At 50.6% G+C, this 142887-nt stretch overlaps 1 protein-coding gene and 1 long non-coding RNA gene across 5 annotated transcripts; one reads left to right on the top strand and one right to left on the bottom strand.

The window, feature by feature from the left end:
* Positions 1-25928: 25928 nt before the first annotated feature.
* ST3GAL1 (ST3 beta-galactoside alpha-2,3-sialyltransferase 1) lies at positions 25929-118024 on the bottom strand. 4 transcript variants are annotated; one of them, XM_012785454.3, is made up of 9 exons: positions 117699-118024; positions 97101-97255; positions 65585-65803; positions 44691-45550; positions 35981-36177; positions 34889-35068; positions 33977-34022; positions 32555-32674; positions 25929-30585 (listed from the first exon to the last, which is right to left on the bottom strand). In XM_012785454.3, the coding sequence occupies exons 4-9, from the start codon at positions 44994-44996 to the stop codon at positions 30412-30414; spliced, it is 1023 nt and encodes a 340-aa protein (XP_012640908.1). In that variant the 5' UTR covers positions 44997-45550; positions 65585-65803; positions 97101-97255; positions 117699-118024; the 3' UTR covers positions 25929-30411. The 4 variants fall into 4 exon arrangements, with proteins under 4 accessions (XP_012640908.1, XP_012640907.1, XP_012640906.1 ...); XM_012785453.3 differs by lacking the exon at positions 65585-65803 and adding an exon at positions 59036-59375; XM_012785452.3 differs by lacking the exon at positions 65585-65803 and having other exon boundaries at positions 117699-118023.
* A 157-nt stretch (positions 118025-118181) lies between these two features.
* On the top strand, positions 118182-120133 carry LOC142871925 (uncharacterized). Its single transcript, XR_012920147.1, has 2 exons — positions 118182-118557; positions 119841-120133. It is a non-coding gene; the product is annotated as an uncharacterized LOC142871925 (long non-coding RNA).
* The last annotated feature ends 22754 nt before the right edge of the window (positions 120134-142887 follow it).

Genomic DNA, 142887 nt, shown 5'->3' with positions numbered 1-142887 from the left:
ACTTGTTCAACATGGGATTGTCACAAACCTTCAATTAGTAAAAAGCACTATATCTACGAAGCATAGTAAAACAAAGTGCAATAAAAAGAGGTATGTCTTATGTACTTTGTATAAATTAAAGAATGGAGAGATGAAGGGTTGGCTGGATGGATGATGACTTAAAGAATGGAAGGGTAGATAGTTGGATTAGTGGATGGATGCATGACTGATGGATGGATGGATGCATGGATGGCAGTAGATTAGTCGATATCTCATGCGTTGTCACCCTCTACAATGCACACCCCATGTATCACTGTCAACTAGACATCCAACCATGTCGCACCATGCTCTCAACCCTTCATCTTCTCCCCATTGCCTACTAAATAAAGTCCAAGCTCTTTACTGGGACATATAATGTGCTGTATGATTGGTTTCTTCCTTCCTCTCTAAGTTCTCTCCTTAGAGCCACAACTTTTATGCAACTGCCTACATGCTCTAAGCTGGAATTGTACTGACCTCCTTGGCATGACTGCTAACTGGCATCTTCCCACCTTTATGCTTGTTCTCCCTCTACCTGGGATTTGTTTCTCCCCAGGTCTCTTTCTCTCCTTGTTTCATCCTCTTTTCCCTGCATAGAATCCAATCTGTGCCTCTCAAACTGTTCAGTTTTCTGTTTTGTTTACCAGCTCGTCATCTGCACTAGCTGTGAGTTCCTTAAGGAAACAGGCCTACGTCCTATTCAGCTCAGCATTAGACACTGCACTGGCAAAGAGTAGGTACTCACTAAACACGTGTTAGAATGTAACCGTGTGATAAGGCAGAGGAATGGCACCTAAAGATGTCCGTGTCCTAATCCTCAGAACCTGCAAATATGTTACTTTACACAGCAAAAGGGACTTCTCAGATGTGATTAAGTTAAGGGTTTTAAGATCAGGAGATTGTCCTGGATGACCTGGTGGGAGGAAGGTTATTACAGGGGACCTTGAATGATGGGAGAGGGAGGCAGAAGAGGCAGAAAAGATGTGATAATGGAAGCAGATGTCAGAGTGATGTGGCTGCTGACTGCAGACAGAAAAGGGCCAAGGAGTATAAGAAGCTTCCAGAAGCTGCAAAAGGCAAGGAAACAAAATTTTCCCCAGAGCCTCCAGGATTGCAGCCCTGCAGACACTTTGATATCATAATACGTTTGTGTTGTTTTAAGGCGTTAAATTTGTGGTTCTTTGTTACAGCAGCCATAGGAAACCAATGCACATGTGACAGCTGACACTGACAGCTTCCTACGTGCCCACTGTGCTCAGCATGTTGCATTTGTTAAGTCGTTTGGCTCCTGAAGGCCAAAGAGGAGAAGTAACTATCATGTGTAATACGTGGCATTCGGAGATTGGAACCCAGGCAGTCTGGCTCCAGAGCCTCAGCTCTTAGCTGCTCCCCTGAATGAAAAATTACTAGAGACCTGCATCTCCGTGCTCCAGAGATTCAGTGGCTGGCTGTTTTAGTGTCGATTATGAGGGAGAATGATCCTAGTTCCTTCCTTAATCCAGATGCCAGAAGCAAGAATCTCTTCTTGGGCTTCCACATCTCCTTTTTATTCTTCTCTCTTCCTTCCTTCCTTGTGAAGACGCCATCAGCACTAAGGAAAACAGTCGTGGTGGGAGCCAAATGCCCCGGGGAGGCAGCTCTGGAGCCAGCCAGGCTGCAGCCCACCTCTCCTCGGGCTCCCCCCACCCGTCCCAGCCTCCCACTGAGGAGGGGAGACATTGGGGTGCCGGGTCGGAGTTGGGGTGCCAAGTCCGCCTCAGGTCCTAGCCAGGTGGACTGTGGTTTTTCCCAGAAATCTTTGCGCTGTGCCAGATTCTTCTGGAATCTGCCTGCCCACTGTGCCAGGCAGGTTCCTGTTCTGCTGCCGTGATCTGCCTCCAAGAAGCAGGCAGCGCGAGGGGGCCGAGTGGGGCTGAACCCCCGCGGCTTTGGGGCGGCCCATCCAGGCGTGACCGCCAAGGCTCTCTCCAGAGTCAGCGCTTGAGGTTTGCACCCTTGGCTCCCAAAGACGCAAAGACAGCAAGAGGAAGTGTGAATCCTTCATGAATAAATAGAAAAAGCAGTTCCCTACTAGCAAGCAAAGAAATACACACTGGTTACCTAGCAGTAATACCTATGTATTATTTTAAAAACTTCTTACCCAGTGATCCACTCATTCTGCTTCTAAGGAATCATAATAACCAGGGTAAAAAAAACCCAAAACAGACATCTGGACGATGATTTATGTTGGAAAATGATCATTGCAGTGCTATTTATTATAGAAGAATGAAAAATAAGAAATAACACAAGAGTCAAACATTAGGAGATCAGATAAATAAATTTTGGTAATTCCGTAGACTAAATTGACTGACTGTAAAATAAAGGTTTTATAAGACATTAACAGCATGATTTTTTTTTCTGATGAAGGATTATGTAAAAAATATCAAAATCCAAATGTGTATTTACTATGTGATTCGATGAAGATACACATACACACACACACACAAACATATTTTTAAAAGAATACATGATAATGTTAAGCATGAATATCTCTGTGGCTGAGTCTTAGCCTTTAAGTCACTGTCTTATAATTATCTGTGTTTTCCCAAAATAACTGTATATTAAGTTTATATTAGTTTTAAGTCAGAAGAAACGTAGGTGTTACTTATTTAACCCACGCCTGAGATCTACTGTCTCATTTGTTCATAGCATCTCCCAAGTGATTGCTGTGTGGTTAGCACTCATAAAATCAGGAGTTAACAAAGATGATTAACACCTAGCGTGAGCTCCTTCAAGGAGCCCTCAGAGTTACGGAGGAGGCGAAAGTGGTGGCTGGCCTATGAACACAGTACCTCAAACAGGTCTGTCTGCCCAGCTCTGCCCACAGCTGCGAGTTAAGCAGTCAGCACCCCACGGGTCAGCTGACCTCTCAGCGTTATTTTCAAACACGCCTTCCTGGGAAGGGCTCCAGGCCCCTAGGTAGACATTTATAGGTTTGGAAATGAAGCTGATCTCCAACAGGCAAAAGCATTTTCTGGCTCTACTCTCCGGCACCTGGTGCCAGCTTTTGGAAACTCAGATCTCTCAAACCCTCCTCTGGCCCTCCACCCCATGACTGGCCTGCCCTGGCCTCCCCTGGAAGCCCCCGGTTTCCTGGCACACCAGGCTCATTCCTCCTCCTTCCTGCTGTGTAGATGGTTCTTTCTCCAGCAAGTCAAGCCTTGCACAGGTGAGAGCACAGTTTTGGAGCTGAGTTTGAATTTCAGTTTCACCACTTACAAGCTGTGTGGTTTAGTAACTGTGCAAATGACTAACCCTCTCTAAAACTCAGTTTCCTCCTCTGAGAAATGGAGGTAATGAAATGGCTTTCTCAAATGAATGGAATTTGTGAGTGTCCATCAGCTGAGTGTTTACTGAGTTCTTGCTGTGGGTGAGCCCCAGAACAGAGGGAAGAGGCTGTGCTGGCAAAACACATTCTGCAAAGGGAGAAAAAAACACCCTGATTTTGTAGCTTTTGCCTATTTCCATGGTGTAAATACTCCCACCCAGTCCAACATCAAGCTACCAGAAGTTGAACTAGCTGGCAAGAGTCCTGCATGTTTAGTGATCAGATTTCGGGATCCATGTGAGCTTTAGCACACCATTTGTTCCAAGAGGACGTGCTTGGCCTTGGTCTTCATGGAGCTTACAGTTCAATAGGAGGAAACCAAGAGCTATTTGTATGAAAATGTAATATATATCCTACATGATACATATCCTACCTCTCGACTAGAAGCTCTGTGATAGCAGGGACAGTTTATTTTCAAAACCTTTTTCTCATTCTGGCCTGACAGATAATATGTACCTGGTAATATGTGTGGAAGGAATGCCTTTTGAAAAATGCCCAAGTCATCATGCCCAAGTTGAGCGAAGAGCCGAGATGGAGAGTAACCCCAGGAGTAACTCTTTTAAATAAGTGGCCTCTCTAAGGAAGAGATTTTTAAGAATTAAATGAAACCATATAAAGGATATAGCACAATGCCCACTATATAGAAAGTATTTAATAATGCAATAGGTGGTATTTAATATTTATCTTCCTTTGTTCTTTGAGGCCAAATCTCACTAATATGCCAGCTCAAGTGATATGTCACTTCCCTGCACAGGATTCTCCTGCCTGCCACCACCATGGCCCTCTGTGGAGACCCCATGCCAACCCTGTCATAGCTTCCCAGGGGGGCCTGTGTCTTTCCCTCACCATGGCTCTAGTGGCTAAGCCAAGGCATATTCATGTCCCCATACCAGTGTTCTGGAATGATCCTGGATGTCAGTACCCAGCATGGAGCATGGGGCCTTCTCTCCATAGAGGGTGTTTGAGGAGCTTGAGGATGCTGAAGGAAGCTTGTGAGGTCATAGCTGGCCTGGTTGAGGTCATGGGTCCGTTCTGGTTATGAAGACCTGCTTGGGTCCCTTGCTATCACCTTGGGCAAATCCTCACCCTTTGAGGCTCAGTTTCCTAATCTTTAGAATGAGGGTTTGGACCAAATAGTGTCTGAGCCTCCTTCCAGCTCTAACATGTTCTGATTATATCAGTGAACACTCTATGAAAAGTCTTTGATGCTTCCAAACTCTCTGGACCTCAAGACTAAGCTGTCCTTTTAGGTGGCTGCTCAGGAGCCTCCAGCAAGGATGCCCTGCCTAGACCCCCATGTCCTGGTAGCAGGCAGGTCTGTGGAATGAAAAAGTCCTGATGACCCTTCACCCCTACTCCCTCTCGCCACCATGGCTCCCTGTCTCCCCAGTGTTGGCTTCCTAGGGGTGCCCTACTGGCTCCCGCTGACCCAGGAGGATTCCAGGCCACCGAGTATGGCCATATCTGCCAATCCTTTCTTAATACCCCACGTGTGCAGGTCCAGTCTCTGCTGGACGCTTCTCTCCACGGGGAGCTCCCCACCATGGAGAATGGGGCTTTCCATTGTTGGGGGGCTCTGAGAGCACGGGTGAGGCCAGTGGAGCTGGAGGGAGATGAGGGAAACAACCTCCACTAAGCATTTATGAGGAGCCAGCCACACAGGACACAGTGTTCTGCAAACCATCTCATTGAATCCTCCTAAAAATCTTGGGAGGCATGCCTAATTATCCTCATTTTAGAGAGGAGAAAATGCTCCAAGCTTGGAGACACCAGATCACTTGTCCGAGCACCATGCATTGTGCCACTTGCTCACAGAGCCCAACTGACCTCACTGGGATGGCAAGCCCTGTGCCATATTCACCTTAATGTGTCCCCCTACCACCCCACACTCCTCTCTTAGAGGCCCTGGGCCACTGAGTGCCCTTGAATGAGGACTCACACCACCATTACAGACTCAGGGGAAGGGAACTTTCACCCATTGGGTCCTTATCAGGTGCCAACAATTCCCTCATCTGCTTTTCCTCCATTATTGTGTCATATACACCTTAACATCGGCTGTAGAGTTGATGATTAAAGGGACCAAATTATAGCCCCTGCAGAGACAGAAATGGAGGCTCTAAGAGGTTGGGTGACACTCTGGTCCCACAGCTGATAAGGAAAGCTGGGAGGCCCCTGTTTCTGCAGGAATCCACATATTCTCAACCACATCCAACTCCCCCCCACCTCTCCCCCCCCAGCTCAAAGTCCCCAGGGAGAATGGGGCTAATCAGCTGTGTTTGTAAAAGACAGGTGTGGAAGCCTCCGGACACTAGTTACTCATTACCCTTCATTGAATGCTGATATTGCAAAGCCTCACAAATAGGCCAAGGGGTGGCAAGTCACCAAAAGGCCAAACCAGACAAACAAGAGCCTTACTGATTAACCAAACCCCTCCTGGCCAGCTTGCCAGCTGCTCAGCAGCCTTGGAGGAGGCTACAGCCCCCGCCTCTGCCAGGGTGGCCAAGGGTCAAGACTGAGCTTGTTTTCCAGGCCCGGCTCATGGGGAATCATGAGAACCAGCAGTGGGAAGGGGCCCTTGATTTGGCGCCAACTCATGGGACTTCTGGAAGGTGCAGTTAGTTGCTGGGCGCCTTTCAGGAAAGTTGTCCCTTGGGTCCTGCTTCCTCTGACCTCATGAGGGTCACTGTGAGGAAGTGGCTTTCCTCCTGTGTTGCTCAGGGACATTAGGGGGCTTAGCTGTCTTCCCTCCCCCTGGACTCAGGCCCTCAGCTGCCACCACCACTCTGGCCCTCAAGCCGGATCTGAGTCAGGGACACGGGCAGCATTTTCTGGCAACCCCAAGATAAGCCCAAAACTCTTCTTGGCTTCAAAGTTTTCATGAATAATCTTTGTGGGAAAACAGAATAAAAGGAAGAAAGATGACCACCCAGGGAAGCAAATAGCAACTAAAAAGGGTTCTGGAATTTCCAGAGTCCTGCAGCCACTGTCTTGGTTGGTGGGTGTATGAGTCTCCCGTGGCTGCTGTCACAAATGATCACAGACTTACGGGCTTAAAGCAACATGAATTTGTTATCTGAAAGTTCTAGAGGTCAGAAATCTAAAATGCATCTCCATGGGCTAAAATCAAGGCGGGCTGCGTTCATTGCGGACATTGCACGGGGAGGGTCCGTATCCTTGTTCTCTCCACCTCCCAGAGGCTGCTGCTGTTCCTGGGCGCAGGGCCCCACGTCACCCCACCCCACGTCTCCTTCTGGGACTCTGATTCTCCTGCCTCCCTCTTAGAAGGACCCTGTGATGACACCGGACCCACCCAGATAACCTAAGGTAACCTCCCCATCTCAATGTTCTTATTTACTCACAACTGCAAAATCACTTTGGCTACACAAGGTCATATTGCCAGGTTCTGGAGATCAGAACAAGGACATCTGTGGGGGCCATTATTCAGCAGCCCTCAGTGGGTTGAACCCTTTCTGCAATGATCACTGACAGACCCTTTGTCCCAAATGTCACCAAGGTCCCCAATGACATAAAGGCATAGGCATCCCAGACATCCCCTTTCTTGGGGGCACCTCCCCGGTACCCTGGGCTTGGCGGGGCAGGCACTGGACACACCTCCCTTGGGCGGCAAGGTGCACCTTCAGGCCTCCAGGTGGGAGGCACTAGTGCTGCCAGCTTTGGCCCCTCAGCAGTACCTCTCTGGGGGTTTACCCACCGTTGACTCCTGATGGGGCTTTGGCTTCTATTCACACCATATCTTCTCTGCCAGGCTTGGGTTTAAAACTAGACTTGGCCATGCCAAGGTCATGAGTGACCTTGAGCAAATTACTGCCATTTCTGACCCTTCATTTCTTCATGGGCCACAAAAGGGCCCCATACCATCTCCTTCCCAAGGCTGCTGTTAGGGTGGGTTGAAATGGTGAACACATAACTCAGAAACCAGTCAAGGTTTCTGGCCCCTTTGAATCAGGATATTTAAAATCACAGCTCAGATTCTGGCACTTCCTGCTTTAAATCCTCCAGTGGCTTATAATAGCACTTACAATTAAGGCTTATAGTTGGCTGTGGTGGCAAGGGCCCATACTCTGCTGAGGTGGGAGGACTGCTTGTGTTCAGAGTTCAATATCAGCCTAGGCAACATAGCGAGATGCTGTCTCAAAGAAAAAACAAAACACCTAAAGTCTCCCTCCTGGGCCTGTGGGGACCTGCATGATCTGACTCCTGCCCATCTCTCTGATCTCACCCAAATCATCCTGTCTTGGCTTGCCAGGCATCAGCCACACTGACCTACTCCCTGTTCCCTGAACACACCAAACTGGGTCTGTCTTACCCTGGTTTCTGTTGCTATAGCAGAATCCCACAGACTGGGGAGTTTACACAGGAAAGAAGTTTATTTCTTATGGTTCTGGAGGCTGGGAAATCCAAGGGCATGACACTGGCATCTAGTGAGACTCCGTCCTCCTGTGGTGGAAGGCAGAAGGTAAAGAGAAGGTAAGAGAGGGTGAAACAGAGATAAAAAGAGGCTGAACCCCAAGATGACAAAGCCACCCATCCCCAAACAACAGCATTAATCTATTCACGAGGGTAGAGCCTCCCAAAGGCCCCACCTCTTAATATTGCCATGATGACAATCAAGTTGTCAACATGTGAACTTCATGGGGACACATCCAAACCATAGCAAGGTCCCACTTCTGGAATGTGTTCCTGGTGTCCTTTCTTCCTGGAGCACTCTTTCTCAGAAATTTGAATAGCTGACAACTTATCACTGGTTAGATCTCAGCCAAAGGCCAAGCTCCTCAAATAGGCTTGGCCACTCAGTATGAGTTAGTTCTCCCAATCATTCCCTGTCTCCTATATTTCCTCTATAACGTTTGTCCCATTCCTTCTCCTCCTGGGCACCCAGCTGGACCATGTCCCCTGGCCTTATTTGCAGTGAGGGCTTGGCCTTATGACAATGCCCTGGCCAATGGGTGTAGGTGGGAGTGATGTGGTCCATTTCTAGTCCTGGTTTATAAAAATCTCCCAAATTGTCCTCCACACTCTTTCTACCCATCTGTAAGTCCAGGTGCAGAGGATTCAGTGAGGACTAGGAGTTCCTAGCCAATGGTAGGGTCATGAGATAGTGGAGCCTGTACCCAAACACCAGAGGAAGTATGAAATAAATTTCTCTTGCGTTAACCCACTGCAATTTTGTAGTTGTTGCCATGCTGACACTTTTATTGGTATTTTGCTACTTGTTTATTGCCTGCCTTTTCTTACTAAAATATAAACTCCATGAGGGTAGTCCTGGCCATCTTGGTCCCTATTATTGCCTCAGTGACTAGCAGTCGCTGGTACACTATAGGTGCCCAACCAAAGCTTGCTGAATCAGTGAATAAATGAGCAAATAAATAAAATTGGCCCAACTCCCCTTTCTATGTTCTACAGAAGTCCAAAGCTCAACCCAAGTTTCTGCCAATTCCTAGGGACTTGGGCTCAAGGACTCAGAAAATGCATTTTGCTTTCCTTTGTGTTGAATTCATTAATCTTAAGGGTCATAATGTGAATCTTCATTCACATGACAATAATTTGGACATGGAACTCTATTGCATTATGTAACACAGACATAGAGAAACACACACACACACACACACACACACACACACAGAGCAGCCCAGGGCCTTTGTGCATGCAAGATACTTGACCAAAGTCCAAGGAAGGCAGAGGAAAGCATTCACCCCACAGCCATGCCTACAACTTCCAGATGAAGTCAACAACCCATTTTAAATGCCTACAGCCACCCACCCCTCCAGGCCTTTTCCGCTGCCAGTCCCCTCCACATTTTGCTGTAACTGGTTCTTCTCTTCCCCTCCCACTACCCTCTATCCCCAGGGGGCAGATTATACTTTTTCCCAAAGACATTGCAACCACGTATCCCATCTTGCTTGCTCTTCTACCATATGGAGACCTTGCCACCCTCCCAGAGGTGGGTTCCCCTCCCCTCCCCTGGCCCGGGGCAGGCCTGTGATGCTCCCACCCAGCTAAAGTATGGAAGAAGTGCTGCTCCATGCAAGGCAGCTTCTGGCTCCTCCACTGGGACTCTCCTTTTGGAAACTTGAGCTGACAGGTCAGAAGAACCGATTGCCCTGAGCCACGATACTGTGAGGACTCCCTGACCACACAGAGAGGCCGTGACAGGTGCTCTGTCACCAGCCCCAGCCAAGGCCCCATCTGTAGAAACTGAAAATGCCTTTTGATGGCTCCAGCCACCTGCTGCAGAGTCACCTCACTCAGTCGACTTTTCCCATTTGAGGCCCCAGACCTGGTGGAGCAGAAAGGAGCCACCCCCACTGTGCTCTGTCCCAATTCCTGGCTCACAGAGCCTGTGAGCATGCTGACACTGTTGTTCCAGGTCACTAGGTTTGGGGTGCTTTGCTGCACAGCAATACGGCAACTGGAACATCCCTTCCCTGCCTCTCAGAGGCAAAACGAAACAAAACAAAACCCAATTCCTCTCATTTTCTTAAGCAGACCTGTGTACTCAATTCTTTTGTTGTCGCGGCCCTTGCCTTTAGGGTGTCTCATTCTGCCCCAAGTGGCTTGTGAAGGTATTTTCCTAAACAAAACCCCTGAGAGGTGCTCTGATGCCAGCAATTAAGATAGCAAAGTGTTTTGTTTCTGCCAAGTTTTTCAGTACTTGGCACATAAGATGCTCAATTAATGTTGGTTTTTAATTCCAAATTCTTCTTTGAACTCCTGGGAAGTGGGAAGGTGAGTAGCAGGCTGGGGTAGGGGTGACATTAGGATTCCAGAAATATGCATTGGCTCACGTTAGACCCAGCATCTGTATCAAGCATCTAGCAATAAAAGTGCTCCTACCAGGAAATTTAATAGAAGAAATTTAATACAGGTACAGTGGTATTGGAGGAGTTGAGTAACCCTACATGTAGGGTTGCCAGAGAAAATACAGAGTAGCCAGCTAAATTTGCATTTCAGGTAAACAACAAATTTTTTTACCCATAAAAAAATGAGTAAAAAATACTGTATGTCCCATGCAACATTTAGGGATATTTATACTAAAAAAAATGATTTGTTGTTTATCTGAAATGCAAATTAGGTGGGCTTCCTGTATTATTATTTTTTTTTTTTCCTAATTCTGATAGCCCGCCTGATTCACAGGGAGAACTTTGAGGTAACCTAGAGGTTAGAACAGCAGGAAGCTTCCTTTCCATGGGCTGGAGGGTGTTAGCAGTCTCCAGGGGTGGAGGCCACGGGCAGAGCTGGAACCCTGGCAGGGGCTGCCTGGCAGAGGCCAGGACCAAGGAGGAGGTGCAGTCACCGTAGAGATGATGCCTGATGCCCTACCTTCCTCCTGCCTTCATCCTCTCTCCCCAGTGCCTCCTGCTGGCTCAACACAGCCAGAAGACATTGGCCAGTGAGCCCACCATTAGGGCATGGCATACTGAGTGCTAACCCGGACACTGTCATTAGTTTCAGGGTGCACAGAGGACAAAAGGAACCAGCTCTGGCTGGGGGGTGAACTGGGGTTCCTATTAGGACCAAGGAGGGACTGGTCTTGTAGAGAGCACGGGGAAGGACATTAGAAGTGGGGAATAGCCAGGGCAAAGGCACAGAGGAGGGCAGGCACACAGGTAGGGATGATGGTGAGATGTGGGGTACAGTGAGGATGAGATGAGAAAAGGGGGCGATGCTAGCCACAGAGCCAGGAGAGGTTAGCAAGAGGCACATGCCATGGGTCTCACAAGGAGCAGGGTTGAAAGGCAGGCAGCTGCTTGTGCGGAGCTGATGCCAGCCCCCTCCTGGTAGCAGGGAGGGCAGGAGGAAGCAAGCTGGGAGGAGCAGCTCTCCTGGTGCCTGTCTCGGCCCTCGGGTACCAGCGCTGGCTTCCTCCTCCTCTCCCTGCCCCCTCACCACTCTCAGCCTTCATTTTGTTGCTCCTTTGAGCCCCTGCCCTCAAATAGCACCCAAATGCACAGCAGGCTGCATTCTGGAACTTCCTAACCAGGCTCGACTCCTTCTAAACGTATCGGAACCCCGTCCTCAACCCTCCATGCCCTGCCAGGGGCTCAGGAGAGCGTGCTAGGCAATTGACACAGAGAAGACCTGGGCATCTTGACTTACTGAGCTCCTTCTCCTAGGTCAGTTTTGCATTTGAACAAAGACCTCTGAAGTCAAATGCAGGACTGAGCCTTTGAATAAGTCGCTGTACCTCCCTAAATGTGGAGCTGGTGGCCTCTGCTCCCCGGCTCTCTGCAGGGACTGTAGGAAGCAAATATGACTGTGGACACTAAGGAATAAGGGAAAAGTCAGACTCTCTGAACTTGACTCTTAAGTTCCCTAAGCCTTCACTCTGCGCTCCAACCCTTCCATGTACCTATCTATCCATGCATCCAACTTTTTAAAAAGTGATGCCCTTTTTCATGCAACCAACCCTTATTGAGCACCTGCTAGATACCAGGCACTGTGCTGGACACTGAGAACACAGAGAGAACTCACACATCTCTGCCTAAGAGCTCCCCATCAAAGGAGGCAGACAGAAAGCAAAGAAGCACTTCTGGTAAGATGAGGGCGATGGTTGCACTGGTGGCTCTGGAGGGCTAGTAAGGGCTAGAAGGTAGTCTGGTGAGAGCAGAGGGTGATTTCCAGTGGAGCAGGAGGCTGCTCCTGTCCCAGATGAGCTAGTGCACAAGCAGGAGCAGAGATAGTCCAGGACAGCGGATGACAGTCCATCACAAACGATGGGCTCCAGAGCTGGGGGCAGGGTGCTGGGGGCGGCAGAGAGCCTTTTCCACCACACCTTGGACTTAATGTTGCAGGGATTTGGGAGCTCTGGGAGGAATCCGACCAGAGGGATAGCCTGATCAGCCCCGCTCTTCTAACACCCCCACCCCCAGCTGTGCCTACGTGCGTCAGGACAAGGAGACTCCTGCTATCTACACAATATGACCCAGAGTGGCTGTGCACTATGCTTTTTCCACTTTTATTCGGAAAGTTCAGCTGGTAAAGGGAAGCCACGTTTATGTAACAGGAAGTCTGATTTCCAGGACGTGCCATGCAATCACAGCTCTATTTGTGGAACAATTCCATGGGCTCGGATTTCCTTAGAAACTTCAATGAAATCTCTGCCAGCGGACAATGGAAGGGTTCAGCTTCTCTCCTTCACTGTTCCTGGTTTGCACCCTCCCTCCCTTCTGCCCTCCCTTCCCCTTCTCTCCAAAAGGGCTGCTGCTGGGAATGTGTAACCTGTACCTGTGGACCAGGGCTTCTAGAAAAATCCCCACCCGTGGAACACAGGACCAGACAGCTGCCCTGAGACCCAGCTTAGCACCGGCTCCCATCTCCCGAACCTCTGGCCACGGGGCCCAGCAAGTGGGACAATCGCTTCCGGATTTCCCCCAAAGCAGGACAGTTCAGGGGTCTGGATCTGAGCTTTCCACTGTCGCTGAGACCCTGTGAGACTTCGAGCAAGTCTTTTAAGCCCCCTGGGCCTTGGTTTCCCCATCTATGAAAAGGGATTGTTAGCACATCTCTGTCCATCTCACAGGGCTCATTTTATCTAATGAAAAAATATATGAGAAATATATTGATTTATTATTTTTAGGGTTTTTTTTAATTGAGGTGAAATTTATATAACATACAGTCAGCCATTTGAAAACATTCTACTCGGCAGCATTTAGTACATTCACAATGTGTAATCACCACCTCTATCTAGTTCCAAAATATTTTCATCAACCCAAAATATGACCCTGTACCCATTAAGCAGTTCTCCTCGTTCTCCCCAAACCACTGCTCACCCACCCACCCCCGCCCCTGGCAACCACTGATCTGCTTTTTGTCTTCATGGATTTACAAATTACGGGCATTTCGTATAAATGGAATCGTGCAACATGTGACCTTTTGCATCTGGCTTCTTTCACTCCCATAATGTTCTGGAGGTTCATTTACACTGTAGTATGAATCAGTAGTTCACTCCTTTTTATAAATAATTAATATTCCACTGTATGTGCAGTTGGCCTCCATATTCATAGGTTGTGCATCTGTGCATTCAACCAACCACAGATCAAAAATATTTTTAAAAAATTGTGTCTGTATTGAACATGTTCAGACTTTTTTTCTTATTATTTGCTAAACAATAATACAGTATAACAACTATTTATATAGCATTTACATTGTATTAGGTATTAGTAATCTAGAGTTGATTTAAAGTATATGGGAGGCTGTGCCAGGTTACAGTATATTCAAATAGTACATCATTTTCTATCAAGTACTTGAACATCTGCAAACTTTGGTATCCTTCAACCAATCCCCTACAGATACTGAGGGACAACTATATACACCATAATTTGTTTATCCATTGTTGTGCTGATGGTCATTTGGGTTGGCTCCACATTTGGTGTTGTAAATAGTGCTGCTACGAGCATTCATGGATATGTGTTCAAGGACCTGTTTTTTGTTATTTGGGATATACACCTACAAGTAGAATTGTTGGGTCATCTGGGTAACTCTATGTTTAACCTCTCAAGAAACCACCACACTATTTTCTATGGAAGCTGTGCAATTTTCCATTACTACAAGCAAGGCCCAAAAGTTCTAATTTCCCCACATCCTATCTAACACTTATTATTTTTCATCTTTTTGATTGTGAAGTGTCATCTCAGTGTGGTTTTGATTTGCATTTTCCTAATGACTAATGATATTGAACATCTTTTCATGTGCTTGTTGTCCATTAGTAATATCTTCTTTGGAGAAATACCGTGTTTCTCCGAAAATAAGACCTACCCATAAAATAAGCCCTAGCAGGATTTCTAAGCATTTGAGCAATATAAGCCCTACCCTGAAAATAAGACCTAGTGATGGACGTGGCTACGCGGCGCATCTGCTCAACCCATGCATTTTGTCGCGGAGTGGTAAAGAAGACGAGCAGCCCTTCTCATCTGCCCCATGAGAACTCTATTGCTGTACATGAGAGATTGGGGCCAATGGTTCTAAAGGAAATAGAGTCTCAAGAAATTCAGGATGGAATTCAGGATTTGGAGAGTTATGATGATGTTCCAGAAGAAGACGACTTAACTATATTTGAATAAATGTAGATTGTTGTACCGTACTTAAAAAAAATAACGTATCCCCTGAAAATAAGCCCTAGGGTGTCTTTTTGAGGAAAAATAAATATAAGACCCTGTCTTATTTTCAGGGTAACATGGTAGCTGCTCAAGCTCTTTGTCCTCTTTTAAATTGGGTTGTTTGACTTTTTGTTGTTGAGTTGTAAGGGCTCTTTGTATATTCTGGAGACTAGGCCCTTATCAGGGATATGATTTATAAATATTTTCTCCAATTCTGTAGTTTATCTTTTAAAACGACTTATTTTTTAATACTAGTTTGAAATAATTCAAAAGAAAACATTACATATTAGTAGCTTTTGCATATTTTGCATTGCCTCATTCACTGTTCATTTATTATTGATTGACCGAAGACACTAGTTAAATTCTATAATAGCAACTGTGCTAAGAGCTTTACATGCATTTTCTGACTTATTCTGGAGGCAGTATCATTCTTACTTTAAAGATAAGGAAACAGAAGAGCTGAAAGGCTTTTGCTTGTGTTTTTCTACCTGCCTGAACCCCCTTGTCTGACCTCCTTACTTGGCTAACTCCTGCTGACTCACATCTCCAGAGGCCCCCTGCCTATGCCCCCCATCCTTGGCCTGGGCTTAGCAGAGGGAGCCATCCTCTGGGTCCCCAAGGCATCCTGCCCCCTCCCTGTTAGGCTTGTCTATTTAACTGTGATGTTTCCCCCACTAAGGACCCCTCCAAGCCTCCCACTCCCTGACCACCAGGGCCAAGGGCTGCTCTATTTCATGGTCCCACGCCTGGCACACGGTAGACATTCAGTAAAGCATGTCTCCTGGATAAACGTTCTTACTGCTATTCAAATGAGGATCGGGAAATAATGTTTCAGTGTGCCGAACAATGGGTTGCAAAGTAACAAGCCAATAAAATAAAATGCAAAAAAATAGATCCCCCTCTGCTGCTGCAAGTCTGTTAGAATACACCTGCACACGCGAGAAAGGGAAAGAGGGACCACCTACTGGATTCTTATCTCTCCCTCCTTCCCTCTTTTTGTTTCTTTATTTTCTTTTTCTTTTTTCTCCTCTCTCCTCTCCCCTACCCTCCCTTTCCTTTTTTCTTTCTTTCATCTTTCTCTCTTTCTTTTGTTTCCCCCACGGAGAAAGAGAAATGATCTTGCATTTTCTGTAAGAGATTCCAGTAAGAACTTCTAGAACTTTTAGACTCTATTGGGATGCCTGGATGGTTAACAGTGAAGCATTCCAAACTGCCCCTCCATTGCATGACAGAGCTGGCTGTCTCAAGCAATTCGGTGCCTACTGCCCACCTGAAGGGCATTGAGTCTGGGAGTGCAGAAAGCACTTGACCAAGTCTTTGTGATAAAAAGCCCCAGAGCCAGAACTTGAACTTGGGTCTTTCTGTTATAAATCAATTCACTTCAAACCAGTTCAATTCCTCACAAACATTATGCACTTGAACCAGGCTCTCCACTCCCCTGTGGGCACCTGGGGGTGGACCCGTCCCAAGGGATGCCCAGGCTGACTGGGGAGATGCACACCCCTCCTCTAATCCCAATAGCAGTCTGACTGTCTGGAGAGTGAGGAGCAGAGAGGCTGGACCCTGGGCCTGGGCTTCTCCATCCTGAGTCTCTGGGGGGGTCACAGACCAGGTAGTTCACCTGTCAGCGCCCACCTTTCTCAGTTGCTCCTTGCTGGGCACTGCTCAACTGCGATGAAGGATGTGAAGAAATTGTTAAATGTGCATGTTATCTAAATCTACATTCAACCACCATTCTAGGTTGCCTCTCAGTGATGGCACTCAAGCTTCCCCTACCCCCCTTCTCTGCACCCTTCTGTGGCCCCCGCATTTCTTGGTGTAAAGCCCACTTTCCCTAAAAGGTCCTGAGAGACCCAGCTCTTGCGCCCATGCCCATCCTCCTCATGCTCATGCCCTGCTCCCCTGCCTCTGGACGCTGCAGTGCTCTGCCCTCTGCCGGGCACTCCCTCCCCCTCCTCCTTGCTTGGCCAAACGTCCTTGCTCCTCCCCTCTGGGCTCAGTGGCCTCTTCCTCCTGGAAGTCCTCCCTGACCTTCCTAGATGGGCTCAGGCCCTGTGCTCCATGGAATTCTGAGCTTCTCCGGGCACCCGTTGCACTGTCTTCTGGTGGCTGTTGGGCCATCTCCACTAGGGGAACACAAGGGTTACACCAGGGCAGTCACAGAGCATCCTCCCGTGGCTGTCACAGTGCTCTGGGATCAATAACCTTGGGTGCAATGAATAAACACAGGCCCAGGCCCTCGGGGGGCACCTGTATCCTCAGGTAAGGGCCAGAGTTACTGTCATCAACCTTAGGAAGTTGCAGCCAAGACTGAGGCGCTCATGTGTAGAGAGGTAGGTGACGGTTGCAGGACATAAGTCCCCTTCTCAGCCCATAGCCCTCCAGCCTCCTGCCCACCATCCTTGACCCTGGGCTCTTCTCTATCCAGTCCTAGAGCTGGAACAGAGCTGGGATTGGGAAGCACGCAGCCTGTCTCCCCCCTGCCTCCTCCTGCCAGCCTCCATGATACCTCACAACCCCAGATTGACAAATCTTGTCACATGTGGGCTCCAGAGAGAAAGTGAGGCTGCTAGCCATGCCACCATCCTCTGCTTCTGTGGGAGGCCTCAGATGCCTCTGGAAGACACCTGGGCAGACATGGTCCTGATCACAGCCCCGTCACACACCAGCTGTGTGACTTTGGGCCATTCAGCCTCTGAGCCTCCCTCTCCTCATTCTTCATGCCACAAGCAACACCACCGCTGCCACTGCCACCTCCACCGCGGCCACACACAGAGCTCATTGTGCACCAGGCACCGGCTTTAAGCCCCTTCCCTCACTTAATCCTTGCAGCGCCCCTCTGAGTTCCGTGGCGCTCTATTCCCATCACCTGAGAGAAGGAACGGCATCGTGGAGTGCTGCCGTGCAGCAGGAGGCCTCCTGCACTGGGCAGGAGACGAGATGTGAGCTCACGATGGGTCGAAGCAGTGACAGAAGCCTCACGGGCCTGCATGGGGATGATCTCCTGGATTGTGTGGGTGGACTGAAGTTTGGGGGCAGGTGAGAGAAAGTGGGCTCGAGGTGCGTCCTGGTGGCTTAAGCCATTGAGGGATGGAGGACGGGCCCTTTCCTGACAAGGGGAGGACTTGGGGATGTCTGGTGATGGCCAAGCTGCCCCACAGGGACTGCAGTGCAGGGTTCCCCAGTGCACTTCCTTTTCTGCTTGCAAGGCTGATCCTTGGCACCCCTTCACGGTCTCGGTGTAGGATGCAGCAAACAATGCCCTTAGTTGCCATGGCGATTGGAGGCGGTGCATGGGAGCCTCCAGCTCAGTGCATGATGGAGTAGGTGCTCCCTGGGCATTCAAGGCTCCTGTTGCTTGGGCTTCTCTTCCGGGCCAGACAGGTGCCAGGCTCTAGGGACATCAGACCAAATACGAACCGGACCCTGATCTCAGGAGCCCCAGGCTGAGGTTAGGGATGGCGAGTACAGAAATGATTCCTGCAGTGTGGGGAGGAAGCTGGGGACCCTTCAGAAGGCCTCTCCCAAGGGGAAAGTCAGGGAAGGTGTTCTAGAGGGATGACATGGAATCTGGGATGGGCAGGTTGGCCACACCAAATGGAGTGGAAAGAGGACTTTAAGAAATGCTGATAGCAGGTACTGAGCTGGGCTCTCGGGGAAAGTTACGTCGCTGGGGTGGGGCCTGTGGACTGGGGCAGGATGCAGGTTGACTAGGACCCGCTCCTGGTCCTCAGAGGGGGGTCTGTCTTTATTTTTATCCCCTCAGGATTAGCTCACAAATAATGTTGACCAAGATAAGCAAATTCTCGCTTATCTACTAAACGTACACACATTGCTTTGTAATTAACCCTTTAAGTGCCCCTCATATGTGTCCTCATTCTATAGCTAGGAATATCAATCTAAGAAAAAGTACAAGGATTAACAAGGGATCTTGTTAACAGGCTCACAAAGCCTGTATATTTGCCACCATGTCACTGTCCTTTAATAAATGTACTGAAGACAGATGAATTCCACTGAAACGTGAGTTACAGGAGAGCAGAATTCTTTATTGTTTAGTTCATTGCCATATCTTCAACCTTAAAACAGTACTTGGCACTTAGTGTGCACTCAGTAAATATTTATCGAATGAATGAAATGCTTTGATGGCTTAGCCGTCGGTTCTGGTTATCCATGGCTGCGTAACAAACTATCCCCAAGCTTAGTGGCTTTCGTGCAATGGGGACCAAGGAGCAGGAGCAGGGCAGGGAGGGACGATGGGGAGTGTGGTTGGGCCTGTGGTCATTGAAGGGGCCTTAAGACATCAAAGGGAAGCTGTTCAGAGGATTTAGATACGGGGACCTGGGTGTGGAGAGAGAGAAAATAGGCACTGTGGCACCACGGCCAGGAGGAGCGTGTGCAACGGTGGTTTGTGGGAAGTGGGCCAAGGAGGGAGTCTCAGGCAGTCCAGAGAGTTGAAGGTGGCTTGGGGGGTGAGGAGCCTGCAAGGTGGCTGAGAAGGGTGCAGAGTAGAAGGGGGCAAACAAGGACAGAGGAGTGTCATCAGGCTGCAAAAGGACAGCTGGCCTTTCCGCCAGGAAGGCCCTTCCCCTCAATCCCTCTCTTTGATGAACTCCTACCCTCAGCACCCGTGCAGGGTGACCGCCCTCTCGTCTCTGAGCTGCACTAGCACTAGCAATGCTTCCTGCCACACTCCTCTTCCACCTCTGTCTGGTCCATGCTCTTGGCCAAAAGAACCTTCTGGAAGGCCCTGGAATTTTCTGGACTCTGCTGGATCTCTGGTGATGAATCAACCCACAGGGGCTCATCTCTGAAGTGCTTCTGAAGCAAAGCTGAAAGTCCCCTGTCCCCGTGGCCTTGGGGAGAGGGGGATGGAGCACAGATAATCATTAGCCAGAACTCATATCACTTCAGCATGTTTCCTCTCCAGAAGCTTGACCTCTGCTGGGCTGCACACAGCGTCAGGTGCCTCCAAGGTACATTTGACAGCTACTGGGGATACCACGAGGCAGCCTTGGAGGGCAGGCTCAGAGCCTGACAGCCTGGCTCACATCCAGGGTCCACTGCTGCCGAGCCGTGTGCACCTGGGTGAGGGGTCTCCCTCTCGGAACACTAGCTCTCTCCTCTGCAGAACCAGTGAGTGCCCACCAGTGAGACTCCCTGTCCCCAGGGTTGTGCGAGAAACAGATGTGTGACTTCATGCAAATACCCAGAGTGGGTTGGTAGCCTGTTAAATACTCAGTGTATGTTACCTTTCATTCTGTTTCAATAGAGCAAATTCCAGAAGGCCACTAGTCAATCAACACCATCTTTATTTGCATGCCTAGTATGTGCCTGGCACTGTTTCAGGTGCTGGCACTTAGAAGGGAAGAACCAAGAATGTGCCTGCCCTCAGTGAACTTCTGTTTGTAACTAGGCTCAGAAGTGAAGGATTAGTTAAAAAAATTGAGACACATGGATATTATTTAAGCCCTCCAAAGTGCAGATTTGGAAACTGAGTCTCCGGAAGCCAGCACATGAAGCAGTCTATGCAGCTGTCTGCGAGAAGGGGGATGGCTTGGATTAAGTGGCAGGATGCGCCCCCTCTTTCCAAATTGCTTTACAGCAGCTCCAGAAAGCGGGTCTCCATCCTTTGCCCGTACAACTCCCAGGACAGAGCTCAGGTCCCCCATGCGACAGCAGCCCGGGCTGTGCGGGAGAGGCTGCACTGGGAAGAACCGTCTGCGGAATGAGCCAGGCCGAGAAGAGCAACAGCCACCAGCACCCCACAATTCTCTCCCACACACCAGCCCTTCGGATAATAGAACGCAGCCGCTGAGCCTGGGCTGGACAGGCTTGATCCCACCGCGCTGGGACTCTGGACTCCTGACCCTGGGGTCCCTCCTAGGTCCGTCCTGGTCTGTCTGCATCTCACTGAGCCTGCAGCACGGAGCACTCCGCCCAGGTTCACTGAGGACTGACCGGCGGCTCTAAGCCCAGGGCACGGTGCGGATCAAGGACAGGTATAGGTAGAGATGGTTAGTGCCCCTCGGCTATTGCAGATGGGCCATCAGGCCTTCCAGTTTCCCCTGCAGTTCCATTTGGACACTGCAGCTGGTCTGGCCACTAGACTTGAGGGAAGCGATGGGCACCTGGTCCACGTGGAGACAGTCAGGAGCGAGGGGACCGTCTCCATCTCCTCTTCGCCCTGTGCAGCCACCTTGAAGGCCCCGGGCTGAAGTTGAAGTTGGCTGTGTCCCAAGATGAAAAACAGCTGGGAAGCCTGAGTTACCACACGCAAGGCCCTGTGGGAGAACCGCCAAGCCCATCAGACTTTGACCCCGCAAGAAATAAACCTTTGTTGTTCTAAGTCACCGGGATTCGGGGGCTTATCTGGTATAGTACCATCAGCCTGCCCCCATCCCGACAGAGACGAGTCAGGCCTGGCCTTTAATCCTGTTAATCCCTATGAACTGTGTGGCCACAGGCAAGTAACTTTCAGTCTCTGTGGGGATAATGCTATCGAATTCCAGGATGCTGTGTGAATTCAGTGAGAAAATGCAGGTGACGTGCTTGGCAGAGGGTGCCTGCCGTCTTTGCTTGGTGTATACTATGCCATTTAATACTCATCTTGCAGATTAAGAAACTAAGGTTCAAAGAGGTCAGATTTCCCTGTCCCCTCCCCAGGTCACACAGCTAATAAATCCCAGGAGTGCCAGGGAGAAGGCTCGGAGGGGAAGGTCTGGAGGCCCAGGCGGGCGGGGGCCAGCTGCTCTGCGTGGCAGCACAAAGCCACGCGATGCTCGTCAGACAGCTCACTCACACTCGCTTGGGGCTTTGATCTTTTCCAACCGGGCCCAGACTTTTTCTCTTGACCTATTTTCTTGGCCGAATAACAGAGATAAAAATCTCCCTATCTGGAAGGTGTTGGCCGAATTACTAAAGGCAAGTCCTTTTAAGATCTGACCTCACACGTGGCTGTGGCATGCCTTCTCCCTCGTGCTTTTGAACGGCTTCTGGGTCCCAACCAAACCGAGTTGAAAGAAACCTGGCAGAAGGTGGGTCCGCCCCGCCCTCTGGTGGCCACCGTCAGTCACCAGGTGCTGGGGTCAGCGCTCTGGCCAAGGCACGAATGAACGCTGAGAGGGCCTGCTTTACCACAGGGAACCAGCCCCTCGTCTCCAACGTGCTTTGGTTCGGAGCAAAGCTGTCCCCTGTCCTATTCCCCTAAGCCCTTGAGCAGTCTGGGACACTTGTAATCTTCACCCCAGATTCGGGAGCCGGTCCTAGCTCCACCCCAACTCAACCTCCCTGAGACTCAGTTTACTGTTTGATTCTCCCCCAGAGAGTGGAACGCCACCTCTTGGCAGGACACTGCAGGATTAAATGGCATCATGTGGGAGAAGCACTCAGCCTGTGCCGGCGGCCGGGAAAGGGAACTGTGGGCATTGCTAACATACCCCCTTTCTGCAGGGGTGCTGTCGCTGTCGGCCGTCTGCTTGTCCCCTCAATCGCTCGGACCTTCTGGTGGCAGAGACCTCGTCTTCCCATCTCTGGGTCTCCAGCCCCCAGTGGCCCTCAGGGCACATTCGACAAATGAAATACACACGCGCGTGCGTCTGCTCATCCCAGTCCTGCGAGCCAGGCGAGCCAGGAATCGTCGCTCCTCTTTGCAGAGAGGGTCTGTCTCTGGATCCAGACCTTCGACTCCCAGGGCCTGTGGGTGCTCCTGGTCCAGCCACAGCCTCCCCTTGAGGGACTTGCAAAGGGAAGACACCTCCCAAAGCTTCAGAAAGACCAGTCCCGATGTCACAAAACATCGGTGAAGGCAGTCTCAGAACGCTCAGGCACTCCCGGGGAGCTGCACCCGGGTGTCTGTGGGTCGGAAGAAGCCTCCAGAACATTCAGCTTTCCACAGCAATAGGCTCAATGGAAACACCCCCGGGGGGCTCCATCCCTCGGAGGGTGTTCTGATCCTGTCACTTAGGGTCCTCTGTGCAGGAGGACCTTGTCACTGTGTCATCACAGGGAGCCCCCAGCCCCACAGAGCGGCAGGCTGCTTTCCTAACCTGTGGAACATGCCAGAAGGTCCTGGGGCTCCCAAACTACGCCCCCTGACAACATCCTGGCCTATGGTCACTTTTGTCCTGCTCCAACAGCAGTGTGGGGAGAGCTGTATCTTCACTGGCCGCACAGATGTTTCTGGGCCTTTCTGTGCTGCTAGGCTACCTGGCTGCTCCACTTTTCCGCATTTTCTGCTGCAGCAACCACCATCTTGCTGCCTGCATCTGCTCGCTCGCAGCAGACTTTGCAGATTGGTGAGCGTGTTTTTACCCAACGTGCACACTTGTACCCCACGGCCTTGGGTCTCCTTGGAGCTCCCGTACAGAGCCCACCCTCCAGCCCCTGGCTGCTGGCTGCTCACTCGCTGCTTCTCCCCGTGTCCCTGCACCCCTTGGAGCTGCCCCAGCTTGGAGACCTTGCTCAGATGGTGGTGCCCGGGCTGCCCTGCCTTCCAGCCCCCAGCGGTTTCTGTGAGGACGGTGTCCTGCCACCCGCAGGACTCCACTCAGTGGGCCTGAGTCTCCCGCCTTTCCTACCCGGCTACCCAGCTCCCATGGGTACTTGCTCCCTGCAGCCTGCCCCTTCCCGGGCTGTCCCAGCACGCCCTCTGGAGGCCAGCAGCGCACCTCCGTCCCTGCACCTCACACAGCCGGGCCCTCTGCATGCATCCTCTCCAACCTCATCTGGGCCTGCGCCCTGTCACCAGCTGCCTCTGTCCTCACAGTCAGATTGCTCCAATTACCCATGGGAAGACTGTCCCCAGTTGTTCCCTGGTTGCTCCCTCCTCCTTCCCACCTGCAGGTTACCCCCACCCCTCCCCACCCCGGCCCATGGGGAAATTGAAGCTGTCAGATAGCAACAATCTCACCCTCCTGCTACCAAAGCTACCTGCCCCTGTGTCCCCAACTGGCCCTACACTATCCCCTTGTGGGGGAGGTGGGGGTCCTTCTTGCCTCTTTCCCCTTTGGGACCCTCCTCCTCCTCTCTCCCTAGCATCCCATGCCTTCTTCTCTCCACCAGCTTCTGGCAGCCGCGGAGCCTGCTCTAGTCTCCTTCATTAATCTCCCTCAAACATAAGACAAATGCTCCCCTGTAACCCCATCCCCCCAATCTCGGCCCTTTCTTCCTCCCTGTCACAGCCCCTGGAGGAGCCCCTCCCTCTCCACATGCTGGTCTCAGGGACTCCAGCGATCCCAGCCTAGTTTTCACCCCATCCCCCACCAAGCCCACTCTCCGCTCCCACCCAGGCCATGTCTCAGATGGTGTCTGTCCCTTAGTAAGGAGTAGGCTTCTGAGTACACACACACTCACACACACACACACACACACACACACACACACACACACACACACACTCACACACACACACACACACACACACAATTTATTTTTGTGATGTGAAGACCGTTAGTGAATCCTGCTGTGAACAAGCCAACCACCAAAGACATCCAAAGGACAAACAGGGCGGCCCCCTTGGAGCCACCCGGCCCCTGCTAGGTGACACTGCCATCAGGCAGAGTGGCCACATTGCAGAGCTGCTCGCTCACACTCAGGGGGCAAAGAAACATCTGAGTCTCATCCCTAAACGCCAGGGAAAGTCAACAATGGAGAAGAAAGGAAGAGAAAATGAGGGCCTACGTGGAAAACACTGACAATGGCTGAGTCTACAGAACGGCTGAGGAGTCACTCCACTCGCCGTCCATCCCCGAGCGCATTTAAACATCCTTCAGAAGAGAGAAGGAAACTATTATAGGTAGCTCCTACTCAGGAACTGCTTTTTAGTCTATCTTCTCTTTACTGCTGATTAGGCACGTGTGGGGGGCGGCCCAAGGGGTGTTCCTTGGACTTCCCTAGGGTCCCAGGACCAAACCCCCAGTGTCTGCTTTGCGGAGGGGTGCAGGTGGGGTGCAGAGCAGGTGGGCCTTGGCTTTGGCCCCTGGATCCAGGCAGGTGTCTGCGTGTCATGAATGCCTTTAGATTCTCAGGGCTCTCTGAGGAGGGACCTTGCAGGGGCTCCAGCCTGAGATGGGGAGACAAACAGGGACAGGGTGGCTCCAGGGTGACCTGGAGCTCCAGGAGCTGTCCCTAGGGGCAGCTTGTGGTGTGGTGCCACCTCGTGGCCACCTGTCCACATTGCATCTGGAATGTGAGACCAAAGAGAACAGAATTTGTGGGCGCTAGTCTACTATAGAATGGAGCCCAGAGCGTGTTGACAACAGATGAGAGCAGGGTCATCTTAGGGACATGATGGGGCAAGGAGAAAGGGAACTGTGGAGTTGAAGAAACCTCCCGGAGGAGGGACAGAGGCAACATGAAGGCCCAGGCAGTGGGGCAGGAGGCCGGACAGAGGTGGCCGGAAGGGGGGACCCTGGGTTCCCCACTGGAGCCTCATTGTTCATTTCAGTTTTGCCAAGAGCACCTCTGCTCACGTGTTTGATTTAATAATAGCTAACACGTGTTGGAGGCTTACTGTAAGCCAGGCTCTTTCGTAAGCCCTTTGCATGTTAACTCATTTAGTCCTTGACGTGTTTATACGCAGGCATTATGTCACCCCAGCCTTATCCATAAGGAGATAAGACACAGGGACATTAAGTAACTTGCTTAAACTCACACAGCTAATGAGCAGGGTCCCAGCAGCCGGACTCCAGGGCACCTGTGTGACTCTGCACCATCCCACCTCAGAGGCTGCTTGTGGAGGGTCACAGAGACAAACGTCTCGGATGAACTCAGGGCTGAAAGCAGCAGAGCAGACAGGACGCCCAGATCTGGAGAGTGGAGCCCGGCTCAGTTTCCTGCACCTCTGTCCTCATGCATATCAGCCTGCTGGGCTGCTGTGAGAATTCAAGATCACGGCCAGGGAGGTGTTGTACAGACTGTAAAGTGCTGTATACATCGGGAGTGTATCATCACTACTTACACTACTTACACACATCACTACTTACACTACTTACACAATTTTACACTATAGAGTCCCAATAGTGGGTTCTGGGATCCCTTATGAAAAACAAAACAAAATAAAACCCCAACTGGAAATCAGTTTTGGACCAACTTTGGACCAGACTTGTGTCTACCCCTGGGTGCGCCCTGCTCTGTTGGGGCAGGACAGACACCGGCCCACCAAGGTCCAGAGGTTAGGTGACTCGCCAGTCACCCAGCAGGGAAGAGCACAGCTGGGTTTGAGAAGAGGCCTCTCCAAGGCCTGACGACCTAAGGCTCGTCTCTGTCTCCTGAACCTCTGGGCACTGGTATGGGGGCGCCAGCCAGGGGGCCCTCTGGAGATGAAGCGTGGAGCCATTTCAGGATGGCAAACATCTCTTGAATGGAAGCGGCAAGAGAGAGGCAGCACCAACGCCCGGCCGGTGTGTAGAAAACAACACGCCCACCCAAACGATAAAATAGCTCTTTTTTAATTCACTTTGATTCAGGTCATTGGAAATATTCAACAATAAATAAAACAGAGCAGGGGCTGAGGAAAGTAGACTCTTGCTACCGTCGTCCGGATGCACTCAGATCAGTGCTCGGCTGCGGAACGGAGAGAGGCGAGTGGGAACAGAAAGCAAATTTCAAAACACCAACAACCAAACACACAAGTCTGCAAGGAGGAAAAAGTGCTCAAGAAACTTTGGCTTTGAAGGGAATTCGGTGAAGTACTAAAGCGATTGTGCAGGAGAACAGGAATGAACCTGCCACCACCCTGACGGGGAGGGGTCCCTGATGCAGGCTGGGGTTAAAGCTGATGTCCCAGCTCAGGACTGGCCACAATGCAGTGTTAGGATAGAAGCTGGGCGATGGTGCTGGGCAGTGCAGATATCTGGCGGGAAAAACGGGAGGTGTGGAGCAGGCTGGCCGCCAGTAGGAAATTCAGTGCTCTTTTGGTAAGAAAGTTAAGAGTTGCTAATTCCCTGGCCCTGACACGCTGTGAGATGCTTGGCCTGACTCTGGTTTTCCTCCTCCCTCTCCTATTCTCTGCACAGTGTCAGGCGGCACCCAGGGGTGCAAGAGCTGGTGCTTTCATGCAAACAAGAAGAGGAAAGTGGACTCTATCTCAGAACTGTCTGGCCCAGCCCACAGGACAGGATGAGGCTGGTGGCACGTGGCCAGATGTGTGGCAACCCAGATGTCCACCACGAGCACAGCGATGTCCCTGAGCTCTTCAGAGGGCGAGGACGGTTGCTGGTTCCTGATGGCACATGGCAGGCGTCCAGACATCTTTAGCTGGACACTGGCCACCCAGGGCTTGGGCTTCCCTGCAGGAAGTACTTTTGATTATAACCAGGTGAGGGAGAGTGGGTTTTCTGGGTTTCCACCTTGCTTGTTGTCAGGCTAGCTTGAAGAGGACAGTGAAACAAATAACCCAGCTCTCCTGCAGCAAACCGTGTGGGCTGGGATTCGTGGGAAAAGCCAGGTACAAGAAAATAAAACAAAAAATAAGGAGACCAGACGAGATGGAGACGGCAGTTGAGACCTGAGTGATTCTGGCACGGAAGGGATGGAGGCGTGATGGAATCTGCCTCAGCTGTGATTCCCCGCCAGGTAGGCTTGGCCTCTCGCGCCCCCTTCTGGCCACAGCAGAGACTGAGATTCCATAAAAGAACCACCAAGATCTTAACTGCCTTCTCCACCTTGTCTGGTTTCCCTGTTTTATGAACTCAGTTCTCCTCCCCAATTCCTCCGTGAAGCCAGAGGTTACAAACCTTCCTTCCTGTCTCCTGTAACAGTTGAGAGAGGGCAGGGGAGGGGCATGTGGTTCCAACTCTAGAGAATCCACCTCCTGGCTTGCTGCTGGGGGACCCCGGAGGCTGGGAGGTTGCTGAGATCTCACGGGCCAGCCTCAGGCTCAGCGCTGTGTGCTACAGGTGGGGATCCCTCTGCTCCCTGCCTAGAGCCCAGGGCTGGTCTCCAATGGGCTCTCTGCCTGCAGAGTGGACAGAGCCCTGGGCTGGGATTCAGGGGCCGGAGGGAGCACCTTCCATGGCCTGCCCAGCATGGGTCCTTCTTGGTCTCCTGCTGACAGCACAACCAGTGCCCCTTGGGAAACACACTAGTCTGGCTCTCAGCAACCTTCACCCCAAGGATGGGCTCCAAATGGCTTGCATCAATTGGTGCATTTAATTCTGGCCACAACGACTGGCTTTTATTAGGGTAAGTACCCACTGCTAAGCCAGGGAGACACAAGAGGCTATGCTGGGCTATGGGAAAGAGAAATGCCATCTCCTCTGCTGCTGGGTATGGCATGAGAAGGCAAAGATGAGAGCTCGCCCACCAGAGTCGCCTGAGGCTGGAGCTCAGTGCTGAGAGAGCAGAGAGTCAGACACCTACATGATGGTTGCACTTTTTCAAGATGCTGGATGGAGCCTTGCTGGGAAAGCCCAACTCTGGACAATTTAAACTAGTAACCAAATTGGAACCAGTAACACCCTACTTTTGCTCAAACCCTGACTGATTACTACTTGCAATAGTAATCAGTAAACTCTGATTACTATTGCAAGTCACTTCCCTACTCTGGGCCATACTTTTCTCAGTGTAGAATGAGAGAGCTAACGGTAGGCTGGAAAGTATCCCACAGCCTAAACATCCTAGTGGGAGGAAGGAGAGCAGACCCAGCCCAGGCAGCCGCCCAGGCAGCAGCCAGCTCAGGCAGGGACACGTCTTCACTTTGGGGGACCTGTTCCTCATCAGTAAAACCCAAAGCAGATGGCTCTACTGAACACGTATCCCCAAACAGACTCAGCTTCTGGGAGAAGGGGAAGAGCTCCAGAGTCAACATGGCCCTCGGTATCGGCGCCCATGTGACTCGTTTGTCCCAGAACTAATCCGCCACCCACCAGGGCTGTGAGCCTCAGAGGGGTATGACTTCAGAGTGGTGACTTGCAGTGACAAGCCAGTCTGAACCAGTCAAGGAAGTATTCGGTTTGGGAGGCTTTTAAAAGCTGAAACAGGTTTGTTTAACACTTCCTGGATTCTGAATATGTGAGAAGGTAATAAAAGCTATGGAAACTTTCCCCAGAAACGTGCTTATATGCACAGAATTCAGGAGAAAAAACAAACAAACAAAACTTGGCATGCACTTTTGGGGGGCTCTTTTGAGTGGCCTGAAGCCATCTGTAACCTCTGACTGAGGCCCCTGAGCCCCCATAATTCCTCCCACCCAGAGTGCAGAGGGGGATTCTGAACCGGGGGGAGTGGGTCCCATGGTTTCTGAGATTGCATCCTAAAAGGTCACACCACCCTAAAGCATCAGTGGCCTTTTAGGAAATGTTTGCAATAGGAAAAGTGGTTTTTCTGACGAAGCCTCAGAGCTACAGCCAACAATCGTTGTCCTCCTCTGCCTGCTCCACTCCCCACCCAGCCACAATGAGGTTTCACTGAGTTTTGGACACTCCCAGTCTGAGAATGACACCAAATCCACAATGAGGAGGAAGGAAGCTGAGCTGACACGGGAGGGTGGTGCAGGCACTCCACAAGCCACCAAGGACTGACACCACAGCTCTGCCCAACTGCCAGCCCCAGGTCTAGACACCCCCAACACCCCAAGTCCGAGAATTCCTACAAGCTTCCCTTTCAGCACCCCTCCCCCTGCCTCTGGGTTAGACAATAGCAAGCTTAATCAAAACCCCAAGGCCAGCAACAGAGCCTGGGTATACACAATGTCAGTTGAATTAAAAAGAAAATAAATCAATAAATAATCAGGAAGGCGGAGGAGAAAGAGAGTAGCCAGAGAATGAGAAGATGAGGTAAGTGCAGCCACCATTCTTGGAGGCCCCCACCCAGACCCCCATACACCCCAGAGGTGGTCAGCAGGGACGTGGCCCAGAGCTCAGGCCCTTGGGGAAAATGCTGTTGGAAGCCCCCCGTGTGGCCTTGGAGGTTACAGGCACCAAATCCAACAGTCTAAGAAAATAAGAGTGCATTCCCCAGCTGATGTGGCCCTGGGTGGCTTTGAGTGTCATCAGAGCTTTATGGTGTCTCATAAAGACAGTGGGTGCTGTCTCAGGAATCTAGAAAAGACGTTCGCAGTTCTGGAGCAAGTGGGGGCATTGGTGGGGGCCCCCTTTCCCGAGTAGGAGCTTTTGCCTCATTTCAGCCGATGCATGCATTTCTTCCCCAAACACAAAGGCACATGGAAGTAGGCAGAGCTGCTCTTGGCCACGAGTATAACCACGGAGGTTGATTGCTCAAGGGAACATCTGCTTGGGAAGAGGCATCTGCAGGAGGGAGAAACATGCTGCCAAGTTTCCATGAAGGTCTTGGGGGTGGGAAGTCTCTCCTGGCCATGATAAATGGACTCTGGGAAGAAAGGGATGACAGGGTTATCACACCAAGCGAGAGGCCAGGCTTCGTGCAAAGAAGGGCGGCACTGTGCCCCCCCCAGCACCTGTGTGGCCCAGCGTGGCTCTGTCCTGGAGGTAATCATCACTCAGAAACATCCCAGCGAGCATCAGAGCTGGAGAGTCAGCTCTGGACCCCTGGGCAGCAGCAAGTCTCTCTCCCCATCTTTCCTGAGAAGCCTCCTGTCGATCATAATACGGGAGTCTTCAGATTCGCCCCCCAACCCCACCCCAGAAGCCAAAACGATTTTAGTGTTTGGAGACTGAAGCTTCCCCAGAGTCTCCCCAGCGCTGGGACAGCAGTGGGAGGAAAGTCTCCCTGCCCAACACAGGCTCTGAAACTTGCTCTGCAGTCTTGGTGGAGTTCGGCGACCTTGCTGAGTGGAGGCTGCCAGAGGCTGGGGTGTAAGAGGCGGCAGGAAGCACCTGGGCACACCCCTGAGGCTGGCCCTCGAAGCTCCTGGACGGGACGGCTCCGGCGAGATGCTGGAGCTGGGATCCAGAGGCGTGGTGGCGCATCCATCCTAAACCCTTCGCGGCATCATCTCCCCTTGAAGATCCGGATTTTGTTGATGGATGCCAAGGTGGCCGTCACGTTGGACTCAAAGTCTGCATCATGTACCCCTGTCTTGCGAAAAGCCCCTGCCGATGGGTTGTTCTCCCAGTAGTGGTGCCAGTTCCCTTTGCTGTCTGCCCCGAAGCCATACAGGTCCACCTGTGGGGGCAAAGCAGAGGTGAGAACCAGACATAGGGCCGCAGGCGGCACCTCCAGGAAAGGGAGCCTGCGGCACTCCTGGAATCCCACGCAACAGTAAACGCCACATCTAAGGACACAGGAAATCCCTTCTCTAGGTCCTTGGAACTCTTGGTGGCCTGGTGAAGCAAAAGCGAATTAAGTGAAACTCAAGCCCAATGCCAGGAGGCACCCTGGAGGTTAGGGTATGTGGGTGGTCCTCAGGAGGCCGGGCCTCACCTCTGCGGCAAGTGGCAAGTGCAACCTGTTTTCCAAGGCTGGAGGAGCCACAGAAGGCAGGCGTGGGAAGGAGGGAGTGGAGTGGAGTGGAGATCAGGGCTTTGCAGCCAAGCAAACTGCCCAACCCCAGCTCTGCCACTTGCACAGTGCCCTGGGCACGTCACATCACTTCTCTGAGCCTCACTTCCCTCATCTGGAAAATAGGACCAAGAATCACAATGACAACAAGGCAGCTTGTTTGTAGGTGGGGACCCTCTCTGCCCTGAGGCCAGCAGCCATCTGGTCCAGGGGCCCTCACTGGCCACTGGGCAGGGGCCTTTCGCACCTGTGACAAGCAGCGACTGAGCGCTTATTCTGTGCCAGGCACTTTGCTGGACGAATCAAAGTCCAGGCAGACCTTCCTTGGGTGCCACCTGGCAGGTGCTGAGGAAATGAGGGACACACAAGTCAGATCTCAGCCTTGGAGCTTACAGTTTATAGCAGTCATCAGCTGAGCGGTCGTTGTAGGTGCAAGGGCTAAATTAAGGGCCCCCTCAGCACAGATGAGGTAGGGGCTGGTGCCCTGAGAGGAAGATCTTCCCAGGAGGTGACAATGTGGTTGGGTCTTGGAAAACGAGTGGAGGATGACCAGGAAGGGACACTTGGAGGGGCTTCCAGGGAGAGGACATGCTGTCCGGGCTGCCAGGTGGAGGACAGATTTGAGAGGCAGGGATAGAGCAGGAGCAGGGACAGCTCCGTGCCACATGCAGCTTCCTCAGTGAATGCACCATGGACAGAGGCCCACCCCAGAGCAGGGACATCAGGGTTGGGCGGGATGAAGACATGGGAGTTATATTTCTGAGGGAAAACCCCAAGGTGTTTGTGATCAGTTGGCTGGAGGTGGGGGTGGAGAGATGACAGAGGGGCTCACATTTCTGCCTGGGGACCCAAGAGGAGGACGAGACACCAACCAAGGCCAAGATCACGGGCCTGCCTTGCACCCTGCACCCTGGACCCCTTCCTGGGATTTCCAACCGTGAGCCAGGTGGGGTGAGGCTGGGATGGGCCAGATATGACAAGGCGGCACACCTGAATGCCCTGCTTGAACCCAGGGCCTGGGAGGGAGTGTGTGTGGGGGTGTGTGGCCCACCCTCCTGCTCCCCTCCCCAGGCCAGCAGCACGCCTCCCTGATCCCTGATAGAAACTAGCATGTAGCCTGGGGCAGGAGGCACGTCTGCGAGGGGAAATGCAGGCTTCTCGAGATCACTGGCTCTCAACCTCAGTAGGTCTTGGGACCCCCGGGTGCCTGGTTCCCAGACAATCTGGTGACATGGAGCGGGGGTGTGGCCTTGGTGCTGCAGGTTAGCCTCATGGATGATTCTAATGAGCGACTGAGACCAGTGGCCTTAGACAACCTCCCCATTTAGGATCCGCTCCTTTGTTCTGCTGCCACGTCCGAGCTTCCACCACCCGTCAGTCCTGGCTCTGTCGTGGGCACTTGCACAGACTGTGCAGAACTCGTGCTCCTGAAAGCTTTGTCACGGAGCACTGTCACTCGCTAAAACACCCTGGGAGACAGGCTTCACAAGCCCCATGGCACAGATGGGGAGTCTGGGCTTCTGGAAGAGACGGGCTGGCCTGCCTGCCCGTCCTCTCCCCTACCTCTTGCGGGAACATGGACTGAGCCCCGTCCTCCAGGCAGCCCGGCGGCAGCAGGGGGAGGGTGACCTACCTCGTCACAGACGTGCATGGAGAAGATGACGGAGAGGATGCCGGTGGACGGGTACCGCCCGTGGCCCTGCAGCCAGTTGTCGAAGACGTACTTGATGAAGGCCGGGTGGTAGATCAGGATCTGCGGGGAGGGGAGGGCGTGGCCCTCAGTGAGTTCTGGTGGGCAAAGGACATGGAGCACCTATCAGGTGCCACACACTGTCACGGCCCTGGGGACACAGCCGTGGACCTGACAAACACCCTGCCGCCGTGGGCCCCCGTGCTAGTGGGAAGAGATGGGCACATATCCATACCGCTGAGACGGGGTGCTGAAGGGGACACGGGCTACGGGAGGGATGGGGCAGAGGCGGCCTCAGGACTGAGAGAAAACTCGCTGAGGTGGGGCTCAAATAAAAATATCTAGCAAGGCCAGGCAGTGGGACGTGAGGCCGCTCAGGAGAAGGGGCTCCAGGGAGCAACACTGAGGCACTGCATGAAACACACAGAGCCACCCACTCTGCCCGGCACTGGCTGGAATCACTGCCGCTCCTAGGTCTCCCTTTCCTCATCTTACCGATGAGAAAACCGAGGTCTATAGAGGTGAGGTGACATGCTCAATGTCACACAGCCAGCAGTGGCCGAGCTGGGAGGGGTCCCGGTGTCAGGCTTGGTCTTGGTTCCACTACCAAAGCTGCCTCCAGGACAGTGGCAGGGACTTCTCAGGCAGTGGAGGGCAAGCCAAACTCCAGCCCCATGGACTGGACTGGAAGTGTGATTTATGCAGATCTCTGGTCAACTGTTCATCACTCACTCTGGCCTCAAGGTGCTGCTGTCTCTGGGAGCCCCCCACTTCCAGCAGCCCCACCGTATAAGTCACACCTGGGGCTGCTTCCCTGTGGCAGCGGGGCCCAGTGCAAAGGGCAGGGTGCTGGAGGCACAGGGAGACCTTGGTTCTAGCCCTGTCACGGATGAGCTGTGTGTCCCTGGGCATGTTACTTGACCTCTCTGAGCCTGTCTAATTCTCACAGTGTGTGCAAAGGGCAGGTGGGCACTTCATTTCCCTCCTGCTCTTTGCCCATCTCTTGGCCAACCCATCCCAGGGGGCCCACTGGGGAACACCGAGGCAGGAAAGACCTGGAGAGACGCTCAAGCCGCACAGGGGTGATTCTCGGACTGCTGCATGCAGCGGTGTCCCTGGAGACCAGCCGGGTGGCCCCCCGGGTTTCTGATTCAGCAGGTCTGGGGTGGGCCCGAGCCATCTGCATTTGTGACAAGCCCCTAGGTGATGCAGCTAGTCTGGGGACCCCACTTTGAGAACTCTCCACCCTCTCCCCAGCAGGGAAGCTAAGTGGGGGCTGCCGCCTCCCCCTGCTGGGGACCTCTCCCACAGAGCCACAGAAACGGAACCTGAGCTTAGAGCTAGAGGAGCCTGAGCTCCACTCACCTTATCCTGCTTCACCTTGATCTTTGGGGGCACGGGGACATAGGTGCTGCCGTTGGAGAAAGAGAAGTTGGTTAGTGGTAGAGGCAGGGAACTCCTGGGCATGCAGCTCCAGAGGCGGGAGAGGGAGGCGGGAGAGGGAGGCCAGTGAGGCCTTGACCTGTCTGGATGCCTCCCCCGGCTGCCAGTCTGGCCCAGGGCAGCCTGTCACAGACAGCAGAGGATGATCTGGGCTCACTCCAGGAGTTCTGCTGTCCCACCCTCACTTCCCTCAAGGCTTGGGTGGGACCTGCTCCCAGCACAGCCTGAGGAGTGGGCGGGGCCCATGAGGCCCCAGGGTCCTCCAGCGACCCCACCCGCAGTGTGAGCCTCCTTGGCCTCCACAGCTCCAGCGCTGACTCCAAGCTGGGAGGGAGACTGTGGCCCTGCCTGCACTGGGTTTCCTTCCTCTGCCCGGGGCTGTGCCTGAGGGTGCCGCCCTGCGGGTCTCCCGCACCTGGAGTCCCCGGGCCAGGTCTGCACCCAGGAAACCTGGCCTAAGACAAGGGGCCCATGGAAACCTGGAAACTGCAGCCACTTGTCCTCGGGAAGACTCAGGGACTTAGGAATTGGAGCTAAGTGGGAGCACAGGCTGTGCCCAGTTCAACCTCGGGTAGGTGGCTTGGCCAAGCCTCAGTTTCCTCGCTGGGACAACGCAGCTAACAATAGCGGCTACTGCGAGACTTAAATGCCATAACATGTGCCAAGTGCTGCGCAGAGCACTCAAGCTCCTCCCTGCCCGGGCCGTGGGGGCTGCCGACTGCGACTGCACTCCCCCCTCCTCCCAGCACAGCTCCACTGTGCAATGGGAAAAGCCAGGTGGGGGACAGGGGTGGCCTGGGGGAGGGGCAGCGAGGCAGCTCAGAGGGGACTCACTAGGAGATGGTGCCTGTGGTGGTGGCGCTCACCACCCACTCCAAGTCCATGGTCTTGAAGGGCACCAGGACCATGCTGACGTTCTCCCCCAGCTCCCGGAAGCTCTCGGGGTACACCAGGTGGTGGGTGGTCTTGCTGCCGACATCAGCCTCAAACCCCGCTGTGGGTGCCCTGTTCATCCTGGGAGGAGAAGGGGGAGAAAGCTGTGTCATGCCGCTGGGGCACTGGTTATTGGAGAGCTTCAGTTCTCAAGCCTGCAGTGTGACTTCAGGGCGGTCCCCACTGCCCCTGGGCCTCGTTTTCCTCATCTGTAAAATGGGGACCATCAAGACGCAGCTCCTCCTCTTCTATGACTTCACGTGAGTGTAACCATCACCGCCCTTGGCCACCTGCTGCATACGGTCGTATATCCAGCAGGCCTGTCGCGGTCCCTTTCCGTGGGCAAGGGAACCCAGCTCTGCCACCCCACTACGGACGTCCCCCCTGGACACCAGGTCCAGTGAGGCTCCGAGAGGCCAGCTGAGTGGTCTAAGGACTAGAGTCAGAGATCACAGAAATGAGAGACTACTCTAGAAGGTTGCTGGGCTGTACTGCCCCACCACTGCAATGCTCCTTGTCCTGGGGCACTTGTGCGTGGTGTGGCGGGAACTATAAGAAACCCCGGACAGACTCCAGGCACCTTCCAGGAATATCTATTTCACTCGCTGACGGGGAAGATATATTTTGCATTAAAAGCACATGTGGTTCTGTCGTGGCCTAGATGGCCAGTGACAATGAACGTTAAAGACAAAACAAAAGTCTTCCTATCAGCCTTGCCCTCTCCCAGCCTCCCCGTGCCATGCTCGAGGCCCGCTGTGTACAGTTTCTTCTCTGCATCCAGAGAGGCCCTTCTAGTCCATCCCATCCTGCAATGCAGAGATGGGGAAACTGAGGCAAGGAGCTGCCGAGAGAGGCCTGGTTTCCCCGAGTATGTCCAGAGACACCAGGACTGAAACCTTGACCTTCTGACCACAAGCCAAGGTGCTGCCTCTAGCTCCAAGAAGCCCCTTCGGAGCAGTGTGGTGGGCTTGGGGCGAGGGTCCCAGCACCCACCTGAGCACAAAGTCGTGACTGTCTATCTCCGACCCGTATGAGGACTCCCTCAGGTTGCCCGAGTTGCCCACCACAGCACAGCGCCGGCAGCCCACAGACCGCTTCTCCAGCACGGGGTCCACGTTCCCAGGCACGACCCTGAACAGCTCCTTGATGGTGTCATTCAAGTTATTGGGCTTCTTCTCCCGCTGGAGCCTCTGTGGGCAGAGGACGGAAGGGGGTCAGCCTGGCCGTGCTTTCGGCTTCCTGTGGGTTCCTGCCTGGGGCCTCCTGTGTGCCCGTCTTTCTGTTGGGCCCTGGAGATGGAGGCAGCTCAGATACAGCTGCCCCACCCCGTCCTCCAGGGAGCCCAGGTGCTGCTCAGGGAGGAAAGAGACCATTCATGCAGGCTGCAGATGTTTGCTGAGCACCTACTATGTGCTAGGCACTGCTGCAGCCATGTGAGACTAGGCTCAGGTGACTGAGCTTGGATCTTCACACCTGGTCTCACAGGCCCCTCAAACTCGACATGTCTGAAGCAAAACTCGTCACCTTTCCTCCAACCTGCTCCTCCTTGGGGGGCCCCTCTTTCTCTGAAAGGCCCTCCACCTACCTGCATGGATCTCACCCCTGCCCTGCCCAGACGCCAGGTCAAGGGGACTGCGTGCCCTTTCTCATGCCTTAAGGAGAAGAGCAGGCAGTGGGTGGCGGTGCCAGTTCTCCAGCCCCAGCCAGGGCCACAAGCCCTCGGTGTTCCCTCCCCACCCACCCCTCAGTTCCCCTAGCCCCAGGACCTCCAGGTTCTAGTCAGACCAAAGAATGAGCCATTTGCCCAATGCACAAAAGCCTCCGATGTCTGTCTAGCAAATTGTTTTAATGTTTTAAACACCCTCCCTGATCTCTAGGCAAGGCTGAACAGTAGCTTTATCCCAAGGTGACCAACCACCCTGCTATGCTCAGGGCTGAGGGGTTTCCCTGGATGCAGGACAAGCTGGTCACACTATGGGTCCCCTCCCTGCATGGGCTCAGGTGGAGCTCTGGCCACAAGGCATAGTGACTGCCAGGTGATGCATCTGCCTTCCTCACTCACAGTAAACGTGGAAAGGTTCTGTGAGAAGTGTCGCACCTGGCCCTGTCACCACGCCACAGTGCTGCCGGTGAGGAGGCATGCTCTAGGGCTGGATGGGTTGAGTGACTTGTCCCAAATCCAAACCAGTATTTGAACCCGGGCTTCTAGAAACCCACTTAAGGTTTCTCTCACAACATAGCTACAGCCTCCAACCCTTGGAATCTTGACCTTCGGAAAGCCCGTCCCTGGAGTTGGGGCTGGGAAAGGTGGCTACAGGGTGACTGCCATTAGCTAATCCCAGCCCCAGGGACAGGAGAGTGGCTGGGAGAAAAAGAAGTGGCTAGAGTGGCTTTGACCAGGAGATTAGTGACCAGGGACATGCACAGGGAGATCCCTGAGGCACCCAGCTCCACCTCGGAGGGGAGGAGCCAGAATCCTCCAAGGAGAGGGCCCCATGACCTCGGCTGCTCCTCTAGGTAAAACGATGCCTCTCTGGTGAAAGACCATGAGACACACCGCGGGAAGCAGCAGGATCCAGATCACACGTCACACCCACTAGCAAGTTCTAATTTTAAGAAATGGAAAATAAAAAGTGTTGGTGAGGATGCAGGGAAAATGGAAACCTCATGCATTGCTGGTGAGAATGCAAAACTGCAGCCGCTGTGGAAAACAGTTCGGCAATTTCTCAAAAGGTTAAATACAAAACTACCATTTGCACTCTTAGGTATTAATATATTCCCCAAAGAACTGAAAACAGAGACTCAAACAGAAACTCACATGCTAACGCTCATCGCATTATTTGTAATAGCTAAAAAATGAAGGCTGTGCACTTGGCCCATGCCTATAATCCTAGCACTCTGGGGGGTGGAGGTGGGAGAATTGCTTGAGGTCAGGGTTTGAGACCAGGCTAAGCAAGACCAAGACCCTGTCTCTATTAAAAAATGCAAACAACCCAAGAGCCCATTAATGAATGAATGGATTAACAAAATGTGATATATCTTTACAGTGTTATTCAGTCACAAAAATGAATGAAGTACTGATAAACGATACAACAGAAATGAACCTTGACACTATGCTATATGAAAAAAACCAGACACAAAAAGACAAAATACAATGACTACACTCATGTGAAATATCTAGAAAGGCTAATTCTGAAAGACAGAAAGTAAATTAGAGGTTACTAGGGGCTGAGGGGAGGGAAAAGAGGCATTACTGCTTAATGGATACAGAGCCTGCGTGTGGCTAATAAAAACATTTGGGGAATAGTGATGATAGTTATATCACACTGAAAATGTATTTAATGCCATGAGTTATATTCTTATAAGTAAAGTGATAAATACTATGTTATGTATATTTTACCATAAAAAACAGTATCTAGATTAAGTATCTGCATTTTGTTTTCTTAGACAGGATCTCAGCCCTGTCACCCAAGCTAAAGTACAATGATATCATCATCATAGCTCACTGCAGCCTCGAACTCCTGGGCTCAAGAGATCCTCCTGCCTCAGCCTCCCAAGTAGGTAGGACTACAGGTGTGCACCAAAACGCCCAGCTAGTTTCTTTTTATTTTTTGTAGAGATGAAGTCTCATTGTGTTGCCCTGGCTGGTTTGGAACTCCTGGGCTCGAATGAACCTCCTGCCTCAGCCTCCCAAAGTGCTGAGATTACAGGTATGAACCACCACACCTGGCTGCTAAACATCTGCTTCAAACAGGACCACCGAGGGCAGCTCCAGGCTCCTGATGTGCAGACGATCCCCTCTGGCCTTGCTAAGGTGCAGGTCCTGTCTCAGGAGGTTTGCGCTGAGGCCCCAAATCCTGCATTTCTAGCAGGTGCTGCTGCTCAGCTCTTCATGTGGGGACCACACTCTCAGACCACTGGTACCGCAGCCAGGAGCCCCTGCAGGCACCTCTGCAGAGGTTCACAACCAGCAAGAGCTGCTGTGCTCCCCAAGCTTGTCAAGATGTGCTCAGGCCATAGAGCACCCTCACGTTGTGCCATTGTCACAAGGCAGTGTGGCACTCTGTGCTGAATTAAGGCCCAACATGGCATCTTGTATCCACCCTGCAATGATACTCACTGAGCACCTACTGGGAACATGCATGCTCCGCCATGGAGGCCCCAGGGTTGAGGACATGGGGCCGGCCGGGACGCACGTTGGTGGCATGTTGGATGGTTTGCCTGGTGTGAGCACACAGCACCGCACCGTCTCGTCCATTACTGACTTACTTTTCTTTAATGACTCACTTAGGAAAACAAAGTGAGTTTATTTGAAAAGGAAACCTCACACCTCTACTACAAGAGGAAAGCAGGGATTACCTGGCAGATGTACAATAGTAATTGTACGATAAGATGAAGACAAAACAACCTCCTTCGGTTCCAGCTCTACCCTGCTGCTTGCCCAGGCAAGTATCCTGTCTTTGTGAGAACAAGATTGACGGGTGCTAAAGAGGTGCACAGGGAAACACCCACCCAAACTAAAGTCTTTGCGTGGCAGAGATGGAACGGGAACTAAAGCAGGAATCACTTCTTCGCTCTGCAACGGGATACCCTTTAATGCCCTGCCCCGTGTCTCTTGGCGTCACACACTCCACACTTCAGGGATCTCAGATGTGCTCCAGGCCTTCAGTGGCACAAGGGGAGACCGAGGCCTGGACCCCGGAAGGGACTCACTTGAGGTCATACAGTGAGTGTGTCAACAGCTGAGCCGGGGAGAGTTGGGTGGTAAACTGAGTTGACCAGTTCGCTAAACCTTCCATTGCCCAGCTGAGTCAGGTGGGGCAGGTTACTCCACGCAACATCACCGTTTTCCCTGAGAAGGACTATTCTGTTTTTCTCTGCCTTTGGCAATGACAATAAAAATACTACATGGATACTGGTAGGAATAAAGGACATAATGTTAGGAAGTTCAAAGATACCCCTCCCCTTCTTTCCTGATTGGTTTCTAATACATGTTTCTGTATACAGTTGGCACTTAATAAATGCCTGCTGACAGGTACAAGCTCCCTGAGGAAGGTGTCCTGGGTCAGCTTCCCTGGGAGCAGAGGCTGCAGCAGGGATGCAGGCGCCCAAGGCGGGCACTGTCTGGAGAGGGACCTGGAAGAAAGGGTGTGGTCCGGAGGGCCTGAGGCAGGGGTGAGTGAGGGGAGAGAGGTGCCGGGCACACAGTTAAGGAGGCAGGTTCACTCCCCAGGAACCACCTGAGAGCAGGCACCTCCCTGAATGAAGTTCCAGCCCTGCTGCCTCTCTCACTGCCATACCCTGCAGCTGGGCCTGATCGCACGGGTGGGGGTGGGGGTCTGGAGGGCAAACTGTGGCACAGTTTGTCCCACCTTAAGGCATGATGGCCGGCCTCCTTCCCTCCCTCCATTGGTCAATAGAGCCTGAGGGCTGCACCCATCACCTGCAAGTGTTGAGAAGAGTCACAGTGTCCCTCCTCCCTCCTCCCCTGGGTGAAACTCGCTCCGACTTCCAGGTCCAATGCATGGTACATCAGCTTCCGGGAAGCCTCCCACGGTCCCCTGAAACATTAGTCTCCGGCCGTAAGCAGGTGGATAGCACCGCTGGGGCCTCACTGCAGGCCTTATTTATTTATTTCTTTGAGACAGGGTCTCGCTCTCTCACCCAGGCTAAAGTGCAGTGGCAGCATCACAGCTCACGGCAACCTCAGATCCATACTTGCCATTGGTTTGTCTGTCTGCCCCTTCAGCGTCCAAGCAGCAGGCGGCACAGGCATGCCACGCAGTACACACTCAATTCAATGTGTTTGTTGAATAAGTAAGTGAATGCTGTCTAGCTAGGGCTAACACACATTCATTCATTCGGCCCATCACAACCGAGCCCCCACCATGTGCCGATGTATATGGGGTGGACAAGTCAGAGCTGGAACAGACGGAGCTTAGGAAGGGAAGCCAGCATCGCCCTAACCCTGCAGGGCACGGGAACTATGCAATTCCCAAGACACCCCAGCCTGCAGCTGCCAGCTTCTCCCTGCGTCTGCCCTGACACTTCCTCTCCGTGGAGCCTTGCGGGGTAGCTGTGGGCACCGGAAGGAAAAGCAAAGGTGTCTCGGAGACTGTGACCCAGTCCCAGGCCCGGCTCTGTCCTTCAGGGATGCGTGACCTCAGTTGAGTCCTTAACGTCTCCAGGAGTCAGTCTCCCCACAGGGATGGAAAGTGGGAGAACAGGGCGTGGACTCTAGCTTGTGCGCTCTAAGCCAGGGCTCTAACGTGGGTCTGAGAAAGCGTGTCCACAGTCTGCTCCTGTGGGCACAAGCCACCTTCTCCGACTGGCCTTCCTCCCAGGCTCCTGGTGTCTCAAAGGCAGGACTTTTTCCTTCCCCCCAGAGGTCCTGGGGGTGAGGTCCTGCGGGTGGGGCCCCAAGTCCAGTTCCATCTGTGAGGTTGTCCTGGCAGCTTTCGGGCTTTTAAAGAGAGCGATGGTGCAGCCTGGAGCTCAGGGATGGTTTTGATGTCAAATATTCTGGGCCACCGTCCCGATTCTTTATTCAAGGTATGTGTCTCCAGATTGTGGGTTATTTAGAATCTGGAAGCGCCAAAGCCCTGCTCCTCCTTTCTGCCGATTCCCACAGAGGAAAGTCCCAGTCCCTCCACACTCAGCCCCTCCACATGGCTGCCCTGGGACCAGCCACCAGAGGGCGAACTTCGGAAAGGACTGCAGGTGAGGAAGGGCGGGGCTGGCAGTGGGGCAGGACGTTTGATAAACTGGTAACAGCTACATGGAAACAGATTCCGCTTCGATTAGTGCTAAAAAAAAATGCAATTCAGTAGTACTTGCCCATTAAACCAGCAAAAATAAATACAACTGCTAAAACTAATGCTTGCAGTGTTGTAGGGAAAGCTGGTGAAGTAACTACTGTCCCTTCCATTTACAGAGATATAATTTGAAATTCAGTGAGACAAAGAGGTTCTTCAAAGTCACTCTTAATAGGACCTAGAAAGTCGGGGACAAAACCCAGGAACCCTGATGCCAGGGCTGAATTTCTAAGTCTTTGAAGATACACAGGTCATATCAAGATACTTTTCCTCTCTTATACCTTTTCATCCCTCCAGGGCTAAACCAGCCTTAAATTTTTAGAAGCTGCCTTCCCTAAGGACCTTGGAGAAGAAAGATCATGTCACCCTGGTTATCCAGTCTAATAACCATGTTTAATAAAGTATTTCTAAGGGCTGGAACTGGTGTGGTGTTTGGCACAAGTCACTTAACTTTGCTGTGTTTCAGTTTCCTAATCTGCAAAATGGGGATAATTGCCCCCTGCTGATTGGCAGGGTCCCTTTCAGCCTGGCTTACACCTGGGCTTTTGTCCCTGAAAAGCCTTTGCAGGCAGAATCCCATGGTGACACTGAGAATCATAGACTCCAAGCTCTGAAGGGGAAGACTGGATTCAATCTGGTCCCTCCAACTGTGGTTACAGGAAATCTGAGACCCAGAGAGGAGAAGGGATCATGTGTGAAGCCACCTCTGCCATCAGTATCTTCACTTCCTTACCCTGGTGGCTCTCAAGTGCGGGGGACTTTGCCCATGCACACACACACAACCTGCCTGGGACATGTGACAGTGTCTGGGGACATTCTGGCCATCACTGCTGGGGACTGAGTGATCCTGGCATTTAGTGGGTAGAGATCAGGGCCACTGCATGATACACAAGACAGCCCTCCATGACAAGAGCAATCCAGCCCCAAAGAACCCCAGTGCCAAGGCTAAGACTCCACCCTAACCCTTATCATGCTTGGTTCACTGGCTCCGTCACCAGACCCTACAGTCTTTGAGAAGGCAAAGACCCTGCCTGTCCCCAGGCCCTGCACACAGAGATGCTCAACACAGATCGACCAGCCTGGATGTAGCCCAGTCGTCTGAGTCACAGCCCAGCACTTTCCACCCTTCCAAGTCTCACGCACATTTTCTGCTCATTTCGAATAAACAGTAAGCTCCTCCAGCAAAGGGATTACTTAAAGAAAATGCTGTATGGGGAAGTCTGCCTCTTGCAGGAAGTCTCCCTGGTTGTCTCGGCCTCCCTCAACTCCATCTTCTCCTAGCAATGGCACGTGCAGGACGTCAGGAGCTGCAGCAACGGCCCCATCCACAGGTGGGTTTCAGCCAGGATGCTCCACCTCCACCCCACACACATGCTCTCAAGCCTCCAGCCCATAAGCTGGTCCCTCGGCCTGGAGTGTCTTTCCTCCAAAATCTGTCTGGATAACCTCTCTGAATCTTTCATGCAGAACCTGGCCAGCACCTCCTCTGGGAAGCCTTCCCCGATAGCCCCAGACCCCAAGGGGGGGTTAGACATAGCACCTATCACCCTGGCTTGGGACTGTCCATTTTCCCTTCTCTCTCTGCCACACCTGCAACCTAAGAAGGGAAAGACTGTCTTTTCCATCTCAATACAACGGTGCCTGGCATTTACTAGGTACTTAATAAATAAGGAATGAATAGATATTTCTTACTCCCTTTAATTTATCTTGTATTCAACAACCAGAATGACCCTTCAGATAGCTACACCAGATCGTGGAAATCCCTGATAAAAATTCGAGTGACCTCCTGATGCACTGAGAACAAACCCAGGCTCCTCCCCTGGGTGGTGCCCACTCTCAGACCCCTCTCCTAGCGCCTGGCCAGACTCATGCCCCCACCCCCACCGGCCCCCACTCCTCCAACACACCCAGCTGATGCCCCCCAGGGCTCTGCACTCTTGGACCTGGGACCTTGCAGCACATTCTCTGAATCTCCCCAGGGCTGGTTCCTTTGTTGCCTTTGGGTCCCAACTCAAGTCCTGTCACCTCAGAGACCCCCCTCCCTAAGACCACCCTATTTTCAGAGGTTCCTCTCCAGTGTCTCACTATCAACAAGTCTCATCTGCTCTTCTTCAGAGTACTTCTACCTGAGCCTACCTTGTTTATTTCTTATCTGTCTCTCTGGCCAGAATAACATTCCATGAGAATAAGGATTTGGCTCATTTTCACATTTCGATACCCACAGTCGGTGAAATAGTGGCCCTCCCAAATATATGTCCAAGTGCTAGACTCCAGAACCTGTGAATGTGACCACATTTTTACAAAGACCCTCTGCAGATGGACTTGTTAAGGATCTTTAGATGAGCTCAACCTGGATTCAGGATGAACCCTAAACCCAATGGCAGGCATCCTCCTAAGAAAAGGAGAGGGAGGCTTGAGACACAGAGAGGGGCAGAGATGGGAGTGATGCAGCTACGAGCCCAGGAGCACCAAGGATTGCCAAGGAGCATCAAGGATTGCCAAGGAGCACCAAGGATTGCCAGCAGCCACAGGAGCCAGGGCAGAGGCATGGGCCAGATTCTCCCCCAGAGCCTCCAGGAGGAACCGACCCTGCCAACAGCTTGATTTTGAACTTCTGGCCTTCAGAACTCTGAGACAATACATTCCTACTGTTTGAAGCCACTAAGCTTATTGTCATTTGTTATGGCAGTCATGGGGAACTAATGCAGCACCTCCCACTCTAATGCATATATAACAGATCCTCAATAAATAGCTGTTGAAAGAACGAAAGAACAATAATCTGAATCCTGCTAAATGCCCGACAGGGCCCAGGAACACACCGGGGACAGAGCATTTGGGTCCGGGACACCCCTTTCCACCCCGATCCTACCCTCAGCCCTGGGTCTCACCAGCCACCATCTGTAGGTTTCCTCCTCCAGGAGCCCGTTCCGCGCCGTCAGCAGCGGCTGCATGGTCTGGTTGAACCTCTCGTCGAACCAGGCGGAGACCCTGCGCTGGCCGATGCAGTGGGCGCAGGTGCAGGGCCTATACTTGATGAGCCTCCTGAGGTTCTCCGAGAGCTCCATGACCATCTGCTTGGGGAACCAGGTGGTGGCCACCATGGTGTGGGAGTAGTTGAGGAAGAAGGAGGTGAGGAAGATGAAGAGGATGAGGAAGGTGAGCACTTTGAGGGTCTTCTTCCTCATGGTTACCATCTTTGCTACCTGGTGGGGCCTCCCTGTGACGCGCCGGAGGAAATCCCTCCTGACTGAGGAGAAAGACAGAAGAAAAATCCCGGAGATGGAGGCTCGATCAGCAGGGACGGCGGGAATTCCCAGGGAGGACTCAGGGGCTGCTGGGGCCAACCTCACTCCCGCCGGGGCACGGCCACCCCTGCGTCCCCGACATCACCGTGTGGCACACAAAGGCCATTCGTGGTGTGCTGGCTCTGCTTGCGTGTATCCGTCTTTTCAGAAAATAGAGTAGCCTACTTATTCTGCAATCCTTAAAGAGCTGACAATGTCTCTTGACGAAGCTTTAATCGGTGATTTCATTTCCCATCCAAAGGAGTCGAGTGGTAATTAATCTTTGTGACAGTCCAGGGTCCCCTGAGGGTGAGGCCTTCGAAAGAAGGGTCTTGGCCAACCCCCCCTGCAAAATGTGGTTTGCGATGATCCTCAATTAGAGCTCTGTCTTTTCCATGCCACCACCAGAGACGTGGCGGTTAAGCGGCCAGCTTGAGGAAGGCAGAGGGTTGGCTGTCTGTCATCTGCACAGAAAAGGAGGGAGAAAACAGGGTGAGATTCTGTGACCTTGCTATAGCAACATATCTCTCTCTCCACATCTCCACCAGGATGCATTCCATGGTCTTCTCCTCCGGTGTCAAACCAACGTGGCAGGTAACTCTGCATGACTTATTTGTCTTCTAGAATCTCAGTGTGTACGTGTGCACAATAGGATGTTATCGTCCATTTACAAGGTTGTTAAGGGGCACAGAAGGTGTTCCTTCTGTGTTTCCTACAACCAGAACTTGGGACACTTATGAAATTCAACAAACACTTGTGAGATGAGTCAGCAATGCATGCATGGTGCAATTTACACAGGGATTGTTAAATACATGTTATTTCTCTCTGTCTCTCTCCTTCATTCTCTTCTAGATTCTAAATTTCAGCAACAACAAAAACGGTAGGCTTAGGGAGTGGCCCACCTACCCAGGCATTCAAGCTCTGCCAATTAGCCCCAGTTCCACAGAGGGGCTTTAGCTGGCCCAGGTTCAATTTCTGGTTTACCAGCTATGTGGACTTGGGAAAGGTATTTGACCTCCCTGGCCCTCAGTTTCCTCTTCTGTAAAATGGGATAATAACACTCCTACATATAGCATGGCTATGAAGATAAGATGATGCACGCTGAGCTTCTGGTATCTACTGAGCAATGCCTGAACTTTAATTTGCCTTTATAATATATGAATGAATATTTTTTGATGATCCCCTAAGAGTTGACAGGATATTTTCATGCATATCTATTTTCTCAGATAATCCTCAAAAAATACTGCCAGCTAGATACTAGTTTCTTTGTCTTGTAAGAAACTCAGACTAAAAGAGATTAAATGATTTGCCCAAGGTCATGGGGAAAGGAGGAAGCAGGATGAGAGTCCACATCCACAGCCCTCCGATTCCTTCCACCTGGAGGGGTCGGGGACCAGGAACAAGGGGTCGGGAGCTCTACCCTGGAGCTGACGCCTGTCTTGTTAACTGGCCTTCAGATGACCACAGTTGGAAGGATACAGACAAAAGGGGATGTATTCCACCAAAGGAAGCACACAGGGCATCTCAAACACCCACAACACAACCCCCAGACCTCACTGGCGTCCTGGGGCTTCTGTAGGGCGCAACGGTCACACCTCTGCCCTTGAGCATGGCGTCGCTGGCCTTTTCTTGGAATGCTTCCCCACCCCCACTTGTCTGATCAGTTGCTCCCCGTCCTCAAAGTGTAGATCATCAATGAGCAGGAAATGCTTTTCCAAGAAAGTGAGAGTTGAAGGGAGACTGATTTACCTTCTGGTAGAAAGAGGGGCAGTTCACAAACCAGGTTAAATCCACAGAGCCTTTTTGGAGACATTCGGGGCCTGAGGTGTGCTTGGTGCAGCCGCCTACAGCTTCCTGAACCGCAAGCCCAGTGTACGCAGCACAAGGTCCCAGCTCCTGAGCTCGGCTGGCAGTGCCATCTTGCTCCGGCCCATGCCTACCGCTCCGTTTTTCTCATCTCACGGCGACCTGGCTCATATTTATAACCTAGTGGTGTCCACAGGTGTCCCTCCACTTCTCCCCCGTCCTCCACCAACAAGGAGCAGCTGTATCATTTGAGTTAGATTAACCTCCATAAATGGCTCAGGTGGGCTCTGACTTCACTGGCTGGCAGGGGGTTCCCAGCCCTCTTACCCCAGTAATTGGTCCAAGGATGGGCATGTGTCCTAATTCATCCGATCAGAGTGAAACCCCAGAATTTGTAGGAAGGGAAGACATTTTCTTTTGTTCAGGCTGATTTTTGTTGTTTAGTTGTGATGCATCATGCTGGCCATTTTGCAAGCTTGTGTGGAAGATGTTACAGCCGAATAAGGCCTAGACAAATGGTGTTAACACCCTGATGTGGCCATACCTGCAGCCCGCCCTGCACCCTGACTTTTCAGTTACATGAGAAAATAAATCCCCTTTATTGTGTAAAGCAGTTTATCTGTAACTTGAAGCAACATGACTGACTCACAGGTCAGAGTTGCTCCTGCCTCTGTACCCCTGCCCAGACTGTCCCCGCCACCCAGAAAACCCATCCCACCCAGTGTGGCCAATGGCTCTTACTCATTCTCTAGGGCCTGGCTGCTGCCAACTCCTAGAAGAAGCCCTGCCGACCCCTGGGATGAGTTTAGGGGCTTCTCCTGGCTCCGCTTTGCCTGCACTGTTTACTGTCTCTTCCCTAGACTGGGAGCAACATTGGGACAAAAACTCAAGTCTCACCACGCTGGTGGCCTGTCACTGAGCACATGCTCGGTGCTCAGTAGAGGCTGGTGGCACTACGGAATGCAGAAATGAATGAAGGGAAATGCAAGGGCAACAATTCAGAGGGGGAATGGAGCAAGACAGCACAGACTGCGAGTCAGGACACTGCTTTTCACCAGGCTGCACCCCTCTGTTCACCCGAGATCCTGCACAAGCTATCTTATGCTTCTGAACCATCTCTTCAACTGGAAAGCAGGGCTGGTAACACAGATCTTGCCTGCTTCTCAGGGCTGCCAGCCCATCGAGGTGAGTCCGTTCACCCCACGCACTGGGTGCTAGGCCCTATGGTGTTCCAGGCCCTGGGCGAGCTGGGTCTACGGCGAGAGACTCCCAGGCATCAACAGGAACCCAGAGCCTTTTGGAGAAAGGAGACTGGGGTGGCCAGATCAAAGGAGGGGTGAAGGGGCACAAGGGTGGCATGAGAGTGTGTTAAGCTGGAGAAGCCACAGTCAAGGCTGAGTTTTCTATGAGTGACACAGAAACCCACTGGAGGGCGAGCAGGGGAGTGACACAGTCTCACCACAATTGTCTATATAGTGAGCAGAACCCAAGATGCCCTTACTGACTGTACCCGCAGTGCAGGGCAGGGACAAGTTCCCTTAAACAGAAGACTGGTGAGCGTGTTGATCAAACGAGGCTCTGGATGAGAGGTTACGTTCCCACGACGCCCTGCTCTGTGTGGGATATTAAAGCTCTGGGCCGAGGCTAGGATGGGTGAGAGCTGGGACAGATGGCAGGGTTGAGCTGCAGAGGCCGAGGGCCTGTGACACTCTCCTCCCCTCTGGGGCACCCTGTAGCTGCATCTCTGAGGCCAGGGTGCTCAGGCAGATTCCACTACCAGCAGAGAGGCTCCTGGGCACTTTCGAAAGGCGTGGACAAAACTGCAATGGAAAGGCTAGCACACTCCCACCCCTTCCCAGGCCCCAGGGAAGAAAGGAGGACCGGGCTGACTTCCCTGCACTCTACCAAGTGTGAGGCAGCCTGCAGGCTGTGGGGACGCCAGCCCTGGCTCCCAGAAGTGGAACCCAGGCCAAGATGCCCCGGGCCAAAGATCTCTGCGTGCCAAGTGTGCATGCGTAAGCAGCAGGAGGTGCCTCCTAAACAGAGAGGGATCAGGGAGGGGAGAGAACAGAGCAACAGGGAGGCAGAGAAGCTGCCTCTGCAGAGTGGCCATCACACTCATCGCCCGGGCACATGCTGGAATGCTGGAGGAGGCACAGAGAACGTGCACGTGACAGACTGTAATGGGGTTACCAGCACAGCACTGACAAATGTCAGCACCCTTCTGAGGACTCGGAAAGTGAGGATTTCCCTACGGAGGGTCCCAGATGAAGACAAACTCCCCGGGCAATAGAGAGTTGGGGCAATTACCATCAACTGAGAGAACCGTGTGAAACTCCTGGAAGTGAAATGAATGACCCTCACATGGGTTTGAAGCTGAAGTAAATACCTGCCTAAGGACGCGGTAGTTGTCATGGCTGGGACACCCTCCCAGCCTTGGCACCTTGGCTGCGGGAGGAATGCCCAGGTGGACCACACAGGCAGCTGGCAAAGTTATGCTTCTAATAGAGCAGTCACAGTTCCCCCCATGTGACCTTCAATCCACTGGGTGAGGTGGGTGAAATGAGAAACTGAGGTCCAGAGAAGGCAAGTGACTTATCCAAAGTCACACAGCAATATGGTGGCAAAGCTCCCACCTCCTGGAGCTTTCTGCATAGCCGTGGTTGATCATTCTACTTCACCAACACCTGCTCTCATCTTCACCATTTATTTCCTCTTTTCTTTGGTTTGTTTTACTGTTTTCTTTCCAGTTTCTTAAGAGGGATACTGACATGTTCACCCTCTCTTCTGCCATGCCTACGCTATCTGAATTACATACTAAGTATACAATATATTATGTTCTTCATCCCAGTTGTATTTTTTAGTTCTAGAATTTCCATCTAATTTTTTTTTTATATAGGTTTAGTTTTCTAGTGAATGTTTCCATCTTGTCATCTATCTTCTTGCAATTGTTCATCACAGCTATGTTTGGGTAACATGGGTCTCTTTCTATTGTTTATTCTTTCTCTCTCTCTTCAGTCATTTGGTTCTGTCTCTTGGCATGCCTAGTTACTGACAAAATTATAATATGTATGACATGAATGCAGAAGCTCTGCACAAGGCTGCCCTCATTCAGGGAGGACTGGCTGTCTCCTGGGAAGCAGGGACAGCCGGTGCATATTACCTTGTTCCAACTGGATTTGTGTTTCACTTTTCAGATGACTATTTCTGGTCTGCCCGACCCCTAGGCAAAGTCCTTCCCCAAAGGACAGCCTGGGACACCTATCAAGGTGCCTCTTTCTTATAGGCTCCTACCTCCAATTTCTGTCTCCCGTGCACTGCAAGATCATCATAAGCTTAGTTTAGCATTTTAGTCTCTCAGTTGTTTTCTGCTTGGTTTCTTAGATTCTGGATCCATGCAACATAAATACTGGCAAATGCCTTTTAAAGCAGAAAAAAAAAAAAAAAAGCACACAAGCACAGAACACAAGCTCTTTTCTCTGTGGTTCCCTTTGCTCTAGGTTCTTGGTCCCTTGGGTTCTGGTTGACCTAGTGATTCTGAACTCACTCAGTCTACCTACCTGCCTACATGTCCCTATTTGCTCCCTAGCCCTGCGGAGCTGCCAAACACTCTGAGCTGCTACTCTCTGCTCGTCCTCTGGACCCTCTGCACTCTTACAAATGAGCACATAGCTCGTGCAGGAAGGGAGCAGAGCACACTGGGGGTGCCCAATTTATTTCCCTTCTCTCAGGGATCTTCACACCGCCCCCCCAAGTCCTAGCTGCCATGGTTGTTCTCTAATGCCTTCAAAGAGCTGGGTTTCTATTTAGGTTGATGCAAAAGTAATTACAGTTTTAGCATTGTTGAAATTTTCCGTTTGGTATTAGAATACATTCTTAAATAAATGTGGTTATGTTATACATCATTTTAATGTGCATTTTTTGACTTTTTTTGCTTATGACTTATTACTTACTGTTTATTTTATATTTATTTCAGACTATGGAAATGATGTTAGACAAAAAGCAAATTTGAGCATGTTTCATATTTGAGTTCAAAATGGGTCATAAAGCAGCAGAGACAACACACATCATCAACAACGTATCTGGCCCTGGAACTGCTGACAAGCGTGCAGTACAGTGGTGGTTCAAGAAGTTTTACAAAGGAGATGAGAGCCTTGAAGATGAGGAATGCAGTGGCCAGCCGTCAGAAGTTGACAACGACCAATTGAGAGCAATCATTGAAGCTGATCCTCTTACAACTACAAGAGAAGTTGCTGAATACCTCACGTTAACCATTCTATGGTTGTTCGGCATTGGAAGCAAATTGGAAAGGTGAAAAAGCTGGATAAGTGGGTGCCTCATGAGCTAACCGAAAATTTAAAAAATATATATATATGTATATATATATAATTTTGAAGTGTCATCTTCTCTTCTTATACACAACAACAAAACATTTCCCGATCAGATTGTGACATGTGATGAAAAGTGGATTTTATACAACAACCAGTGACAACTAGCTCAGTGCTTGGACCGAGAAGAAGCTCCAAAGCACTTCTCCAAGCCAAACTTGCACCCAAAGAAGGTCATGGTCACATGGTCACTGTTTGGTGGTCTGCTGCCGCTCTGATCCACTACAGTTTCTGAATCCCTGTGAAACTATTCCATGAGAAGTATGCTCAGCAAATCAATGGGATGCACCGAAAACTGCAACGCCTGCAGCCGGCTCTGGTCAACAGAAAGGGCCCAATTCTTCTCCACGACAACGTCCAACCGCATGTCACACAACCAGCACTTCAAAAGTTGAACCACAGCTGCCACAGCTGCCACCACAGTTGCCTCAGCTGCCATGTTCACCTGACCTCTCGATAACCAACCAACACTTCTTCGAGCATCTTGACAACTTTTTGCAGGGAAAACACTTTCACAACCAGCAGGATGCAGAAAATGCTTTCCAAGAGTTCGTGGAATCCTGAAGCATGGATTTTTTCGCTACAAGAACAAACTTATTTCCAGTTGGTAAAAATGTGTTGGTTGTAATGGTTCCTATTTTGATTCATAAAGATGTGTCTGAGCCTCGTTATGACTTAAAATTTATGGCCCAAAACCGCAGTTACTTTTGCACCAAACTAATATTTTTTTTTCCCCAGGATTTATAGTTTTCAGTGGGAGAAAAAGTCTGAAACAAGCTTCTGCCACAGCCAGAAGTAGAAGCCACAGCGTCTTTCCTTTGCCTCTCTGGGCTCCAGTTCCTGGAGCAGTGTCCTGCAAGTGTCAGAGGCTTGGCAAATCCAGAGAAGAGCGTGGGTCCAGCGAGGCCCGAGAGATGCCCGGGCAGATCCTCTCGCACCAGCTGGGTGTGCAGATGGTGGCAGGGCAGGGCACGGGGCAGATCTGCAGGCTGAAACACAGCAGCCATAGCTGCCACCACCTCCCTGCCCCCGCCCCGAGGAGCCCAGCTGCATCTGCTTTCACTTTGTGTCAGCACACCCTCCTCTCGGGCCAGTGAGGGTGACTTCCTGGCTCAACACAACTAGGGACTTAGCTGCCCTGAGCCTTCCCATCACTGAAAAACAGACCCTCCCATATCCTGGCCTTTGGAGCCCTGGCTGGTTCCGTACGGTGGCACGGTGTGGTCCCCGAGTGAGGCCTGCCAGGCGAGGAGCCCCCAGGCCTGCCAGAAAGGACTCTCTCCTGAACTGCTCTCCAGGCCTGGCTTGGTCACTGGACACTTTTTTATCCATTGACTCTGATTTTGTGAAGAATTTGCTCTTGGATCCTGGACAACAGTTGTTGGAACAAAAAGTGGCACAGACAGACCTGGGTTCTCTTCCCCCTTCCTGGCTGTGTGCTCATGGGCGAGGCACTTCACTTCTCTGACCCTCAGCGCCTGAATCCACAAAATGAGGGTAATAATGTTTGCACGGTGGGCTGCTGCAGGGGGAATGCCTTGCACAGCAGAGATCCGCTCAGTTCCTCACACACAGTGGATATCGCAAAGGACAATTCTGTCCCTCCCCGCTAAGTTTCTGGATCCTCATTTGTCAAAAGCTCAACAGGCATCAAAGAATTCAAACCAGGGTATTATGAAAATGAGGATTCCAGCTGACTGCACTAGTTAAGTCAAGTCCTTGAAGCACTGGACAGTTAACCCTCCATGCTTTCTGCTTCAGGTTCCAAGACCTCACAGGACCTGCAGGGAAGAGGTCATAATGCAGGGTTGGGGGGGACAAGTCAGGGTTCTCAGGGGTTCACAGACCCAAAAGCCTCAGCAACAGCCATGCCTAGGTCAGAGGGCAGTAGACAAGCTTCAGGGTCAGGCCCACTCAGTTTGCAACCAGCTTTGACCTCCCTGGGAGAAGGTTCCTCCAAGTGGCTCTGATGGCTCCAATTTTCCACTCCTCAATCACTCTGAGTCTTTCTCCTCACATGCTGGGAAGCTCAGGTGCACTGTCTTCCGCAGCACCCAAGACTTACACATCCTCAGAGAAGGCTGGGCCACCCTCACAACCTCCAGCTGCCAGTGTTGGATTGGGGGCCACCTTGTCCTTTGCATTTTTTTATAGTTTGCAATACACAGTCACAGCTGTCACCCATTTCAGGCTTTCAGAAGCCCTGAGCACTGGCTGGTGAACAGAACACAGGCTTTGGGGGTCAGCCAGGCCTGGGCTCAAATCCTGAATCTCTTTCCTCCCAGCCAAGGGACCTTGGGTAACACCATCTACCTCAGTGGGTTCAGAGCCTGCAGCAACAAGATGGGAACATTCACATCTTTTCAAAGGGACACATAGGGATTAGGTGCAGAAATACCTGGCATTTAACAGATGCTCAATACATAGGAGTTACCTTCACTCCCAATTTCTAGATGAGGAAATCGAGTTTCAAAGAGCACCTGGATTGAGTTCATACAACCAAGAGATGGTCTTTTGTATGAATTTTCCCTAGATTTGGCATCTATGTCTAGATGTTTCCCTCCCTCCTTCCTTTCCATATACCAAGCATCGGCTGTGTGCTAAGCATCACTCTCCAGGAAGAAGATGCCCTGAAAGCTGCGTGTGCGGAACTTCCATGTGCAACTCTCCCAAGCAGAGTCCTGTGGGCCTCTGTGTTATTGCAAGGGTGTGTCTGATCTCTGCTTTAATCCCACATTCACAGAGTCGGCTTAATGAGAAACCCCAGCCGAGTGAGTCAGCTGGAGAGGCACCTGCCTGGAAGGCTTGCTGGGCTCTGCAGAACCCAGTCCTGCCCCCAAGATTCCTGCCACCTGTCCACCCCTGCAGCTAAGGAGTACTTCAGGCCTCCGCTGGGGATGCTTAGGCTGGATCCCAAGGCCTACTCTTTACGGATGCTCTTAACCCTTTCTGCCCCCTGGCTGTCACACACGCGACATGTGATCGGAGATTGTTCTGAGCCCTTCAAGGAGAACTGATCAAATCATGGGACTAGAGGCTAAGGAGGTACTGCAGTTCATATGTCTTCATTTCCTATGCAAATGTGGAATTTCTGCATCAACCCTGCCTGCATTCAAGGGCTCCTAAGCCATCCTGTTTCTTGCCACCTGCAAGACTCTCTGTGTGGTCGCACCGTCTATTGCAGTGAGAGTATGTTCCCACCCGGCTGTGCTCCCCTCTGTACTGCAGGGGCTGGAATCCTGGAAACGACTTTTGACATTTCCCAGCTTCCCCTGCCCATTGCTCCCTGGACACAGGAGCGATTCAGCCAATGATGATTGACATGAGGCAGGCGCCTTCCTCCCTCCTGCAGTGGTAGGAGCCGCCGTGTGCTGCCACAGAGAGCACTGGACTCCATGACCTGCCCTCCTCCACCTCCAGGCTGCAGGCAGCCGAGGAACCTCTGCTGGCTTTGGAAGCTTCCTGGCCTCTGGGCCTCAACTTGAAGCAGCGTGACCAAAACACCTGAGGCTTCCCTTCCAACAACTTTGTGAGCACCAGTTCTCTGGAATTCAATCCAGAGCTTCTGCCTGAAGCTGCTGTCCCACTTCATTTGACAGATACAGAAGCTGAGCTCAGAAAGGGGAAGTGACTTGTCCAAGGACACACAGCAAAGTTGTGCCAGAGATGGAAAGAGAGCCAGATCCCCAAACTCCTAGATATGCTTGGTTCCTTAGACAGAGCCTGCTCTATTCCATGTACGGTGGCAGCCCTCACGTGGCTTCCACCCGTCACAGGTGGAGGATCTCAGGAGGCATCTTGGGCTTCAGTGGATCAGAGAGAGCACAGGCAGGCAGAGGCGTGGGGAGGAGAGGGGTTGGGAGCTGGTTGGCTGTAGCCGCCAGGGTGGGGCCCTGCTGGGAACATCCAAAAGGCACTGAGCTTTTTGCTGTGTGACCTTCAAGTCCCTCATCTGTAAAATGAGGTTAGAAACCATCCCTTCTTCCAAGGTGGCCACATAGAGCAACAGTGTTAATGCTCTCAGCAGTGAGGACACTGCCACTCACTGAGGGTCTTCTCTTTGCCAGACCTGGCTGTAAGCACAACACTGGAGCACAATGCCCGAGCCACACGATCTCCTGGTGACATGCTGGGTATTACCTCCTCTTTCAGAGGTGGGGACAGAGGCCCACAGCAGTCAAGCGACCTGCCCAAGGCCCTCAGTTGGAAGGTGGTGGGGCTGGGATTCCAGCCAAGGCAGAGCCGAGCCCAGTGGGCAATGCCAGGCCAAGGTCCACCCCCGCCCTGGGCCTCGGCGTCTGAGCTGCAGAAGAGGGACGGGACCATCCCCACCCCACAGTGGCAGTGCGAGCACTGAGAAAGGTTCGCGTGTGATGCCGGCACAGGGCCTGGCGGGGGTGAGCGTGAATCCTCATTGCCCTTGTTTTGTTTTCTCCCTGGTCAGTGTTCAGCCCAGCCCCACCCGTCTGAGTCACCCCTGCAGTTGGCAGCTGTGTCCCCATGGCCGAGCCCAGGCCTGGCCCTCTTCAATCAGCGGACCCAGTTCTCTCCAGACATCATCTAAGAGAAGCTGGCCACCACAGCGAGAGGGGGCCTGAGAGGTGGCCCTGGCCACCATGGGGTAAACAGGTGGCAAAAAGCTCCCTGTCCCTGCTGGGGCTGGGGTTGGCCATTTCTCCCCTTCCACAGAGTAGAAAACAGGTCCCAAATGAAGCCAGCCAGCTCCTGTGCTACCCTCAGGCTCCCCGCCTTCCTGTGTCTTCCAAGAGACACGGGGACATCCCTACCCTCCATGCTGCACGGTGTGACGTGGAGCTGCCTCAGGACTTCAGGCCAGTCAGTTCCTCATCCATAAAATGAGACAATTATCCCAGCCCGTGCTCACCCGACTCAGCTGAGTGAGCAAATGAGCGGATAGCTGGTTACACTCGGCAGTCACTTTACAAAGATACAGTCCCTCTATTGCAATCACGGTACGTACAGTCTTGAATCACACCGGAATCAATGCTACTGGCTGTGGATATATATAAAGTGCATAGAACAATTCCTGAAAATATCAGTATTACTATCAAAAAATGTCACCTGCGTTGGGATCATCATTTCTTTGAGAAACTAAGACCAGCACGTGTGTGTGGACAGTGGACGGTGAGGTGTGAGCTGCAGGAGAAACAGCGTGTCTGAGTTGAACACTCCCCACGTGCCAGGTGCTTTGCACCCACATCCCACTTTGTCCTGGCAACGCCCCTGATCTGACACTGCCACCCCGCTCTGCAGATTCTCTCTCGATTTCATTCTTTCATTCAATAGTCATTACTGGGCACCTGCTGTCTAACGGTCAGGTCACTGTCAAGTGCTGGACAAAATAATAGTTAGAGAAAGTAGAATGACCTTCACCCCTGCCCTCCTGAAACAACACTGCAGGGTGGGACAGAGGCTGAGGTCTAAGGAATCATACAAAAAAATTAGAATGGCTGCGATGGTTAAATGTGAGGTGTCAGTGTGGCCTAGCCACACGGTGTCCAGGAGTTAGTCTCGGTGTTGTTGGGAAGGTCACCTGCAGATCCCCTCTACAATCAGCTGACTTTAAGTAAAGGAGATTGATTGAGGTGGGCCTCATCTAATCAGCTGAAGGCTGTAAGAGCAGAAACTAAGGTTTCTGGGAAAAGAAGGAATTCTGTCTCAAGACTGCAACACAGAAGTCAAGCCCTGCCTGCGTTCCCATGATCTGGCCTGCCCCACAGGTTCTGGACTTGCCAGCCCCCACCACTGCCTGAGCCAAATTCTTAAAATCAATCTCTTAATATACAGGCATAAATATTCTACCGGTTCTGCTCCTCCAGAGAGCACACTCATGCCGCAGCCTCCGCACCAGGAAGCAGAGGGCCCGGGAGGGGTGGGTGGGTGTCCAGAAGGAGTGTAATGGCCCGAGGCCTGTGGCTGGATGGGTGACTAGACAGAGAGGACAAGAGCCTTCCGGGCAGGGGAAGCTGCAGGTGAGTCCAAGGAACTCAGAGCAAGAAGGTCAAATGGCAAGGACATCCAGAGAGGGAGACAGTGGATGGTATTGCACAGGGCTGAGCCACCCCCTGGGAGCCACAGGAAGCCCATGTGGGGCTTCCTGACCAAGCCCAGGTTGGCTGTGCCTGAGCCACAACTGGTAGGAGGCCAAGTCGGGGCTGCCAGATGGCCCCTCCCCCAGGGCCACCCCACAGCCTGATACTGCCTGCCAGGGAGGGCTGTGTGTGTCGCTGCAGCAGCCTGGCCTGCCAGGGGCTCGGGCAGTGAGCCGGCATCTTTGTTTTCCCTCCAGATGTCCCCTTTACCTTCTCTGCCCTGCTCTGTGCCAGGGGCTGGCCTTAGGGACAGACAGCGTCAATGGCTCCCATGATATTGCCTTTCTGCTACGTCTTGCCAATGGGAAAGTGGACAAGAGGCTGGCTGGAGAGAAGGGATGAAAGTCAAGTGGTGACTGCCCTGGTGTCCTCCCTGTGGGGCAGCCAATGCTGGCAGCCTCTTGCTCCTGTCCACATACGGGCTCTGTCTGGGGTTTCAGTAAGTCTCCATCCTCTTGTCCCTTCAGCCCTAGGGTTGGAAACACCCCCACTGTTTCCACCTCCAGGAACTATGCCACCCTTATGGTGTCCTGCCAGCGCCCTGAGCAGCTCAGGCGACCCCACAGTCCTGCCTGTTGCATAACTCCAAGTGGCACTGTTGACCATATGGTCTATGCAGTTGCCACCCTTAGAGAAACACCCTGAAAGCAGCCCAGCCTCCCCTGCACCCTAATGCCCCCAGACACCCAAGCTGGGAACAGCTCCTGGCAGCTTCAGAGGATTTGCAGGAAGAGCTGGCTTGGGCCTGTTGGACCTTCTGAGTCCTGGCTTCCCTATTGCCTTGGGTAGCTACTCTTTCTGGAATCCTCCCAAACCCTGCTCCAACTGCTGTGGGGCACTTGCTTGTCAGCGGTCTTGTCTCCAGGCACAGGCCACTGACAGGCCCTGTGGCAGGCATGGCACCAGGGCTCCCTGAACCATTCAGGTTCCAGGCTCAGGACACTCCAGGTCCCACCAGGAGAATGCTCCAGATAGTTCCTCTCCCAGGATCCCCAGTGACAGCCAGCAGCCCCTCCCCAGCTCTGTCTCCCACAGAAAAGCAGCCAAGGCCAGTGGAGCCCCAGGGCAGGGTCCCTTTAGCCCGCCCACAGCTGCCCCAATTGGAGGCTTTAGCTTGACCTGCTCCTGAGCCCCTCTTGGGGGTCTGATCTGCTCTGTCCTCTCCCACTCACTCATTTGCTCTCTGACTCCTGCTGAGCTTAACCCACTGCACTCAGATGTCGAGTGTGGATAATGTCGAGTGGAAAATGAGAAAAAAGCAAATGAGTGCAAAGGGTTAAATATCAAAGAGAATCCTCGTTGTTTTTCCTGCAGACAAAGGTCCAAGGAATTTCTCTAGCCAAATCCGGTGGCCTCTGGTCTCCCTACCTCAGGGTCTACTTGGCGGCCTGCCAATTTGAGACAGTGTCAACATCTAACACATTCTTTGTGTGGACACCTGGCCGACGTGCCCAGTGGCTCTTATGGCAAGCACCCCTACCTCTGCTTTGTAGGAGAGGAAACTGGGTTCTGAGAGGCTTTGCAGCTTCTTAGAGACCAGGCAGGGTGTGAAACAGGTGGTTTCAGGTCCTTGGAGGGAGGTGTACCATAACCTCATTTTACAGATGGGGAAAGAAGAGGCCGTCGGATGTGGGTAGCTTACGCAAGGTCACACGGTCAGGAAGGGCTCGGGCTGACTCCTGAGCCTGCTCTTCAGCTCCTGCTGTGACGTGCCTGTAATGCAGCTCTGAGGACAGCTGATGGCATGTTTGTCTTCACTGCTCGATAGCGAAGCCACAGACTAGGCCAGCTGCAGATCCAGCATGGAGACAGGGCACTTTGGCACCAATGGCAGAGGGCGGGGGCATAGACGATGGCCTCCCAGGAGAGTGCGTGGGGCTGGCGATGGGAACACAGCACAGTGTGGAAAGCAGGGCGCCGTCCTGAGAGGCTGCAGTGCGTGCTGCCAGATCGTGGACGTCTTCAGGAACAGGAACGTGGGGCTGTGGGCCAAGGAGAACCACGGCTGGTTGTGAGCACCAGACAGTAGTGACCGCAACTGGCACATGAGGCTGGACTGGAGTGGGGCGTATAGGGCACCCTAAGGGGAGCCTGGAGAACCGCCCAGTCTCCATCTCAGGGCACCTGGGAAGCCTATCTCCTTTGGGGGGGCCTCAGTTTCCCCACTACCTCCTGCACTGACTCTAGCCCGGAAGTGCCAGCAGGTGGGAGAACTCTTGGTTGTGCTCCCAGATCTTCCGCCTCTCACCCTTGTCCCTCTTACTTGTTCCTTTGCTGGGGAACTGGGGGAGAAAACAAAGTGTCCCCTGAGCACACAGACTGGTGCTGAGTGGGCGGTGTGCAGAAGTGCCCCAGAGAAACACGATTAGCCAGGATTAGGGTCACATGAGCAGGAGTCAGGTATGTTTTCATATTCTCAGCTGCACAAAAAGAATTTAAATCCACAAAGCTCCTTATGTGTGTGGATTGAGGGGTGCTAAATTTGGAGCCTGAAGACAGCTATGCGACATTAGAAGCGTGTAATGTGGTCAGGAATTTAAGCAGTCGCACTGTAAGCACCCAGGCTCACACCTGTCCCCAGAAGGAAGGATTTCCCCAATTTGGGTGGCACAGAAGTCCCCATGAAGGAAAGACTATTTGGAGTTACCAAGCCCCCACCGCACCAGCCCTCAGGGGTCTGTCAAGGGTTCTAAAGCCTCATGTGGGACTGAGAGGCTGCAGGCCTTGTCGCCCTAAAGCTGAGATCCAGAAAGTCTGACATGTGGCTTAAAGAAATACCTTTCTTCACAGTCCCCGGACTTCCAAGGAAATGTACTTACTCTACTGATTTGCAGGGGCATCCAGAATGCTTCTAAAGGAGTCAGGGGGCAACCTCTAGTGGAGTCCAGAATGCGGATTCAGATAACATTATAAAACCCTGCTGCTCACATAGTCCAGGCTTCCGAGACAGGCACAAGCACCAGGCGACAGCAGGTGTCTGGCAGGAACCATCCCTACACTGAGGGTTGCAGGGTGTCACAGTGCCCAGCAGGGTCACAGGACCGAACTGCCCTGGCCCAGCACCCCACTGCCCCCAGAGGAGAGGACAGGCAGCTCTCATCAGAAAAACAGCACGAGCCATCTGCTGTGGGCCCTCCTGGGTCCTGCACTCAGGAAAGGGAGACCTTGGCCCTTGACAAGGGATTGCGGAGCAGTTGGGGACTGGCAGCCGGAGGGGAGGGCAGGGATCGGCATGACGGGGCAGTGCGCTTTTAGAGCAGCTGAGACCAGCAGCCCTAGTGAGGCTCCGGGCTGCAGACAGGAGGGGACAGGAGACATGGAGCCAGAGAGAGTGTGAGATGTCAGTGCCGTGTCTCCCCATAAGCTCCCACAGCTGGTGAGTCCTGGAGAAATCCATGCAAATACTTGTTGGGGACCTGTCCCTAACGTGCCCCAACTCTGTGCCAAGCACCCGGCTGGCACTTCTCCTAGGTCTCCCATTTGACCTTCCTAACATTTTTTTTTTTTTTTTTTTTTTTTTTTGCTTTCACAGAGAAAAGATGGAAAGAGAGAGGCCGAGGTCCCTTGCTCAGGGTCACAGAGTGAGGGATGAACCCTGACTTTTTAGAGGCAGACGCCAAGCCAGTGCTGCATTAGCTGGGCCTGCAACGAGCACCGTGTCTGGTGGGCGTTTGCTTTTTAAGCCACCTGGAGATGACGCTGGGGGCTGGGGAACACGCCACAGGGCTGCAACTTCCCAGCCTGTCATGGATGAGCCCCACCCGTGGTTAGCAGTTATGAAGACGTCTCATCGTCTAGCTCTTATTTGACCAAAGGGGCTCAGGCAGGTTCAAGGCCACCCTCAGAGTCAGGCGCCTGTTAAGCGGTGGACGGAGGACGAGAACTCAGGCCCAGACCCCACTGCCATGGGGAAAGTGGGAAAAGGACGGGGTTTGACCGCTCCACAGCCTCACTGGCTGTGTGACTTGGACAAGCCACCTGAAACACACCCTGCCACATCTTGCCCTTGTACGCAAAAACAGACAACACAGCCACACATGCCCCAGGAGTCCTGGAGAATAGAATGAGGAAATGAAGCGCTTTCACCTCTAGAAGGGCCACTAACCTATCTGATCCCTTCTCTGGCAAAAGCAGACACTTCTGTGCACTGACTTTGTACCCAGTACAGTTTTAAGAGCTGGCCCAAGAGCTTTATTCCTGTACCTCGTGGAATCTATGAACGTGCCCATTTAGCAGATAGGTGATTAGATAAATAGGTTAACTCTCTTGGCCCAGGGATGTATGTTTTGTAAGCAGGAAGCTCAAAGGTGGACGGAGCAGTCTGGTTCCAGAGGCCAAGCTCTTCAAGCTAAGCATCTGCCTCTCAGCCTGGGCTGGTCTCAGCAGCCTGGGGCCCTGGATAGAGCCCGTCCCCCAGCGGAGGGTGCACCCATGCGGGCGGTGATCATAATGCCACTCGTCCTCCTTTCGATGAGAAGGTGAGCCTGGCAGGACAGAGGGGAAACAGCTATGCTGGGCTGCTGGTGATGCTAAATGCCCTCACGGCCAGAGGGGCTGCAGGGGGGCCCCTCCGTCCCAGGCAGTGGGCATTCAACACGGGAGTGCGCCCCCCAACCCACGCCACGAGCCCTCCTGAGGGCTGGGCAGGTGGACTGTACACCTTGTCCCTGGCTTCCCATCAAAGGGCCTCCCACATGAGGAGCTCAGTATTTTAAAAGTATCTTGTTCTGCCCAACTGGCTTTAAAACGCACAGGTGTTGCTTTATCTTCTCCTAAAATGCAGGGATGAGAGGTGGGCCTGGCCAAGGTCGGCTGCACTCCTTGGGTCTGAGAGAGAAACCAAGGCTTGATGGGGCAGGAGGTCTAGGGAGGTTTCTGGGTGTGGCAGAACACGCAGGACACTGGGCAAGAAACCTCTCCAGAAGCACAGCACGGGGTTGGAGAGAGGCACAAGATCTAGACAGGGGCCACCCCAGCTATTTCATTTTGGCCTCCAGTGTCCTGATCCTTTTCGCTTCTTCTCTTTCCTTCTCCCCAGGAATGACCAACACCACGGTTCCTTGTGCTCAGGGACCTTCCTTTGTGCCCCACTGTGTTCCTAGAAGAGTGATCACACTACCTTCGATGATCCCCTGAAAGGGAGGCACCATCCCCATTTTATAGACAAGGAAACTTGGGCTAAGAAAAGTCCAATGATTGCGACTTACCCAATCTCACACTCAGTAAGAATTAGATCTGGCATTCCAATCTACATTTTTTCCCATGCTAACCTATAATTCGGAGACACTCCGCCACAGGTCTCTTGCATTCCTACACATCTTGCTGGGTAGACGAAGAATGCAAGGCTCTGACTGCTCTGTACCTGGGCTGTGTTTGCAGCAACCAGTCACGAGACATGAGGAAATTTCTCACTCTGGGACTAAGAGCTGGCTTGCTTGCTGTTTGTTACAAAACGGTGGATCCCCCCAGCCTGGTGCTCCCGTCCTATATTGCAACCCACAGCCTTAGGGCCAACAGGGAGTGCTGCTTGTTGAACAGTGAGTAATAAAGTCCAGAACCCTCCAGAGTCTTATCAAATGGACAGAGTGGCCAGGCTGGGGCTGAGCCGCCGAGGCACACTCAGCATCTTACTTAGTTCTGTGCCCTGACCCAGCCCCTCTCCGGGGCTTCTTTAGTGGACAGAGGGACAGCTGGAGAACCCAGCGACGCTCACTGGCGATGGGCTTGCTGGTCCTCGGCGAGGACACAGGTGGGCTGGCTCCAGGTCCCACAGCGCAGCAGCTTTCTGAGCATTTCTTACGAGAAACTTTCAGCAGCTCACAGGCCAGTAAGCGGGCAGAATTGCTTCTTGATTATTATTTTTCCAGCTGAATGAGATTCAGTTAATGGAAGACTCACTAAGTCCTTCTGGGCTCTAACGAAAGAGACACATTCTGCTGTTCCAGAAATGAGTTTCTGGTTCTGCAGCCACAGGTCCCAGGGCTGAGACGGTTGAGGATGGTCTGGAGCTGATGGTCTGGGGCAGGAGGGCTAAAGGAGTATCCCCCTTCACAGGGCATCTCTTTGCTAAGATACGGAGGTCTGCAAAATCAAAGGGGAGCTGGCAGAAGGCTCTGTCCCCGTGGGTGGCTGCTACCTGTCTGGGAGGCAAAGGGTATAGTATTTCAGGGCCACAGGGGAACACCTGGATGACCATACATTTTCTGAGGCTCAGGGAGGGCCGTGACTTGCACAACATTGCACACTAGTCTGGGGTTGCACTAAGACTAGAACCCGGGCTCCTTAACTCCCAAGCACGTCCCTTCCACACACCCGGCCCCATGAGCTGCTCCAGCAGGAGCAAGGTGGGTGCCAATGCCACCATTCAATGGAGGGGCGAACCACATCCACAGACAGGAGCCTCAGCCCGGTGGCCATGCCAGGACAGAGGTCTGCCTGCCTCAGCACCCCCCACCAGACCCCAGACTGCCACCAGACCTCCCTCTCGGAGGCCCAGCACAAGGTCAGCAGTGTAGTCTGCAAGACTATTTCTTGTTCTATTTCTGCGGTTTTGGAATCCAGGCTCCCGCCACTCTGCCTGGAAACATGGGCCTCAAGTACTGGATTGCAGTGGATTGCTGAAAACTCCCAGTCCTAGTTTAAAAATATGCTTTGAGAATATATGCAAAGCAAGAATATGAAACTATTTCAAATTTCACCAAAAAGTGAAATTGTGCGAAGAGGATTAAGATAAGTAGTTTCCTTTCTGATGCCCTATTCCATTCTACCAGATTTTTCTTGCTGTACAACACCCCTTCCACACTACTACAGACACTTGGAGATGACGGACCAAAGGACACCAGAGATAAGTAGCAACTGTGTGGGAGGGAGGGTGAGGGGACAAATGCAGAGAGAACCAAACTCAAAGAGTGTGATGGTACACCAAGCATATTCCCTGCCTCAGGGCCTTTGCACATGCCATTCTCTCTACCAAAAGTATTCTTATCCTGGAATCTGTATGGCTTGCTCTCTCACTGCATGCATGGCTGTGCCCAAATGCCCTCCTTGGAGAGGCCTTCCCTGATCACCCTAAAATAGCATCTCAGTCTCTGTCCACCTGCTCTGCAGCATTTCCCTGCATAGCCTTAATCATGAACAAAGACTCTGTTGTACACTGGATTGCTTGTTTGTCTGTCTCCCCCACCAGAAGGCAGGAGTTCCTATCTCCCTGGTTTCTACATCCTCCCTGCTGAGAACCCTGCAGGCTGATTGAGTGGTGACACAGGCAGGCACTCAGTGCTCAGGAGCAAAGGTTCACTCTGGTTTGTGTCACATGAGAGATGGGGAACGTGGTCATTTCTGGGCCTCAGAGTCCTCATACAGAAAACGGGGTGATCACAGTGGCAAATTCAAATCGGCCTTGCCCGCAACAGCCAGGGGCGGTATCTGGCTAGAGCAGGTGCCCTCTGATCTTTGCAGCTTGTGTTTGGAGGTTTTCCTCTCCTAGCTGAGCCCTGCTTGTTTCTGACAGAGCAGATCAGCCGTCCTCAGGGAGGGGAACGCAGAACTCGGCCTACACACTTCCTTTGGCTTTTGCAAAAACAACAAAACCAAAAATACTACAAAACCACACCGAGGAGCTGTACAAGTGCCGAGAGCTGCGGTGAGCAAGGCTGAGTCCTCCCCCGTGGCCGCGGCAGGATGAGGCACACGGCACACATGGAGGCACCTGGCCTGGTCCCGGGGTAGTGAGGACAGGACGGGTCTAGTTCCTAAAGAGCCTGGAGCCCCCGAGTGACCTTCCCCGGAGGTTGGCATGGGCCTCCGTCAGCCACGGTGTGCTCACTCCTGAACCCACATACCCAGGTGAGGCTCTGGCTTTGCCCTGAGCCCGGCACCTGTGGGGAACGCGGCTGTTTTTCTCGAATACCACCCTCCTTCTCGGCTCCTGGAGCTCTTTCCTTATCAGCCCAGGAATCTGTGTGAGCAAAATAGAAAATGGAGTCACAGGTCTCCCCGTGAGAGTCCGAGCTTTGGCAAAGGAGGACGACCTCCGTGACTTGGCCTACGACAAAGAAAGCAAGGCCCCTCAGAGCACAGGTTCTAACCCTACCTCTGCCACTCACCAGCTGTGCAGCCTCAGTGGAACTGCTTAACCTCTCTGAGCATCACTTTCTTCATCTGGAAAGTAGGAACAAATGCCCCAACTTACCACCGGGAGAGGGTACGGAGCTCTGCCGGGAGAGTGTCTGCAGCACGCTCGCTGGGGCACAGCGTACACTCGAAGTGCCGTGCGAAGCACCTGCCGAGCCCGGGTGTGGGGAGGGCAGGGCACGGCCACCCCAAGAGCACTGGCCAGGGACCTGAGCGCTGGGGCTTGGGCCCCAAACTAAAACGAAAGCTCTGGCTGCATGATCTCCACGGCTGCTTCCTGTTGTAAAAAAAAAAAAACCCCACTAAATCTGGAGTTTCAACCAACGCGTGAAACGCGGGGGCTGGGGAGGGACAAAGCAAAGGTGGCCAGGACACAGGGCTCTTGGGCCAAACCTTGAAGGATGAGGGGGGCGGGGAGAGACAGAAAACGAGAGGAGGGCGAGCTCCTTCTCCGGCACTGGCTGTGTGCCCGCACCGGCTTAAGCCCTTCCACATTCATTATTTAACCTCCCGACTGTCCCTGCAGGTAGCTCCAGCCTCGCCATCACCAGAGGGGGACACTGGCGCTCAGGGCTGAGGAGCTGGGAGGGGTCCCGGGGGCAGTGGGGGCTGGACAGGACGGGGGCTGGAACCAGGCTGCAAGTCCAAGGCCGCCCCCTCCCCGAGGAGGTGTGTGTGCAGGTGGCGCTTGCAACAGGGCTGGGGGCAGGTCACAGATCACAGTGGGCAGGGTGCGAGAGGTGGTTCCGACTCTGGAATATTCTTCTCACTGGCAGGAAACAGACAGCTGGGCATCTTGCGAAGAGAGCCAGCTCTTGAACTGAGAAGCGGGGAGGTGTCAGTGCCACAGCCTTAGCTTTTGTTCCTAAATGCTGAGTGAGAGGACAACCCAGGATAAATGACGAGAACAACAAATGATAATGACGCCCTGCCCTCGGGCTCTGTCACAGCTGCTGCTGCTCCTGTCACCTGGGAAGGTGTGGAATGACTTCCCCTCAGGAGAGGGGATGGAAAGAACTTTCTGAACAGTCAAGAGCAGACCTCCAGGCTTCTTTCTCTCCCTCTGCCCCGAGTGCACCTGTGCCACCAATAAAGGACGCCCGGTGGCCCTGGGACATTGATATTACCTAAGGCCCATGGAGGGAGGAGGTTCCGGGGCCAGGCTGCTGCTGGGGCTGAGCTGCCTGACTCGCCAGGGAAAGGACATTGAAGATGAATTTTTAAAAGCAGCAGAATAGTTTAATGAAAAGCAGTTACTTTCCAGAACATGCGGTATGTGTGGTTTGTGCCCCTTCTCTCTGCATGCGGGGACGCTTGGCGGTGGTGGCGGGAGGGACACAGTCTGGTGGGCCTCAGGATGGTGAGGGGCACCCGATGGCCGGGGTCATCCCCAGCTCACTGGCTGCACATCCTGCCACGAGTCACTTAAGGCCACTGTGCCTCAGTTTCCTCATTTGTAAAGAAGAATGGTGCCCACCTCCTAAGGTTGCTGAGCAGATTTAGAGGGTCGGCACAGGTGAAGAGTGTAAAGCAGGCCTGGCAGGTGGGCAATGCTCTCTATGGACTCACAACTGTCATCGCCATCATCATCGTCATCATCATCTACTACGGGACACAAACTGCACATCCCACAGAAGATGTCAGTTTCTATTTCTAAGGTAAGGAAGTTGAGGCTGGGAGGGTCAAAACTGCACTGAATTAGTCATCACAGAACTCACTAGCAGTGAGCTGGGAGGAGGCCGAGGACTGTTCTCCACCCCACACCACGGCAGGGCTGGGCCACGCCGGGCAGGGGTGCGGACGGGCTGGCAGTCCCCATGTCCCTTGGCCTCTCCCTCCCCAGCTAACAGAGGCCTCTGCTAAGCAGCCTCAGACGCAGCCCTTCCTAAGCAAAGCCAGATGCGGGAAAGCTAACGTGTGTGAGGAAGGAAACAGCAACTCGGGGACTCTGAGTGGCCATGCAGTCCCCCAAGGGCGCCCAGAGCCTGGTGGCTGCTTGCCTGTGGGTGGAGACTCAGGAGCAAGAAAACACCCGGGCTTATCAGCCGGACCCAGAAACTTCTGCAGACCCATCCCCAGCCGGGTCCTGCAGGTTACCACGGTGCTCTGCTGGGGTCAGTACCTATGGGAAGGGGTGGAGAAGTACTGTCACTTTGGAGTTCACATGCACATTTTTGTAACAAATGATCTCTCTGAGTCAACTCTGGCTGTGAACATTGCCCAACTCCTCAGAAACAGGCACAAAAGTTCTTGAGAAAATGCAAATCTGCTGATTTTGCTGGCAAAACGAGCTTTGACTTCACATGATGAATCCCGGCTCGCACAAGACTGCGACTTGGCCAAGGTCACAAAGCAGGTCAGCAAGGCAGGGGGGAGCATGGCCCAGGGCTCCTCACACCTGGTCGCCTCTGTCAACTGCCTCGTGCTTCACTGCAGGAGTCAAATATCTATTTTCTGAGCACCTAGTTTGTGCCAAGAATTGGGAGAGGTGCCAAAGGACATCAAGAGAAACCAGAGGAGGCATTATCATTGCAGGGCAATGCCCAACCTTTATAACATGGGACATGCTACCACCAGGGCACTAGCAGCACCCCAGTTTTATTCAGGGCTTGCTGTGAGCCAGACACTGTCCTAAGTGCCTAACCCAGTAGAACCATCACAATGACCCTGCAACACTGGCCCTTGCTATGGACTGAACTACCCTCCCCATCCCCCAAGTTCATATGTTAAAGCCTTCACCCTCTAATGTGACCGTATTTGGAGATAGGGCCTTTAGAAAGCTATTAGGGTTAAATGAGGTCCCAAGGGTAGGGTCCTAATGTGATAAAACCCCTGTCCCTAGAAAGAGGAAGAGACCACAGAGCTCACTCTCCATGTGTAGAAGAGAGACCATATGAGCACACAGGGAGAAGTCAGCTGTCTGCAAACCAGGAAGACAGCGCTCACCAGAACCCAACCCTATCAAGACCCCTGATCTAGGACCTCAGCCTCCAGTACTGTGAGAAGGTAAATTTCTCTTGTTTACATCATCCAGTTGATGATATTTTGTTAGGGCAGCCCTAGCAAACTAACACAGGGCTATACGTATCACCCTCGTTTTATAGATGAGGAAGCTGAGGCACAGGACCTTGCTGAAGGCCACACGCCTACCACGTGAGAGCCGGAGTCAGACCCAGGCATCTGGCTGGAGACCCCAGCGTGGCCAACTGTGTCATGCGACTGTTTATCACCCGCCTCCGGCCTGTCACCTCTCGCCGCGGGAGGACTGTGCCTCTCCGCTCCGTGGTGCTGGGCTTGGCCACGTCACTTGCTTCGGCTAACAGCGGGTGAGCAGTTACGACGAGTGCCATCTCTGAGCAGAAGGCTGAAATTTGACTGCGCAGTTCTTTCACGTCTGGTTTGAGGACGGCACGTCCTGGTGAGTGACAACCTTGGGCCTGGACTTGAGACTGAGAAAGCTCATGAAACACTGAGCGCCACGGCTGACCCGCAGCAGAGACCCACACAGCCGTCCCACGTGTCACGTGAACAAGAAATACGCACTTGTCGCAAGTCACTGAGCTTAGAGATCGTTTGAGTTATGCAGCAAAGCTAACAAAACCAGGCTCCTCCTGCAATTATTCTGTCTCCTACCCACAAACATTTGATTTGTAAGAACTGAGTAGGGGGTCAGGAGATTGGACTTTCACCCAGGTGCTGCCACATAGCAGCTCAGCGGCCAGATAAGCCACTCCATCTCCAAACCTCAGTTTCCTCCTCTGCAAACCAGGGATGATATGAGTCCCGTGTCCTGGGGCTGTTGCAAGGATTCAGTGAGATGACACAGAGTTCCCTGCACGGTGCCAGCAACGATTAGGATGACGATGTGCTGTGTCAGGGCTGAAGATGGAAAGGGCTGGATTTGCGTCGAGTGCTGCTCCTTACAATGGTGCTCGCTCGGCCAGACTGCGGGAGGTCTCCCCTGCACAGGGAGAGGCGGAGGGCCGGTCCTGCTCAGGGGGCAGCAGGAAGTAGGCTGGGAGGAGCAGAGAGGCACTGGGTTCTCGTGAAGCTAAGACTGCTCCCTCCCAGGTCCCCCGGGCCCAGAGAGTCACTGGAGCATGGAGGGCCTGCCTCCCCTCCCCCACCTCCAGCCCTGCTTCACAGATGAGAAACTGAGGCCTGAAAAGGAGAGGACCATCTCCAAGGTCATACAGCCAGCCAGCCTCAGAACTTGGACTAGAACCTGGTCTCCTGAGACCAGCCTGGGCATCCTTCCATTGTCTCCTGCTCGTTTAGGAGGAAATGAGACTCATTCCTTATGCTGGCTGGGAAGGAAAATGTCAAGTTTCTCTCCCCTCGTGGGTGGATTTACCAAAATGCGACACAACGCAACAAGCTTTTCTTTGAGTCACTTCAAAATATGTCCTCTTTCTGGGAAAGAGTCAAGCCCATTCACACACTCCCTGGGGCCTGGAAGGGAAAGCGGGTAGTGAACTGGGAAGTCAGTTTAAGACCTGAAATCACAGTTGTTGGTTTCATGCCGGTTTTGGTTTTTTTGAGTCCTTATTTGCTGGTCTGTTTTCCCCCCAAGCCCAGAGGTGGGCCATGTTGGGAGGAAATAGCCACGGGGAGGTACAGGGTCTGCCCTTTGAGAGCAGGGAGAGGATTCTCCATCGCAGAGAAGAGACAGGTGAGGCCAGCACAGGCTGGGCCGGGCACAGAGGGTTTCAAAGATGGGAAAACGTGACAAGGCAGGAGAGAAAAAGAATTCCAGAGTCTTAGAGCGTAAAGTTTTGAAAGGGAGTGAGGAAGACAAACATGTGGCTTTTTGTGTTTTGGGGAAGCAGGGGGCAGGAGGGAGACTTGGTAATCAGGAGGAGGATCCGCAATATGAAAGTTCAGGAAGCTGGGCGGGAGTGCACTGCAGTTCATTCATCTGCAAAACAGGGAAACTGAGGCTAACTCTGCAGACACCTGGGGGGCAGTCTGTGATATAACACATGTGAAACATCCCAGAATAGGCACCGCACACGATTTGGAGCCACAATACCCAATGCAGCATCCACTGTTAAGAGGTGATTTTTCACGGGTCTCTTGCACTCCTGTGTGTCGACGAGCAGAAGCACTAACGGTTTTTGTTCTGGGCTATCTTTTTAAAGATGCACAGAGCAGGGAACACAGAAATAGTGCCTCCCTCTAGAGCAGGGCTCAAGTTTGCTATTGTCAGTATAATAAAGATAATGTCCCCCTCCAGGAGAAAGGTTGAGGGTTTACTTGCAGCCCATTATAAAAGATAATGGTTCCTCATCTATGAAGCAAACCCATGGGACTTGGGGGCAGGTGGAAATAGTGCAAACAGGAAACTCAGGCTGCCCTCTATGCTGTAATAAAGTCCCTTGTCTCTGATCCAGGAAGCTCCTGTCTTCTTCCACCATCTGCCAACAGGCTAATTTGTTAGCTTGCAAGTAGGGTGACATCTCAGGCTTGTCACAGTTCTTTACAGCTACTAGCCTCATGTGGCTCTTTGTACTTAAAACTAAACTTTACATTTAAAATGCAGTTCCTTAGTTGCAACTTATTAGTTAATTAGTGCCAATAATTAAATTAACTAATTTAATTACAAGTGAATAAAATTTAAAAGACAGTTCCTCGGTTGCACCAGCCAAATTTCAAGTGCCCAAGGTCCTCATGTGGTTAGTGGCTGCGGGAATGAACGGTACAGACGCAGACCATTCCCACCACTGGGAGAGTTCTATGGGAGAGCACCGGCCTAGCGGCTGAGGCACAAAATCTGGGGCCAGACAGGCTTTGGCTCCACCCTTGTTCTACTACTCACTGGCTATGAGACTGTGAGTCAGTCACTGAACCTCTTGGAGTTCCATGTTCTCACCTGTAAGATGAGAACCACAGGACTGACCTCATACAAGACAACACAAAGTGCTCAGCCCCGCCCAGGCTGGTGGTTAGGATTCCCTAAATAGGAGCTAATTGTTAGGCATTGAGCAAATAAACAAACACCAGTTCCTCTTGGCATTACAGAGGGAGGGGGTGTTGGGCAACCTTGAGAGATGGAACTGGTTGGAAAGAAGTTAGCAAACTACAGAGGGGCCTGGAAAGTCAGACTTAAAGGTTTGGCCTTGACCCCAGGGCAACTGGGAGCCTCAGAAGATTGTAGGCAGCAGGAAGAAAAGATAAAAATTCAATGAGTCACTATAAGAAATGTGTTCTGAACTCTGTGGAGTGCAGGTAATTTGGTATTTGAATCAGACTGTGGGTGACAGTAGGGAACAGAAATGAGTGTGCTTCCGTGCTTTTGAAAAAAGATTCATTTTTTTCCAACTCCACCACTTATCAGTAAAGGAAACCACAGGAGAAGGTTCACAGTTTGACTTCCCTCTCTGCTCCCAGAAGTCCCACAGTGCTTTGCGGGGCTGCCTGGAGAAAGCAAGGAAAGAAGCACAGTCTGGTGATGCCTCTTCTCTGCCACCCAAGCTCATGGGGACAGTGGGGACAGAGCACAGGGTTTGGTCCAGCAGACCTGGCTGTGAGTCCTGGCACTGCTATTTCCAGCCATTTCACCTCTGCCAGCCACGGCTCCTGCCTCGCAGAGACAGGCCCTGCAAGGCCCTCCTGGGGCTGTTGGGGAAGTTGGATGAGATAATATATGCGAGCTCCCTGAATAGTTCCTGGCACACAGTAGGGACACTCAGAAAAGGAGACCTCCTTTTTTCTCTGGGCTGAGCTAGAGGACACGTAGGAAACCTGAGCAGCACGGAGGGGACAAGGATGGTAACCAAGAGCCGCTGGTCTTTCCTTAGGTAGCAAATTATTCCCCGTGATCCTTGGAGTCACCTCACCTGGGAAGGCAGGTTTCAGGTTTTCATTTCCTTAGCGGAGGTCAGGCTACCTGGAAGGTGCCCTGCAAAGTAGATGCTGTTGGCACTCTGCCCAGAGGCCTTTTCCGGGCGGGGCCACACCCCTCAGCTGCTCTGACCGCTGGCTGCTAGCAGCTCACAGTTGCCTCTTGCTCTAGAGAATTTCCCGTGGCCAAGCAGGAGCTGCCTTACCTGGGAGGTGGCCACCCTCTCACCCCTGCCAACCTGGGCAGCCCACAGTGACTAAAGAACACAAGGCTACACAAGGCAGGACCCCTTTGCCTCAATGTGGGACAGCTTGCAGGGCAGCTCCACGGTGCAGTGTGTGCTCTGGGGTTCCCGGTGGAATCAGGTTGACGGTCAACTGCAGTTGGGAGCACAACCCAGCTCAGCAACTCCCCCTGCCCAGTCCTGCCTCCCCCACCCCTTCTCTTGGAACACTTCCTCAGTCACTCACATGCACCGAACCCCTGCCTCCCGCTCTGCTGGGAGGGGAGGGGATCGCCTGTGTCAGGCTGGTCTGAGCTGCAACCATCAGGAAGAGACAACTTCAGAAGGGGGGAACTCTTTCAAGTTCAGAGAACTTTCTCAAGAGCATGGAGGATCCTCAACAACCACCTGGTCCAGACTCTTGTCTCATTATAAATGAGAACCCAGAAGCCATCGGTCATTTAGCAGAGACTCACTGGGTCCCCAGAATGTCCCAGGCCCTTTTGTGATGCTGGCAACAGAACAACGGACAAGATAAAGTCCCTCTCTTCTGAATGCTTACACAGCAAACATAACAGAGCAGATAACGGTGAACACTTTTGCAGAAAACCCCATGGGACTTGGGGGCAAACAGAAATGATGCAAACATGAAACTCGGGCTGCCTGCTGTGCTGTGAGTAATTAAGTCCTTTCTTTGTCTCTGATCCAGAAAGCTCCTGTCTTCTGCCAGCATCTGCCAACAGGCTAAATTGTTAGCTTGTAAGTAGGGTGACACCTCATGCTCGTCACAATTCTTTACAGCTACTAGCCTCATGCGGCTATTTCTAATTAAAATTAAACCTTAAATTTAAAATACAGTTCCTCAGTCACACTCATTAATTAACTAATCAGTGCCAGTAATTAAATTAACTAATTTAATTAAAATTGAATAAAATTTAAAGTATAGTTCCTTGGTTGTACCAGCCAAGTTTCAAGTGCTTAACAGCCTCGTGCAGTTAAAGTCTACTGCACAGTGCGAGCACGGAACATTCCAGTTGCTGGGGAAGTTCTCCTGGACAGCACTGGCCACCCAGTTGAGGCACAGAGTCTGGGGCTGGACCAAGTTTGGGTCAATCCTTGTTCTGCCGCTCCCTGGCCAGGAGACCGTGAGTAGGGCACTGAGCCTCCCAGAGCTCCATGTCTGCACCCATAAGGTGAGAACCACAGGACTGACCCCCCACAGCTCCTGTGAGGATCACACAAGACAGCACAGCAGGTGACAGCGTGACCGGCACGGGGAGGGCGTCAGCCTGAGCTCCTGAGCGAGTCGTCTGCAAAGACGGGGCGAGGAGAGCAGAGTTCAGGCCTAGAAGGGGTCCGCGGGAGGCCTTGGGTGGAAGGGAGCTGGCCGTGGCCGCATTCAGCCGCTGTGGGGCGGGTGTGCTGGGTGAGAGGGATAATTTTACAGGGCGAGGTCAGTGACAGGAGCGGGGCCGATCACGTCACTGCAGAGGGCGGCGACTCGCCACCCAACAAATCAGCAGAGGAGTTCTTCACCATTCCCCTCTCTGGTCACTCGTCTAGTCCCACTCTGTCCTTGGGAGCAGCGGCACACGCCTGTCCTCAGTGGACGGCCCGGCCAGGTCCTTCACAGCGGAGATTTCAGTGCCAAAGATGAGGCCTCCAGACTCAACCAGTCAGTGGCCTTTCAAACACCAAAGTGCTTGTTTCCCTGAGCTTAATGTGCAGGCACTTATCAGACACAAGGCCAATAAATATGTCAACGCCCCTTCAGCTCGCATCAAATGAAGCACGGACAGTGGGAGGCTCGGGGACATCGGCTGGACACAGAGAGGAACTGAGCAGAGTGCTTACTTTCAGAGACGGCTCACACCTACCTGAAGAAGCAAGTCTGCTGCATACATTGCCGGGTGATGCTAAACCAGTGCTAAAGGATTTGGAGCCTCAGTCTTCTCCTCTATAAAATGGGGTCACCGGTAACTGTAACAGTGGATTGAAGGTGACTTAAAAACTCCATGCACTCTGAGCACAGTTTCATTACCGAGAAAATGGTAGGGCTGAACCCAGTGGTCCTCCTGGGCCCCAGGGCAGCCACCACGAGCTGAGAACAGCAGGGACTCGGGGCACACTCGGCCACTGGGGAAGGACAGAGAACGGAGCAGGCATCCGAGGCAGCCAGTCTCTGGTTCTTGTTTCTTAAGTCCTCACATTCATGACTCACACAAATAACCAGTGACCTTTTCAAATAGGATTTCAAGTGATAAACAGAAGCACTCGTAGCCACAGCAGATAGAGGGCAAAGAAACGAAACTTCGTCATTTTCCTTCCTCAAATCTCCAGCGTTATTACCCAGCGCCTGAATTAAATCCTTCTGATACGCCCGGCACATTTTGGCAGTAAATACTCGTCTCAGGGGTTTTAAAAGATCGACAAACACATTTTGAAAGTTTTATCAAGACAAGGCTTGCTAAGGACAGGAAAGCAAGGTTATCTGAGATTGGGGGCCTTAATTAACAGTGTTTATAGGGAGTTAGACAGGCACTAAATGTACAGTCTTTGCAAAAGCACCGAAGATCAATATAATGGAATTGTGCCAGCACATCTAATAACAGAAGCACAGCTGTATTTGTTGAACACCTACTATGCGCCTGGCATTTTACCACTTCCTGACTGTTTAGATGTGCACTATTACCTGGATTAAACCTGGATCCAATCGTTCAAACAACCTATGATTAGATGCCTTATTATCACCCCATATTTAGGCAAGCACAGAAAGGTGAAGTCACTTGTTCTAGGTCACACGGCTAGGAGACAGCAGTTAGTCCCCAAATCTGTGTCACCAGGCTCTAAAGTTGACGCCAATCAGACACATCAGTGTGTCTCACTTCACCTTTGCTACAGACCTTCTGTGTCACGTATGATTATCCCAGGGCCCTCCGCAAATCACATGTGAGCTCGGAGTCTGTGAGTCCACACTCTGCTCAAGCCCCAAAATAGTTTCTTCAGTGCATCACGAGACTCACCAAGCCAGGGTCGGCAGGCATGGGGGAGAACATCCATCTGACCTCCTCACATTCAGAAAACCAAATATATCTCCCCACCGGCCCTTTGCAAAACCAGTTTGGGTTTTGAGTTCACAATTAACCCATACTGGGTGGGGAAGTTAAATCTAGAATACAGCACTGGGAGTATGAATACCTTCCAAACAGGATCAGAGAAAAGGATAGAGGAGCTTCTTTGGCTGAGTATAAAATTCACATGTGATTCTTCAAGATCAGACCTGACAACCCAGTCCACGGAAGGATCCAGATTTGGGGGATTGAGAGGGAAGGAAGGAGACTGAGAGCTTCCATGAAAGAAGCTGAGGGGGGCCCCTGGGGCCGCCAAGGACCTGGTGGTCGACTGGACACAGCTCTCAAGACACGATGGGCCCAGTGTCCTCTGAGACATGCTCATCAAAGTCAGAGGGAAGAACAAAGGTCAGGAGAGGCACAGTCCCTCTGGACCACCACCCCTAACTTTGGCCCACCCCTGTCTCATGACTTCACCCCTGCCTGTCGCAGTGTCCTGTCATGCCTCTTCCACTGGGGACTTGGGACCTCCCGAGAGGCAGGCCAATGCCAGCACGTCCACAAGGCCTCACCTAGAGTCATCTGTCAAAACTCATCACTCCTGGGGCATTTTGCTTTACCACTTTCGAATACTGTGTTTTCTTCTCTAGTTTTTTTTTTTTTCCTCTTCTTTAATTTTAGAGTAGGCGGAAGCCTTGGCTTGGCGTAAAATTCCATATTTACATAAAAGAAAAGATTGAATACATAGGAAACATAAACTTCTTGAAGGCAGGGGTTGGCAAACCATGGCTGGCAGGTTGGTAGCCTGCTTTTGTCAATAAAGCTTTATTGGAACACAGGCCCGCACATTCGTGTACGTTTCGCCTATGACTGCTTTTGTGTTATGAATCAATGGCTCAGGCAGGCAGGTGTAACAGAGACTGAATGGCTCTCACACTGGATCCTCAGGCAGTAAGATCCTCTTCTAGGGCCTCCTGACTTCTGAGCAAAAGAGCAAGGCTGCAATGAGTAGGGTGTCCTGCATTCCTGGGGCACCCCTGGGGGAGGTAGAGGTTCAGACACTGCATGGGTCTGCCTGCTAAGACCCTCGAGATTTCCTGGGTCCCTGGCCTCTCTAGTCCAGAGTTCCAGGCCTTGGATTCAATCCCAGGTGCACCCACAATGTGCAGAGGGAGAGAGGTGACATTGCTCATTTCCACACTGGCCCCATGCTGATCCAGGCCCTCTCTGCACAGTCCTCCCTCTCACTGTCCAGCCAAACTCCGTTCATTCTTCACAGCCCAGATGACTGACCCCTCCCCTCCTCAATGTCTTGATATTGTTGGGTGACCCAACTCCCTCCACCCGTGGCTTCTCCATTTTCTGGACCTCTCTGCTCCCTCACCCATGGTCCTGACCTGCCTCAGAGGGTGAGCTCCCCATCACCGTCTTGGGGGAGATGCCAGGCAGGTGACTCTCCCAAGACCACACCCTGCTCCTAGCGGTACTTGGGCACCCCCACTTCCCCCCTCCCTTTTACCTTCCTGCGTTTCCTCTCGCTCTCTCTGTTCCAGTCGTGTTAGCTCCCTATCTCTCCTTGAACTCTCCAAGCCTGCTCCTGCCTCAGGGCATTTGCACTTGCTGAATTTTCCAGCTCCTTCCCATCACTCCTATCCCAGTTCCAATGCCATCCTTCAAGGGTAGGAATATAAGGCCAAAACCAGTTTACATTTCTCGAGTCCTTTTCTTGGCAGTTTAGATCCATCTGCTCAGTTAGACTCTCACAGTAGCTCTGTGACATCAGCAGGGTAGCATTTATTAAAATGGTCAGCCCAGTGTCACAGCTAAAACATCATGAGCTGGAACCACTCCTGCCTCTCCTAACTCCAAGTCCAGGTTCATTTCCCAAGCCATGCGGCTGATCTCGAAGAATCAACATCCCTCACTCAGTCTGAGATTTGACAGGCAGGCTCTCAAAGAGACCAGATCAAGCCCAAGAACGTGGCCTTGGTTGGCTCCGGGCATCGGCTGGGGGGACCCCACAGAAAGAGGCTGGAGTTGATCTCCGCACCCTCAGGGGTGAACGTGTCAGTTCAGCACGCACAGGAACCGCTCTCCCGGGCAGGATTAGCACTGTAGCTGCTTCCTGCCCACTGGCATGACAGCCATCTCCTGCCGGTTGGCGGTGAGTCAGAATTTGCCCTGTGCCAACCTCCTGGGTTAGGCTTTTCCTGAAACCACGACAGGGTCATTTTTGGCCACACAGTGGCAGGATGGTGCCATGGAGGAGGGCCAGGAAGCCCCAGTCCCAATCTGGACTCTGTTGTTATAGACCGTGTGACTTTGAGCAAGTCCTTTCCTTCTCCAGCTTGAGTTCCTGCCTTGAGAACGGGGGGCGGGCAGGAGCCCGTGCGGGTGGCTGATAACACACCCAAACTGACATGCAAAGGCCTTGTGTGCCTTGTGTGCAGCATGGCCACTAAGCCCTGGGGACTTCTGCCAAGTCCCTAAATGCTGAGCTTCGGTTTCCCAACCTGTCGATTATTGGGCTAAAATCAGAGGCATGAAAGCTGTTCCTCATACGTGTGTTTTGTCTGCACTGTACAGCAAGATAAAACTTTCAATTAGCTGCAAATTTTAAAAATAAGAACATTTTTTAATTTTAAGAATAATACATTTTTACACAAAAATCTAGACTTTTGGCTTCCTTTGAAAGAGGAAGGGAAGGAGCGGGAACCCTGGGCTCGTGTTCTCCATAGGGACAATCCCCCGGGCTGAGCAGCAGCCATCCCCTTTGGTTAGCACCTGATGAGTGTTGTAATTATCCACAGGCCCCACTATTCCCTATTGTCTCATACCTTTTATTTTTTTAACCATTCGTATGACCCATGTGACCCCTGAAGCCATGTGAGACTGTGACCCCTGGACGGGGTGTCCTAAAGTTCTCCTCTGTTCCTGCTGTCATGACTTTCCCGATATTATTCACAAGGCACTAGATGCTGTCCTGCCACCCCCTGGTGTGGACAGTGGGGAACCAGCCAGCCTGAGGCTCGGTCCTGCAGGGCTGCCTCCCTCTGCCTGCCGAAGGGACAGGCCCTGCCTCTGCCAGGAGTCAGTCCCTGGGTCAGCAGAAAGATGATAGCCTCTGAAACGCACCAACCGGCCATCAGGCACACGGAGCTCTCCTCGGTGGCTGCAGCCTCCTATAATTACCTGCTGCCTGTAATAAAGGCCCCGTTTGGAAACCTTAGAAAGGGCCTCGCAAGGAGAACTTTTTCCTTAGTAATTTCCTGGTCATAGAATTTCAGGGTTGGAAAAGACATTTTAAAAGGCATCTAGAGCAACCCATCATTTGAGGCTTGACTCTCCTCCAGCGAGGTTGACACACAAGTTGGTCGGGGTCCTGCCATCTACCCAGCACTGCGGGCAGCTGGGAATACAAGGATGCAGCAAACGCGCCCCGCCCAGGAGGCCTCCCAGGTTCGGAGGCCAGTCGCATAGGCATAATGACAAAGAAGAACTCCAAGGACTCTAAAGCCCAAAAGCTATCCTTTGCTTGGCCATGATATATGCCAAATACTTGGCATAGATATCTTACCTAATTCCCAGGAAAACTCTTCCACCAGGTGCTATTTTTAATCCCTGGTTTGCAGGTAAGAACTTGAGGCTCAGAGAGGTTAAGACCCTTGGTTGAGGCTGCACAGCCCGTAAGTGCTGCAGTGGGCTCTGATTCCAGGAGTGCAAGACTCTGGAGGTGAGTTTATAAACAACTTCAGCCCACTATCCTAGAAGGGCAGAGGAGGAGTGGAGAGAAGAGGCCTGGGACCAGAGCCTGCTGAAGGGGCAACTGTCTGCCTGTCTACAGATGCTGAATTCTGAAGGGCAAGTAGAAGAGAGACGGAGCCAGCGTGAGGTGGGGGTAGGGAAGCTTAGGGCCAGGCTAAGGGCAGGGCAGGCACAGAGGTGTGGGGCTCCCTCATCTGCAATCAGAGAAATGCACATGAAAATAGAAGGAGACATCGCTTGACACCGATTAGCCTGGCAAAAATGAGAAGGCACCGAGATGCCAAGTGTTGGCGGGCGTGTGTGGACACGGGCCTCTTGCCCTGCTAATGCGAACTCCTTAGCCATTCCAGGAACCCCCTGGAGGTGCTAAGTAAGTTACATACAGGCGTATTCTGAGCCTGCGCAATGCCACCCCTGGGTAAATACCAGAACGATGCAAACTATCGAGCAAATTCCAGGATGTTCTTATACATGGTAAAGGAAGAAAGATTCTGGTTCACGAAGAACTTAAATTAGCATAGGGAAATGTTCTGTTACAATGTCAAGATGGCAAGAGTCAGGAAATAAATGGGACAGCAGTAGAGTCACCTTAAGGATAACAGGGTTACCTGGGAGGTGGGTGGCAGGCCCACATTAAGAACTCCATAAATGAATGCAGGCAAGTACTCTTACTTCTAACAATCATGGTGATCAATGTTTTGGGACCTCAGAGGGTATTTACAATTTCTCCCATTCAACACCCATTTCTTGAGCAACTGCCAGGTAATGCTCTGGGTGGGGTAGGGCTACAGCAAGGAACAAAACAGATAAACAGAGCTTAAATTCTAAGGAAGACGGAGAACAAGCAAACAAGTGACTGTGTCAGCTGTCCTTAGGCCACAGAAGGGGGATGCAGAGTAGGGACTGGGGCGGGGACAGAGCGTGCAGCAGGTGTGGCGTGCACAGGCACCTATGCACATATTCTATGGGGAATTCCATCTTGATGAGGACAGCCCTTCTTCCAGCACCATGGAAGCTTCTCTGTCCTCACACTTCTGCTTTCAGAGACAGTTCCCTGTTGTCTCAGTTTCAAGTGAAACTTAATTGAGATCATCGGGACTCCTATGGCATTATGCAAGCCATCAAGGAAAGATGCCGAGTTTGGGCCCATCTGGTACCTATCCTGAGTCAGGGGCACGCGGGTTTTGATCCCTGTCCAGCAGAAACTCGAGCCCCTTGTGAGTCACGGTCCCGGCCAGCCTGCTCCACCGCAGCCTTCAGTCTAGGAAAAAAGACGTTCCCCTGGAGCACGGATGGCTGCAAAGTGCTCAGTGCTCCCACCTCGTAGCTCACCTTCTAGGAATCTATTCGAGGAAATGACTCAACATGCGGTTTTGTGCCCAGAGACGTTTATCATGTTATTTTTAATAGCAAAATGAGCTCCTACCTGCTCCACATTAAGGGAATCATTAAGCAAATCATGATATACTCAAATAGCTGTTATAGAACAGAAAGTTTCACATCACATATAATGTTCATGAAGAATTTTAAATAATGTGAGAAAATATCAGCTATTCGGTTAAATTGGGGGAAAAAAACAGAAAACAACTTCAGAATTAGCATTGCAATTTCAGTGTGTTTTAACCATGGAGGAAGTAAAATATAGTGAAAGAAAACAGCCTAAAATACTAAGATGGGTACTTTCCGAGAGGGGTATTTCTGTGGGTTTTTTTTTTTCCTCTGGGCCATTATACTTTTTTCTCTTTTCAGTATTTTCTTTAGTGCTCATAGGCTACATTTTCTGGCTGGAAAATAAAACTACCAAACAAAAAATACCTTTTTAATGGTGGCGCCTTTAAAATCTTCCACAGCAACCCAATCTCAGGGGGCGGGGGGGGGGGGAGCCTCCCAGAAGTCACTGACCTGGGCACTCTCCCAAGGGCCGTGTGTGACCGGGACAGCAACCCAGGATTCGCCCAAAGCAGAGGGAGAAAAATAGAAAGCAATGTAGGAAATCAGTAAGAAAGAGAAGGCAAGAGATGGGTGAAAATGCAGACCCAGCAAACTTTTTAAAACTTAAAAACTACAAATGGCTTCCTCGGAATGGGAGTTCAAGGACACTGTCCCTGGATTCTGAGGCTCCCCAGGGAAGCCAGGCCATGGGAAGGCAGGTACTTTCACCCTTCATTACTTCAAAGCACTGTCCCAGGCATAGTGTGGTTTGATGTCTACCCCTGTGGGAACGCATTGCAATTCCAAGTCACAGCTGAGAATCTGAGGATCAGAGAGGCCAACTGACTGGCCTGAGGCCACACAGCTGGTATGGGGCAGAGCAGGAAGGGGAACCTCAGGCCTTCCACTCTGACTCCTGGAGTAGGAGTAGGAGCACCACAGCTGGCCCATGGGGCTGGAGTGGATCCCTGGCATGGGAAAGCCTGGCTTCAAGTCCGGCAGAGTCACCCTGTGGCCGTAGGATCTTGCTAGTTAGCCCCTGGGAGCCCGGGTTTCATCCATAAACTGGAGACAAACCTAATACTGACCCAAAGGGTAAAATGTTGAGCACCTGGCACCCTGCAAGCACACACTGAATTCCACTTTTGTTATCTGGTCACCACTGCCCTTCCTGGAGTACAGCCTTTCTCTGGTCTTGCACCCAGGCACGTGGTCATCCCTGTTCTCTACCACGCTCACTGTACAAGGGTCTCTCGGTGTCTACCCCCACAGCCCAGGGCAGAGAAGGTGCTGGAAAAATGAGCACTGGCCGGAAGTGACAGGGACAGAATCTCCAGAGGAGAGACAGCTCGGCTGGGGGAGACACTGTGCACAATGTTTCCAAACTCAGCTTTCAGGCTTAATGGAGTTTCTGGCCAACTGTGCTCAATGCGCATCTAATTCCAAACAGATGGGGCCGTGCCCCTGCCTGCTCCGGCCCTGGAGAGCAGGGAGGGGCCTGTCCCTTGTCCCCTGCCAAGAGGGGAGCTGCAAAGCTTTCGAGGGCCTAAAGTGTCAAAGCTCTTCCTGGGAGGTTGCTCAGTGGCCCAAACACCACACAGCACACAGGAGACTGGGGCTTCCAGGTGTGGACTCACAAACAGATCCTGGCCCACCCATGCCCTCCCCTGTCCCAGCACAAGTCACATAGGCACGTAGCTATTTATTGCTCCCTCCACACGCAGGCAGTAAAGCCTAGGGGTCAAGCCACCGGAGTATGAATCTGGCCCTTCCAGATCTTTTCTGGGCACCCTAAGGCAAGTCACTTAACTACTCTGTGCCTTCATCTCCTCCTCTGTAAAGTGAGGAGGGTGATGCTAAAACTAGCATTGCCTCAAAGGGGCAATGCGAGGACTGGTCAGGAGATTATGTGGAGCACTTGGAAGGATCCCAGCATAAACAGAAGGAGCTGCAAGGACAGCCACTTCTGCTGTGTCAGGCTCTCATGGGATTCTCAGGACCCACCTAGAGGGGTCAGCCCCATCTCCAGGTAATAGACTTACAATCACTCAAAAAAAAAAAAACAATCTACTGAGCTGCTTGCACACAGCACACCCTGCCCAGCAAGCAGCTCAGCAGATTGTTTTTTTGGGGACCGAGCACCAGCAGACCGGCAGGAGGCTGGTTATGGGAGTTGCAAGATATGGGGCCAAGGCCCGACCCTGGGGCCTTGTCTCTCAGAAGGAGGATACAGTTTTTCACCCTGTGGTTCTTAAGCTTGACCTTGTGATGTGCTTTAGCCAGTGTTATGCGGAAGAAGTGCGGGGGGTGGGGGGCAGCCCAGGGCCAGCTCAGAACCACGACTGTAAGAGCTTCCTGTGCCTGTCCCTCCGCGAGCTTCTGACCTCCATCACGAGAAAAACATACCCCAGGCAGCCTATGATCCTCCAGCTGGGGCCACCTTGACTCAGACTAAACCAAGTCCACCACATGTGACCTACAGATCCATGAAATCAAACCGAACGGTCCTATGCCATTTTTGTGGCTATTTGTTATGCAGCAAGGACTGACTGATACACCCTCTCTGCTCAATCACGTTCATGTATTGACTCCAGCTGGCCCTCTCAGCTCAAGCGCAGAGCTGGAGACAATAACCAAACAGCTACCACTTAAGCTTACCAAAGGCTGCATGAGCCATAGTTATCCCAATTTTTCAGATGAAAATGTGAAACACAGAGAGGTTAAGAACTTTTCCAAGGCCACCCAGCTAGAAAGTGGTAGAGCCGGGACGCAGACTCAGGCAGTGTCCTCCAGAGACAGAGCTCCTGAGCACCAGGCCACACTATCGCCTCCGGTGACATCAGCATTTTGCAGGTGAGTGGATTCTGCCACCTCTCTCCGCCACAAAGGTGGGCTTGAATTGGGAAGGTTGGCCTGGGCTCCGGATGGCCTGCACTGTGGCAAGCTCCGGAGCTGCGGGCAGCCCTTTGCAAACATGGGCACTCTACCCAGCCCTGGAGTCTCCCAGAACCCAGGGCCCCACACCCTCTGCTCTGCATTCCACCATCATTCATTCCCCAGCTGCGGTCTGGGCTCCTACAGATTATTCTAGATCAAAAGGAGGGGAAGTAGAAAGAGTTGATGAAGACACTTAAGGCTCAGAAACCACCCGGAGCCACCAAATCCATGTGCCGGCCTCACTAAGGGGTTCGTCTAACCATGTAATCTGCTTCCACCAGCCACTGTCTCCCATCTGACCAAGACATCTGTCTCCAGAGAAGAAGGCAGCCACCAAGGAGCCAGGGACCCAGTGGCCTGTGCGTTCCTGAGATGCAATTACAAGTCAGGGAGAAACGAAGAAAATGCTGGGGCTTTCAGGCAACAGAGAAACTGCCGTAAAACCCTGCAATTACATCGCCAAGAACAAAAAAAAAAAGAGCTGCCACGGAGCCTGGGGCGGAAATAGCCCAGTGTGGTTTCCTGGACTTAGAATGCTGCACGAGGGGACATCATTGTAGTGGTGGCCCAGGAGAGGAGTCACTGATGAAGTTTTGCAGCTTAGCACAGCGGGTGGGGCGCACTGCTGTTCCCGGCAGCGCAGGGTAGGCAAGGGAGCCGGGGCAGGAGGCCAGGCCGGGCGGCTGCTGCAGGCAGAGGGCTGTGTGACAGGCAGACACGAAGACGCATCACTGGAGTCAGCTCTCAGAACAACTCAGCCGAGGTACAGGTACAGGCCTGTACCCCCAGTTACTGGACGAGAAAACAGAGGGTCAGAGTGGTGATTTGCCCAAGAGCACCTGGGCACTGATTCTCCATTCCAGACCCAGCCAAGCCCCGGCCCAGGGCAGCCATCCCTGCTAAGGTTCAGGTTAGCATGGGCAGGCACTTCTTGGTGCAGGGGCTGCTTTTTAACAAAGGACAAGGCTAGGGCTTGTTTTACTGTGGGGGTGGGGGTGGGGTTGGTAGAACAGAGGAAGGGAGAGAACTGGCCTGTTTGCCTACAGGTGCAAAGCCAAGGGAGCGGCGTGGGCTGTGGACAAAGCATTAAATTGGGAATCAACTCGCCCAGTTTCAAATCCTGCCCCTACGAATGCTGTGTGATTTAGGGCAGATTACTTCAGTTCTCTGTGTAACGATGTTCTCATCTGGAGAAAAGGAGTTGAGGTGAGGAGGGGCCGGGTGGTGGGAGGGATCCCCTGGTTCCCTGCAGCTCTGCATCCCTTCCCGCGTGTGTCAGCTTGGAATGACGGTGGTGGGAAGGGAACTGGAGTCGGATGATGCCAGGTTCAGATCCCAGCTTTGCCCCGAGCTGCTGGGTGACCTCAGGCAAGTAACTCGTCTGTGGCTCAGTCTGAGCCGGGTAAAATGAGGATAATGCCATGGCTACTGCATAGGTTGTGGTGACTGATGTGTGTACTTGAATAGAATAGTAGAATAGTACTTGTGCACGTGAGGCTCTGCAGAAGTGCATGTCAAGACTTAACCCTGGCATACGGCTGAAGACCCAGGAGAAAGAAGGCTTGCTGCTTCCTGGGGCTCTCACACCCCAATGCCTCCCCCAACCCTGGCCCTCATCGTATATGAATCCCTGGAGAAGACTCCAGATGGGCCCTGGCTAAGGCCGGGGGCTTAGACATCAGAGGCTGCTGTCCAGAGGGAGGCAGTCTCAGGTGAGAGGCTCAAAGGTGAGCCTGACCGCCCCCCAGGCCAACCCAAGGGGAATGAGCCCAACCCCACTGGGAGCTCATTAAAATTATCCCAGAAATGGTATGTGTAGAGGCAGGGATTTAGTTTATCTCCCAGGGCCCCTGGAGACCACATCCAACCCCTCTCCGGCACTCTGTGCCTAAAGGGAAGGAGGGGGGCCTAGCCCAGATTACTAGAACTTCCGTCCACCTGCTCACGGGTTCATCCACACATCCTGGTGCCACGTGTCGGGTGTTGTGCTAGCCACTGACAGTGCAATGCTGACTGCACCGCAGCCTGGGCCCTAGAAAAGTCCGTGTCCAGCAAGGGGAACACTAGCAATTAGCAATCAGTGAGTTCACTGAGCCACACAATCAGTCCCCCTCTACGGCTGAGACTAAGTCAGGACCCGGGGTCAGCAAATGAAGGTCCAGGGGCCAAATCTGTCCTGCCACCTATTTTTTGTAAATAGAGTTTTACTGGAACACAAGGATATCTATTTGTTTATCTATTATCTATGGCTACCTTTGTGCTATAATGGCAAAACTGAGCAGTCACGAGTCAGATGATCTGGCCCACACAAACCTAAAGTATTCACTGCCTGACCCTTGACAGAAAACATTTGCTGCCTGTGGCTGCAGATTCTAAGGGCTCCAAGAGCAGGGCCACATGCATCCTGTCTGCCTTAGAGCCCAGAACAGCTTCAGGCACATCAGACATGAGGACATGTCCCCAACACAGGGCGGCAGGGACAGTTCCCAATGCAGGTGGCCCTTGCGCTGAGTTAGTAAGGGCCAGGAGACATACTTGCTAGATGAAGAAATGGGGGCAGGGTGTTCTTGGCCAAGGGATCAGCCGGTGCAGAGATGCATGGGGTGCTGCAATAAATACTAGTCCAGAGCATAGGTGGGGCAGAGTGCACGGTGGTGGAGCAGAGCCGAAAGGGACACTGGAGTGCTATGCCGGGCCAGACATGCGCAGCTAGAGTGCCAGGCCCCCCGCTGGCGGAACAGAGCAGCCAGGGAGTGGGTGTCTAGCCCGATCTAGCCACAGCGCGGTGCACCAGGTGATGGGGACAGAGTCCAGCCTGAGTCTCTGAGGTGGCCCAGTCCTTGCCCTGTGGAATGTAGCGCCCAGTGGTGGAATCCTACACGCAGATGCCAGGCAGAAGGTGAGTCAGAGAGAGTGTCAGCGGTTCTGATGGAGAGACGGGCCTTGGGGTGTTTCTGGGTGCTGCTCCCCAACAAAGGCACAAGGTCATGAAACTCACGACCAACCAGCTGCCCTACTTGGCGGGACAGAAAATTGAAAGGCCCAGCTGATGGGGAGACAGAGGGGAGGACTGACTAACTCCCGTGAGAAGCTGGGACGCCAGGCTAGAGGTGCACATGGGGCATCGGGGGACGGGGAAGAGGGGCCCCAGGCCCCATGATGGGCTCTGGGGTGGCTTCCCAGAGAAGCCTAGGAAGTCAGCAACAGGAAGTCCCTGCAGTCCGGCAAGAGGCACAGTGTCACTCATGGAAGTGCGCAGTGTCCCCACAGTCAGCAAGGCCCCCCAGGCTGCCTCCCCGGCTCTGACTCACCCACTGGCCCCTCGCTGTGAGGCTCTTGTGTTCTCTGCCCTCAGGCTGGTCAGGCACAGTCCTCCCTCCCCGGTGCTTGGCAGTGGCTGTCCCCTCCGCTGGGTGCAGTTCCCCACACCCACTGGACACACGCTCACCTCAAGTCTCCGCTCTTCCCTCTCTTCGCAGCCTGGCCGGCCCTGCCTCTCCACTGCCGACACCCCCAAGTCCTCTCCCCCTCTCTACCTCACCTTACCCCCTAATCTCCTGGTTTTCGAAAACTCTGTTGGAGACCTGGTGAGTCTAGACCTTTCCAGAATGCCTCCCAGGTGAGCAGCATATCACAGACCTCCCTGCAGGGCAGAGCGAGCAGCAGCCTCCCAAGTCCTTCCCAGCTCCGGGCCTCCAGCGCTGCTGTGCTCAGACTGAGGAAGCCAAGGCTTTTATTTTTTTTTGAACCAATGTATATTTTCGAAGGCTAAGGGAATGCATATGCTTTGTGAAGCTCACACTGAGAGCTTCCAGACAACAAGCATTTCAGGAAAAGGCTCCCTGTGTGAGAGGAGGAGCAGCCTGGGGTTTCTGGGGACTTCCTGGGGCCAGAGCTGTAGGTTTCTTCTTTGATTTCTGTGGTGCCCGGAGCCAGACATTTGGGATCAGGCAGTCACATGAAGAGAGGTTCTTCACCAGCAAACAGAGGAAGAGAAGACAAGGATGGCGATCAGGAGTGGTCCCCCGCCCAGCCCTTGACCCGGGGCTCCAGGCACGCTAAGAGGTGAGGCTGGGTGTGCAGAACCTGGGGCCCCGATGGCCGGTGTGCCATCTGGGCTCCCGCATGGAGGACTATGCCCTGGACACAACTGTGGCTGTCCCCATAGTTTTCCTCACTCTTGGTGAGGGCACAAAAAGAAATGGCTCTTAGAACATTTTGATTCTTAGAAATGATATGAAATGGGTGACTTTTGCTACAGTAACTTCTGCAATTTTTTACTGGCTTTAGTATATGTGTAGTAAACATAATATAAAGCATAAATACACATGAATATGTAGTGCATATATGATATATAGTACACATACATTTATACACACATGTAGTATACAAACCCAGGATGTATGTGTCTACATAACCTACACATATGTACAGCGTATGTATATATGTGCTGTAGATATAGATATATAACTTACATAGCATTTAATATGTACCGGGTTCTGTTCTGCAAGCTTTACAATACTGATTAATTTAACTCTATAATAATCCTGTGAGCAGGTACCATTTCCCCATTTTACAGAGCATGGAAGACAAAGAGAAGCTACATATCTTGCCTGTGGTATAACTCAAATGTTTGCAAGTGGACCTGGGACAGGACCCCTCCCTCCCCACCCCCCACCAGGCAGCCCGTATGAAAGGCCATATCCCCAAGTACTGCACTTTGGTTCCTAAATTACGTGCCAGGGACCTCTGCGGTCACTTAGGCCCTTCCAGGGAATCCACGATGTCAGACCCACTTTCATAATTTGCCTTTTTACTTTCCTTCTCTCCCGTGTGCACAGTGGAGTTTCCCAGAGGAAATGACAGCTGATTTCACAACAGCCTGAATACAGAGGAAGCCATGAGAACCCAGCTATTTTCCTTTAAGCCCAACATTAAAGAGATCTGTAAAACAACAGCACTCTTACTAATTTTTTTTTGTTTTGGTCAGTAGTTATTTTTCACTAAAATGTTATTTATGTTACCACATGATGGATTTATTATTATTTTTAAATGAGGTAATAAATATTTAAATAATTTCTCAACGTTAATATCGAATATGACACATAATAGATAAATGCCACGAAACAGAAGCTACTGGGACCATCAGCAGTAACAGTGGAAAGGGTCAGTCCTAAGCCCCCAAAGCGTGAGGCCTGCTGTGTGACACCAGAGCATGCAGCTCCTCTACACCCCAATGTCTATTGGGGCTTTTGACAAGGGTGATCTTGGCAATTTTCCAGGACTGGTCTTCGGCCCTGATGCAGGTGTATGGCACCCCTGGTCCCCACCCACGAGACGCTGGAAGATTCTCCAGGTGCTGGGACAGCCAACACGCCCCTCCCCAGCGTGGAGCAGGACCCTATTCTGGACTGAGAAGAACAGCGTTAAAAGGACCCTTCTGCCTGTCCCTTCACTCACTCCATACTCATTCACTCAAACCACTAAGGAACTGATCAAGTCCCGGGTCAGAGCTGATGGAGTGTGTGTAAGTTAATCCGTCTTTTTTGACTGTTTTTCTTCAGTGGAATTGCTCAGGAGCCAGGGCTCTTTGGATTACCACTGCATGCTGGGATTCAGGGAAGCCCTGGATTTCACGGCATGTGGGCATTCTAGGCCCCTAACAATCTAAGGGCACCCTGGATTCCGTGGAGATCCATGGTTCCTTCAAACCCTAGAGTTCTGCAAAACCCTTCAAGGCTGTGGCACCCTGAGAACCAGGGCAAATGAGCTGCAGATGTTGCAAAAATCCAGAATTTCATGATCCTTGCATGCGCTACTTTTCCCAGAATTTCATGATCCTTGCATGCGCTACTTTTCCCAGAATTTCATGATCTTTGCATGTGCTACTTTCCCAGAATTTCATGATCCTTGCATGTGCCACTTTCCCAGAATTTCACAATCCTTGCACATGCTACTTTCCCCCCTGTGTCCTGCCAAGGCCCCAGGTTTTCAGATGGACTTGAGTTGAGCCAGGGGCTCCAGTCCAACCGCCACACAGCTGTGAGAGTGCACCCCCCACCAGCTCCATTGCCACACATTAGCCCTCCAGAATCAGGAGTGAGCACCTCTGCCTGAACTTCGTGTCTCTTCCTTCATACCACTACCCCTCCTCACCCCTGATCCTCCCTGACCTGGACACTGGGCCCTGCCAATCTGCCTGCCCGTCCCATGAGCCCACTGCTGTCGTGCCCCAACATTTGCAATCGTCCTTTGCTGAGCAGGGGTTGTGTTCCAGCTCCTGTGCCAGCCTCTCTTCCCCTCTGTGACTTTCCTCTACAGCAAAGCCACAATGGGTAACAGGTGGCAAGAACCCTCACCCTCAAAACACTTTTGGTATCTCTCTCCTGGGAACTTATCCCTAGGACATATTTCAAAAGAAGGAAAATGCTAAAGGCAACACAGTGCTATTTAATGATGATGATACATATATACATTGATATATATTATCTATAAATAAGCAGCAACAGAGAGGGATGGTTACTTAAATATGGTGCTGTCATATTTAAGTATGAAATACAACACAACCATGTAGCATAATAACTGTTCAGGGCAATTCCAGAAACACTCCCTGAGTGACCCAAGTACTAAAGCTTCAGTGGGGAAGGAGTGGCCCCTGCCCCCAGGGAGGTTCCAGTTAGGTGTCTGCCCAGCTGCTGAGGCTGCAAAGTGCAGGGAGCCCATCTCATTCTATTCAACCGTGAGAAGACGCAAGCTCATCTCCCCAGCCCCAAAGGCCTTCCCTTCCTTCTCTTTCTCTGATGGCCAGTCCCCCAGCACAAAGGATATTTTTAGTGCCTGTGAGAGTGTTTACATGAAGAGCACTGAGCAAATGGTGACAGATCTTCCTGCACAGGCCCACAGATGTAGTAAACAATACAGGAGCTTGTCAAATGGATTTCAGACAGGCCAGCCGTGGCTTCCCACCCATCTCCTTCCTCCTCCTCCCTAGCCACCCATAACAGAAAGATCAGGAACATTTGGGCAGGGTGTGTTTGCTTAACTGAATCAGAGGCATGAAGATCTATACACAGCAGGCATTCCGTATTCTGGTCAGCACACAAGGCAGGGAAGGGGGCCAGTTCCAAAGTTAAAGGACCATGAGCCTACAGACATGGGACCCTTCCATTTCTAGTTCTTTAAAAGCTGGGGGCAGAGGTCAGAGGCTGAGGAGCTGAAGAGGAGAGAAGTGATCCCCAACAGGGCCCAAGCCTGTGTCCAGCCAGCAGAGTGGCCAGCTAGCCAGACCTCGTGTTTATCAAACCAGCAGCTGGGCTGGTTCTGTGTGGCTGAGACGGCCAGTGGACCGACGGTGCCTGCCTTCAGATGGCCGTTCTCAGTACTGGAGACACAAGGTTGGAAATGGCCCAGGAGGTCCAGTGATGAAGGAGCTCCCAGCCTAACAGGGGAGATGGACCATGGGCCATTCCCAGGAAGAGGGTGCAGTCAGTGAAATGAAAGGGAGACACACACAGGGGGTTTGGGGGCTGGAAAGGGGAGGAAAGAGTCCCAGAAGAGGCGATGCTTGTTTTATTTGTTTTTGTTTTTGTTTTCAGAGACATTGTCTCACTCTGTCACCCAGACTGGAGTGCAGTGGCACAATCATAGCTCACTGTAGCCTCTGACTTCTGGGCTCAAGTGATCCTCCTGGCTCAACCTCCTCAATATCTGGGATTACAGGTGTGAGTCACCACACATGGGGCCTCAAGCTGAGTTTTAAAGAAGGATGATGACTCACCAGAAAGGCTGCAAAGAAAGGCATTCCAGGTACAGAATAACATATACAAAGTTCACAAACCAAGCCCTGGAGGCATGACAAGCACTTCATGTGGGGTGATGGGAACACAGGCTGTATCTATAGTGCACCTGTGTCTATATCCACAGCCATATATCTCTATGCATCCTATATACAATACTGGATGGTGGAGGTTGCTATACGTCTAGCAGGGTTCTAAGCACCTGGGCATATACAGGCATACAGTTTTGTTGTGCTTTGCTTTATTGTACTTTGTAAATACTGCATTTTGTTTTGTTTTGTTTTGTTTTGTTTTTTACAAATTGAAGGATTCTGGCAACCCTGTGTCAACCAAGTCTATCAGCACCATTTTCCCAATGGCATCTGCTCATCTGGTTAGCATATTTTAGCAATGAAGTATTTTTTAATTAAGGGTATGTACAGTGTTTTCTAGACATAATGCTGGTGCACACTTAATAGGCTATAGTACAGTGTAAATGTAACTTCTGCATGCGGTGGTAAAGCAAAGCATTCGTGTGGCTTGCTTTATTGTGATATTGGCTTTATTGCAGCGGTCTGCAATGGAACCCGAAATATTGCAGAGGTATGCCCGTGTGAACTTATGCAATCCTCAAGATTAGTGCCATTATCTATTCTGTCCATCTTGTGGACAAGGAAACCGAGATTAAGAGAGTGCACTGTGACTAGGGTGGCACAGTAAGAAGCAGCGGTGTGACTGGAACTCAGGCCACCTAACTTCAGGGTCCATACTGTGAGGACTCTGTGATTAGCAGCCGGTAGGGTGGGGTCTTGGGGGCGGCCCAGGTCATGGTGAGCCTTGTCTGTCCTCCTATAGGCTCTACACTCTGTCCCAGGCCACAAGAGCTATGGGCATTGAAAGGAGGAAGGACATAAAAGGATGCTCTCCAGGAACAAAGGTTACCTGTCAATGCCCAAATGCTTATCAGCTAGGCATGACTAGAACAAAAATTAGCCTTTAAGAAGGGATCAGTCTGTGGGTTTGGCTTCTAGAAGCACACAGAAAATTTCCATAGTGGCTTCTGGTGGTCCCTCTCTTCCTGTGACACTGTTGTTGTCATCAAGGCATCCCTGGCTAGAGTGGCTCACCCTGGAAAGGCCATTCTTTCAATGTCTTTGCTGCAGCCAGCCAGCCTCCCGAGCCGACAGGGAGGGAGACCCTGGCTCCTGTCCTTGCAGCTCATCATGTCCTGCACCGTGAGGCTCAGCTATAAATCACAGTGACAAATATGCCTGTAATTTACTCAGCACTTACTATGAGCCAGGCACCGAGCCCAGCTTTTTGAGTCATCATGTCATTTAACCCTTACAAAACCCTAGCAAGTAGGTACTATTTTATTACCTCCTCTCTTACAAGATGGGGAAACTGAGTCTCAGGGAAGTGGAATACTCCCGCAAGCTCCAAGATCTGGGGAGAAGTGGATGGGAGAGCGCCAGGCTTGTAACTCCAGGCCCACTTTCTCAAACTCACTACAGCTTTTACATCCCTGCGTAGTCCATCTCCCCTGGGGCGTGGGATTGGCCCCATTTTATCACGAAAACAAGACCCAGCAGGTTAAGATCATGTAGCTGGCAAGCAGCAGAATCATCTCCAAGTTTTTTCTTATGAATCCAGCGCCCTTGCTTCCTCCCTCTGGCCCAGCTGTCAACCAGGGCTAGACCTCAGAGTGTCCAGGGAAAGCACTTCCTGCTGCTAGCTGCCGTGGTTTCAACTGGCTGGGCTCGACCTTTCCAGAAGATGGTACTGGTGAGACTTAGGACTGCAAAGCCTCTGGCCAGCAACTGAGCAGAACCTACACTTGGAAGTGTGGAAGGTCTGTGGGTCCCCTGGTCCATTTGACAAATGAGGTAACAGGTGCCAAGGGGTGGGGGTGCTGGGTCTGAGGGTCCCGGGGAACCACTGAGGGCTTCTGGAAGACAGATCTCGTGCGCTATAGAGGGAAAAAGTGTAGGCAGAGAGCAAAGAGCAGGCTGGCCGGTAAGCTCCATGACAACAGAAACCACACGTCTATTCTTTGATGCTCTATCCCCAGTGTCAGGCACTCAATAAAAACCTGTTGAATGGACGTGTGAATGAATTAGCCTATTACAGCTGTCCAGGAAAGGGCACAAAATATGGACAGGGAATTCAAGCACTGTTAGCTCTTAGTCTTGCTGTCTCTGGGCACACATAATATTAGGCACTCCACCTTCATCCTTCATAACCAAAGCATTTTACCATGCCAATAGAAACTCTGCATGGACCAAACACACATTATTCCATTCTATGGCTGTATTTCATTTAAACAATCTCCTAATCTTGGCCCTTCAGGGTGTTTCTAGTAGATTGCTATAAAATTAGGCAGAAAGTGGATGGGGCTCTGGAGATAGGCCAAATGCCTTTAAATCCCAGCTCTTGTGTTTATCAGCTATGTGACAATTAGTAGGTTACTTAACCACTCTGTGCCTCAAGTTCCATCATCTGTAAATGATGGGGAAATGATAGCAGCTAGCTCCCAAGGCAGCTGCAGGGGTTAAACATATCAATGTGTGTGAGGCTGTTAGAAAAGTATCTGACCCACACTGGTCTTGCAAGCATTCCACCAGCCTACATGACCAGTTCAGCTGATTCCTTAGAATGCAGTCCCACAAGTGGGACCACTAGGTCAGCCACCCAGCAGTGCTAAGGCCAGAGCTCTTTAGCCCTATTCCTTTAGCCCAAGAACAAGGACTCAGAGGACCCAGATGAGGACTAAGTCCCTCCTACTACAGAGTACCAGTATTCCCACTGCCTCTGGCAGGACACAACCCCCTTGTGCCCAGCTCATCCCAATAGGCACTAGGTACCCCGAGAGAGAAGGAATTCTCCCTACTAAGCCCCCAAGCTCCTCAGCTACACCCCACTTATCTAGGGCTTGCATTTTATTTTAAATTTATAAATTTATATTATTTTTTCCCTGAAGAAGACTCCCAAACTGTACAAGCTTTGGGCCCTACAGAACCAGAACTGCACCTGCATATTCCACTGGTTTGTTAATGTGTCTGTTTTTCCCATTAAATTATTAGCATCTTGAGGACATAGCGCTTGTCCTATCCCGTTTGACCTCCAGTGCTCCGAAAAATGCCAGGGACCTGGAAATCACCCAATGAGTATTTGCTGAATGAACGAATGAATGAATGACAAGGAAGGCAAATCACAGCCAGCATGGGAAGCTCTCTCCCTCTTCACTCCATTCACTCCATTTGGATCTGTCCTTAACATCACCCTGTATAAGTTAAGACTCCCCCTCCTGCTAGCCTTTCAAATGCTCAAGTCTACCTGTCTCTGCAACTGTTGCTCTTTTCTTAAAGGTTATCAGCACCAGCTCCTCACTGCCACCACCATTTGCATATCTAATGATGGCCAGGATGTCCTCTTATCTAATCAGAATGCTCCAGCCTGCTGTCCTTCCCTCTGGGCCAGCTGATAACATTTCTTTCTGTTGGAGGAAATGCTTGAGTTCTGAGAGACAGTGTCCACGCCTGTGACTCTGCCAGGGAGGAAAGCAGGCCTGGCTCTTAGTGGGAGGCCACAGCCCCCAGGAGGGGAGAAAATCAGTCCCTGCCTGTCCTGTGATCTGCAGCCTCCCTGCTGTTCTCTCCTATCAGCAGTGTGACTTGGTTCCAGAAACATCTCCTGGAGACCCCCCATCAGCACACCCATGCTGTGTCCTCCCCCAGCCCCCCTGCCCCTGCCTCTCACATTTATATTTTTCACTGTTTGCTGGGGATTTCTTCCCCCTCCACATCCCTGGCTAGGACCTTTGTCAGACTAGAACAGTGCCTGGCCCAGTGAAGAAACTCAGAAGCATCTGTGAATGCCTGCATGAAGCCAGCATGATCAAGTGCACATTCTGTGCATGTTCTGCTGGGATCTGGGGATACAAATGTGTTTAAGGCCTCCACGCTGAAACAGCTCTCTCAAAAAACTCCACTGCAAGAGATGAAATGCTCCCTCTGCGGAGAGGCCCAGTTCTGTAATTACACCCTCGGCCGGATCAACTTCTTTGCAAGCACAGAACAGCGGCCCTTACCCCCATGGAAACACGCACATGCATAAGCATGTTCACTCACTGCCACGTGCTCCTGCACACACTCCCTTACAGGACTCCGTCAGAGCAATGCAGAGCAGACACGTGGCTCCCGGGCAATGAAGGGTGCGGTGTCCATCATCATGTTTTGGCTGGCCTTCTGCCAGGACACCCAGAGACCTCTGGTCAGTGGGGACAAACGTTTCCCCCACCTCCTGCTCTAGTTTTTCTCCTGGGACAGTGGTGTCTCCCTGGGCCTTTTGATCAAAAACTGACAGGCAGCTCACTGTAAGAGGTGCTGACTGTAAGACTGCCATTTTAATAGCACAAGTTAATTTTGCTTTGCACAAGTTAATTAGCTTTTCAGAGTCCTGGTTTCATCATCTCCACTTGGGCCACTGGGTTCATGTTACTATAGCAATATCAGCAAGGGAAAGGGTCCAGAACCTGGCCTGATCATAGTGTAATAAACATGGTGGCTAGTGGTGGTGCTGAGCGTGGGAGTGGAGTTCACCGTCGTCACACAGACATGAATCTCACGAATGTTCCAGCGTCATCAGTGTGAACTCATGGTGGTTTTGATATACAGATAGGTCAGTTTAGAAGTGATCTGGATGATATGTGTACTGTGGATGGTGTGTATACTGTGGATATCTCACACCTGTGCACACACACACACACACATACACTTCCTAGACAGCCCAGAAGCAATGCTACCCCAGTAGCAATAAACACACTGAGTCACATGTTGGCTACTAAGCATGTGAAATGTAGTAAGCATGTCTGAGAACTGAATTTTTGGTTTTATTTCATTTTAACTAATTAAAATTGCAATAGCCCCATATGGAGCGGCTCCATGTAGACAGCTCAGGTCTAGACCAGAGTTGGCACACTTTTCCAGTTAAGGACCAGGGAGTAAATATTCCAGGCTTTTCAGCCACGCTACACTCTCAGTGGTAATAACTCGGCTGCTGCGGTGTGAAAACAGCCACAGACAATACCTGAACAAATGAGCATGGCAGCGTGCCAGCAAAGCTTTATTTAAAAATAGGCCAGGCCAGACTTGTCCCGTAGGCCACAGTCTGCCGATGCTTGCTCTAGGAAACACCAGGGCTTCTTGGGGATGATAAGCTCTTGTCATCAAATGATGCTCCCAGTCCAGGTTTCATTCACCAGTGTTCGTGAGAGCTCAAAAAGCTCTCCCTTTAAGAAAAAGAGAGGCTGCTTGATACTCCAACAGGTCTGCATTTTTCCCCCAAGGGAGGATGTATTTCCCTTCCACGGGCCCTCCTCCTTATGGGCTATCTCTGGGAGAGGCAGGCCTCGTCACAAGGAGACCAAGAAACAGGGAACATCCGCCCTTCCTCTGCAATGTAACCCACAGAAGAAACCAGAAAAGACAGCACACCCCCCTCGCGCTGTGGACAGACTAGTCACTTACCTCAATAGGCTGAGTGACGTGCATCTCTGGTCCACCGCTGGGGCTGGCCTGGCCAAAAAGCTCAAAGTGTTTGCTCACTACAGGTCTTGGAGGCACTAATTCCCTCTCCTTGGCATTTCCAGTTCAGGAAGTTGGGGGTCTGAAGGTGGTATCAGCTAGAAGGGAAGAGGACAAACATCTAAGTCAGTTTTGGCATTTAGTTCATCCACCGCCTTTTTAAGATGACTCAAGATAATGAAAAGACATTCACCCATTTGTTCCACTCACTCACCCAATTATTTATACATCAATATTTTTTAAACAAGCACCTGTTCTGTTCCAGGCACAGCCCGCCACAAGCCAGGACAGGAAGTCAGTAAATCATAACTTCTGTCCTCAAGGAGCTCAGCCTGGCGGAGAAAACAGGCAAACGCAGAAACAGTTCAGGGCAAGGCGACACAAGGAGGTGAGCGAGCGACATTGAGGGCAGCTGAGGAGGCAATGGCCAAATCAGCCTGGAAGAAGAATTTAAAGAGGAGGTGACGTTTTAAGCAGCTCCTTGAATAGGTGCTAGTGAGATCTGCTTGGCAAAAAACACAAAACTTGAGAAAAGTGTCTCCAGGGACAAGGAAAAAGAAATATGCACAATGTGAATGTATTAATAAAAGCGTGAGATCAGGGAGGAGGGATAAATCAGGCTGAGACCACTAAGAACCGGCTTCTGAAGGCTTCTTTGGAGAGTAGGAAGATCAGCAGGAGCTCTCTGGCTGGGTCCCAATCCCTGAGGCATGCACACTGTGCATGTCCTCATCTGATCCTCCCCTGGCATCACTGAGGTGGCCCCACTTTGTCCCATATGGTGGCTGGGCAGGAGAGGCTGGAGAGCTTATGGTGAGTCAACTTGCCCAGGATGACAAGGGCAGTAAGTGGCTGGGAACAGGCTACCACAGAGAACATCCCCATTCCTGCTGGTTCCAAAGTCTTCATTGTAATGGTAGCCATTAGTGCAGCAATGGCTGTGATTTGCCAGGCCACGTGCATGCACACGCCTCTGCACGTGGCTTTGCCTGCCCTTCCAACATGAGGTGGAGTCTATTTCTCCACCCTTTGAATCTGAGCTTGGCCTTGTTACTTACTTTGCCCAACGGCACAACATGCAAATGTGGTACAAATAAGGCTTACAAAGTGCTTATGCCTAGAAGTTCCCCTCTGGCTGCTGAGAGTCATTCTGCAGCCACAGTAGCAGGCCTGAGCTAACCTCCTGCAGGAGGAGAAACCACCTGGAGAGAGGCATCCCAGGCGCAGGCTTGTGGGTGGGGCCATCATAGGCAATCCAGCCTCTGCCAAGCCCCAACAAGACCAGAAGAAATGCCCATCAACCCACAGAGTCAGGAGAAATAATAAACGCTTGCTATTTTAAAGCCCTAAGATTGGGGCTGTCTGTTATGCAGAGAAAGCTAACTGATACAATCACCAAGGTATCTTTACAACCCTGGAAAAATGATAAGCTTCCTTGTTAGTGAGAAAGGGTTGAATTTCTTCCAAACATGTTGGTGACTGTCCAGAGATAATGAGGGCCAGAAGGCAGGGCCTTGGGCAAAAGGCAGAGTGGGAGAGATTTGAGAGCTATTTTAGAGGCAAAATCAACACGATTTAGTGACTGAGCCCAGAGTTATTTAAAGGTCTGCCTCTGTCTGGCTCTGGAAACCAAGTGTACTGTTGACTATAAACAGATTCTATTTGGCGCCTGCTGATGGGGGCAGGATGTTTACATGGAAGAAACATGAAAGTGGCCAGAGTCTGAGCAGTTAGGGCTGAGCTCAAGGGCTGGGAACGGAAAGCTATAGGAAGGCAACTCTTCCTTTTTAGCCCATTGTCTGAAATGAGAATTAAGGCAGGTGCTCACCGCCACAGCCTCCTAACTAGTGTTGCTATTACCTCTTCCTCCAGATCCACCCCTTTCTCTTAGCAGTAGCCAGTGGGATCCTTGTCAACTGTAACCCGGGCCTTCCTCCCTCCCATCACCAGGGCACGTCTACCCTGCTTACCACTTTTGTCTGCACAGCCCAGCACACTGTTTGGCATGTGGGAGAAAGTCAATTGCTATTTCTTGAATGAGGGAGTGACCCAAAAGATTCAGGATTTACACTTCTAAGAAGTTTTCTTTGACACACCCCCATCCAAAGTTGGGTTAGGGGCCCTCCCTTGGGGTGCCTATGGCTTCACTCATGTGTTTATTCATTTGTTCTTTCATTTAGCAAGAACTTTCTAAGCACTAGCCATCACCTGAATCCTACTGTCAGGTGCTCTCTCTAGACCAAACCTCTTAGGGACATCATTATATGTCACACCCTCACCTGCAGTGGCTATTGTATGAATACAGCAGGCACTAAATGAAGACTGGTGAATCAATGAATGAATGGGTGAATAAGCACATGAATCTCAGAGCAGCAGTTGGGATGTGGCTGATTTATAAACTTAGCAGGAGCCTGTAACCAAGTTCGAGTCTTATGCATGCTACATTTCACTAAATAGTTGATAATCATCACAAAAAAAACCTGCATGTAGCTACGCATATGCAGAGCTATATATTGCAATTGTTCCATGCCATAAGACATAAGGGGAAATCTGGGAATTAAACTAAATGTGGAGACGTGCTCTTAACTGAGCCTTAGATGTCCAACTCCATAGCCTGGCACCTATAGCTACCTGTGATCTTCGATTAAAGCCTAAGACTCTTCTTCTTGGGTCAACACATAATCCTAAACAAATTCTTTCCCTGGTCTTGAGTTGGCTTAAAAAATAAATAAGTCAGTGATTGCACTGTATTCCAATCCCCAATTGGCGAGCTTGCAATATGGGGCTTATCTTAAACACTAGACCCCCGCCCCCCAGCACTGGGAACACAGAGAAGGCATTTGCCCCACTGTCTTTGTGCCAATGATCCTAGGAATAGCCCGGTGCTACTTAGATGTCCTTTGCTTTTTGATGTTAACATGACCCTGGCCACCCTTCCTGAAATGCCATGTTGAAGCTCTCTTCTCAACCATGCCCTGTTGTCATGCTTCTTTCTACATTGCTTCTCCACTTCCCCAGCCCTTCCAAGACTGACTCCAATTAAAAACAGTGAAACTCTCACCACAGAAGCATCTGTGAACTGTGTTCATGAATATGCACCACACAAGAAAGACAAATCAGACATAGTCCTCATTGGTGAGCTCATGTGAGTGCATATTGAGCTCCCGTGACTCACCAAGATCACACTTAAGGAAAACAAGGCCTGGAGAAGTGGCTCCTCCACCAGACGGCTGGACAGCAGCACAGCTGAACCATGGGCCAAGGGCCCTAGACTCTGGGTTCACTGTTCCCACAACCAAGCTGACCTCCTCTCATCCTACCCCAGCCACCCATCCCAACGTTTCTATCCATCCGACTGGCAGTCTCTAGCACCAACGCAGGACCCAAGCAGGGAACTGCTGGGCTTAACCCAGGAGACTCAGTGGCAAGAAAAATGTCTCTCCGCTCCAGCTAGAGCACAGATTAGGACAAATTCCGGTCAAACAAATCACAGTTATACACTTATTTTTCCTGTTCTGGATCCATAATTCCTTCCTTCTCTGTCCCTGTTAGTACACCCACCGGTCACAGCCCCCACGTGCCATCTGAGGTTCCTTTCTACTGCACAATACATTAATAATACAGTAAATCTCATAAGAGATTTTGTTCTCCAATTTTGTGTCTTCTCCGGGTAGAGCAGCGAAATGGAAGTAAAACTTGACATCACTCCTGGAGGCGAAGAGCCAGTTTGCTTAATAAATCATAGCTTTTCTCCTCCAAGAGAAAAACGATCATCTGAATAATTGTTAACACTGGGTCTGGCTGAATACCATAGCTGCGTTTTTAAATTATAGGAATCTTTCCCCAGGACTGTGAGCATGTCATGTTCCAAAACAGTGCAGCCTGCTTCTAGGTGCACCCACAGGGGAGGCTGGGCAAGTCCAGCTGTGTGGGTTGAGAAAACACAGCCTTTCTCTGAGTCTCACTTTACTCACTGGTAAAATGGAAACTGTATCTGCTTCAATTACACTTTGCAAGGTGGTGCTGAAAAACAACTGAATAAAAAACAACGTGAAATCACTTTAATAAAAACAAAGCAAAACTAGCAGTAGTAATAGCAGGTAACATTTTTAAGTGCTTACTAGCACTTTGCTAAACTAAGCCCTTCGTACTCAAAAGCTCAGTTAATCCTCACAATGGTTCCTGGAGGTGTGTACTATTATTTTCATCATTTTGAAGATGAGTACATGGGGGCTTGAGGACAGTAAGTGACTTGCTCAAGGTCGTATGCCTAGTAAAGACCGAAGCCTGAATTATAAACTAGCTCAACTTCAGAATCCTGGACTTACACAGTTTACTTTTGCATCAGGATTTACGGAGCCTTAGCCTGGGCTATGCCACACAGTGTGTTCTGCCCTGGTGGAGACAACAACATACTCTCAGGCTCTGCCCTCCAAAAGCCCACTGTATTGTATGGGCAGGGGTATGCAGGCTCACAAGCAAGGGATGGCACCAGTCTGTATCCAGTGGAAGATCATAAATGTGCTAGAGGTTGGCTTTGTAACCTGAATTCCTATCCGGAACACGATGCTCATGGAGAATGAGATCAAGATTGAGACTGTCTGGCCAGATGGGTTTCCAAAGGAGACAGATGACCCAGAAGTGGGAGGGTGCAAGGGCAGACACAGAAGCTGAGCGAGGAACGGAGCGAGGACCTAGCAAACCTAGCTTGGTGTGAGTGCTGCGATGTCCACAGCAGGGCTGCCGACAGGGCCTCGTGTCCACAGCCGGGTTTAGGGGCAGATATTCTGGGAGCAGGAACCGGGAATGACACGGCTAACACGGAGGGTGTGAGGAAACTGAGTGGAGAAGCTCAGAGGATGGTCCCCTTTGGGATGCCATTGCACTTCCCTCCCTGGAGACCCGGGGCTGGGAGGCCAGCCTGCCTGGGCTGGAACTGAACTGAACAGAACTTGGGGCAGGATGCACACGTGTGGCCGTTAGGCTGGGAAAGCTATCTCTCTCTGAAAGGACTCAACCCACCATCACTTCCTCCTAATAAAGTGGATTTCTGAATTTGAAGGCTAAACGCTGAGGCTGCTTTGCCGGGAGAGACGTTATTACCATCTATAGCTACCACGGGTTGAGTGCGGACAATGAGGCTGACACCCTGCAACGCATTTCAAGTGCGTGACTTTGCTCGTCTTCACAGCACTCCTCTGACCTTGGTAGTTTTGCCATTTCTCAGACATGGAAACTGAGGCCCTGAAAGACTTGCATGATTTGCCCAAGTCTACACAGCTAGAAATTGGCAGAGTTGAGATTCAAGGCCAGGTCTGTCTTGAACACGATATCCCAACGTTCGTGCTCGGAAGGTTGACACTAAGCTGCCTCCTAAGTGCAAACGCAGAGACAGTGCCAGGATCGAGGTGACCCTGAATCGCAGGTCATCCAATCCCCCACGTTACCCCAGTTCACGGCCCCACCTTGCATGAGAACCCTCCCTGCTCCGCCAGCCCTGTCGTCAACAGCTATTGGCGCCACAGCGGCAGCGAGCAGAGCCGGGGTGGCCGGGCGGCGCCCACACGTGAGCAGAACCAACTTCCGCCGTCTCTACCGTTAACCCCAGGGTGGGAATCTACACGCCAGTATCCAAACCCCCCGATCCCTGCTCCTGCCTCACCAGCCTTGTCCTTGTGCCTCTTGACATTTTGGTTTTCTCATCTGTGAAATGGAAATGACGATGATGACAGTCATGAGCAGAGGAAGAAAGCGGAGAGGAAAGAGTGCTGGGCTCTGCCTGCTGTGCATAGGGGCAAACATCGTAACGGCTTGGCCAATGGCTGTGCCCTCGCCTGACCGCAGGTCAGAGACAAGGTATCTAATCACCCAGTAGCTCAGTGTCCTTGCTTACGGATGGGGACACTGAATGTCCCTGACCTTGTGGGGTTGTGAGAATGAACTAAATAACGCACACGGTGCTCAGAACAGTGCTTGGTGTGCCTATCGAGACCTGGTACCAGTGTCCTTTCTGTTATCATCACCGCACTTGGTAGGACACTTGGTAGAGCGCGGCGCACTCGGGAACATTGGCTGTGATTAGGGTCACGCAACGCAGAGGTCCGAGGGCATCTAGTGCCACCTTCGGGGCCCTACCTTAGGGCTAAACCAGGGCTGGCCCGCAGCCCTAGCTCCTAGAACTGGGTTCCTAGAACACAGTCTGCAACACAGATTGGGAGTTGGTTTTCCAAGGGGATACCTGAGAGTTCCCATAGTGGGGTCTGGAAGGATCCAGTGAGCAAGGGGGTGAGGAGCAGGGGACTCGGGGATAAGAGTGCAGGGGGGCTCTGGGGCCTTACTGCTTCTCTAGACCCCACCCGACAGAGCCCCACGAATCGTAAGATGCACTCAGCTCTCCGCGGAGGATCTCTGCCCTCCAGGAGCAGGACAGCTCATTATTGAGCTCCTACTAAGTGCCAGGCACCTTTCCAAAATTTAAGCGTGAGTTAAATTCTAGACTCATTTTTCAGAGTCTGTGATCGCCCGCCCCAAGTCACCAGGCTACTCAGAGAGACGCCTGGACGCAAGAGCTCCCGGGCTCCCCTGACTGTGTCCCCTTGCAGCGTATGATGACTGAGACAGGTTTACGCTGCAGGGGTGAGGCTGCATCCACTCCACTGCCCTCCCAACTGTGGTCCAAAATTCCACACTTGACGGTGAGAGGTGGAGATGAAGGCAGGCAGAGGGACTGAAGGCTAGGGAGCAGGAACTACAGACGGATCAGACAGGGGGCCCTTCTGAAGGGGCCAAAGATGCCAAGTAGAAAGTTGGGACCACACCTAGTGCCTGTGACCTTCTCAGTGTGAGCGAGCAGGGGACCTTCTCCTGTTCCATCACCTCCTCCTCCTTGTCCTGCCACCTGCTACCACCACTGGCCCCATTCAGATTTGAGAAATTTTAACGGAACACCTACTATATCCTCCCAAGTGCTGGCCCAAGCCCATTGACTTGTGTTTCTTTACTTGGCTCTACTTGGCTGGCTCGAGCCTTGCCAGAATTGAACTGAGCCTTGTGTCTCTGCTGTGACTTTCTCATGACCCACCGTGGCCTGGCTAAGCTTTAGAAGCTCCTCTCCCCCCATCTCAAATCAAAAAGGTCTGTAATGGGAGGGGCAGCACAGCTCCCTGGTGAGCACCTCTGTTGCTGTGCTCCCTGTTGCCATCAATGGCTCCCCAGTTCCCCCCGGCCGTCAGGCTGCAACTGTCCCAGTCACTTTGCATGTCCAGTTTCTCAGCGCCCCAGTGCCATCTGTTCTCACTCCCCAGAGATGAAGTCACCAGTCCCACATGGGAGCAAACACTCCAAATGTGGCTCATGGTAACTCCCACCTAGATCGTCAATCAGTCCCGCCCTCCTATCCATTGGGAACTTGGGCCACAGATGTATTTGTTTTCCAGGCCACCTCAGCTAATTAAGGAGGCATAACTACGTACTTTTGGACAAGATTTTGTGAGGGAAAGAAGAAAGAAAGGGAGGGAGGGAAGAAGGAAGGAAGGAAGGAAGGAAGGAAGGAAGGAAGGAAGGAAGGGAGGGAGGGAGGGAGGGAGGGAGGGAGGGAGGGAGGGAGGGAGGGAGGGAGGGAGGGAGGGAGGGAAAGAGAAAAGAAAATGTCTACTGACCATGGAAACCGTGGGCCCAAGGACAGGGCTGACATCATACAGAGTCTGTCCCTGTTGAATGTGACCCAGAGCACCAGTACTAACTGTCCTATTTATAGCCCTTTGAAATATGGCTCGGTGAAGGGTGGACTTTATTCTTATCTGATCCTGGGGAACAAAGTGGAGGGCAGTGGGAGGGAGGGAGGCTGGCAGAGGTCCTGCTACGAAGGCAGTGGGACCAGACACCCTGGGTCCCTGAACCTTTTATTGACCTGTGTGTGTTAAAGGGAAACATTGTGACAGGGTGGAAAGGGGTGTGTAACAGGCCCCCCAACTCGAACACCCCAACCTGGAGAACTTAAGGCAGTGGCCAACTTCGGAGAGCTGTAAAAATACTGATACTGATAATGAGCTCGCAGCCAAGTTCAGAAGGTTAAAGAGTCTAAAATGACCAGTACATTGTACATCCTGGGCAGAAACTCAGGAAGGAAAGGGCGGCAGACGGATGCCAGAATTCACACAAACCAACACAGACTTGCTCAGAGCGGGGTCCAGAGGAGACTGGGAGACTCTGTGCCGTACACAACAGTGGGACAGGCCCTGGCACAGCGGGGTCCTGGTCGGGACCGCCCCTGCTGCCTGCTCTGGTGGGCAGGGCGGCACAGGAGGCTGCCTTCTGGGGCACCCTGAGCTGCCCAAGACGACAAGAGAGCCCAGTGGTGAACGCAAGCCTTGGCAGGGTCACACAGCACCACTCACGGGCTGAGGAATCACACCAGACAGGCCTGGTCTGAGCTGTCTTCTTAGCTATAAAATAAAGTGCTGTGGTCTCTTGGATGCTTTGATATCTTAGGGATATCTCACCTGCCTCTAATATCCAGAGACCACACCCTAGCTTCCTAAGCCCAGATTTCCCAGCCTTAAATTCAGAGAACCCCTCCCTGCCTCCTCCTCCAGGAAGCCTGCTCTGGTTGGAAGTTCTGTGTGAAGAAGAATGTTCTCATCCACAGAGTAGCCCAGAGGTCAAAGGGCTACTGTGTGGGGCAGAGAGCTCCCTATCACTGGGAGTGACCCAGCAAGTGCAGGATGACCACAGGGCATAGTCTCAGTGAGGGAAACACTGCTCCAAGGAGCTGAGCCAGAGAAAGACTGTTGAAGGTGATGATGATGATGATGACATGTTACCCACAGCATATATTTAGCAAGCATTGTCCCAAATGCTTTCCCAGTAGGAAACCATTTAAGGCTCACTTTGTACCTCCAGGGAAGTAGGTGCTATTATTATCCACACTTATGGATGAGGAAATGAAGGTACAGAGAAGTTAGGCAACTTGCTCAAGGTCACAGAGCTAGGAAGTGGCAGAGCCAGTGCTTTTACTGAGGGAATCAATGAATCAATGAATGACTCAGTAGATGAATAATTGAAGTCCTGGAGCAGGAGAAGGTTGAACAAGGGCACTGCTAAGGCTTTCTACAAATGCTAAGATTTTGCAATTCTTTCTTTGTTTCACACCGTCTAAATGTGCAACCTGTGTAACTAGACATACTGTGCCCTGCCCCCTGCCCCAAGTAACGGTCACAGTATGTGACACCATGGCTCAGAGAAAAAGACAAAACCTCGTTTACTCCATCCCAGGGGCAGGTATTCCAATATCCAAAGCTGTCTCCAAGGCCAGCACATTTTGTTCTCCTTGTTTGGATGCTTGGCTTGGTACAGACATCTGCTCAATTTATAAAATCCTACACAACAGGTCCCTGACTTTCATTCAACATCGTCTCATTATAATGTTGACGGGCAAAGAAAATCAACGCCCGGTCAGGGTCACCGTGTGGACTTGGCATGTTCTCCCCACGTCTTTGTGGGTTTTCTCTGGGTCCTCCAGTTTCCTCCCATGTCCCAAAGACATGCACGCCTGTGGACTGGTGTGTCTACACGGCCCCCTTCTGAGGGAGGGAGGGTGTGTGCAGGTGAGTGTGCCCGGGGTGGAGCGGTGCCCCGCCCACGGCTGGTTCCCACCACGTGCCCTGAGCTGCTGGGGTAGGCTCTGGCCACCCTTGACTTTGAACTTGAATAACTGGGTAAATAAGTATCTTCCTTGTTGTTATTAATCTTTCTTAAATATATGGATAGCTCATATATTTCAATATTTAATATTAGAGGTGTTTGGTGCCTTTATTTAAAAGTTTGGTGATGTTTTTAATGGCCAGGAATATGCCAGAGGAACTTAACTCTCAATTAGTTTAAGATGAAATCAAGTCTGTTATACATCATTTCGTTTAAAGATGCAGTTCCCAAGAATGTATCAGCAACGTTAATCGAGGGCCTGCTGTAGTTCAAGGACCATGTTTGCTTAGCTCAGTTTGTTCCATGTCACAGGTAGGGACAGAAAGATAACAGCAGGCTTTACGGTGGAACCCAGTTCTTCAACCCAGGTTGAAAGGTGTGCTTTTCATTTGAAATTTCTATCAGGTGGGGGAAGGAAGAACAACCTTACTGTCTGCCTCATGTCTCCCCTTCATTTTAATTTCCTTTTTTGCCAAAAGACTGAATTTTAAAATTTAAGATTACGCTTTAGAAACAAGCAATAATACACCCCACAAAGACATTCTTGTTTGTGGCAGCTAATATGTTTCCTAAGCAACTGTCTTTTTTCATCAAACTCTCCACCAGGTGGTAGGATTAACAGTGTTTTCAAGTAATAAGAACAACAAACCTTTCTCTCCACTGGGAGGATGTTATTAAAAGGGAATTTTCCTATGTTGCAACAGCGAGTTTTGCTGTTCGTTTTACTTGAAGTAGGTTGCCCCCAAAAAGCACCCATCTGGACTGGGGAGCCGGCTAAGTTCATGTGCCTGATTACAAACTTTGTACTCAGCTTTCCTACTCAGGCCTGTCTCCAGCCCCCTGCAAGCTCAAAGTGGCTCACCTTCCTTCCTCAATCCCCAGGCACAGTGGGGCTCTCTGAATTCAATTTATACTTACAAGCCCAAGGATGAGCGCTTGCAATCAGCAACGCCTGGATCCATGTGGAGACGGGGTGGGGAGGGACTGTTTAAAGGATACAAAAATTACAGCTAGGTAGGAGGAACAAGTTCTAGCATTCTACAACACTGCAGGGTGACTACAGTTAACAATATGTTTTCAAATAGTTAGCAGAGAGGATTTTGAATGTTCCCAACGCAAACAAATGATGAATCTTTTGGGCAACAGATATGCCAATTACCCTCATTTGATCAGGATGCATTGTATGTATTGAAAATCACTGTGAACCCCATATATATGTACGATTATTATGCGTCAGTGGAAAAAAACACACTGAGATACCACTACACACCCATGATAATTTATAACTTAGGAAAAATATTTGCATTGCACGTGTGTTATCTATTGTTGTGTAATAAATGATGACACATTTAGCCACTTTAAAGAAAATTCAAGCTAGACTTCTAACATAATAAATAAAGCCACAGAGCCAGCCAGAAATGGTGAATGGAGCCCAGCCTTAGGGAGAATGAAGCTGCCGGTACGAAGACTCGTTGGGAAGCAGCAAGTGGAGAAAAACCAGGACTTCTTGCCAAAAAGGATGCTCCAGAACGTGTCCGCGGCCACTAGAGGACGTGGGAGGGCACAGTCACCCAGTGTGCCAAGCTTCCTGTCTACACCTCTTAGAGAAGCTGTCCCTCCCTTGCAGAGTCCTCACCAAGGCAGAGATAAAGGATGACCCTGGGAATTACAGGGCAGGGTGCCCGAGGTCTCGGATTCTGGACTGAAATGGGGTACTTAAGATTTCCGGTGCTGCCACTTTCTAGCTATGTAACCTTGGTTAAGTGACTTAACCTCTCTGAGTCTCAGTTTCCACATCTATAAAATGGGAATAGAAAAAAAGTAAAAACACACACTTTGCATTGCTGTTGTAAAGACCAGGGAAGAGGGAAAGCGTGAGGCCTGGCCTGGCCACGGCGGGGGTGCCACGACAGGCCCTGCACAGACGGAACCTGGACAACTTCTCGTGCACACTGCACAGTTAACTCTTACAGCCTTCTGGAAAACTTAGCAACTGAAATTCCCTTCTTTGAAACCTTATTCAAGGTTTGCCCAGAGCAGCCTCTCCCGCTGCCAGTTAACCAGTTTACCCCCTAAAAATGTGCAAGCAAGATTCCCTGTTCCCAGACTGCCTGCAGGTTTTTTTCCTCCTCTCTGGTTGCTGTGTCTTGCTGTTGACTACCACCCTGGTGAGAAAAGGGTTTATGTGGAACATTACTCTTGAGTTATTTGTTGACAGCTCCTTTCTGGAGGTTCCACCGTGATGCACCTACACTTGGATCTCATCATAGAGCCCTCCACTACTTGCACGGGCCCCATGCCCAAGTCCCATGGGTGCTAATGGAGCTCTGTGACTTCCTAAAGCTTAAACTGATCCTTGGCCAAATCTTCTTCTGGTTCCAATTCATCCATAGCTGCTTTACATGAACTGTAAATGGGGAGATGTTATGTTATGTTATGTTATGTTATGTTATGTTATGTTATTGTGATGGTTAAGTTTTGACTCCAAAGCTGACTCTAGGATCTGATTAGGATGGTGAGACCTAGATTTATGGTTTTCTGCCACTGTTCTCAGATGGAGAGGGGGAGCATGGAGGTGAGGTGGAGACAGCAAGGTGCTGGGCGCTGGGCATGAGCGAGGTGGCTCTGCCAGGCTTAGAGGCCTGGATCCGCCGTTTTCCAGCCACCTGACCTAGTGTCAAGCAGCTCACCTCACTGAGCTTTGTTCCTCATCTGTACAGTTTGGAATGGGAAGGGGGGAGGCTCTGAAGGTGTAAACTAAGGACGACAGGTGATGGAACTGCTATACTGTTCAAAGTGTGGGCTTATTCCTTGCCCAAAAATGACCCATGGAGTATGACGGTAATTTCAGGCACACAGAAGATCTGGTTGCAGAGCCCATGTGACTTTGGTAAGTCACTTCCCCCTCTGAATCCATGTCTTTATCTGCAAAATAAGGAAGACCCGCATCCCAGTCTAGCACACAGATAACTGTGTGAACACTGTCGGTTGACTTATTGTAGACCCCTCGGAGTTCTCTGGCCTTATTAGGGCTCCCGTAGATTAAAGGGAGAGAAAGGGGAGGACTGAGTCTCTTCATTACTTGGCCAAAGACATTCAGGAGATTTATTTAGGGCTCCAGTCCAATCTTCTAGGAATCTAAGGAAAAAGTCCGGATTCTTTTTCTTTTTTTCCCACTGAGCCTTTTATTTCTGAAAAGGTAAATACCCAATTAGACAGACTTCTGTTTTTCATGTGGAGTTGTTTTAGGCTTTTTGAGCATGAAACAATATTTTGAAGTCATTCTACCCTCTCAGTTAGAGAAGTAGCTAGGTTTGCTTTGGTTGGGTTTTTTCGGTTGGGTTTTTCTCAAGAACTCTCTACTAAGTAAATATGCATGAAGGGAATTTTTGGCCACTCCTGTCTCTTAGTTCATTGTAGATTCAAATGGATTTTTTTTAATGTAGCAAAATCTATTACAGTGCTATCTATTTGGGCTTGATTTTTTTTTTTTAATGTAGCTAATGAAACTCAGAGAAAGTACTTTCTTTGTACACCCAAATGTGGACTTTTCAAAAGTCATTTGAAACCCCCTTTTTAATTTTGCCAAATAACTTGGAACTAATGTTCTTTTCTTCTCATTTTTTCTGAATTATTGTAAGTAATTTTTAATTCCTATTTTATATTCCCTGAAGGGCTTCAGAATCTAGATGGTTAGATAAACTTTGTTAAATAAAAATTATAAAAGGCCACTGTTTTGGAAGTAAGTTTCTGCAGTAGGCCCAAAAGATGAGACTAAAAAGCAAGATGGAGTCACCCATGCTAACGTTGTGAGTCACCAAACCCAAACTAAGTTGTTATCTGACTTCCTAGAAATCAGGAGAGAGATAACAGTCAATTTCCCAAATAGGCCAGATTAAATCTTTAATCGGCAGGATGATAAAGTTCCCTCTGCTTTAATCCTCACACAAAAAAGTTAGCCTTCTGAAGTAAGCCAACACTAACTAATCAGCTATTTGTCTATTGTTCTGTTTAAAAGTAACCAACACACTCTTGGTTCTTTGCCTCTGATTTCCTCGCCCATCTCTGTAAAGCCAACCTCCTCTGCTCAGGTCACTGGAAAACTCACTCTATGGAACGAAGTGTTGCCTGATTCTAGAATCACAAGAAAGCCTATTGAGATCTTTAAATTTGTTGTAATTTTGTCCCTTGGCACTTTCATGTATTTTAGAGGAGAGGGGCAAAAAATACACACAGAGTCAGAAGTAACGACCCCCAAACGCCCAGAATAATTGGAAGAAAGAAACTTTTAACACACAAACGTTCAAATAATATTATTTGAATACTTAATAGGCTAAAAGGCCATCTTGGAGCACAACCCACCCCCACACCACCCTGTCTGAGTCTCAGCCTTCTCAGGAATAAAAACTAACATCTGTTAAGAGATTTTTATATGCCAGGACCTCTACTAAATTCCTTAATGAATAAACTTATTTTTCACATCAACTATACAAAGAATAACCTCATGACAAAAGAGGAAATTGAGACAAAGAAGAGGTAAGTAATTCGATCCCTGGGTAATAAGTAATAAACCTCAACTGAAACCCAGGCAGCCCTTAATACTTAGGCTATTATGCTTCTCATTAAGATGCTACTAATAACAATTTAAGGGTATTAATAATATCTTACATGCATTTATTTTACTAGGGGCCAAAGAGCACGAAGGGCTAAAATTTAGGCTTCTACCATCTGTGTGGCCTTAGGCTAGGGGGTTACCTAGGGAGTTACCCTCCAGTTTCTGGGGCTTCTCCCCTGGGAATCTTGTACCCTGCCCACCCCTTCTCATCCCCACCCATAAGTACTGCAGAATCAAATGAAACCCACAGGTGTATGTGACCTCCTCCACCTGCCCTATCCTGGGGTGCTCTATCAAGGTGCTCCTGGCCCTGGCTGCTGGGTGGGCTCAGTGCTTGGTGGTGTTGGATTGTGCAGAGAACGCCAGACCAGGGCAAGATGGCGGGTTCATCTTACTGGTTCCTCCCCTGCCGCTGAATCGTGGTCTCTCTTCCAGAGGCTTCTGGAAGATGCCTGCCTCCCCAACCCAGCCCACCCCTCCTGGCACCTCTCCTCCCAGTGACAATAACAGGGCCCAAGTACTGTGGCATTCCTCGCTGATCTCCCTAAACGCTGCTCCCATCTCTGGAGACAAACACCCTTTCATTAAACTCTCCATTCAACATTTCCTGCTGGCACCCAGACTGGTAAAATGTTTAAAACACTTGTCACTGCTGGACATACACTAAGTATTTAATAAAAAAGTAAATGCTACCAAACTAATTATCAACAAGGCATGTTCACATGCCTCATTCTGTGGGCTCCTCCCAGGTCTCCCATGATAGAGGCAGAGTGGGAATTTATTTTGGCATCTCCTAGTTGAGGACGTGGAGGGTCAAAGAGGTTAAGGGGTGCACCCAAGGTCCACGGCCAGGAGCAGACAGGACGAAACCAGGGCCAGGACCCAGGAGTTCTGAGTCCCAGGCCAGGGTTTTCCCTGACTCTAGGAAACATCCTGACACCAGGACCTCTTGAACAGTTGTCGCAGGCCTTACCCACAGCAGACTGAGTCCACTCCAGGGGCCTTGGACTATGAAGCAAGTCCCACCCTGCTGACCAGTGAGGCCACATAGGAAAGGCTCCGTCAAGGTCACCTGGCCTCACAGTGCTGGGCACTCCATGTCCCTGCTCCTGGAAACAGCACTTTGGGCAGCTTCTTAGGCCACAGCCCTGGCTAGCTAGTAATTCTGTGTCCTGTCCTAAGGGAAAAGCAAGTAAAAGTTTTATACAACACATAAGAAGAAGAGAAGCATGCTATTCCAATGCAGGCCTTGCTTCTTCCAGGGAGGTCATTAACAAACCATTTTCTATTAAAATCAGCCTCCTCATGTTTCTAGGAGCTTTCCAAAACTTTCCAACCTCAGTAGTCAACTTCTTCATTCCACACAGGCTCTGCTCTTGGAGTGCTCCAAGCAATCAGCCACTTACTCTTATAAACAGACGTATGCAGCTGGAATCCGGAGCTCTGGGACTCCTATGTCCTCCTCTCCTTTATGCCTCCCAGGGCCCCTGACTCCCAGGGGTGATCACCCACATGCACGCCAGAGCTCACACAGCTGGCCGGCAGTGGCATCCCCCTTGGAAACCTGGACACTTTCTCCCACCCCCTGCCTGCTATGCCATTTAACTCCACCCTCCCAAATCAGCTACTGAAATCTGAGATAAAGTACCAGGACAAGCACTAAAAACAAAGCATTAGGTTTTATTTCTTAAAGCAAATGCAAAGCAGCCACTGTTCTATATGCAACCACTAATGCTTGGAGGCTCATATAGTGTAAGGACCTGCAGGCTGGCTGGGAGGTGACAATTGTCCCAGGCAAACAAACCAGAGATCAGGACTTCTGGAAGGAAAGTGGCCAAAGTACTAAGCCTCTAAAATGCCCTGTCCCCTCACCTCTTCAGAACCATGCAGAAAAGGTTTGTGGCCAATATGTTATTTTATTTTACTTTATTTTTCTTGCCCACCAAGGGTGTGCGAGACACTTTGATATCACATGCATTCAAGAAGATAACTTTGCTCTGCTACAGCCTAGCTCATCTCTAGAAGACCCCAGAAACCTAACGCTTTGTCAGTGAATCCTTCTGTGGGTCCCTCAAGGTGGAGGGAAACTTGCCCATCCTCTTTCAGCACATGTGTATTTCTATATGCCACACACTGTATGTCCTGCAGTCTCTGGGACAGCAAGAGACAAGGACCATGTGTTCTTCCCTCTCTGTACCTTAGCACCTTGCATGGTGCCCTGGAATATCATTTCAGGCTCAAATGAAAATCAAAACAATCCAGCTACCACCACCACCAACAAAACCAAATAACCAGTAGAACCTAGACTTTATAGTCCAATGACTTCCCCTTTGAGTCTCGGTATTTTTGCATCGAAGTGAAAGGGTTGAATGCAGTTATTTCTAAGGTCATTTTCAGCTTGTAGATGGGAACAGGCCCTGGCAAGGTCACCATGGTCCCTCTCTGCAATACGCATCATTTGGGAGTCCCCAGAGATGTCACCTCAGCTCTACCAGGTTTCAGACCTCAGAATCTGAAACTCCTGGGCCATCTTTCAAAATCTACAAGTTCTGGAAAACGACTTTGCCAAGTGAGTGGGGGCTCCCAACGGCCCTGACCCGCTCTGTGAGAGAGAGAGGGAAGATGCCCTGGGCACGGGTTGGTGGACAGTCCCGCCTCCCTCGATCAGGGCTGTCTATGATGCCAGGAGGGTTTTGGGGGTGGTGCTGACTGTAGCAAACATAAATGAGGTGGGGGCTGTCTTCACAAAGAAAAGCTTTAATGGACCCAAGGCGACTGTCAGAACTCCAAAGCCTCTCATTTTGCAGGGTGAAACTGAGACCCAGAGCCTGAAATAGCAGGGTGCCGAGCTGCAAATTAATTTAGCACTGCCACTGGGACTCAAATGCAACCTCTCTCGGGCCCTGGTCTGGGCTCCTGTGAGCAAAGTAGAGCGTAAAAGAGCTCTCAGACGCTCAGTCTGCGAGGGGACGTGGTGAAGTCTGCACACAGGCTACACCACTGAACAAAGCTGCACGTAAGTCTTATTCTAGAATTCTTTGTGACCAAGCCAGCTCTTCCACGAGCCTGTGGAGCGTGCACACATGCATACAAGACTCACTGGGAAGCCTTTACAAGATGACTGGGGGCCTTTATTTTGTGCTTTCCTGGTTGCTTTTTGTGGTGTGGGAGGGGACCTGGGGTGAGGGTTAAGGTTAGATCCCATGCGGCAAAGCCCTGTCCAAATACAAATCCTTTGAGTCAGCAACCCTTTAGACAGGAACTGACTCAAGCAAGGTTAACTAACCAGGATGTTCAAAGAGTCACATATTTGAGAGGCCCCATCCTGGGGGACTGCCAACTGCTTGCTGTTAGGGCGGTGTCCTGGCTTGGGGGGCTGCTTGGTGAGGAGGAGGAGGAGAGATCCAGACCCTGGATCCAAGCCCATAGATGACTCCGTTCCCCCAGAGCAGGGGGGCCAAAGGCTCCGGTATCAGTGACAGCCAATTCTGTGGAGGTCCCCAAACATCAGGAGGAATACTGGTGAGCCCAGCTGGGGCAGTGGCCAGCCTGAGCCTCCACATCAGAGCACAGCCCTGTCTGCAGTTCACAAGAACGCTGCGTAGAAGTTAGCTCTGCCTGCTGCTGCAGAGCTAGGAAGTGCAGAATCCACACCCTCTAAAGAAACCCTCTGCTATCACTTCCTCCAACACTTCCTGTTTTTCTCTCTCACTCTGGTGAGATTCTAAGGCCTGCCAGCCAGGGAGGTACAGGAAGACCCTGCTCAACCACCCACCCCAGCCTTGCCCAACTGTACCACCTAGACAGCAAATGCAGACCCAGCAAAATGCAGGCAAAGCACATTTCAGGGCTTGTGGGATTTCCGAAAGGTAGGGGAAGGAGCTCTCTATTCAACCTTTCATTTATTTACTCAGCAAAAACTGTACGATGGAACACCTTCCCCTCAGACCTAAAGTCAGGGTATATGGGTACAGACATACACCCATATATATATGTGAACCTATGTATATATCCCACATAATTATATGTATTATAGTCACAGAATTTTCTGTTCTGCAGAACGTATTTTGGAGATAGTAGTAATGGCCCCATTTAGCAGACATGGAAACTGAGAGGTTAAGTCTCACGGCCAAAGTAGGAGAGACTGAGACAGATGATGGGAGACCGGAAGAGACCCCACACCGCACCCAGATCTGGCTGGAAGCAGGGGGCAGGAATTGGTGAACTCAGATCAGTCATTTCAGCCACTAACTGGATTTCAGAAAATGGCCTGGGCCAGGGTGTTTGGGGCAGGAAGGGGAGGTGCCAGGAGGCGCACTGGGTGACACAAGGCACAAGGCGCCCCTTCCCTGCCGCGCAGCCACGCGGCAGTTCCCACAGCAGCCAGCAGGGGGCAGTGCGCCTTGCCTTTTCGAGCCTCGGGGCGCTTTCGGGCAGCACCCGGGAAAGAAAACCAGGGGGGCTGAGCCCGCAGCTTCTAGGAACACGACAGAAAGAAAGCGACACGTAGTAGGTCCTCAAGGCACGTCCAGAAGCCGAAAGGGCTCGACCGAGTAGGTAAATTTGAATTCAGCAGTAGAAAGGGGAAGGGGAAAGGTGGGCGTCCTGGCCCTACCAACACCTTCCATCTTAACGCCTGGGCAAGGAACAGGGCATTGGCACCTACTACGTGCCAGGAGCAGTGGAGACGTCTGGACAGCCTCGTTCCCCGCTCAGCCCGTTTCCCCTCGGCCCATCTCTGCCTCTCGCCACACACACCCAGCCCAGCCGCAGAGCAGGGGTGGGCGCTCGCTGTCTCCCTGGGGAACCATACAGTCACAAATTCGCCGGGCCTGGGGAAGTCGCGACACGGATAAGTCAAGTCGGGGTGAGGTCAATGCTCCCAACACACAAACCTGTGAAAGCCAGGCGAATGCCAGATGTGGCCGGCAAGTTAGTCCCTGACCCCAGGGTCACGGCTGTCTCCCTTGGCGGGGCTCGCCAGGTCCAGGAGACGCAGGGACCTGCCCAGCCCCCACCCTTTGCGCGCTTCTAGGTACGCACGTGTGCCTTAGCCAAGCGCGCCCCAAAGCCCGACTCCAGCAGGGCTGGGGCTAAGAGAGACTCAAAGCTCCCGCAGACGGACAGAACCCGGACGGTCCGGACAGAGACACGGCCGCAGGGCAAAGCGAAACAGCGTCTGGGCGTCCCTGTGCCAAGCTCCAGCGCAGCCTCAACCCCATCTCAAGTTCAGCCGCGCTTCCTCCCGCAAGGTCATGCTCAGAGAAAGGAGGAGCTGAAAGTTGCGCCACCGTCCCGATTCCAAACTAGCTGTACCCCTACCAGGGCACCCTGCCCCAGTGTAACAGCTGCCCGCCCTCGCGCGCTCCCCGAAGGGGCGGCCCTGTCCCGTGCGGGTCACACACGCGAGAGACGCGGACAAGTTGCTAACTTTTGTCAGATTATTTCTCCGCAGCTGGGGCGCCTAACGGGACTGGGGCGGACTCGGGAGTGGGGAGTTGGGAGCTGCCGCTGACACCACTCCCCTCGGTGCTCCCCTATGCCCACCCGAACCCCCACTGCCCACCACGCCGCGTCCTGCTGCCCCATCCCAGGAGCCAACTTCTCCGCAGATCCGGAGCAGCGCGGGCTAGAGGCGTCCCCGGAGCCGACAGCCACAACCCGGGTCTGCGCCTGCTCGCGGCGGACTGGGAGACTAGATCCGGACGACGTCCCGCGACCGCTGGTCGGGATCGTCGGCGGCCTCTGCAGTGTTCCAGCCCGTGACCCCGACTCCGCTCGAGAGCGCCTAAGCCGCGCCGCCCAGTGTGGTCTTCTCCCCCCACCGGGAGACCCCAGCCCGGCGCTGGGTGCAAAGTCACCGGGGCCGCTCGGTAACCGCTGCCCAGACGCGGCGTAGGCTCCCCGCTGCGCTCCAGGCAGCTCCCCAGTTAACGGCTGGAGATCCCCAGCCAGAACCTCCTCCCGACCTTCCTTCGCTCCCACAGAACCGGTGGTCGCCTGGCTAGGGAAGGGGTCTCCCTACGTGAGTCTTCCCTCTGGCGCCTGGGGTCCTCAGTCTCACCTCCACTGTCACACCCTCCTAGTCCCTCCCCATCCCTTCTGTTCCCGGGTCCGGACAGTCACCCTCCACTCGGAGAACACACACGAAACTGCCCGGCCCCAACTCCGGTGGACGCGGCCCCCGCGCGCCCCAGCAGGTTCGGCTCCGCGCTCGCACTCACCGCGGCTGGAGACACGCTGGAGTTTCCGGGATTTGGGCATGAGGGGGGTCGGAGGAGAATCCGGAGGGGGTGTTCCTCACCCTCGCCCCCTTCCTAGCTCACATCGCCTCTTCCTTCTCTCTCTCCTCTTCTTCCTCCTCTTCCTCCTCCCTCCGGTCTAGGGCTCTTTGTCTTTGCAAAGTGTCGAAACTGTCTGGCATAGTGGGCTCCGCCGGCGGAGGCTGGAGCCGGGGACGCGGGAGGCGGGGTGAGGATGGGAGCGGTCTCGGGAACACCTTCCCCCGGGTGTAACGGGAGCGGGAGGCGGGGCGACCGGGGAGGGGCCACCTTCCCTGGCAGGCCAGGGCCCGGAGCCGGGGCGCGCCGGAGCCGGCGGACGCCTCCACGGCGCGGCCCTCCCCTTCCTCCGCCCAGCGCCCGCCCCCGGGCCGCGCTCCCCGCCTCCTCCCCCCGCCGGGGCTCGGCTTTCCCCTAGCTTGGGGCTTCCTGCCAGCCCCGTGTAGCTCCGCCGAGCCACGTGGACCGCGGCGGGCTCGGCTGGGGCCGGGCCAGGGTGACGCGGGCGGCGGCAGTGGCTGCGCGGGGATCGGATCGCCGCCCCGAGAGCGGCTCTGCGGGGACAGCTCCGTGCCTCCCCGCGCCTGGACCTCCGCCTGCAAGCTGGCGAGGTTAAGAAAGAGCGCCCGGCCACCCGGGGCCCCTGGGGTCAGCCACAGGAAGGAGAAGACGGGCACGCACCGAGAGGACGTGGCGGTGCCCAAGAGAGCCCGAGTCGGGTGCGCGGTGGCGAGAAGGGGCCCTTCCCCCTGCCGGCGACGGGGCAGAGCCCGCGACTTGCTCTGAGGGCGCGGGACTCGAGGTGGGATTCAGGAAGGGGAAGGGAGGAGCGTGGCAGGGCTGGGGGACTCGTGAGGCCGGTCCGGCGGTTCGGAGCCGCAGAGCTGGGCACCGCGGCCGGCCCGGCCTTGGCCCTGGCTCGCGTGCCCGCCGCTGTGTTTTCCTCGCAGATGCAGAGGCCGCAGCGCGGTCCGAGCCGGGCCGGCCCCAGGGCGGCCTGGAGCTGGGGCTGGGGGTTTGCAGTTATTTAGCCTTCCCTCTTGTAGAGGGAAAGCGGCGGCGGTGGAGACTTAACTTTGCAGAGTGCAGATCTGGATGCTGAATGCTGTACACAAGTCGTGTCAATCTGGTTGCTCTTATCCCCTTACTGGAACTGCCTCTTTCGCAACTTTTCTGTGTTAAGAGGAAAAAGGCACAGCCTGGCCTATGGGGTCAAGTGCGCCCTTCCAGCTCCCAGTGCTGCAGTGGGAGAGCTCAGCCTCTTGCAGTGGAGGAGCTGGATCGCTCCCTGGCCGAGCATTCTCCCGGGGTCGCTGTATAGAGGGATTCAGACCAGGGCTGGCAGGATCAGGTTTCTGGGTCACACTCATCGGTGTGTGATCTTGGGCTGGTTACTGAATCCCTTGGGTAGCTCTGTGCCTCAGTTTCCTCATCTCTGAGAAAGGGCCTAGTAAGTGTCTATCTGCCAAGGTTGTTGTGATGATTAAGTGAATTCATACCCTTAGAACCTTTAGAGCTGTATTAGCATACAGTCAGTGTGCAAAGTTAGCTGTGCAGATGATGCGCTTCCGGGCGCCGGGCCCCTGCCTCCTGGAGGAAGGAGGCCGACCCTAGAGGCTGGGGGAAGATTTCAGGGACTTGGGAGAGAAAAGGAGAGATTTTCAGAGAAGTAGAAGAGAAACCAATTTTTAAAAGGGGGAGAAGGGAGAATGAGAAAATTAACTACTAGAAAGGGAAGGAAAAGAGGAATAGAGACGTGCAAAACACATCAGGAGGGGAAAAAAGCCAGAAAGAAACAATAAAACAAAAAGCATATTGATCTGCCTTTTCGGGGGGCCTACAGCCTGGCTAAGTTTTCTGCCCTCCAGGAGGTAGAGAGAAAAGTTTTGAGTGTTTCATGACCAGCTCTGAGACCTCTTGCCTGACCTTGTTGGGTTTTGTTACTGTTTGGCTTGCCTGGAAGCAGCCAGTGGGCTTTGCTCTTTCTGAAACTCTGGGTCACTGCACCTGGCCTTACCAGATGCTTACATGTGTGGGAGGAGGGGAGCAGAGAGCTCTAAGAGCATCAGTTGCTGTCCTTTCCAGTGGCAGCGTCTTCCAGCAAAGGGAACCTTCTAACCTGGACCACTCAGGCTTTTAGCACCTGGAGGTTGGGTCGGAGCATCATCCAAGCCCACTTCATCATCTGAAATACAACAGTCATCATCCAGCTGTTCTAGGGACAGCCGACTCTGGTGCCCATCGATACACGATTGTGTATCCAGTGACTGTCCCTTGATTTGCGGCTAAGCTTGCTGTGGGCAGGGAATGCACCTGTCTTGCTGCTGGTTACGTATTAGATGCTCAATAAAGAGTTACTGATTGAATTGATAAAAGAAGTGTTGTTTATTGCATGGATCAAATAAAATAATATATGGGAAAGTACTTTGAAAAATAGAAAATGCTATGCTAATATGACACTATGCCACTCTATCCTAGTAGATTCTTTGGAAAGAGGATCAGATTAGGCAAGCTAAGTAGTAGCCCCAGGTCATCCAGATGTTGCACTTTGCAGCCAAGGGCCAAAAGCAGTTCAGTTTCCGCTCTAGGTTATTGGCATTTACTCTGGATGATTCCATTGTGAACTGGAAATCCCTTATTAAGTGGCACTGGTGAAACATGCATAAGTCATCCCATTATCTATATAAAATGTTGTATATTAGATACATCTTTTCTCAGTTTCTGATAGGTTAACCCAGGTAAGGCCTTTTCTCCAAGCTCCACTTCCTTTCTGTCACAACATGTTTCTTCCCAGGTATCATAGACTACCTCTCTCCCTCTCCCTTTTTTTCTGGATTTGCAACATTTCATGCAAGCAGCACTCTTGCCACCCAGACTGCTTTAAGGATTGTTCCCAGAGCCCAGATCTGGGGACTATGTGTCACAGGTGTGTGCATGCATTCCTCTTTGTCAGGCCGAGTGTGTCTCCCAACAGCCCTGCCAGAGAACAACGGGTAGTAGTCATTACTGGGAGTGTCTGCACGGTGGGTCCCCCGGGAGGGCTGACATTGATTTAGTGCTCACTGCCACCTCCCACGTTTTCAGAGCACCAGAAAAGCTCTTAGTAATGATGGTTAAGGAAATTGATTTCATCCTTTTTCTACCCCCTTTCTTGGCACGGCGGAGTGGAAAGATCCTAATGGGTTCTGATCCCATTTCGGTGATTGTGCAGAAAATGAAAGGGCTGCCTTGCTTGTCAGAGGCAAGTTCAGAGGTGCTGGGCATGTGGCATTTTGTGTTTTGAACAGTGTTTTACTTAGAGCTCTTGGGATTGTGAGGAACTTGTTCAGATTGCCTTAGAAAAAAAGCTGTTTAATTTAGGGATGTGCAGACCAGAGCCGAACACGGAAGCTAGAAATCCCATCTCTATGTCTCTCTTTCTCCTCCCCCACAACACTTACACACTCTCCCCACCCCACCCCCCACCCCTCCTCCTCTATTCTATCCCTGCCCACAGGCTTCCTCTGTTAAATCCTGGAATCTACCCTAAAGTTTTCTTCATGTTTGTGGCTCCAGCCTCTATATCCTGACAACTGTGGAAACAACCCTTTTAGTTTCACTTCCTACTGTTGATCCACTTGGTGTCTTAATTTTTCCAGGAGAGGAATCTGATTGCCTGGCCTCATCCTCTGGGTCATGGGTCACCTAGCCAACACTGAATAGACTTCCCAGGCAACATGAGACTCCTCCACAGGTGACTGTGTAGAGGGAGAGCCTTCAGGAGAGTTTGCATTTGAAGGAATATAGGAGACATGGCCCTTAAGCCCCTCTCGACCGTGAGAGTCTTAGTCGGCACTGGAGTTAGCGGATCTGTTTAGCAGGACTCATACAGTCTACACTCTTACATATATAGTCATGTGCCACATATGTTTTGATTAAAGATGGATGACATGTATGACAGTGGTCCCATAAGATCATAACGGGGCTTGGCCAGGCATGGTGGCTCACGCCTGTAATCCCAGCACTTTGGGAGGCCCAGGAGGGAGGATTGCTTGGGGCCAGGAGTTAGTTTACTGTAAAACAGTATCCCGTGTAACACCAGCAGCAGCCTCGTACATCTCATGTTTACCCACGTCTTGATGGCATCATTTTCCCTTGTGCTTGATTTAATCTTGTGTTCTGTTCACGATGGCCCCTAAGCATGCAAAATCCACAGCCTCGGTCGCCAGCAAGAGGCCAATTCAAATGATTGAGCTGCAAACTAAATTAAAAATTACTGAGGACTACAAAGGTGGAAAACCAGAGGTGGTTATCGCACACTGGGCAGGCAGGTCCCGCTCCACCTTAGCTAAGAGCTGGAACAAGGACAAAGCTGAAAGGATCTGCTTCACTGAAGGCAACAGACATATAGAAGGACCTGTGTCAGAGAGGAAGTTCTTATGGCCTGGATTAAAGACCAGACAGGGACATGTATGCCTCTTAGCACCATGATGATCGGGGCCAAAGCAAAAAGGTTGAAATGTGGCAAGAAAAGGCCAGATCCAACTATGATGTTGAATTTACTGCTAGCTCCGAGCAGCTCAAACAATTCAAGGGTCATTATTCATCATATAATGTGAAAGTGAGTGAAGAGTCTGTGAGTGCTGATGTGAAGGCCACTGAAGAATCTTTGGTTACAGAGAAAAAAATTACTTGCCAGAGCAAATTTTCAATATGAATAAAACCTCCCTTTTCTGGAAATGCATGGCTCAAAGGACTTTCATCCATAAGGAGGCCAGTTCCATGCCGGGTTTCAAGGCTTTTAAGGACAGGATAAGAGTCTTGTTTGGGAGCAATGCTGTAGGCTACAGATTGAAACTTTGTGATTGGGCATGGTGAGAACTTCAGTGCCTGCAAGCCTGTGAGTAAGCACACACTGCCAGTGCACTACAGGAGCAGTAAGAAGAAAGGGATAACCCAGCCCGTCTTCCAAAATGCCCTCCTGAATTGCTCTGCCAGTGCAATGGAGAAGCACTGTTTGGAGAATAACACCCCTTTCAAGAGTTTGCTTACTGTTGACAGCACTTCTGCACATCCTCCTTTTATTGGAGATCTTCATCCCGGTATCAGAGTGGTGTTTCTCCCTCCAAACGCCACCTCTTTGGTCCAACCAGTAGATCAAGCAGTTACAGCAGCTTTTAAGGCCTATGACCTGAGGAGGACCGGGGTATTGCTGCAGCCAAGGAAGACACTGAGAAGACACTGATGCAATTCTGGAAGAATGACAACATTTATGGCTGCATCAGGAACCTTTCTTGGACCTGCTGTGACGTCACTGAGGAGTGTATGAACGACATCTGGAAGAAGACACTGACGAGGTTCACCCATGACTTCAAAGGATGTGCTAAGGAGGAGGAAGTAGCAAAAATGAACACAGCTGTGGCTGAGACAACAAACGACGTTAGCCTGGGCGTGGGTGAGGAGGACGTGAAGGTGCTCCCAGAGGTGCTTCCTGAGGAACCGATTCTTGCAGAGTTGTTGGAACTGGAATAGGAATGCAGACCTGAAGAAAAGGCAAGAGAAAAAGAAACTACGGGAGAAGAAAACAGAGACCACCCCCCACCCCAGGAAAATTCACAGGGAAGGGTTTAGTAGATTTTGCAGGCTTTAACAAGCTTCTTATGTGGACCTCAACACCAAAAGGTTTTCATTAATAGAAAGGAATGTTCATAGTGTATTATCTGCTTACAAGCAAATTTCGAATGGAGAAAAGAAACCAACCAAGCCAGCCAACATGGACATACAGTCATGCATCGCTTAGCAACAGGGCTACGTTCTGAGAAATGGGTCAGTAGGCGATTTGGTCTTTGTGCAAACATCACAGAGTGTGCCTACACAAACCTGGATGGTACAGCCCACTACACACCTGGGCTATGTGGTCTAGCCTACTGCTCCTAGGCTGCAAACTTGTGCAGCATGTTACTCTACTGAATACTGTAGGCAGTTGTAACCCAATGATACCTGTGTATCTAAACATAGAAAAGGTACAGTAAAAATACAGCATACATTTTTTTTAAATGGTACACCTGTATAGGGCGCTTAGCATGAATGGAACTTATAGGACTGGAGGTTTCTCTGGGTGAGTCAGTGAGTGAGTGGCGAGTAAATGTGAAGACCTAGGACACTACTGCAGACTTTGTAAACACTGTACACTTAGGCTACCCTAAATTTATAAAGAAATACTTTTCTTTCTTCAATAATAGATCAACCTTAGCTTACTTTACTTTATCAACTTTTACTTCTTTTATTTTTTAGTCTTTTGTAATAACAATTAGCTTAAACTATAAACACATTGTACAGCTGTACAAAAATATTTTCTTTCTTTATATCCTTATTCTATCAGATTTTTTTCTATTTTTAAATTTTTGTATTTTTTTAATTTTCAGACTTTTTTGTTAAAAACTAAGACTCAGACACACACATTAGCCTAGGCCCACCCAGGGTCAGGATTATCAATATCACTGTCTTCTACCTCCACATCTTGTCCCACCGGAAAGTCTTGAGGGACAATAATATACATGAAGCTGTCATCTTCTATAATAACAATGCTTTCTTCTGGAATACATCCTGCAGAACCTACCTAAGGTTGTTACACAGTAAACTCTATGATTGCATATGTTTGCATAAAAATGAAATCCCTAATGACACCTTTCTCAGAATATATCTCTGTCGTTGATCCACACATGACTGTATTAGACCCAATATCCTTACTAAGCCAGCTGAGTAGTCTCAGTCTATGATGACCACTCTAATCTCTTTGCCAGAAATTGGCTCAGGAATGAATAGGTTTAATCCCTATTTGGACCATCAAGATAAAGATAGAAATATACTTGAGTCTTCTAGGAAAAAAGTTTTTAAGAGTAAGCCCTGGAAAGCTCATTTCTAACTGGACATGAGCAAGAAAGTATTTCTATATTTTTTTTTTTTTAAGACAGAGTCTTACTTTGTTGCCCAGGCTAGAGCGAGTGCCATGGCATCAGCCTAGCTCACAGCAACCTCAAACTCTTGGGCTCAAGCGATCCTCCTGCCTCAGCCTCCTGAGTAGCTGGGACTATAGGCATGTGCCACTATGCCCGGCTAATTTTTTTTTGTATATATATATATATATATATATATATATATATATATATATGTTAGTTGGTCAATTAATTTCTTTCTATTTTTGGTAGAGATGGGGTCTCTCTCAGGCTGGTTTCGAACTCCTGACCTTGAGCGATCCACCAGCCTCAGCCTCCCAGAGTGCTAGGATTACAGGTGTGAGCCACCACACCTGGCGAAGAAAGTATTTCTAATGCAGTTTCTCTGGGAGGCATCTTGAAGAGATGGCCTGTGAAGGCCTGTGAAGAGAGCCGAATTGAAGATAAAGTATTAATGGATCCAGAGTCTTGATCACACCATACCTGAAGCCTATATGGACTTTCTGTTTCATGGGTCAATAAAATTTTTTTGTTTATACCACTTTAGGTCATAGTTCTGTTACTTGCACTTGATAACTACTGCCTGATTCCAGAAGCCCCCTCCTTGCCACAAGTCATTCCTAAGCTCAAAATTCTATGACTTTAATGGCTCCTTGTTGCCTAGGAAAGAAAGTCCAAATTTCTGAGTCTAGCATTTAAGGTCCTTCTTGATGTAATCCCAGTGTGTGCCATCTCACTTATTTTCTTCCAATAATCCTCTTCACAGCTCTTTAGTAGCAGATGTGATTCAAACTAGAGGCTCTGATTAAATTACATGCTGTTATGTTCTTGAAATCAACATCTTGCTGGGCTGGCGAGGCCCCCAAGGTGTCCAAAAGTGCAGAGGGCTAATGCAGGCCTGGTGTGAGGAAGGCCCCCTCTTGGCAGTCTTCACTGCCTCCACAGCGCCTTTCACTGTCTTGGGCTGCCGGGTCTGTAAGGCCCATGGCTCCTAAGCATCCTTGTCATAGTGTCCCGACGTCCCAGATATATGAGTTTCCTAGGGCAGCCATAACAAATCACTACAAAGTGGGTGGCCACAAACAGCAGAAATGTATTCTCTCACAGTTCAAAAGGCCAGAAGTCTGGAATAAAGGTGTGGAGGGAGTTGATTCCTGTGGGAGACTCAGAGGGAAACTGTGCCCTGCCTCCTAGCTTACGGTGGCTCCTGGCATGATACCTTCTTGTAACAATACCAGTCATTGGATTTAGGGCTCACCCTGATGCAATATGATCTCATCTTAACTAATTTAGCCAATCACAGGGGCAAAGACTCCATCTTTAAATAAAGTCACATGCTGAGGTTCCCAGTGATCATCAATTTTGGGGGACATTATTCCACCCACCGCACCAGGGACACCCCATCCCCACCTGCCCACCCCTCTTGACTGGGCTGCCCTGGAGTAGTGGCTTCCACTCTCCACAGCTCCAAATGACACCCAACCCTGGAGATCCTTTTTGTCCTTTTCTGTCTAATGTTCTCAAGAGCAGACTCCTGTCCTCTTGTCCTATGTATGTGGGTTTAAGTTTGATTTCCAAGAAGCCAGGTCATCGGCAAACTCTAATTTTCACTCAGGCAGCAGTCTTTGAGGCCAGCAAACATCCAGGGCCTGACTTCAGGCTTGTAATGGGAGAAATGGGAATTTATAGGGGACTGAACCCACAAACCAATATTAAAATAAAGTGCCCTGCCATGCCTATTACACCTATGTTCCACACACAGCAGTCAATAGAACACTCGCCATTCCTTCTAGAATACCCTCCACCAGTCTTTGCGCATGAACTGTTAGTTCCCTGGAAGGGTCTCCACCAGCTGGGTCCCTTTTGTCTGATAAGTATGCCTCCCCTCAAGGGGAGTGGAAGAAATGCTGCTGAGTAAAGCCTTCACTATTGTCCCCTATGCGTCCCTCAGCCCTGCCACTTACAAAATCCTCAGGTGTCTCTCTTAAAACCTGTCATTACTTTCTACCTTTGTGGTTACACGCTTATTAAGCCTATTAGATGGAATGATCCTAAAGAAGAGGTGCAATCCTTCCTCCCTTCCTTCCTTCCCTCCCTCCCTCCCTTCCTCCCTTCCTTCTTTCCTTCCTTCCTCCATTCATTCAACAAAAATTTGTTGAGCACCTACCACGTGCCAGAATCTGTGCTAAGTGCTGGAGAAGTGGAAGTGGACACGACACAGCTGCCATCCTCAAGGAGTCCACAGTTTGGCAGGGGACAAATTTCTGGTTATGTCACCACATTTGGGCAGTGCTGTGATCTGATAACAAGTAGATGTGATGACATCACTTAGAGGGTCTGTTTCCAAGGTCAGGACTCCTGGGCTCTCACCGTGACCTAGGTGTGCGAGCAGGATGCGTGCGGTGCAGCCTCTAGTCTGGCAGAACCCTGGAGGCCAGGTGGAGTGTGGCCTGTTTGAGGCCTGTTTGTTTTGGGAGCCATTAGAAGCTCTTGGAGAGTTTTACGTGGTGGGCACTGGCAGATTTGCTGGGCAGACCCCTCAGCAGCCTTGTAGAAGAGGAGGGGCTGTCCAGACTAGAAGCAATGAGACTGTGATTTTATCATCCATGCCAGAGGTCCGACCTAAGGAAGTGGCAGAAGCCCAGAAAGAGGTAGATGAATTTCAGAAGAGGTAGAACAAATAGAACACAGCCATGATCCATTAGGGACAGTAGTGAGAAGGGAAAACTCCTATCTCTGTTTTCCAACAGAGCTGGAGAGGCATTGCTAGTTACACTGTCCCTAGCACCCATCTTGTACTTTCCTGCATGAGAACCACTTTATTTTTTAATTTTTCCCCCAGAAACAGAGTTTTACTCTATTATCTGGGCTACAGTGCAGTGGCCTGATGATAGCTCACTGCAGCCTTGAACTCCTGGGCTCAAGCAGTCCTCCCACCTCAGCCTCCCAAGTTGCAGGGACTACACGAACACACTACCATGCCCAGCTACTTTTTAAAACCTTAAATTCCAAAGTGCTGGGATTGACATGAGCCACCACTCCTAGCCTCACTATTTTTTTTTTTTAACATACATATGGCATCTGGGGAGGCAGCACCCGTCTTGGACAGCAAGCCCAGCGTGAGAAAGTTGAGGTTAAGAGATAAAAAGAACTCTGGCCCCTGAAGGCATCCCAGAGCACTGGAATCGATGCCAGCAGCGTCTTATCTTAGGATTTATTACTTTATGGGAGAAAACATGCAACAATCCTCAGCCTTATCCCTCTAAGATGCCATTTGTAGGGCTTTTGTTACTTGTAACCCAAGTACAACCCTAACTGACACTTGGTAGCTGGTGGCAATTTCGGGAACTCCCAGGAAGGAAGAGAGGAGATGAGGACTGTCTTTATTTGTCACATTTCAGTTTTTCTGGAACATTCAGTTGCAGATTATGCCAGTTGCCAACCCTGTATAACAAACCAGCCCAAAGTTTAGAGGTATAAAACTGGTATTTCATGATGACCGTGGACTCCATGGGTCAGAAATGTGGACGGTACTCAGCAGAGAGGAATTGTCTCTGCCCCACCCTATCTGGGAAGATGAAGCTGAAGGTAACTCAAATGCCTGAGGGCTGGAGTCATCTAGAGGCTTCTTCACTCATGTGTCTAGGATGACGGATGAGCTGACCTGAAGGCTGGACCCAGCAGGCTCTGCCCACTGGAGCATGTCCGTGTGGCCTCTCCATATGGCCTGGGCTTCTTGCAACACAGGGGCTGGATTCTAAGAGGGAGGCTCCCCAGGGAACCAGGTAGAAGCCACATGCCTCTAATGACTTAGCACCAGAAGTAATGTAGCATGACTTCACTATGCCCTATGTCTCTTGCTTGGAAAAGTGGCAAAGGGTTTGTGGCCGTGTTTCAGAAAGCCATAGAGCCACAGGCGGTTGCATTTTCAGGATTGCAGAACCAGCCTGGATTCACAGGCAACAGGTGGTGGTGGAAGCCAGGTGTGGATGCGCTCACCTGGGGATATCATGGAAAATGAAAAGAGGGCCAAGGACAGAGCCCTGCAGACACAGAGATTCTCAGTAAAGGCTTATGGAATGAATAATTCATTTCAAAAACATGACTGTAATTGGTAACCTCCCAGGTCAACAGTTCTTTAGTGTGGCCCAAGCAAGAGAAGGATATCAGTTGATTAAGCCTCCAGTTACTTCTTGGAAGCCTTAGACAGACAAGGAACCCTTAGAGTCCTGCTTCTCAAGCCTTAGTATGCATAGGAATGACTTCAGGAGTCTTATTCCGAATATAAACCCCCAGCTCCCTTTTCCAGAGACTCTGATTCAGTAAGTGCTATGATCTGAATGTCTGTGCTACTCCCCCCTCCAAATTCACATGTTTAACCCTAATCCCCAATAATATTAAGAGGGGGAGCCTTTAGGAAGGGATTAGATCATAAGGGCAGAATGGGATTACTTCCTTCTAAAAAAGGCCCAGGGAGCTCATTGGCCCTTCTGTTTGAGGGCACAGCTAGAAGGCACCCGCAGTGAAACAGAGCAGGCTCTCACCAGACACCAAATAGGTTGGAACCTTGATTTTGGAATTCCCAGACTCTAGAACTCTGAGAAATACATCTCTGTTATTTGTAGATTACCTAGTCTAAGGTATTTTGTTAGAGCAGCCTGACCAGACTACGACAGTATACCTGCAGTGGGGTCCAGGAATCTGCCCGTTTAAAACACGTCCCTTTGTAATACGACTGCAGGAGCTGGGCTGATCACTCTTAGAGACTCTAAGTCAGCACTTAGCCACTTGCATAAATCCCAAGGGGTCAAGGCAGTCTTTGTGCTAAGATGTCCTGGCTTCAAGGCCTGGCTCTGCTACTTTGCAGTCACCTGACTTCTGGCAGTTTCCCTTTCTGACACAAATTTTCTCATCTGCACAATTAGGAGCTTGAGTTAGAGCAGTGTTTTCAAACCCGGCTCTATGGAACCTGAGGGGTGCCACACTGGACACCCACCTGCGTCAATCAATTTAGCAAATACTCATTGACTGTTGGCTACATTCCAGTTCCTGGGCTGTGTATTGGGCCTACAATGGCATTCAAGATAGGCACTGTGACTGCCCTCAGAGAGCTGACGTTCTAGGAGGGAAGGCTAGGAATTCCAGAATCAGTGATTAATTATCACCATGAAAGGTGTTTCAAAGGAGAAGCAGCACAAGGTGTCACGAGAAGGGATAAGATAGAGAAAGGACATCTTCATCTGCTTCTGTTTCTATAACAAAAAACACCTTAGAGTGGACAATTTATAAACAACAGAAATGTATTTTTCATGATTCTGAATACTGGAAAGTCCAAGGTCAAGGCACTGGCAGATGCAGTGTGTGGCGAGGACTCGCTTTCTGGTTTATAAATGGTGCTGTCAAGGTGTCCTTACAGGGGTAAAGGGACACACGCGTTCCCTCAAGTCCTTTCATAAGAGCACTAATTCCAGCCATGAGGCCTCCACCTGCATGTCCTATTCACCTCCCAAAGGCCCCATCTTTTGATAGCATTATCTTAGATTGCCTATTCGTATGTTCCAACATATGAATTTTGGAGGGACACATACACTCAAAGCACAGCAGTGGGCAAAAATGGTTTACATTGCATGTGTGCACTTCTGCAAGTGGGTTGCCATTTGGGCAAACTGTTCTCAGGATGGAAAACACTGGCTTAGGTGATCCCTAAGAGTCCTTGTAACTGGAACCTTTTGTTTTATGGTGTCTTTCTATGATTTTACCTCCGAGGAAAGTCATTCAGGCAGCATGCAATGACTGGATTTAAAATCTAAGACTCCAAGGTTAGCACCTTCATTCTGGCAAAGAAATTGTGGGGCTCCACAGGGATCAAAAATGCTGTACGTCTTGGTTCGATGACATTTAAAAAACCAGCACCTTGACCTGGGAAATTGAGTGAGAGATCAGATGAAGGAAACTGAGATCAGATGCAGGCGGCAGCGGAGCTGGCGGCTCTCGGCTCGCACACGTGTGCCTGAGCATCTCGCCAGATGTGCAGGGCCAGTGATTGACATCTCCGAGTCTTCACGTTTTCATCTGCAGAATGGGCATCATGGTGCCTGGCTCTTAGAATCACTTTAAGAAGAAAATGTTATATATAGAAAATGACCAGCTCAGTGCCAGACACTTAGTAAGCATTCAATAAATGGCGGCCATTATAAATTTAAGCAGCTCTCTTATGTGTGTTGTACTTGTCAACATATCTGCAAATGTTTTATAAATGAGGATGGAAAATTACGTAGTTTGGGAGTTGCCAAATATCAGAGCTCTGCCAGGCCAACTGCATCTCTCTGGGGAGGAAAGCCCTGTAATTCTTTTTTACAATATGTGCTCAGGGTGGCCTTAAAATTTTATTTGTTCTTTTTTTTTTTTTTTCCTGTTTTGCTTTTGCAAAGGAGAGCAGATTATTTTTTCCCAGCTGAGACCAAGCATAATATTCCAATTTTAGATATACAGTGTCCACATTTAAAAATAATGAAGATAACGTCTATATATGTTTTTGAAAAATTAATAAGAAACCCAGAAATTATGTCTGTGGATTTTTGGCAATTTAATAGGTTAACTTTTCTTACTGAGCCCACAAACCTTTTTTTTTTTTTTTCTTTTTTTTTGATAGTTAATTCAGGGAATGCAGAAGTAAGGGAGCACTTCTTTCACTTAGTGGTTTGTGGAATGGAGCTGCCTGTGTGGGCGTGGGCAAGACATTTAGCTTCAGCTTTCTTGTCTCTAAAATGGGGATAGTGATAGGATGAACCTTCCAGGACTGTTGTGAAGGTTAAATAAGGTGTTGTAGTAAATGGGCCATGCACAAAGTAAATGCTCAGTAATTAGCTATTGCTATTTTTATGTGTATTGAGTACCTCAATATTTTGATGTTGACTTAGATATTTTGAACTGCAAACTCATATAAAATATAAAATAATGTAAGCTTTGTGAATTTAAGGATGTGTATTTAATGATTCTGGAAGCAGCTAAATCAATCTTGAAGTTATATTAGGAGCTATAGCCTCAGTTTTAGGAGATGTGATATCCTACCACTAATATTGGGTGTCAATTAGGTAAAAATGTTTACGTCATTAGGGTACCCTAGGAATGTGTTCTATAGCCAGATATCAGGAGAGGGCTGAATTTTATCAAGCAGTAAAGTAGCTAACTGGAAGAATCTTGTGTGGAATGGGGGTAAGTGTTTGGAATTTCATCTATGTAAATCATATGATAGTGTCTGCAGACGTTAAGATCAGGTTTTGCTGCAGAAAACTCAAAATATCAGTGGCTTGAACAGGTAGAAGTTAACCTCTCCCTTTCATAAGTCTCAGTAGACAAGGCTGCTATGGCATTCAACAGTGTCAGGGACCTAGGCTTCATCTACCTTTTTGTTCCATGATAGTAAATAATAAAGAAACACCATCCTTCCCCAAGTTTACTCCATAGTCCAACTCAGCTGCTCTAGCTCCAGCCATCAAATCTTTATCCCAAACATTCAGAAAGAGAGATGAGAGAATGTCCTCTACCTATAAGGACATTTGCCCACAACGCTTCTGCTACATCTTATTCCTCAGGCTATTAATTGTCTAGTTGCAAAGCATGCTGGTAAATATAGTCTTTTCCCTGGGAACACATATGCTGAAGGGAACTGATATTCAGGGGTCTGTACTGCAGGGTAAAAGGGGTTTGGCCAAGGGTGCAAAAACTAGTCCTGTCTGTAAAGTGTGGACTTGGAGATTCTTGTTAACATAGTAACTAGAAAAAAGACTGAACATGCCCAACTGTGATGAACAGAAAATTGTGTTCCGGCCAGAAATCTCAGGCTGATAAGTCATAAGTTTATCATGAAACTTTCTCGTGATGTTAGACATGACTTGTTTATTCTAGTGTTCTCCACCCTGGGAAAATTTAGAATTTTATATAGTGATAGGAAAGTAAATAGACATAATACTGGTTGGGAAATCAATATTATGTTTGGTATTTGAGCTCTGTATAATAATAAAAACAGTTTTTAACATATTGAAGACAGATTAGCCTTATAATGACAATTTAAAATATAACTGAGTATTTATTAGTTTAATTTAGACATAATTTTTCATTGAAAAACAAAGAAAATACTAAAAAATATTACCATGTTTGATTGTTTAAAAGAACCTGAGGTCCCTCTATCTGTAAGCTTGGTTAACATTTTACCAGATGTTTTGAATACTTTTGCTTGTCCTATCAGTTTAAACATTGGAGGAAATTTAATGAATTAAGTTATTATCTGAACTCATTGTTTAAAGTTATCTAGGTTTATTTCAACATTGAATGAGAGACTCCTTGAAAGTAATGGTTAAAATATAGTCGATGTTTAAATGGATTGCAAATTGAATTCAAAGACCTAAGTAAAACTGGATTTGATTATTCTCATATTAATACATTTTAAAAATCAATCTTATATATTATATTTTCATGTGTAAAAGCTACCCTCATAGATAATAACATATTTTTAAATTTTTTAAATTTATTTTTATTTTCTATAGAGAGAGGGTCTCGCTATTTTGCTCAAGCTGGTCTCTAACTTCTGGCCTCAAATGATGGTCCCACCTCAGCCCTCCCAAGTAGCTGAGGTTACAGGCTCTAGACACCATGCCTGGCCGTGTTATTATTACTAAGACCTAGTTGCTGAGGTTTTCTTTCAATTATGTGAATGAAACTATGTATTTCCATTGAGTAAATCTGTCTCTCTTACTTTTTTTTTTTTTTAGTGAGGGGGTCTTGCTATGATGCCCAGGCTGGCCTTGAACTCTTCGGCTCAAGGAAACCTCCGCCTCAGCCTCCCCAATAGCTGAGACTACAGGCACACACCACTGTACCCAACTACATCGCCCTTACTTTTTAAACAGGGTTAGTTTCTTTTCCTTGTAAGCAAAGTTTTCTGGCCATAGCAAGCCCAGTGTAAAAGATTTCCTTGGTTTTGGAAGAAAAAGCCCTGGTCCTGCCTCCTTGACCTCCCTTGACCTGCCACAGCTTAAGATCACCTCCACGGGTCAAGGGATGGTCCAAATAACACGGTTCAGAACCCATTAACTTCAGTTATGCTAAGGGGCCCTTCTAGGTTTGTGTGCTCTGTTTTCCTTCTCCAGTGACATCTGTGGCCCCGGGCCATCAGGGTGGAATGCAGAACAGTGACTTCACACTCCAGACAGTGTCCAAGGAGGCTCTGTGGTAGTCACAAGAGATCCTCTTATCAAACAAGGAAACAAACTCATTATTTTACAATGTATTCAACAAGGGCTGATTTGAAAAGAAGTGGAAGAGGGAGGAGAAAGAAGAAAGGAGGAGGAAGAGAAGGTGAAGGAAGAGGAGGAGGAGGAGGATGAAGGAGGAGGAGGAAAAAAGAGGAGGAGGAAGAAGGAGGAGGAGGAAGAAGGAGGAGGAGGAAGGAGAGGAAGAGGGGAAGGAAGAGGAAGAAGAAGATCAGTAACAACAACAGCACTACCACTACCACCACAGGACTATGTAGATGTTGTAGTTAACCATTTAACATGTTTTCCTATGATCCCCTCTCGTCTGCAAAGTAAAGGTGACAACCTCCATGCCTCTCAGATCTCATGGACTGCCCTCCATGGGACATGCTTTCTACTCCCCATCCCACTTCCCATATGCCCTCGTCTATTCTCCATCCTAAACCTCACTCTTCTTCTCTCCTCCTCCCACCAGACTTTATGTTCCAGCAGGACTGCACTCCTGCCACATGCTCTCAGTGCCTCCATACCGTGTGTATTTCCTTCCCCCCTTGCCACCTTGGCCCACTGGCAGTGCCCACTTGCCCTCAAGCCTCAGCTCACAGGCTGCCTTCCCTAGAAACAGTCCCTGACTTCTCCAGGTATGTTGTCGAATTGCTTCCTCTGCTGCTCACTGCACCTTTTGCCTAACCCCATTTTTGCACTCATCGTATTTGACCTCTTGAGAACAGGCTGCCTGCCCAGTCCCTGACCCAGAGCTGATGGTCCCGAACATTTCCTGAACTGGTTTCCCACAGACCGCATCTTCCTCTCTGCTGTGTTTTTCCTCCCCGGCCCAACTGTTAGAGCACTTTCCCAGCTGGATTGATTGTTGGTGTCAATTTCTGCTTCCCCTCTTTCTTTCTTTTTTCTTTCTTTTCAGAGAAAAGCTATACAACTTTATTTTAACTTGTATACAGGGCAGCTCTCAGAAAATGAAGATTCAATTATTCAATGCGGTATAGAGATTTTTAAAGAATGGGGGGAAAGCTTTTAAGTCTAACCTGAGATTCCTTGTGGAAAAAAAGCCAACTTAAAAAAAAAAAAGACTTAAATGGCCAATAACTATTCTTGTTACACTTTATGCAAATAATCAGGGCAAGTGTAATGAGACTAAAATTTAATTTATTTTGCAAATAAATTGGTCCTACTATGATTTGTCTTTAGTCACAATGAGAAAATGGAGAGAGGTTATAAGATTCCAGCCTTGTGCATTGTTTTTGAGTTTTTGTTATTTGCCTACAATTTGCATCTCCTCTTAAGCAGATGTTTCATGAGGGCACAGATTGTCTTCTTTTTTTTTAATAGCTGATCCCCAATGCCTAACATGAGTGACTTAAGAAGATGCTCAAAAGAACGTGGTGATTGAAGTAGAATAACAAATTCATCCACTCCTGTATTTGCATATCTCCCTGAGTGCAAGCCCACCATGACCTTAAAAGGTGATCTCAGCCAAATAGATGGGCTTTCATGGTTGCTCACCCCCACGTGAGGGGCTGTCTGACTTCCCCGAAGCACAAGCATGTTACTTGAAATCTGTAGATGCCCAGGTTTGGTGTCAACATGAAATGATTCTGACACCTGTGAACAATGTATCTGGTCCTGTGATACCAAGGTGAATGGAAAGCATGTCAGTGCCACTCTCTGGGGACAGTGTGACAATGTCAAAACAAACTCCCAGCAAATGCCATTAGCTTGGACTGGAGAGATGTGTTAGGATGTCACAGAAAGGAGACCCCAGGGAGGGAGATGATAGCATGGTGCGTGCCTCTCTGCCTCGGCTTCCCACCTGTGACCTCACAGACTCTTCCCTTCTAAACCTACCAAGGAGGTCAAGGCTCTGAAATTCTCCCATTGCTATTCTTCTGTGAAGGTGATGAAAAAAACTATATATTGTTTATTTTATGCAATTATGTCTTTAATAAAATATGAAGTATTTTATGACAACACGCAGACAGCATCTTGCAAAAAGAAAACAACTAACTAAAAAATCACTTATTTATGCAGAATTGTTGAGGAAGTTACATGGAGCCCTGGGCTGTGTGTCCACCATGTACCAGATTTAACATACAGTCTGTCATGTGGAGAAACAAACATGTGAATCCTAATCCAAATGGTATTTTCCCTTCAGAGTTTGTTTCATTCTTTATTTAGACCCTGATATCAAAGCATAAATATGAATCCATCCCATCTCACACATCTGCCTCAGGCCCTTTAGCAATTGTCAGCCTTTTTATTATGATCTAACAAGTACACAGAACGGTACCCATTCAATAACCTAAAAATTGCCAAGAGTGCAACTAGCCTTACTGTTCACGTCTTCAGCACCAAAGCTCAGCTGTCTACAGTTCTATTTTGTCAGTGGACTGCAGACCAAGCCTGTTCTACGGGGCTTTCACTGAACCACATCCAGGTTTGCATTCTCACCCCACAGTTTGCTCTGCTACCATGGACAAGATACTTCACCTCTCTGAACCTTTTTTCCTCACCTGTGAAACACAGGCAAACTCAACCACAACCTCATGAGCTCTCATGGGGATTAGTTAAGGCATAGTATAATAAATCTTGAGACCATTTATATACGATTTTAAGACTACTACTGAGCCACAAAGGTGCTGAATTCATGTTAGTGTCTGGGATCAGCTTAAAATATCAAGAGTCAGAACTGGTCAGAGACTCAAGGATTATTAAATCAAATCTTTCATTTTATTGATAAAGAAACTGTGGCCCAGAGAAACTCACTGACTTCCCCAGGCTCCTGCACATAAATTCAAGGGAGAGGCATGTGTTGATTTGTCCGTTTAATAAAGACATAGATAATGCTTACAATGTTCTAAGTGTTTTATAAATATTAGCACATTTAATATTTGTAGAAACCCTATGACATTTGGGGTTATTATTATCTGTACTTTATAGATAAGGAAACTAAACATTGAGTAACTTGCCCAATTATAGGCTTGTAGTTATTAAAAGAGGGATGCAAACCTGGGCTGTTGGTTCCAAAGTCTGTGCATTGAGCTGCTCTCCACTCCTGTAATACGCATCATTCTTCTTTAATATCCATCTGCAGCCAATCTCTCTCTCTCTTGTTCTTTCTCTCTCCTGCCCTTTCTTCTCTTCCTCCCTCCTTTTAGCCATCCTGATTAATACTAATGAGAGTAGAAGTTACTGTTTCTTAGACTCTCTCTGTCTCAGCCTGGCTTTCTCAGAAAGTGGAGGTTGATGAAAACCTTATGTGCTGCTACTTCACCAGGGAGAATAACCCCAGAGAAGCCAGAGGGAGAGAAAAGGGGAGGCAGGCAGGGAAAGAGGGAAACAGTTCACAGATCTGAGGTTTTGTTATAGAGCTGGCTGCCACTTGGTGCCAAGCGCCACTCATTGTCCTATTTCCTGGGACTGCCTTTAGATACTTAGGGAGGGCCCACTGCACTTCAGAACAGACTTTAGGGGTGGGAGAGGGAGGGAGAAGATTGTATCCACTGCTGCCCACTTCCCACCAGCCCCAGGTTTGCCCCAGGGGCAGTAACTCCTCTGCACTGCCCAGGCTGCTGATTTGTGGCCATGGCTGGGCGACAGGCATCTCCCACCTTGGAATCTGGGGATAGACTGATCCCCTGAGCAGGCTGTCACAGTGGGAGGGGCTGAGCACAGGGAGAGTGGAGGTGGAAAAGTGGCCCTGGGTGCAGAGACGGGAGAGGCTGCGTGGGGAGTCGAGGGCCCCTGAGGCGGCAGGTGTCCGATACACCTGCCCTGTGCAGTGCAGAATCCTCTGGACAGCTAGACCTGGCCAGGAGTCCCCAGTCTGGTGTATTTCCCTCATTCCAATTGCATCCTTAGGCTACTTGTCTGTAAAATGGGCGAGTCTTCTAATTTCTGTCATTTTTCCATTTATGAAGTGAGATATGACACACATCAAATAAGAGCATGAATAGGAAAGGGGCATATAATAAGTTGGTGGTAGAGAGCAAAGAAAATCTAGCTTTCCCAGGAACACTGGGATACTTTTTTTCAAGCGGTACGTCCGGGTTAGAAACTTTTGACTAACTCCAAGCCAGCTGCTGAAAGGCCCCACATGACAAACTTTAAGAGGGCAGTCTGTAAGTGGCTGGTCAGTCCCTTTGGGCCCTGCCACACATTTGGAAGTGGAAGCTCACATGGAGTGAAGAGAGTGAGTCCCCTTGTTTCCTAACGCCTGAGCCATCAAAAAAGGTTTTATGCTCAATTTATAAACGAATGCCCCTGCTTCGAGTTGGTATCAGAAGATGAAAAATACACCCTTTCTTTGCCTTATTATAAAATAGATTAACTAAGCATTTAAGATATTTGGTAATTTTTAGTAAAATATGATATTCTAAGTATAATGATCATTTATTAAGCACCTTGTAGGTACTAGAGACCATGCTAGGTGCTGGAAACCAATCAAATGGTTAGCATGTTTTATGTACTTTTTATATTCCAGACACTGCTCAATGTGGGGCAAGTACAACTCATGCAACCCTTTCAATATCCCAGGAGAGGGGCGCTGCCACGAATATCTCCATTTTACAGATGAGGAAAATAAGGCTCAGAGAAGTTCGGTTATTTGCCTCACATCACACAGCTGATAGCAGGTGGAACTGGGATCACAGACCAGATGTCTGTTCTAGAGCTCTCACTCCAGACTTCTACCAATGCTCTTGAAAACTCGCCACCACCCACATTTGGCCCCTGGACTAACAAGTTGCAATCTTGCCTACAGGACAAAGAGCAAAGGCAAACTCTTTGCAGGATGTGCTACCCTGTCAGGCTCCCCAACCCCTCCAAGCCGTTCTACCCTATGCCCCCTTGACCTGGCTCAGGAAAATTGCAATTCAAAACCCGAATCTGCTGCATTCTAGTTCTATGACCTTGAACAAGTCATCTTCACCTCTCGGAGCCTCCATGTTCTTACCTACAAAAGGAGGAAAATTCCTTCCTTTACAAGGGTCTTGGGAAAAGCAACTAGGCAGTGTGTGAATAAACCCTAATTCAGTGCCAGGACCACAGAGGAGTTTTCTCAATGCCTGTTTTCTTCCCTTTCCTCTTCTGAACTCCTGAACTTCAACTGACATTAGTTTGCAACTTTATCTGCCTGCCTTCCAAATGCCCCAGCCAAGATGCTTCTCTGCACTCTGCACATGCCTCGGGAGTGAGCACACTGTGTTATATTTATCAAGTTATGTGTCCATTCCCAGAGCTATCTGAGGGCAAGGCTTCTGGTTTTATCTCTTAGTCACTACCACAGAGCCTAGCATGTTTTTTTTCTGGTTTTATCTCTTAGTCACTACCCCAGAGCTTAGCATGGTTTTCCACATAGGCAGGAGCTTAATAGCTATATGCCCATTGAATAAAGGAGGACCCAACTGAAGACCGTATTTTCTGGGCCATGATAGAAATTCAACAATTATTCGATGACTTGGGATTTGACTTGATTAGATCTGTGCGTGCCTGAATTGATCTCCAGGAGAACACAATTGAGGAGGATTGTTTTTTTGGCTTTTCTGTGCTCAGTTCAGTTCAACAAGCATTTCGTTCGCATCCACAATGAGGCTGAAGTGGGAAAAGGCAGGGGTGATGCTTATGAATAACACACAGCCCTGCCCTAATTTCTGGGCTTATCATGCCTGTTCTTCCAAACCCCTGCACAAATTAGCCACTTGAGGAGCATTTTTAATGAATGCACGTTTGTCCATGTCTTTTGCTCAGGCGAACAGCTCAGCAGAAAAAGCAAGCAGGCAGCCTCCGAGATAAAAGAAATTTGGGGTGTTCGTTTTCTGCATTCATCTCTCCTTCTCTCTTTCTCTCTTTCTCTCACACACATACACACACACAATAAAAATTTTCCAGGTTTAACAGTGAGCAATCTTATTTCAGTAGCATGGAAACAGAGGACCTGCCTCCTCCTTCCAGCTAGGGTTTTTAATAGGTGTATGACTGCTTAATCAAAGTTTGCAAGAAAACATTTCACATGGAGCTGAAAGAACAGCCCCACCCATCCTTCCACATGCTCCAGCTGCTCTCGGGCTGAAGCAGCCAGCACAGGGAGAAGTGGGACATGAAGGCTCTCTGGATGACATGCACCCTGCTGTTCCAACAGCCAGCCTATTGTTGGATTCATGGGCAGACAATGGTGTCCACACCAGTTAGCAGGATGAGACCACTCAGCAGGGAGTGGGGATGGGGGTTGGCCACAGAGGCTGATGTGCCCCACTTCCACGGTGACCCACTGTTCGAGGAAGATTCCATTCAATCTAATTTAACACGAGCCACTTTCAGGTAAAGAAGTGGAGTTTCTGGGAGATAGTCTGAGCTTGCATGGACAATGGCAGAGCTGAGATCCTTATCTATAAACCTACATCATTCCGTGCAGTAGTGTGATGAGGACCGGCTCAGGTATTAAATAAAAATGGCCTGTAGTAGAAAAGCACATGACAGGGGCCTTTCCCCTCTGCGTCTGGAGTGACTTATACAGCAGGCACAAACCTTAAGTGCAGAGTTTAATGCCTTTTCACACGTGTGTCTTCCTCTGGGTACAGAAATGCCACCCTGATCACGTGTTATACAACATTCCCAGCACCCCAGCCTCCTCTATTGTAGGAATTTTTAATGTAAGTGTCCCTCTTTCTTCCCTTTTCCCCCTCTTCCAAGACACAACCCCACCCCCCATTCCCTTCTACTCTCTCTTCTTCCACTCTTAACTTATAGTGGGAAGCCAAGGATCTCAACATGCAGCACTATACTGAAAAGTAGAAGTTGACTAGCAAATTATCCCAACTGCTTGCTGCTCTTGCTGCTACTATTATTACTATTTTCACTGGGCATGTGTTGCATATGGTCATAAATAATATGATGGTCATGTATGAAGAACTTAGGGAACTCCCCACTGCAGGGAATTTGAATTTCCAAGAAGTCATGATGACACAGCACCATCCTGTGGCCCAGTCACAGTTTACGCAGCTGGGGGAAGAGCTCTGGACCCAGCTCTCCTTGTCTGGTTTCCTACATTTCTAGAAACACCCTCAGAGGCTGCAGGGCCTGGAGGGAAAACTGCCATGAGTGAGGGCTGGTCAACTGTGTTCTGAATTGTGCCACTAACAAGTCCTGTGGGCTTGAGCAAGTCTCTTTGCTTCCTGAAGCCTGAGACGCCTCATCTGTAAGACAGAGACCAATATTTGCTTTGTCTTTCTCTGTGCCTTAAATGTGAAAAAGCCTTATTTCCCCAACCCCACAGGACTACCTCCAAATCCTCAGGCAGACAGTCAGGGTGTCGCTGGCTTATATAAAGTCCCTGTGCATTTAGGAACAGGCACACCTGCTGAGTAGGGCAGCCTGCAGGTGCACAGTTTGGGAAGCTGGAAGTCCTTTATGGAGAAGAAAAGTCACACCTGCTTTGGGCAGGTGTAGTGCTGCAGCAGGCCATACAATTTGGCCACAAAATGTGGACTGGATTTCAGCCCTTCCTTGTCACCCCCTTTATATAATGAGCAACCTGTGGAACTATTTGCATGGTCCAGCACAGGGTCAGTAGTTGCCTCAGTACCTTTGCATTTGCTCTGACTGTGCCACTTTAAGACACAGATCAAATGGAAGCTTGTTGGTAAAGTCTTCTTGGCTGTGCCTGATGAGCTCTGCTGGAGCCTCTCCCCATCTGCCGCTGCTCCAACTTACCTGATGCCTGCACCCACCTCTTCCTTGCCATTGTGGAGTTCTGCCCCATGCTTCTCATCGCTTCCCAAGCTTGCGAAGCTGGAGAACGGGTTTGCTGCTTTTTTGTGTTTTCTTTCATACCAAGTATATCACCTGGCTTTTGATCATACTCGGGAAATATCAGTGAGATGAAGGATGGACGGAGGGAGGGAGGGAGACAGGAAGGGAGAAAGCGAGGGACGAAGGAAAGGAAAAAGTAGACACCAGTGGACCCACCTGTGCTTCCTCTATTGCACTTGAACCCAGTTTGTTGTTCACAGACCTGATCTCTGCAGCCCATCCCCCACCCACCAGCTTGACCTTGCAGGGCAGGGAGTAAGTCTTCCTCCTTTTTGCATTCTCATAGCACCTGGAATCACACCTAGCACATGAATGGGGTGCTGCCACTGATATAATAATTGAGTTGAGATCAATGGAATTGAGGAAGGAATCCACAAAGCCCACTCCACACGCTCATTTGTCTTCCCCAGCATCCCAGCATGTGCTTAGCTTGGCACAATGGCAGCCCCAGTAGCTAGCAGCCTCCTAGGTCTCTCTCTGGTCTTTGCTCCTGCACTGACTCTGGTAACCCACCTGACTTTAGCTTCCCTGACAAGGCCAGGGCTTAGATATCCCTCTGTGTATTCAGTGGCCCTTGGCATTTGTAAATTTTCCTTTTTTGGTTTTGACTCTTTGTCAAATCAATTCATAAGATCCACAATAAAGTGATTTGTTTGAAGCAGTGGTGCCCAATCAAGGCTTAGATTGTCCTGAGCTTTGGGACTCTGGTCAAGTTATTTATGCTCAGTTTCCTCATCTATAAAATGGGGCAGTAATGGGCACCTTGCTGGGTTATTGCAAAGACTAAACATAATATTCATGAAAGGACCTGATGTGTGTGCATGCAATATGGATGGGCTGTTCTTATGATTATTCTCTAACTCAAGGTGAGCAACAAATAAAAAGGAAAAATAATATTTTAGGATTTCTTGACCATACATGGGCTCTGTTACATGTATGTGCATAGATAAATAATTATTTAACAACATAACATTCAGTCTTAGTTTCTGAGCCATAAAAATGTACACATATGGCATGGGTGCATTTGTCTAGTGGGCCACCAACCACTGCATCCATCATATACAAGAAATCGTGTTAAGTATTTGAAGAAGTTATTTACCTTTTTATTTTTTCAGTTACCCT

Source organism: Microcebus murinus, chromosome 7 (assembly GCF_040939455.1).
Source record: "Microcebus murinus isolate Inina chromosome 7, M.murinus_Inina_mat1.0, whole genome shotgun sequence".
NCBI classification, from domain to species: Eukaryota; Metazoa; Chordata; class Mammalia; order Primates; family Cheirogaleidae; genus Microcebus; species Microcebus murinus.
This window is presented reverse-complemented; position numbering and strand designations above follow the sequence as displayed.

Excerpts from the sequence above, each read along its gene's own strand:
- ST3GAL1 (XM_012785454.3), bottom strand. The coding sequence starts at position 44,996 with ATGGTAACCATGAGGAAGAAGACCCTCAAAGTGCTCACCTTCCTCATC. Across the intron at positions 36,178-44,690 it reads AAACCTACAGATGGTGGCTG|AGGCTCCAGCGGGAGAAGAA; the intron begins GTGAGACCCAGG and ends CTCTGCCCACAG. Across the intron at positions 30,586-32,554 it reads CCATGCACGTCTGTGACGAG|GTGGACCTGTATGGCTTCGG; the intron begins GTAGGTCACCCT and ends TTGCCCCCACAG.